The sequence below is a fragment of the Mytilus galloprovincialis genome, chromosome 6 (genome assembly GCF_965363235.1).
Source record: "Mytilus galloprovincialis chromosome 6, xbMytGall1.hap1.1, whole genome shotgun sequence".
In the NCBI taxonomy this organism is placed as follows: domain Eukaryota; kingdom Metazoa; phylum Mollusca; class Bivalvia; order Mytilida; family Mytilidae; genus Mytilus; species Mytilus galloprovincialis.
In genome coordinates this window covers 61137630-61269825 of record NC_134843.1, presented here as the reverse complement: position 1 = coordinate 61269825, position 132196 = coordinate 61137630, and the positions used below count along the sequence as shown (strand labels likewise).

At 32.3% G+C, this 132196-nt stretch overlaps 2 protein-coding genes and 1 long non-coding RNA gene across 11 annotated transcripts; 1 reads left to right on the top strand and 2 right to left on the bottom strand.

The window, feature by feature from the left end:
- The first annotated feature begins 4643 nt into the window (after positions 1 to 4643).
- On the top strand, positions 4644 to 13442 carry LOC143080039 (uncharacterized). The gene is made up of 6 exons (XR_012979599.1): positions 4644 to 4829; positions 5688 to 5759; positions 6688 to 6756; positions 7243 to 7388; positions 8311 to 10104; positions 11180 to 13442. It is a non-coding gene; the product is annotated as an uncharacterized LOC143080039 (long non-coding RNA).
- Positions 13443 to 44061: 30619 nt separating this feature from the next.
- Positions 44062 to 48675, bottom strand: LOC143080038 (uncharacterized). The gene is made up of 4 exons (XM_076255683.1): positions 48258 to 48675; positions 47294 to 47406; positions 44997 to 46945; positions 44062 to 44422 (listed from the first exon to the last, which is right to left on the bottom strand). Exons 1-4 carry the CDS (start codon positions 48651 to 48653, stop codon positions 44145 to 44147), a joined length of 2736 nt encoding a protein of 911 aa, XP_076111798.1. The 5' UTR covers positions 48654 to 48675; the 3' UTR covers positions 44062 to 44144.
- An 8736-nt stretch (positions 48676 to 57411) lies between these two features.
- LOC143080044 (GATOR2 complex protein WDR59-like) lies at positions 57412 to 120036 on the bottom strand. Of its 9 annotated transcripts, XR_012979604.1 has the most exons (28): positions 119938 to 120035; positions 109272 to 109321; positions 107968 to 108103; positions 107136 to 107224; positions 104704 to 104784; positions 103697 to 103734; positions 103266 to 103354; positions 102405 to 102521; positions 100318 to 100395; positions 99916 to 100075; positions 99536 to 99615; positions 96554 to 96775; positions 95784 to 95945; positions 88787 to 88876; positions 88356 to 88521; positions 87706 to 87766; positions 86752 to 86887; positions 85202 to 85353; positions 84282 to 84363; positions 83809 to 83921; positions 81208 to 81349; positions 77844 to 77898; positions 71638 to 71748; positions 67024 to 67168; positions 66676 to 66818; positions 64980 to 65087; positions 57748 to 58740; positions 57412 to 57690 (listed from the first exon to the last, which is right to left on the bottom strand). XR_012979604.1 is itself a non-coding variant. In XM_076255686.1 (27 exons), exons 1-27 carry the CDS (start codon positions 119986 to 119988, stop codon positions 58601 to 58603), a joined length of 2994 nt encoding a protein of 997 aa, XP_076111801.1. In that variant the 5' UTR covers positions 119989 to 120035; the 3' UTR covers positions 57412 to 58600. The 9 variants fall into 9 exon arrangements, 5 of the variants coding, with proteins under 5 accessions (XP_076111801.1, XP_076111800.1, XP_076111803.1 ...); XM_076255686.1 differs by lacking the exon at positions 77844 to 77898 and adding an exon at positions 79131 to 79182 and having other exon boundaries at positions 57412 to 58740; XM_076255685.1 differs by having other exon boundaries at positions 57412 to 58740.
- Positions 120037 to 132196: the final 12160 nt, after the last annotated feature.

Here is a 132196-nt window from a genome sequence, read left to right as displayed (position 1 = left end):
TAAAAAATAGGTCGTCGTTCCGGTGACAAATATTTCATGCATATTTAGGACGGACATAATCTGTTTTCGGTCCATTAATTGATTTTAATACAGCCAATGGACACAAATTGAAAATATTGTTACACCGTTATTTTCTAGTCGAGGAGAATAATCATATAAATACAATTTGCAGCTGCTTCAATGTTTTTTTCAAAGCTTGTTCACCAGAGCTTTTCCAGGAATGCAACTGCTGATTATCACTTTTTATTTCTAAATGCTATTAAATTTTAACAAAAGAACCAGCATCGTGTAATATCAATCTTTGTAGATTTCGTTGGTAAAGGTGAACCACGACTTTAAATTAAGTACACATTTTGTATACACTTTGTGTGCACGAATGTTTGTCTCAATCCGAAAAAAATCATAAACCCGTATCAAAACTTTCAGAGTACTAAAGGGAGTTGTCTTAAACACATGTAGAAAAGCCGTTGACTAAAACGCTCATACAAAGCAAAGAGAACGGACAACAGAGACTTTGGTGATCATTTTTACTGTTGTCTTTTTGGAGGCTTATCTGTTTCACAGATGAAAACGGAAAAATGTTGAAACAACAACTCCCGTCCCCTTTTCCACGAATGTGACCTACAGGAGTAGACTTATCACAGGAATTGTACTAATATGATCAACACGACAAATGCCACATGTTGAACAGAATCTACTAACCCCTCCGGAGTACTTGAGATCACCCTAGTTTTGGTTAGGTGTGTGTTCCTCAGTCATTACATGTAGTTTTCTATATTGTGTTTTGTAAATTGATATTTGTTTGTTTGTCTTTTTCTGTTTTAGCTATGGCGTTGTAAGTTTATTTTCGACTTCGAGTTTATATGATTCTTTGGTAACTTTCGCCTCTCTTTTACACTTAATTTTTAATGTTCATCAAGTCGTAAAGTCGTGAAATCTGAAGAAAAAAAACAATGTTGGACATATTAAATGTGAAAACATTGTTAGATGTATTTTTAACCTCTGTACAGTAAACGGTTATAACACCAGTTCTTACTTTGATTTGGGTCTTAGAATATAGTGTTAAAATGTTGTAAGGATCCATTACCTACATAACCACGATGACACGCTCTGTATAAATATCACATGGGGCTGTATTAAGATAGTGTTCGATTCATAGGACACATCTTATAAAAACAAGTACTACAATTAAGTTGTTTGGAGTGAATATTTGACAGAGGCATATTATTGACAATAGTTCGCTTGGCCTAATTGATCATGGATTTTAGACAAATGCAAAAACGTTTACCATTTTCTGTACACAAATCGTATAATTTGGTTTATATGGTAATACAAAGTTTGTTTGATTGTTTGTAAATAAAAATTTGTTTTAAAAGTTTAAAAATTACAAATTTCCATAACGATTCGAACAGTAAATTGCTTATTTGTTTTGTACGTAAAAACATCATGTACATGTTATGATAACTAGTAACTGTAGATAATATTAACTTTACTTTAAAAAAAAACATTTTGATTCCTAAACCAATTCTTACTGTATCATGATATTCCATTTAAAAGTTCACTTGACGTATTATTGAATCAATGACGAAATTTCTACTTCGATGATTAATCGAACAGAAAAATAGTCTTGTCATATTTTTGTAATTCGATTCGTAACTATATAAATGTAGATTTGGAATTAAATCCCACATTGCGTTCACAACTTTCAGTAAGGTATGTCTATTTCGTTACAATTGTTTTTCTATCAAACGCATTTGTATATATATTATTCCTTGATTTATTTTAATTGTTCGAAATTTTACTATATTATCCATGAACTAGCTGTATAAGGCATGCTTGCATGCCTTGTTTTATTTGTTATTGCATATGTTTTTGTTTTCGTTGAAAAACTCATTAGAACTTATGTTTGTCAATATGCCGAATAAAAATAAAGTTTTACTTACTTACTTACTTACTTACTTACTTACTTAAAGGAAAGTCAGCATTTTTCCAATTATCTAAAATCAAACTTTTGAAATAATTGTTTTCTTTCTTATGTTTTACACTAATTTCCATCATGGACGAAAACATATTCTAGCAAACGGTAGAAGTTGTGAAATGTACATACCTAGGTAAAATTGCTATCAAAAATTCACTTCAAAGTTTATCTCTCAAAAAAGACGAGAAACGTATTCTGTAATAAAATAATTTTATCAGATAGCATTTCTTTCTTTCTTTTGAGTCAAGTATCGTTTTTACGTGGTTTTTTTCTCACAAAAACAACAATCTTGTGGTTCAGTCGTTTGTGTTTGTTGGTGTGGTTCACAGGTTTTTCTCTGGTTTTTTTTTATATATATATTAGACCTTTTGTTTTTCTATTTGAATTGTTTAAAGCTTGTTGTTCGGTGTGAGCCAAGGTTTCGCGTTGAAGGACGTACTTTCATCTATAATTGTTAACTTTTTATACACTGAGACTTGGATGAAGAGTCATCTCATTGGCACTCAAACCACATCTTGTTTAAAGGTAAATCAACTGTCATCTTGAATCGAGATAATAATGTTCTTTTAACATATAAAAATAGATGTGATTTGCATGCCAATGAAACAATTTTCTACAATACCCTAGAAAACCCCTGCCCACAGTTTAGAGAGCACAAAAAAACGAGGTATCAATTTATACAATTTTGTCTTTTAGCAATTAATTATATTTTTTTTTATATCAATAAACTAAAACAAAAACATTACACAGAGAAACCAACGACAACCACTGAATGAACCACCTATCCTAACTTGGGACAGGAACAGACAGAAGGTGGCGGGGTATTATACATAATAACATTAACGGTGCCAATTTTTCTGCACCAGATGCGCATTTCGACAATACATGTCTCTTCAGTGATGCTCGTGGCCAAAATATTTGAAATCCCAAGCTTATATAAACGATGAAGAGCTATAATCCAAAAGTTCCAAAAACTATAGCCAAATCCGTGAGAGGAATCAGAGCTTTGCGTGAGGGAGATACATTCCTTAATTTATAATAATTTCTAGCATTTTGTAACAGCAAATTTTTTATAACACAAAAAATCCGTCTTTTCATGCCAGTACCGAAGTACTGGCTACTGGGCTGGTGATACCCTCGGGGACTAACAGTCCACCAGCAGAGGCATTTACCCAGTGGTAGTAATAATATTAACGGTTCCAATTTTTCTGCACCAGATGCGCATTTCGACAATACATGTCTCTTCAGTGATGCTCGTAAACTTTGTTCTAGTCCTTTTGTTATATTAAAGTTTGCACTTTTTAAATAGTTATCAAAGGTAACAAGATTATAATTTAATACGCAAGACGCGCGTTTCGTCTACACAAGACTCATCCGTGCCGCTCAGATCAAAAGTATGTCTGTTTAATTAGTTCTACTAGATAACATCATCTGGATAGATCGGAGGAAACCTTATGAGTGTCTCGCATATGGTTTGTGTAAATGATGTAACACATTAATAACACATAATTCACTTGAAGAGTTTGGTTAAAGTCATGTTTTTGTTGAAACCTTCATAATAACGGGAATTTTGTTAGTGTAATTTGTACTTTGTTAGTTTTTGATTTGATGGATTATTTCCATTTATTGATACATTACTAGCAGATAATTTACAATAAGTTGATACTTCCAGTTTTAATTGATAGATATTTTTATGCCCCACATAGGGTCCTTATGTTCTCTTCGTTCTGTATGTCCGTTCGTTCGTCCGTCCGTCCGTCTGTCCCGCTTCAGGTTATAAAAAACTGTCAAGCCAGTTTAAAGATTTTGGTCAAGGTAGTTTTTTGCTAAAGTTCAAGTCCATTCAACTTGAAACTTGGTACAAATGTTAGTATAATATGATCTTTTAAAATATGTTGATGCCAAATTAGAGTTTTGATCCCAATTTTACGGCCCACTGAAGTGAGAAAATGATAGTTCGAGTGGGGCTTGTGTGTACCTAGAACACATTCTTGTTCTGATTAAATTTGATCGCCATGTGCGAAATTGTTTACATCTTTTAACCATAAACATATAGCATGCGACCGGATGAAGAAATTTCAATCGTGTTAATTGTTCATGATGTCAGTGAATTTATGGCACTTACACTTATAAACTTGTGTATGTGGTAAAACGAAAAATATCTTCAATTGACAAAACGCATGGTAATACAGTATTATATTTTCAGTTACAGGTATAACGAGCTGCTGTATTTTTTTTTTATTCTGAATTGGCTTAAGGTATATGGGAGGGCTGAGATCTCACAAAACAGGTTTAACCCCGCCGCATGTTTGTGCCTGTCCCGATATCGGACCCCCTGGTCTTGGTTAGTCTTAGCATGTTGTTGTTTGTTCGGTTTGTTTTGGTTCATTTATACTTTTAGAGTTATGTGTGACGTCAATTTACGCTAATCTAGTACACATTTTTATAGGGATCAGCCAAAGACATTTATAGGCCTCGGTGGTGTTTCTGCTCTTTGGACAGATTGTTGTGTCTTTGATACATTCCCCGTTTTATTTCTCAATTTAATTTTATAAACGAGCTTTATTTATATGTACTTTTATAGAACAAAGCAATTCGAATTCTTAAGTAAAAGTTATCACAAGTAAAAGAAACAGATGTTTAGATGTTTATTTTTCAGATTGAACACGATGTACTACAATATAGTTGTTAGACTAATTGTCATTGCATCGTATACAGACGTGGTTATATTATGTTCAGACAACTGCAACTGTTCCACAAGTTGGCCATACATTGGACAAGTTAAAGTAAATTGCAGTTCTAAAGGATTGACTGTGATCCCAATCAACTTCCAAAGTGACTCCTACTTCATGTAATTTGTCTCTGATTTATTTTTCATTAAACCTTAGTGTATACTTCAGTTTATAACTTACCAAACATGCTCATATGTATTGAACAAGGTGAAAATTTAAAAAAACGACATGTCAAAGAAAAGGGAGTAAAACACCATGCCTCAACGAAACGAAATTATAAAGAATAAAAACTATCGTTAAAAACATTGCACTTAAACCCCCATCGAAACCATGAATGAACTCACCACGCGGATACCAATGAAATATAGAATGTTAATATAATCTGTAAGAAAAATGTGAAACGTTTTCTGCAAATTACATATTTTAAGTGGTAAACACGATAACATTTATATGCATGATATGTATATAATTTGTCATATGAACTTTCTATTTATATGTTTTACATGTTTTACATGTTTTGTCTATCCCAAATTCATGTATTTGGTTTTGATGTTATATTTGTTATTCTCGTGGGATTTTGTCTGATGCTTGGTCCGTTTCTGTGTGTGTTACATTTTAGTGTTGTGTCGTTGTTCTCCTCTTATATTTAATGCGTTTCTCTCGGTTTTAGTTTGTTACCCCGATTTTGTTTTTTGTCCATGGATTTATGAGTTTTGAACAGCGGTATACTACTGTTGCCTTTATTTACAATAAGATAGATCATTTTGAAAATAAAAAGGTATCACTAATACTTTCTATACATTTTGTTTTGTCACAGATCTAACAATCTTTTGTGTCTCAGTGGTTACAACCCTTAAATGTGTTTGTTAGATAACATTACTATGAAATTTTTGCAACCTTTTGTTGTTTTGAACAACAGTGTTTATTGAATCTACAAGTAGATTACCTAAAATATCGTGTTGCTTTTACTATTTCAGAAATATGGTTGACGACTCCATTTCCACAACCGAAAACGGAGCATTTCAAAATAAAACATTATCATATTATGTGTAAGTATAAGCTGTTTATATTTTCCTAATATTTAGTTATGTGTTGTAGATTCAAATTTTCATTTTCGTGCACAAAAAATCGAACGAAAGTAGTCTACTGATTTGGTAGCAACATCATGTATAACTATTTTGAAATTTCACGTTTACAAAAAAAGAATTCAGAAAGTAAAGTTCCGACTCCCTCAAAAAAGACATTATGTGAAAGTAGCCATAAGTGTGATGACACTCTTTGGTCGTATGTATTTAAAAGGTTTTTTTTAGTTTAAATACAAAACTATCTGTTTAACGTTTCGGTGTAAATATTACTGATGACGGTAAAGCATCAAACAATTCATCCACATTCGTTAAAGGTTTCAAAAAACAATTAAAAAAAAAGGACGAAACCGGGTCCATCTTTCACTGGTAGTACAAATGTACTTCTGCGTACTCGTTATGATTTCAGGGGGTTGCTTGTTTTATCCCAACTGGTTAATAGCTGAAAATAGGTATTTGTTGATTGTAAATCGAATAAGCACCATTTAAAGCAAATGCTAGATTTTTCAAACGTGTTTGGTGGTAAATCTTTCTGTTTAAAGTGTTACTCTAAATGCAAACACGTGACATTATGACTCCTTTTGTTTGTCTAGTACTAGACAGGTTTCTATCGATATATATTAAGATGTGTTCGTGGTTTTTTCTTATCGCCAAAATGTTATTATTTATAAAAAAAAGAAAAGAAGGGGGGTTTGGTTTTTGTGTTCATTTTTTACTTCTGATATTTAAGTTATATCAAAAGAAAATAAAAACGACTGAGCTTACATAAATATTACTTGGGAAAGTAATAACTGTAAAATTCTCATGCACCAAAAAGTGATCGGGAACAAGTAGTCTACATTACAAGTTATTTTCTTAGATAATGCCATTTCATAGTTATTAAACACTTTTTCAGAGGTTTGAGTGCATTTGCCAAGAAAGACACATTTGCAAATAACATCGACATGATCAGCTTAGACAATCTGTAAGTATAAAGTTCACATAACACGATTTATAACCATGTAGGTAACAGATGAATGTTAAATGTGTTGTTATATAATTTTATATTTATATATTTTTGTCGTCTTTAATAACTCATATTCATCATATTCACTTGCATTTGTCATATACATTAATATTTCCAGAAAGTAAACAGCTCTCATTCTCATTACCTCATTATCTTAAATATTTGTTTTCACTAAACAAAATAACACCTTAACGACACATCATATGGTGCAATAAAAATATGGAAAGTTTCTGAATTTCCGATAGCATTTTCGTGGTCATGTGGGTTTTTTTTATTTTGTATTATACAATGTTTTTTTTTTAATACTGCTGTCTTTGTTCAGAAGCCTCGTTTGGTCCTTTAATCAAACTCTCGTATCATAATTAACTCAAATACTAGAATTAAGATATTTACATTAATAGGTATTAGGTAATTAGTTTTATTTAATCATTCTTTTATCAACAGATATCTTCAATCATTCTGTGATTGTAACGTTCCCTTTTGGTCCTGGCTGAAATCAAAAGCGTTTACTATTGACAGTGTATCCTGTTATGATCTGGACAATTTTCTACTGTCAAGTCTTCAAGGAAGCGATTTTGATACTTGTTTCTGTAAGTTTATATTTAATTGGAAAACAACAATGAATGCATGCGTGTGAAAAGGAGTAGTTCCTGATTAAATTTACTGTATACAACACTTATCGCAAATATTGAATATGCTGTGTAATGGAGGCGTACATTTGGCATGTAATTGGGACCTTCAATTGAGCATTTACATATGTATCACTAGTAAACTTATTTTGGACTGCTATTAACAGACTTAACAATAAATTATTTAGTCATTCGAAGTCTTTACGTCGATTTTCAACACAGGTAATCTGGTACAATTAGCTACAAAAAAGATCTGTTAAGTCTATATCATATGATTAAGCATTTGTCATTTACTTGTTCACATTAACAACACACTCATTTATCTAAAAGCTACTTAATAGTTAAGCATTGGCTGCAGACGATTTGTTTAGACAGTACTGAATTAACTGCAGTGAATAAGACTGAAAGACTGAGCATGATTATACATATTTTATTCAGACTCTCAACTGATTTTCAGATTAAAATGACTGTTCAAGACGAAAATCAATTTGCTATTACATGTATGTTTAAAACAAAACAAAATTCGATATGTTCATGGTTCCAGGGTAACACCAAAACTGCATTTTTAAAATTTACGTGTCAAAATTATATCACAATAAAAAATATTACCCATCGTTAGTTAAAACCTTCATAACAGAAATATTATTCTTGTGATCGATTAAATGTAAATTTGAGATGCAATTTTTTTTCTCTATTTTGTACTCAATTAAAAAACCAAGTTTCAGTATTCGCGTGTTTTTGAATATTGAACACAAATATCCAATAACTGTAATCATACGAACTGTAACGCAATTGGCATAGGTACCCTTCATGCATAGAGTTTATAGATTACATTACAATAGCATTTTTATGTGAAAGACAAATGTTTGTGTGCTATTCACAGACAATACCTGTCATTCTGATTACTGTTCGAATGGAGGATCTTGTAGCCAAGACAATTATGGCGATTTAATATGCTCGTGTGTTAGTGAATGGAACGATGCTTTATGTACAGGTAAGAAATACATTTATATAACGTTTACAAAAAACTTATCATAGATACCAGGATTCAAATTTGGTATTTGCGCCAGACGCGTGTTTTCATCAGTTACGCTCGAATAATAAAAAGGTTAAATAGGCCATATTAAATACTAATTTGAAGATCATTGAACTTTAACTGTTTTTCAACCGACGTTAAATCAACAGAGTAAATGTGCAATGAGTTTTGCGTAAACGTTACCCAAAGTTTACTGGTAGAAATAGAAAAAGCAATATCGTTGCACTTCACTACTTTTTGATACGTTCAAGTATTTCAATAAAAAAAATCAATGGATATTCGGACATTCATTCCGTGATAGATTCTATATTCACCGTGCCATGAAAATGTTTTGTCACTAATGCTGATACTTTTTATTTACGAATATCATTAACAATACTATAACATTGAAAGCTATGTTATGATCATTGTAGCTTTGGTTTAATATGGTGATCCTTCGAAGTAATACATGTACATAAAGATAAATCTTTCCTGTACCTTAATAGTTAATTCATTGAATAATAATATTTTTACCATGATGGTAATTATAACATGTTTAGTAAACACATGTCCTGCCTTTTGTAACACACGATTTGAAACATGATCAAAGCAACAGAAAATGGTAGAATTGATTGAAAAAGAGAAGTCCTTGATTCGTTTCACAGTCATACGTTTTCTATATTGTATTTTGGAGACATATGTTTGTCTTATGATCGTTTTTGTTTTGACATGACATGTGGAGTTTGCCATCGACTGATTAGGTTGAATATATGATATCTTCTGTTTCTCTTTAAAAAAAGTTCTCATTTATTGTTTATTATTATATAGTAGTATAAAGCTTCCCATAGTTCATTATGCGTAGATTGCTTTGCTTTGTTATGATATACTGATATACTCAGTTACTAACCTTAACATATATTTTTAGCTAGTCCCTTCTGTTTTAGTTGATGTTGTTATATGAATTAGCAGTAACTGTTATTAAATTTTGTCATGTTTGTACTTATTTTACATGTTTTGAATAACAGTTGTTAAATAATAGAATTATTTCATTCAGGTAAATGATGTTATAGCTTAATTCAATCGTCAGTAAAGCACATACATATAGCACAATATTATTTATTTACTCTCAATGTTCAGATCCTGTATGATATTTGTCTGTTACCATAAATAAATGTCCTCTTATATTTTATAGGTATGAACATGGCTGTGAATATTGGGATAACATAATTGCTCTTTTTCATTTTTTTTGCAAATTAACTAATTATAGTTTTGGAATTTTAAAAAGAGCTTGAAATTAATATGGGTCAATCAAAAACCATTAGACTAATACAATAAAATCATCCGGACGGGGATTGTCTCGCTGTATAGAAGACCCATTGACAGGCTTGTTCTGTTTTCAGCTCTTTGGTCGGGTTGTTGTTACTTTGACACATTACTCATTCCCATTCTCAATTTTATCAACATAACGTTAAGAAAAATTATGAGAAGCAAACCTTAAGTTATCAAAATCTCTAACAGAAAATTGTAGATTGAGAAGCACGAATCTTCTGAAAATCCAGAGATGAACGCATGCAGTTCCAGTTGCACCAATGGCACATTATTACTCATTCCAAAGTAAAAACAAGTGGTCAATCGTGTCCATGTAGCAATAAAGGAACACAGGTCAGAATCGTAGCTAGTTATCTGTAACAAATATATCCATAATCGTCAACCATATTACCAACAAGATAGACAATTTTTCGTAGAATTATACAATACGCTCAGTTTCATTCATTCTTAGAATATGTGTTCTATGTTTTTACCTACATCTACTTGTTACAGGTTGTATATATTCAGCAATTGTAACTCGTATTTTATTTGTCGTTACTGTTCGGGGAGGGGGTAATTTTAAAACCACCATGTCACTTGTAAAGTAACATTGGGATTTTATTTGAACAATATTCTCTGAGTCATTTTTTCAACAGAAAGATAGAACAATAAAGTCATAATGAAATATTTATGGAATCAAAATGAATGCATACCTAGCTCAAATATGCACGGTACCTAAATATAGCATGATTGTTGGACTTGTTAACAATTATGCTTAGCCAGTTTAATGATTTACATAATGATTTCATGTTCCCGGAAGTTCATGACAGATCAACCATTGCCAATGGTTTTATAATATTGTTATTTTAAATTGTATTTAAGCTGTTATGATCAAATGTTTCATTATAATACTTTAAACTCATTGACTAACATCTTCCTCGAGTCATTTTGAAATTGACCTCCATTTTAACCTGAAATGTAACATTCATGACGACATGAGCTTCCACAATAAAGTGCAAATGCAAAAAAAAAAGAAAGACTGGATAGAAATCGTGTTTTCATAATCCTAGCAAAAAATTTAATTATAAGTATTGAATGCTTCTTTTAGTAATTTTATGGAAAGAGTGATTAGGCCAGGTGCAAAAAGGTAATATTTACAGTTTTCGGAACATCTCTTGACTTGTTGATAGGGATATGGATTTGTATTGGCTAAATTTGTAAGATGTAAGATCATGTAAACATGCAAATTTTCTGAAACTTAAATATAGTTTTGGACTTGTACTGTACATTACACACAAAAGATTTGACAAATTACACCGGTAATTTTTTTAATGAGACAAAACGTTATAAAGAACTAATATAGGAATTAATTGTGGTCTCGGGTTTACATTGTTTAACCCCTAAATTATTTTTTTATATATCTTTTCAGGAATCTTTATACTCATGCTATTGCGCAGTACAAATGTGATAAAAGGTCGCATTCGATAATGTCACACTCAGGGAAAGATAATTCGGTAGTGGTTTAGACATAAATTTGTCGTAATTGACAAAGATATTCCATAATACTCGACCAAATTATGATGATGTTCGCAAAATTTCCAAAATAAAGACCTCAACACAAGCCCTTTGAAGCCTGAATGCAATAACTATCTTCATGGTTACCCTGTATCAAGGTTATAATGATAGTAAAGTGATTATAATATTGGTGACATGTAATCTTTTTCAGAAAACACGTGGGCAATTTAGAAAAATTTTAAATGTTTTCCAAAGTGACTAAGAAAAGAATACATTTGAAATATGAAAGAATTCAGACATGATTCGGTCCTTTCTCTATTTCAGACATAGGTAGTCAAAGTCATATTCAAACAAAGGTGCCCGCCCCCGAAACAATCACACATTTATGTTTTGTGCTAACATTCAGAACAAAACTAGACCTACCATGAAAAGACTATAACAGACAATTTAATGAACGGATTTAGTAACTATAAGTTTTGTTCAATATGTATTCATTACAAGATGTGCATTTCATCTGTTAATATATTGTTATTGAAATAGTAAAATATGAACGAGAAAAACTTAGAAAACTTCCCTAAAAAGCCACCATACAAAGATCAACGGAAAACGGGAAAAGAAACAAAAACAGAAAAATATAATCAAGAAGAAAACTAACACTATATATAATAAGAAATAATGTAAAGGAAGAAATACAAAAGCGAAAAAGTCCTCAATGAGAAAAAAGTGAAAGCTGAATCTGAACTGCTGACGAGACTTAAACAGACTGGAGATATCCTTATCCTGGAATCAATGAATATGGAACAAAACTTATTAACCTTTGTAAAAGTCGCGGTCTTCGAAATTAATTTGGCAGTTATGTTGGCAGTCGTGCTATTGATTACACATGCAGTTGTCCAAGATGCATGAGCGTAATAAATTATTTATAACATGTATAAATAAGCTCAAGAAATTTCGATATAGTGTCAAAATTCACAAACTGTTATCGTAACTACGAGCAAACAGTAGACCAGAAATGCCTGATAATGAATGTGTATTTGAATAACTAGATATGGATATTACCATTGATTATTTAAACAATTCACGACCTAAAAATGGGATAAGTCAGAGTATTGATGGTTAGTTAAATGATTATTGAGTTTCAGAACTTTTTACTGCCTTATGTGTGTACATTTTTATTCTGTTCTGATGTCCAGACTTTTCGTCCACTTGGCCTGATTCGGTTCTAGTGCCAGTATTTAAGTCCGGGATATTGATAACCTTTGATTGAGGCAAATCTAAATAAAGGAATACTATTTGTTTGAAAGTATGAAGTTGAAAGTCTAATGCAGAATTGAAAGCGCCAGCAGAAAATGTCAAAAGATAAAAGTTTACAATGCAATTTTGAGATATTACCAGTCGACATTTAAAAAAATATGCATATTACTTGAATAGTATACACAATATATCATAAAGAAAAGTTTTGATAAAACGTAAAATTTGATAGGATTGATTTATAAGACAACCAGCTGTAAAAGATTTCTCTTAATGTGTTGGCTTGAAAATGAGTATCATTGAAAGTTTATGTTTATACATCAGGAAAGGGTAGTTAACAATGTTCAATCAGTTATAACAATGGTTTAATTGTCAGACAGGAGACTGTATAAATGAAGGGATGACCTTATTATATACACACGTCAATCATTAGTTATCGTCAGAGGAACCAATACGAGGAAATGTGTTTTTTTTTTTGTCTGCTCTATGGTCGGGTTGTTGTCTCTTTGACACATTCCCCATTTCCATTTTCAATTTAATGTCTTTTTTGTGATAACATTTAAATCTTTGTTTGTGAAGATATATGTAAAAATATGTTATAGCAGCCTACATATTAAAAAAAATTGGGTGTGGTATGATTGCCAATGAGACAACTTTCCACAAGAGATCAAATGACACAGAAATTAACAACTATGGGTACCCGTACGGACTTCAACAATGAGCAAGCCATTCTGCATAGTCATTTATAAAAGGCCATGAAATGACAAATGTAAAACAGTCCAAACGAGAAACTAATGGCCTTATTTGTACAAAACATTATCGAAAAACAAATATGTAACACATCAACAAACGACAACCACTGAATTACAGGATTCTGACATGGGACAGGTGCATACATACAGAATGTGTCGGGATCCAAACCCTCTCCTAAAAACGAACTATAAAAATCAGATGAAAAAAGTTTAACTCATAAGATTGATAAATAGAAATACATCTAATAAAAACACAGTGGACGTGGCTGGGTACTTGTATATCCCAACAATAAAAATACACTTAGTACTGATCTGAGAGTTATCGCAGTTAATATCAGCTAGATAAAAATTTCTAACAACTAATAAAAAAAATCATACAACTTAGACTAAATTATTAATCAGTTCACATCCAACATTCAATGGACGTCACAAAGAGTCAGAGAAAAACATGATCTTGTGCATACCAAGATACAGGTATCGACAGATTGTAGATCCATGAAAGTGTATATGTATATAACGATGATATTTAGTTTGCTTTTCAATATAAATACCAATAAAACAATATCAAATGATCTAATTACAGGGTTGAATTGGTAACCTTTTAGAATAAGTTTATTTAAAGTATCGATAAGTTTACCAGGATCGTTTCTAAATTTCCGGGCATGGTAAACAACATTTCTGTAAAAATAAGGAAATGCTATTCCGTTTGAAATAAATTTTCTGCTTGTACAACCAGTCTTCAAAACCAAATCTTTATATCTATGGAAGAATTTAGTTAAGGTTTTAAGTAATTTGTGGTAACGAAATCATTACATAGATATAGGAAGATGTGGTGTGAGTGCCAATGAGACAACTCTCCATCCAAATAACAAATTATAAAAGTAAACCATTATAGGTCAATGTACGGCCTTCAACACGGACCTTTGGCTCACACCGAACAAAAAGCTATAAAGGGCCCCAAAATTACTAGTGTAAAACCATTCAAACATGAAAACCAACGGTCTAATCTATATAAAAAACGAGAAAGAGAAACACGTATAAATTACATAAACAAACGACAACTACTGTACATCAGATTTCTGACTTAGGACAGGTGCAAACATTTGCAGCGGGATTAAACGTTTTAATGGTACCAAACCTTCTCCCTTTTTTCTGAAACAATAGCATAATATAACATGCATGTTTGGTAATAGACCCCTTAATTGATTCGTACTAATTATTTACATGTTCGTTGTTGCTTATTTCGACGTAATTTGGTCTCTGGTGGAGAGTTGTATCATTGGCCATCGTACCAAATCTTCCGTATTTTTAATCGTAAATAGTTGCAAAATGTTAAGTTTTCGACTCTCTTCATACTTTATACACTCTGATAGAGTGTGTCTCGTGTAAAAACTTCGTGTACAGAACATGATTTAAACTTAGGGGACAACTATTTATTATTCGGGATGGGAGGGGGCCAGAAGGATTTGTTTTGGATTGGTTATTTTTATTTGTAAACTAAGAGGACAGATTATTTATTTCCTGCACTGTTGAAGCAAGATTTTTCATTTTCATTAAAACAAGAGACTGATTATTAATTTTCACAACTATATTTGTAATATTTGAAAACATACAATTTAAAATTCTATTTTTGTAATACATGTATAGGCAAGTCATTATGTACCATTGAATCAGAATTAATCCTCCTCTTCTGCGGAAATGAATCTTCTGAATTCCAAACTGCATATACATGTATTTCATACTTACACAGTATTAAAGTCGGACTGTAACTAGCCTCTTTTTAATATATTGCCAAATATATTTTTCGCCGATCGAAGCGAGGCTAAAAAAAAAGTTGAAGGGTTTTGGAGCCGCTGAAGGCCTCAAAAAGCTATAGAACAAATGATGCAAAATCATGCTTCCTTGGCGTTTCCCAGACCCTTTTTTATCTGAAAACGTAGGTTCTGTTTTTAATCATTTTTGCACATTATTTTGGTCTCAAAGCAAAATGTATAGATTTAGTTTAAGACTTAATATTTTAGGGACAACATCAAAAGACCAATATGTAGGATAAAGAATAAATGTAATTTACATAGTTGCATATGTGGTTTCTGGTGTGGTGTGATTTGGGTTTTTTTTTTGTGTGTGTGTGTTTCGGCTTGCGGAATTTTAATCTTTTTAACCTGTAAATTATGTGGTGTTTGATTCAAATTAAGTTAAGAAGGGGCTGAATATCAGTGATATAACTTTGTCAAGTAATTTTACTAAAACAATTCAATTACAACTTGATGTAGCTCTTCACTGGGATACAATTGAAAGTAGTTTAAAATAAATAAGAAACACGGATCCCGAAACATTGTAGACGAAACACGCGTCTGGTTCATCAAATTTAAAGCTTTAATCTTAATTATTGGGTGCAAAATTGCTGGTATCCTGATAATAAGGGATTCAGAAATGACAAAGAGTTGAATGCATTTCTATTGTACTAAATGAGTACCTTTCTATTCATAATTAAACCTTGTTTAAGGTGGCTCGTAGGTACAAAAATGTCAGCAAAAAAATCAAACCTTTATTTTTTCATTACAAATTTTATTTATTACACTATTAGTTATTACTTTATGATATGGTACAAAAATCAACCCAAAAAAAACGATTCGGTTTGGCCCCAGATGACTTCTAAAATGTTTTTATCATTGAAAAAGCTCCAAAGTATCTCCCTTGGGTGCAAAATTGCCATTTTTTGGCATTAAATTTGAAATATCTTTTTTAACTCATCGGTGACCTATATTTTTTATTATTGTTTTCAAATAAGCTGTACATAAACTAAATAATTGTAAAATTTAAGCGATTTCTTTAATTAGGTAATTTTTTTATTTCGATTATACGATATTACCTCTATTTTTCCTATTAGCTCAACAGAAAAAAAGGACATTAACAAAGATTGTGAGTTTAATTGAACGGTGACCCCATTTGTTTATTTCATTTTTCTTTTAAGTATATGATAAAGTTCATTTATAAAAAAAATATAGCGAAATCCTATATTAAAAAATATTTATACCCAGGAGCCCCCTTAACCTCCATTTTTTTAAATGCGTTTATATAATTGTTTTTCATTTGGTGGGGTTTTTTTTCGGACGATAGAGTGTACAGCTTGATTTTGTCATTTTTTATGGACTTTCCCTTTTCATTTTATCGTGGAGTTTGGTATTTTTATACTTTTTGTCATAAATGGTTACCCTTATGTAACTACATTCGATTTGTTTTACTTGAGACAAAACGCGATCAAATATCACCATAACAATTGTGAAAATATTATAAATTTACGACAAATATATAGCACCGATTTATTTAAACGAATTTAAACAGGAGAGGTAATGAACACCTGAATATGTCAATCTGCATATTTATTTATTTATCATATATGTAGTTTCCCATACCTCTTTAATGAATTTTAATAATGTTTTAGAATATGACCAACATAAAGTGAGTACTCATTATCACACTAGATTTACAGACATGTGTCTATACTAATTATTATATAGCTATAATATATTCTTTTGCCTCCATGACAGCAACTGAATTGAATTATTCATTGATGTATATTTGATCTGTTTATAGAGAATTTTAATAAAAATATGCATATTTCCATTCATGATCACAATAATTAAATATTCGTCTATACAAACTTAACCGAATTAAAAGTATATTAAACCACATAGGAAAACTTCCTTATTGTCCTTCGCCGAATTGAAATGATTCGACATAGTGTTAAGCTAAAACTCTTTATAAATGTTTAAAATTAGAAATAATTATAACTTTATAACATGATAAGTTTTGACACGTTATCAAACAATAATTTTGATTCTTTTCATGACAATTTAAACCAACAAACCTAAACACTTATATTAAAAAATGTGCATTCAAAATGTCAATCCAACAAAAACAAACTTCAAATTTCAATTTATGTTTATTTTTTGTTTTTTTGTTGTTGTTGTTTTGGTTGGATTGAATGTATGACAGACTTTGGACTGTATATATCGGGTTAAATAATGATGAATCCGTATCTCTCTTTGTTGTAACACTAATAATTAAATAGGCTTATATAATTTAAAAAGATAAAAATCTTAATATTTAAAATAAGGTATATTAAGCCGCATAGGAAGAAATTCCGTACTGTCCTAGTCAGGGGAGATTAAGTAAATTGAACCCAAATTATAATATATAATGGTAAGGTAAAACTCTCAAAATGTTTGAAATTTGCCAGTATAAAATATTATTTCTGTTGTGTTGTATAATGATAATTATCATCAGTATTACTAGACGAAACGCGCGTCTGGCGTATAAAATTATAATCCTGGTACTTTTGATAACTATTTACTACTATCATTTTACAGAAAAAAGGTGCATACAATAGGTTTTTCCTCCCTATTCGGGACAACAAATAAATTCATCTCATGGTAAAAAAAAAGAGGGTGACTGCAAATTCGTAGATACGAATTCTAATTTTTTTTAAACCTCAGATACATAAAACATGATATATTCCATTAGATTTGGATTAACAGGAACACTCTTCGTAATGCCTTATATCGAAGCGTTTTCTTACTAATGCCCCCATCCTAGTACCAGGATTATGATTTAATACGCCAGACGCATTATGAAAAACAATTGGAAGTCGTAGTAAAATCGTGGCGGTTGTGGTTAATTCGTAGTTGAGACGTGCTAAGCCTTCACAATTTTTACTGCCGTCCTTGATCAACCATTCCCGATTGAAATTTATAAAACATGTCTAATCAAGATCATCCGAATGGTGGCTGGAAATCTAAACTTTTATTAAAATTTGTAAAAACATTAATGTAATCACAACTACAATCAGAGAGTGGTCAGGCTGCGTCCAAATTCAGCCGCATTTGTCCCAATTATCCCGCCCTCAATCCGATTTTTATCCGACTTGTATCTTTCTCAATGTAAAACCGACAGCGTCCCGATTCTACCGAATGCAATCCGAGAGATCAGACAGTGAACAAACGCTGACGGAAGATATCCGTTAGAAAACCGTTTCATGTGATAGTCCCGTCCTATTAAAAAGATCACCATATTCAGGATGCTATTTGCTCTCAATCGTCAAAATATTTCCAGATCATGCCCGTTTAACAGGACACCTTCCAGAAAATACAGAACATTGTTACCATTTAGATCGTACACAGCAGAATCTGTCACAACATAGTCACGACTGTAATCCGACTAAACAAAATCTGCTGCTTCCCCGAATGTTACGGGACGCCCCTAATTAATTGGGTCCCTAAGCCGACCTCACCAGGCCATACTCGATCTTTGGAAACTATGAAATATTCAATTTTCAAGCCGACTATACAATCTAACCGCGATCATATTTATATAGATCGCAGTGTGATTTTCATGGTCATGGTCTACTGTGACGGCCTTACAGTTAGATAAAAAGTCCTTTATAAAATCTGACAATTTAACAATATAGTTATGCTGACAAGATTACGAACTAAAGTAATGATGTTAATCCCCAAGACTGAAAATTCTATGCGGACAGGAAAAGAGTATTCAATCTGAACATTGTGCAACTATACTGATAACAGATAATTATATTCGAATAAGATGAAATATTAAAAATTTAGCTGACATCCCAAAATGAAATTAAAAACAAAATTTTATAGTTCCGATAGTCCTACATCAAAAAGGTTCAGATTGTCAAGCATTATTTATTATGTTAAAGTTATATGAAACGACTGAAAAATAATGTTTATCCAATTCTTAACCAATGCATGTATATATCATAAACTTAGTCTTCTGTGCACGATTTTATCATTTTTACGCAAAAATATCGTATAATCGTAATTTTTTTTCTCTCTGTCTGTTATGAAATGAAAATTTGGCAGCTCATTAATTATCGTGTTTTGCCGATTGTCACCTTATAGTAAACAATCAACAAAGAAGCATGGATATTGAGCACGTGTATAGCATGTAATACTTTATGTAATACTTTATTTTAGTGACAGATCCATGCGTATTGCTTTCACTGGATTTTTACCAGAAGGGTCACACTAAGGTCACAATGAATACGGAAAGTATGTGTGCGAATTGCTTCCTGGAAGAAAGCAATTAAATTAAAGTAAACTTCTTCTAAATGTGGACAAATTAAAGAATTTTCTCAGAAAAAAAAAACAATTTGAGGTTTCATATGACTTTAACTCTTATATACCCAATGTAATTTTTGTTTGTTTTACAATACCACATTAAAGATAATTATTGCATTTACATGCTAGCAGTTGTGTACATTTTATAAACGTAGATATGAATTATTGAATGCATCATCAGTCAAAATGCACTTTGGCTTATATAATATATCGTATAAGGGCACTATTATTTTTTCATAATTTTGTAGTCAAGTTTAAATTAAGTTTTAAACACATTGCCGCAGAGTACATGTTGATGGTAAATGAATATGAAACGTGCCCTAAACTATACCGACGTTATGTCCCTGATTTTTTTCACCTTGCTAGTTCGCATGTTTTTAATTTTCCTCGGAATTCAGTATTTTTGTGGTTTTTGTACTTTTTATAGAGAAAAAATGTAAACTACACAGACAAAAACGCTTTACTCTAGGTCGACATGTCTGTGATCCGAATTTTAATACTAAGTTTTCCAGTCTTTGCATTTATCAGTTGTACAATCAACATAGTTGAACATCATTTCAATTTTTTATGACTTTCTAATTCAAGGATGTTTAAAAAAAAAAAATTTAAAAAAAAAAAAAAAAAATCCCTTTTTTGTTTCTTGAATTGAAAGTTTATTTGAACATTTTATGATAAGACTTTATATTTGGACTTTGTTTTATTTCTTTATTCATAAAAATACTTATCATCAGCCGCCTGCTGATATGAGAATAAGTCCCAAACTTTTGTAACATGTGGAATTATTTTTACATCAAGGTTTTTTTTCCATACACATTTTTCATTCTAATGTTATTTATGATATTCTAAATTTTTCAATTACTTAAACATATATATTTGTTCAATTATGCTAATTTTCATCTTCTATGAAGTTTGTGTATCATATTGTTCTTAACAGTAGTTAAACAAAATATCATTTTAAATCAAAATATGTAAACAAAATGTTCGCCATATTTATTATCAATTTTATTAATTGCATTGGCTAATTACATGTAATTATCTGATAACACTTACAAAAATAAATTACTATCATAAAACAATTATCGATTGCCTAACATTTTAACTTCAAAATTGCCCCGCAAACATCTGCCCGATTATTCCTCATAATTTCTTTATTTTTGTTCACCTGTAATTTTAAAAGTGGGTAAAGACACTATTCACTCGTTCCCAGGTATTTGGTGTGCTTTTTGGAAAATAAAATATATTTAGGTAAGAAAATATGTTTGTTAAATCTTTTATAATTATACTTTAAAAATTAATTATGATGATCTTTAAAAAAGATAGTTAAATAATACATATTACAATTTCATCAATAGTAAAATCCATTATCCATGATATATTTTCGAATAGTTATTAAAGGTACCAAAATTATAATTTAGTACGCCATACGCGCGTTTCGTCTACATAAGACTCATCAGTGACGCATATCAAAATATTTATAAAGCCAAACAAGGACAAAGTTGAAGAGCGTTGAGGATCCAAAATTCCAAAAAGATGTGCCAAATAAGCTAATCTATGCCTTGGATAAGAAAATCCTTAGTTTTTCGAAAAATTCAAAGTTCTGTAAACATGAAATTTATAAAAAAATACCACAGTATTGATATTCATGTCAACACCGAAGTGTTGATTCGGTGTTGACTACTGGGCTGGTGATACCCTCGGGGACGAAACGTCCAAAAGACGGCACAGATAAGAATATCAGTTATATGGTCATTTTTATAAATTTCCTCAGCGTCACTGATGAGTCTTATGTAGACGAAACGTGCGTCTGGCGTATTGAATTATGGTCCTGGAGCCTTTGATAACTATTTGCACCACTGGGTCGATGCCACTGCTGGTGGACGTTTCGTCCCTGGGGTATCACCAGCCCAGTAGTCAGAACTTCGGTGATGACATGAATATCAGTTATATGGTCATTTTTATAAATTTCCTGTTACAAAACTTTGAATTTCTCGAAAACTAAGGATTTTCTTATCCCAGGAATAGATTACCTTAGCTGTATTTGGCACAACCATTTGGAATTTTGGGTCCTCAATGCTCTTCAACTTTGTACCTGTTTGGCTTTATAACTATTGTGATCTGAGCGCCTTTAATTACTATTTAAACCACTGGGTCGATGCCACTGCTGGTGGACGTTTCGTCCCCGAGGATATCACCAGCCCAGTAGTCAGCACTTCGGTGTTGACATGGATATCAGTTATATGGTCATTTTTATAAATTTCCTGTTACAAAACTTTGAATTTTTATCCCAGGAATAGATTACCGTAGCCGTATTTGGCCCACCTTTTTGGAATTTTGGGTCCTCAATGCTCTTCAACTTTGTAATTGTTTGGCTTTATAACTATCTTGATCTGAGCGTCACTGATGAGTCTTATGTAGAAGAAACGTGCGCCTGGCGTATTGAATTATGGTCCTGGAGCCTTTGATAACTATTTGCACCACTGGGTCGATGCCACTGCTGGTGGATGTTTCGTCTCTGAGGGTATCACCAGCCCAGTAGTCAGCTCTTCGGTGTTGGCATGAATATCAGTTATATGGTCATTTTTATAAATTTCCTGTTACAAAACTTTGAATTTTTCGAAAAACTAAGGATTTTCTTATCCCAGGAATAGATTACCTTAGCCGGATACGGCACAACTGTTTGGCATTTTGGGTCCTCAATGTTCTTCAACTTTGTTCTTGTTTGGCTTTATGACTATTTTGATCTGAGCGTCAATGATGAGTCTTATGAAGATGAAACGCGCGTCTTGCGTATTGAATTATGGTCCTGGTGCCTTTGATAACTATTTATGTTTTTTTTTTAAATCAGAAATAAGCAACTTATTTATTTAAACAGGGTTAAACGCCAGTCTAGAAGAAAAATGTCTTCAAATGCAGCATTTGTGATTGTGATGATGCTTGTATCAAGTTGTAAAGGTAAGTTGCTATCAATAGTTTATAAATACTCTCCTTCTTGGCCAGAATGGATACTTGTTTGTCTAGAGTTTTCAAAAAGTGGCGATTCAAAGATTTGGCCTACACAAATGATTCAAAGTACCGCCGCATTTTTTGTATTTTACAATAGAAATAATAGTCCGGAACTGCAGATTTCATGTAAATATCATGTCTAAATGTATTTTGATAATGCAAAATATCAGCCAGTATAAGGTGCTGTGACTTGCTTAATAAAAAGAGGTATGCACTAGATTCTTATTATTCAGATCTATTTGCTAGACTTTGATGCTTACCAGTTATGCATAAAATACATGTAGATCTAATCACTACCTCTGTGGTACACCAACCAATGGAGCTGCAAGTTTCGCTTCAATGTAGAAAAAGTTATAGAACTTGGCCGTATGATGAAACTAAGAGTAATTGTCAAACAAAAAAACTACTTCATGTGTCAATAGTATGGTAATCGAGATTAAGTCAAATGGAGCTGTAAGAATCTGCATCGACCCGAAGGACTTAAATAAAGGAATCAATCGGGAATACTACATAAGATAAAGTAGCGCATATTCAAAATACTTTGGTTTTAAGTAAAATTTAACGTCATTTCAAACTAGATAAAGGCAGCAGTAAGCTATAATTATGCATCATTTGGAAGGTATCGGTTTCTGCTAGCTCCGTTTGGAATTACAACAATGAATTCCGGAAATATTTCAAAGAGTGACGACTTAAATCATGAAAATTTCTAAGAAGCAGAAGTTATCGTAGATGAAAGATGAAATACAGTACAGGAACATGATGAGAGAATGGAAAAAATTGGGTTAGACATTGCAATTTAAAACTAAGTAAATCAGAATGTCAATTGAGGAAAGATTATTATTTTGGCCACATTAAGTACTAAGTATTAAGTACAATGAGTTGAAACTAGTCCCTTTAAATGTGCGTGATGTTCAGAAAAAGAACGAACAACAAAAATAAGAAAAACATTTTTAACCCTTGTTGGTTTCGTAACTTATCAAAGCAAATTTCTTTCTTATCCCGGGATGTCGGTGCTCAACTGAGAATACTGCTAGACGAAAAACATGAGAGGTATTGTTTTTAATAAACTCACAGACCAGAAATTCACCTTTTCTATTCGAAATCTAAGCTGAAAGGAATTAGATGCCATGTGACATTAAGTCGTTGAGCTTATTGCCTATGCATCAAGCGCACTTACTCACTCAGCAAAATATGCTCAAATATTCCTTGGTTTTTCTTTTTGGATGCTAAACATTCAATCATTATGTATACGTAAGACAGATTGAGGTAGAAAGCGATCACAAGCTATACTAGACAATATTTTAAGTAAACCAGTAAATGAAGCACCATCACGAATACAACGATTAGTATTACAACCTCAGAAGTTAAACATTACTGTTATGAATAAGCCAGGAAAATGTATGCATGCATGTATGTATCAGATACATTGTCAAAAATATACTTACCAGGAATAGTAGAAAAACTGATATACAAATCAAAGGGATTGAGTGCGATGCTCGTCTTCTTGCATGACCTGAGAAGTATAAACAGTTCACAAAACATACGGAAACAGATGACAGTCGAAGAAAACGACCGAAGATGGATGGTCACAGAAATAAAAGGAACTAGCAAAAGAATTGAAACAGTATTTGCAGTTAAGAAATGAAAAATCACTCATTTATGTCTAGTCTATAAAGGACTGAAGCTTATAATTCCTATGCAAAGAAATTGTGTCATCAAAAACAATCAGAAATAGTGTAATCCAAAACCAAAGCAGGAGAGTTCATTTATTAACCTGTTATGTTTTAAGATATATAAGATACCGTAGAAAAATGTAAAATGCGCGCAGTAAACAACAGAAAAACTAACACCCAGGAACCCATGATTACAGGGAAACTTTCAGATAGATAGATTTCATCTAAGCTAGACGATAACTTCATGTCAAGGGATTACTAGTAACTGTCTCATTTTGATTTTTTGATTATTGATTTACTATACATATTTTAAAGTTAAATTTTCAAATCAAGAAAAGCTACTCTATCAAATATAGAGTATCGTGAATGCAGCAAACTTAGATTTGTCTTCTATCAATACATCAAGACAGTAAGTAACACTTGTGTAGGCTCCAACGCACAGGCACTTGTTTCGATCCATACGAAGGTCGACTATCCATATAAATAGAAGAAGGTGGGTAACGAAATTGTTTTAGGTCACGACAGTCTCCGCTTCGAACACTTTTTGTACCCTTTAAATTAATGCAAAACATTCCTACCTTATATGAATATTTTCCTTTAACACTAAACTAATTTTATCTCCCCCACAGTGTTCCTCCTCACGGTAATCTAATCATAATTCACTAGACCATGGCGAAAATTTGAACTACCAACTTTTCAATGTATCTACTTCCGGTTGACATCGCAGTAAATAAAATTCGTTTCCATTGACTGAGTTTCTTTCCCCTTATTCTTATAAATCTCAATATGCTTTTACCTCCAAAATAAAAGATCGATGAAATTCTTTAGGTTTAACGTATACATTCGGAATTCTTTAGTAATATCGAATTCATTCAAATTGGTTTCTGATTTTCTGATTTTTTTAATAACAACGATAAATGTGCTTATATCGGTGATATTCCATCTTTAAAAATATATTGATAATGAAAATAATAACCAAGTAAATTTACAGAAGCATTTCTTTTTAAAAAAGATAACATTCTGCCCACAACCGGAAGTCAATACATTGAAAAGTTGGTAGTTCAAATGTTCGCCATGGTTTAGTGAGTTATGATTAGATTATCGTGAAGAGGAACACTGTGGGGGATATAAAATGGTTTAGTGTTAAAGGAAAATATTCACTGAATCGATTCATATAAGGTAGGATTTTTTTTGCATTAATTCAAAGGGTACAAAAAGTGTCCGAAGCGGAGACTGTCGTGACCTAAAATAAAATTCGTTAGCCGCCTTCTTCTATTTTTATGGATAGTCGACCTTCGTATGGATAGAAACAAGTGCATGTGTTCCAACCAACCCTTACATGAGACAGTAGTACAACAGTACGATAATAAGATCAAGCTATGATAATCATTTGAAACTGTCTTATCTTAATTGATCGATAAAAAAAACAAGACAATATCTAGCCTTGAAGTATCAGAGTATTTAAAATTCCATCGAATGATACACAAAAAACACAAAGTACAGATCTGAAAGTACTCGCAATTAATGGTAGTAAGGACGCTTTAATGTAAATTTAGGGTCAAATATTTGATTTTTTTTTCAGGATGTTCTTGCAATGTTGCATTTTCATCGTACATATCTGAAGACAGTGCAAATTCACAAAGTGTTTCTATGACTTTCGGAGACATCATTTTATTCGACAAAACAGAGGCAAATTACGGTGTTGGATATAATACCAGCACAGGAAAGTTTATAGCTCCTTCCCCTGGTGTTTACGGATTCACATGGACCTTTTGTGTGGATTCGCGCACTACTGATGGCGGACCATCGGAGTACGGAGAATACGGCTCAGAATTATTGAGGGGCGATTCCGTTATTGGTATATTGCATACAGATACGGAAACGATAGGAGATGACGCATGCTCAACAGGATTTGTCATCAAGTATGTATCTGAAGGAATGGAAGTTTACGTCAGGAATAATTTTGATCACCAGGGTAAAATCTTGAGCAAGGAGAGTCAGACCAGAACAACATTCTCCGGATGGAAATTGTATCAATAATATTTGAAGAAGTGTTTGAATTAATGATGGTATTCACCTTCTCGATAACTCTAAATATAAACTGATTTTAGACAGACCTTTGTTTATATTCCATGTCCTTGTATATTGTATATTGAATGTGTGCTTTTTTTTTTATTTATTTATTATCTGTTTCACTCTTGGACTCATTTGAAATTGATAAAGTACTACTTAATATTTTGTGTATGCTTTAAAAAATTGAAATGGCAATTTCTGAAGTCAGGGTCAGTGTTTTTTGCTTGTCAGTCACATAACCGCAGGAGAAATCTGAAATCATACTTATGATGGTCGTTTTTCTTTTCTGACCTGCAAATATAAGGACTTAATTGTAACATTCGTTCTTTCAAAATGACTCACGTAATCAGTCACTTTTTTCCAGCAGTTAATTTTTATTATATGTCTAAAAACAAAAACAAACTGTATAAGACTCGAGCGTTTCAAAAATCTCAAAAACTTAGCAAACTATAAAAGCACATCCTGTGCCCGCGAAATTCGATGTTTCCTCGTTTTTCTATCCCTTAAGTTAAGTTTGTACTGAAACAATGTAAGAATAATAAGTTAAGTACAGCTATCATTGTAGATATATTATTTCATTAAATTGCCAATCAAAAACGACTCTTCATTCATAATTCATACAAAATTAACCTGTAATCATAGAAAACGGCGACGGACACCAAGTAATGACAATAAATCACATGCTTTAATGAGAGCTCCCGTGAGATGCGAAATCTGACAACTCGTGTGACATTACATTTCGATTAAAAGACTCGACATCCATACCACAAACTTATTAAAAAGTGCTTTAAAAGAAGATTTGACTCGGAAGCTGGCATTAGGAAATTTAAATACAATCCAAATAAACTGACTGATCAGTTGAATACACTTATTTCTAAAGGTTATCAATTTAACACCGTTACTGTAGTCAAATCTTAAAGTCATATGAAACGAGTGACTGGTAAAAAATAATGTTTACCCAATTCTTGAACCAATGCATGTATATATCATAAACATAGTCTTCTGTGTACGATTTTATCATTTTTACGCAAATATATCGTTCTACTTAATTGTCGTGTTTTGGAGACGTAGTTTACGGATTGTCACCTTATAGTAAACAATAAACAAAGAAGCATGGATATTACGCACGTGAACAATCAGATAATTGTTTATCTTAATGACAGATTCATGTGTATTGCGATCACCGGATTTTTACCAGAAAGGTCACGCTAAGGTCACTTTGCATACGGAAAATTTGTCGGCGAATTGCTTCCTGGCAGCAAGCAATTAAAAAAAGTAAACTTCTTCTAAATGTGGACAAATTAAATAATTTTCTTCAGAAAAGTATATGTACATAAGTTTTATACTGAAAACTATACATTTAGTTATAAAAAACATATGCATCATTCTTTTTTAATTTGAAGTTTCATATGACTTTAAAGTATTTGTAATTGTAAATTAACATTGATTTTGTTAATAAAAAAGTTAACTAACATAACCGAATTTATATCGTTCATAAACAGCTTGTCGATACTGTTTTCTAATATTTTAGCATTACACAAAGTTATACATTTCATAGACTGTTCATGACGTCTTTACAATAAATACGTTGGATGTGCAATGATTGATCCTTTACTCTTTGAGAACATAATTTATTTATTAGTTGTATAACAGTTGTGGTTTTGACATTGGTATTGTGTACGTAGTAAATATGAATTTCAAAAGTTCTGTGCTTTATTCTGAATTTGTAACCTGTGTTTTAATTTTAAATCCTTTCCTTAATTATAAGGCTTTAGAATATTGTTTTTTTAAATCCTTTCCTTAATTATAAGGCTTTAGAATATGTTTTGACTCATTTTATTCTCAGATTATTTTGTCCCTCCCTCACCTCTATCTTTCATTTTTTTAGGGGGGGGGCTGTACAAAAACAAATTCAAGACTGGGATCATTCTCTGGACACAACATCAAATGTGACAGTATGAAAACTTTATAAAAAAAAAGAAACATTATGAAATGTTTGGTGTCATTAAAACAAAATCGCAATCAATATTGTGAGCTGCGACTTGCACAGAAATAAGAGTGTATATGTTGTGTACAAGATGTAAGTTTGTACCAATTATAATTTGTACAGGGTTTTTGTACAAATTATAAGTTTTTTGACACCTTCCTTCTTGCAACAGGGGATACAGGTGTATCTTATAAAATGTACCAGTGGAATGTTTTAAATTCAAAATATTATACTTCAACCTAACATTTAGTGCTATTCTACTTGTCTTCAAACTGGAAATGAGGATACCTGAATGGTTTAAATTCTAATTTTATTTTTTCCCTTATACCATATTCATCTCCATACAAAATCTTTGTTTGGTCTTATAATGTTTTTGTATCAATGCTCAGTATTAGACTGTATCATGAAGTTGTGAAAATATGACAGAAATATGCGAAGCAAAAGACTGTGTGCTTGCATCATTCATTTGTGTTCAGTAGGTCATAAAACACTGATAACTTGTACAAAAAATCTGTACAAATTATAATTTGTACATATAATTTGTACAACATTACAACTTGTACACAACATATACACTAAAATGACACTGTTTAAATGTATTTGCTAGATGCCTACCAGGTATACTCAAAATACATGTTAATCCATGCATTAACCCTGTGGTACACCCGCGAAGGAAGTTGACAGTTCAGATAAAGGCAGAATCAATAATAACTTTATAGTATCCTGAAACTTAGAGTAACTGTCAGTAGGAAAATACCTACTTCATGTGTCAACAGTTAGTAACCGACGTTAAGTCAGATGTAAATGCAAGAATCTCCATGGATCCAAAAGACTTATATAAAGCAATCAGTCAGGAATACACCAGTATGAAAGGTGGGAAACTTTATGCTTGCTTTGTTGATTTCAAAAAAGCGTTTGTCATTCATTCTGGTTTAAAATATAAGCTATTAAAATATAATATAGGTGGTAACTTTTATGCAATCCCGAGAGACATGTACAATAAAAGTGAATTATGTGTTAAAATAGGTGATGTGCTTACTCCTAATTTTTATTCTCAAATTGGAGTAAAGCAAGGGGATGTTTTAAGTCCAAACCTTTTCAAGATTTTTATAAATGATTTACCGGATGTATTTAAGGAAAGCCCAGATGCTGTTGATATAAACGGTCGCAGAATTGACTGCCTCATGTATGCAGATGATATTGTTATTTTTTCTAGTTCCAAGGCAGGTCTTCAAAAACGACTTGATGATTTATCAAAATTTTGTACTAAATGGTGTTTAGAGGTCAATCTATCTAAAACCAAAGTTATTATATTTAACAAACCTGGTAAACTTTTAAAAGAATATTTTTATTTCGAAAAAGATACAATAGAATGTGTTAATAATTATAAGTATTTAGGTTTAAAATTTATATCTAGTGGACTTTTTAAGCAGGGAAAGGAAGAATTATACAAAAAATCACTAAAAGCTGTATTCAAATTGCAAAGATCTTTATCATCTTCCAATCCAAGTATTTCTACTCTATTACATATATATGACCATACAATAAAACCCATTTTAATGTATGGCAGTGAAATTACAGGTATGTTTAAAACTAGCTCTGCAGCATGCCAGAAAGAAAGTGAATATTTATTACAGCACATTTATATGAATGATTTTTTAGATAAATCCAATTTAAGATATATGAAGTATATATTAGGTGTAAACAAAAAGTCTTCTAACCTAGCTGTGCTAGGAGAGCTTGGTAGATTCCCTTTATATTTTTCAGTTGTATTATCAATGCTAAAATATTGGTTTAGAATAAAGAATATGAAAGATGGTTTACTGTATGATACCTATATGTGTAACAAAAACATGTTTAATAATAATATTGAATGCTGGTATTCATCAATACATTTCATTTTTAAAAAGCTGAATATTCATAATTTGGAGGTGAAACTCAACTTTTTTATCAAGTCAGTTAAGCAAAAACTTTGTAAAATTAGAATCAGTGCACATGATCTCAAAATAGAAAGAGACAGGTATAAAACATTATATATAGAAAGAAATCAAAGGCTTTGTAAGAAATGTACTCTAAATCTGGTTGAAGATGAACAACATTTTATAACTAGTTGTCCAGCATACAAAAATGATAGGGAGATATTTTTCAAGGAGATAAACTGTATTTGTCCTAATTTTATACATCTTTCAAATGAGGCAAAATTTGTTTGGTTATTTACTAATGAAAATTTGTCTGTACTTAAATATTTAGGGAGCTATATTATTACATGTCTAGATGTTAGACGAAATGTTAATTAATGTATGTAATAACAATGATAATTGTAATGATTTTATGGTTCTGATCCTGCCTGGAACTAAATGTATTTGATTTTTATAGAATGAAGATAATAACACCTGTCTGAACTTTTTTTTTAATGTTTCATTTTATTATATAAAAATGTTTTTTTCTGTTACAAATCATGATGTATTGTTCTATGTGTACATGTTATGCTGCCCATCAAGGGCCCTTGGTTGGAATAATAAAATATTCTTATTCTTATTCTTATTCTTAATACTATCTTATAAATACAGTGGATGAAGTAGAAGGGAATATTTCAAACACTATAATGTTTTTAGTATAAATGATGCAACGTCAGGATTTTGTCATCAAAAACTAAAAAAAAAAAAAATACGCTAACATGTTTCAACACATCACTCGGAAGGCCGTATGAGAGTTTCGTTTGGAAGTAGGTCAATCCCGGAAATCGTTCAAGTAATCGTAGATGATATACTCATTAAAGGAGCTACAATACAGGAACATCATGATGAGAGACTGGGAAAACTTTAAGATAGATCAAAACAGTCAAATTAAAAACGAAGTAAATAAAAATGTCAATTCAGGAAAGATGAATTTGAAACTGTGGACACATTACTAGTAAACATGGATTGAAACCAGACCTTGAAAATAAAGTTAAAACAGAAAATAAGAAATAATTACACACATATCTTGGTTTCGTAACTGAGCAATTTTTGTTCTTCTATGTCAGTTTTCAATGCTTCATTGAGAGTACTGTTAGAAGAAAATAATGAGTGGTGCTTGGAAAAGAACCAGATGTAGTTTTTATAAACTCTAAGACACAATGCGCATATGTGTTTCTCCAAAATTACAAGACTTACAAGCCTACCACATATTCATAAAAGGAAAACTTGGTTCATTGTAATGTATTGATAGTATATTACCTATACATATTTTAAAGTGAGAGTTTAAAATATTTGAGGCTAGTACCAACATCATTGCCTATGTTGGAATCTTTTTTTTTTTTTTTTTGCAAATGTACATAAAGTAACATTATATAGCAAAATTAGGGACGCAATTTCAAAACACTGTGGAAAACAGTTGCGAGAACTAAAACACATATATTTGATCGATCGATGATCCTGCAGCGGACGTTCTCATGCAATAGATATCGTTTGCTTTCGATTGTTTTGTGGCTAACAAGGTACCCACATGAAAATTGACGTGTATTATTAGTTTCATAGTGTGCTAGTGGCGTAATACAGTATATATGGGAAACTCGAATCCCCATATGGAATTTACTGACCCCATATATACCGTATTACGTCACTAGCACACTAGGTAACGATTTTATCTTACCGACTATCTTAACGTGTGAAATTTAGACTAGTGACCTACCAAAATGAGCAAGTCTTCAATACCGTTACCTTTCATTGATCCTACAAAAACACATGCTAACAATAACAACTTTTTAGGTTTAAGTGTGTTTTATAAATTTATTACAATTTTCATCATCAATTTCTTCGTCTGTTGAAACCTTTAAGATTTTTACTCAGTACTGTTTTGTTTTTATAAAGGGACGTAACACCACTACTAACCGTGTATGAAATAAGCCCCGCCTCCCTCCTAACCTAATATGGAATATACACGGTCTCCACGCGGACCCGTTTAACCAATCATATTCCTAGAAATTTATAGGAGGTAAGATAATAATTCATCTCCCTACGAATATTGAATTCCGTTATATGATATACTTATGGCTTCAACTATCTGATACCTTTTTCTTAATAATAATTCTTGCTATGTCATGTATCCGCTGTCAGAAGTACAATCATTTGGTAGTAATGGTGACTTTATAGCAAATAAGACATTGTCAATGCCAGTGTTACGTTTGTGCAAGCGTTCGGTTTTTCGGTAACGAGTTTTCAAAACCAAAATATTTGAACAGGAAGTACAAAAAATAATATATTCATATATATATATATATATATAAAAAAAGGAGATGTGGTATGATTGCCAATGAGACAACTATCCACAAAAGACCAAAATGACACAGACATTAACAACTATAGGTCACCGTACGGCCTTCAACAATGAGCAAAGCCCATACCGCATAGTCAGCCATTATAGGCCCCGATAAGACAATGTAAAACAATTCAAACGAGAAAACTAACGGCCTTATTTATGTAAAAAAAAATTGAACGAAAAACAAATAAGTAGCACATAAACAAACGACAACCACTGAATTACAGGCTCCTGACTTGGGACAGGCACATACATTAATAATGTGGCGGGATAAAACATGTTAGCGGGATCCCAACCCTCCCCCTAACCTGGTACATATATATATCAATACGATAATGGACGTTTTAATGTTCATTAAATGATATAATATGGGGAAATCTTTGTTTTGTTTCAGGTTGTTCTTGCAATGTTGCATTTTCATCGTACATATCGGAAGACAGTGCAAATGCACAAAGTGCTTCTATGACTTTCGGAGACATAATTATATTCGACAAAATAGAGGCAAATTACGGTGTTGGTTATAGTACCAGTACAGGAAAGTTTACAGCACCATCTTCTGGTGTTTACGGGTTCACTTGGACCTTTTGTGTGGATTCGCGCACTACTGATGGTGGACCATCGGAGTACGGAGAATACGGCACAGAATTAATGAGGGGCGATTCCGTTATTGGGGTATTGCATACAGATACGGAAATTGAATTTGATGACGCATGTTCAACCGGTTTTATCATCAAGTACATATCTGAAGGCATGGAAGTTTACGTCAGGAATAATTTTGATCACCAGGGCAAAATCTTAAGCGTGGATAATCATAGCAGAACAACATTTTCCGGATGGAAATTGTAGCAATAATACCGGTACCTGATCAAGTATTTGAATTTATGATGTTATTCACCAGTGACCTTATCTCGATATCGCTTAATATAAGCTTATTTTATACAGAACTGCTTTCTATTATATTCCATGTACTTTTTGTATACTACATGTAGTACTGTATAGTGTTTATATATAAAAAAAAAATCGCGGAATCCAGTGTCTCGCCTAATTTATGAATCTAATAAATGTTTTTAAAACTTAAACTGCAGACTGTATGTAATAATAACTGGAAGAATAAAGGGCTGCGCTTTAGCGCATGATACGCCCGTTGCTCTTTTAACTTGTCTTTTATGCTTTAAATGAATTTATATGATCAACTAGAAATAGTGTGAGCCCTGTCAAATACCCCCCCCCCCCAAAATAATAAATAAAAATGCACAAAAAATTGGCACTATTAAGGCTACCTCAAATTTAACTAAGTTTGTTGTCTTTAATTTTTCATCCATACATAAAATTTTGTGAAAGAGTTAGTTATTGTCCCAAAATTGGAAAAATCCCCCCTTTTTTAAGCATAAAAATTCATAACACGGAAATGTAAAATCTGAAATTTATAACAATTGAAAGGGAGCTTACATCAATAGATATAAACAATTCACCAAAGTTTCATGGACATTGGTGAAAGCCTTTTTGAGTTATTGTCCGAAGTGTTAAAAATCACCCTTTTTTTATGAATAAAGCCCCATAAATCCAAAACTTAAAATCTGAAATTTAAAAAATTTGAAAGGGAGCTTACATCAATAGATATAAACAATTCACCAAAGTTTCATGGACATTGGTGAAAGCCTTTTTGAGTTATTGTCCGAAGTGTTAAAAATCACACTTTTTTTATGAATAAAGCCCCATAAATCCAAAACTTAAAATCTGAAATTTATAAAAATTGAAAGGGAGCTTACATCAATAGATATAAACAATTCACCAAAGTTTCATGGACATTGGTGGAAGCCTTTTTGAGTTATTGTCCGAAGTGTTAAAAATCACCCTTTTTTTATGAATAAAGCCCCATAAATCCAAAACTTAAAATCTGAAATTAAAAAAAAAACGAAAGGGAGCTTACATCAATAGATATAAACAATTCACCAAAGTTTCATGGACATTGGTGAAAGCATTTTTGAGTTATTGTCCGAAGTGTTGAAAATCCCCCCTTTTTTATGAATAAAGCCCCATAAATCCAAAACTTAAAATCTGAAATTAAAAAAAAACGAAAGGGAGCTTACATCAATAGATATAAACAATTCACCAAAGTTTCATGGACATTGGTGAAAGCCTTTTTGAGTTATTGTCCGAAGTGTTGAAAATCCCCCCTTTTTTATGAATAAAGCCCCATAAATCCAAAACTTAAAATCTGAAATTAAAAAAAAACGAAAGGGAGCTTACGTCAATAGATATAAACAATTCACTTAAGTTTCATGGAAATTGGTGTAGGTGTTTTTGAGTTATTGTCCGAAGTGTGGACGACGGACGGACAGACGGACGGACGGACGGACGGACAACGGTATACCATAATACGTCCCGTCCCGGGCGTATAAAAACTAAGTCCATTTATAAGTAATATACAACAGGACATTAATTTTTAAAAAGTTCTTTCTTGATGCAGGTACTAGCTTTTGATCATAAAAAAAGAAAGTTATTGATAGTTTTAAAACTTTAACCACAGGGTGAATGTAATATTAACTGACAGAAAAACTAAGTACAGTTCTAATTATAATATGGATAAACCATTTCTTTTGCAAAATTTACTTCTGGATACTATCTTTTGATCATAGACAAGCACTAGTAATTTTTGTGTCCTTTATAGCTTGCTGTTCGGTGTAAGCCAAAGCTCCGTGTTGAAGACCGTACCTTGACCTATAATGGTTTACTTTTATAAATTGTTACTTGGATGGAGAGCTGTCTCATTGGCACTAATACCACATCTTCCTATATCTATTCAGTTCAAGTTTGGTAGAAATCCAGGATAGTTTAAGAAAGTTATTTAAATTTCAAAAACTCTAAGGAAGTTATTATAATTTCAAAAAACTTTAACCACAATGTGAATATTTGTGGACGCCGCCGTCGACGACGGAATGTAGAATCACTATGTCTCGCTTTTGAGAAATAAGTCGCTGGCTCGACAAAATGAAGATGTGGTATGATTGCCAATGAGACAACTCTCCACAGGAGACTAAATGACACAGAAATTAACATTCAATGCTATGTAGTGTAAATATTCAACCTTTAAGAATAACTTCATGCGTAGGATTAAAAAGTTTACATAGGTTGTGTCTGGTTTTTTTGGCTCGATAAACAACATTACCGTAAAAATTAGGATGTGAAATTCCGTAAGAGCAAATTTCCAAACCAAATATTTGTAACTGTGAATGAATTTGGTAAAGGTTTTATTAGCATGTAGGTTATTTTTATTAACTGAATGTCTGACTTAATAATTTACCATTTATACTATAGATTACGTTTATTCTAAACGACAGGTTGAAACCCCACCTCCTTTTCTACTTTCAATGCTTTAGAATGGGGACATGTGGTTTGAATACCGCTCCTTTTTTAAATAATAGGATCCGTCCCTTAAGTCAGATATACGTCAGTAAGACATCTAACTAGGCGACCGTGAAAATATCCCCATCATTGCCTCTAAGACATTCAGTCATCACACTCTAAATTTCTTACTTCAAGTTTTAAACTTTTTTATTTTTTTGCACCTGTCCTAAGTCAGTAACCTGATGTTCAGTAGTTGTCGTTTGTTGATGTGGTTCACAAGTTTTTCTCGTTTCTCATTTTTATATAGATTAGACCGTTGATTTTTTCCGTTTTATGGTTTAACACTAGTCATTTTTGGGCCCTTTATAACTTGCTGTTCGGTGTGAGCCAAGGCTCCGTGTTGAAGACAGTACGATGACCTATTTACTTTTCAAATTGTGATTTGGATGGAATTGTCTCATTGGCATTCATATCACATCTTCTTATATCTATATACTTGAATTAAAGAAAATATCATATATCATATAATAGTTAATTTTAATTTATATAATTTCATGATATTTTTTTGTTCAGAGTACCGTGTTGGAGAGTGTCATTCCATTTCACTTTCACGATAGGTTTGAATGATCTACATTATAAGAATTGACGTATCTATAAAGTAACCAAAACGTATAGGTGTAGCTGACTTTTTTGTATATAATATTTTGTAAAAAGTATTAAACTTGGTCAAGATACTCATATTTCATTTTCATTTTTAACAACATTGGTTATTTACACATGTTGAGAAAAAAACGCTCAAACTGATGTTATCGACCGTCTTTAATTTGCAGTGGGGTAACATGTGTTGCCCCTTGTTGCAAGAATCATGTTTTATAGTATTTCATAAGAGTGTTTGTCTGTCAGTGCCGATATGCCGTTATTCGTGGTGTTTCGTGAATTATCCGAGATTGTTTGCTCATGTTGATAGCATGCACTCCTCAGTAATAGGTACGTGTTTGTTATTCTGCATTAAACATCTATCAGTCAGTATGATGTTAAACTACTTACACAGGAATTTCATCCTTCAAGACCGATGGTTAATTTATTGATTGTTATGATGTTGAACGTCCGACTTTCTTTGGCTATATGGTTATTATTAATTTTGGTTGAGGAAAACGAGACGACTTCAGCACACACCTTAGGCAGCAAACTAGCAATTCTGGTCAATTGAAATCATAATCGAGAGCACTTGCAGAAGAGGGGTTATAACTTACTACCCAAGTGTCGACAGGCCAGAGGCGACTAGGTCAGCTTCTTACACCACTCGGTTACCAGAGCGACGGTGCTTTAAAATTTTATCTCAAGAGGAGTTTGAAGTTCTATAACTTTTTAACGATTTCCGGTTTTTTAAGAATACCAATATAAAGGGTGCAATTTTGGCCGAAGGCCGGCCTCATCTCAGTTGTGGCTTATATAATTTCTTTAATATACAAAATATGAATGTTTTAAACACTGCTACTTATAGTAAAAGTTAATATACTTGATTAAAAATATAATTTACAAAATGTAACATAATTTGTTTTCAATTTATTGACTGTTATCATATTAAAATTACTAGTTTGTTCTCATAATATTCAAATCTTTATTTAATATCATCAAAACTATTTCATTGTAATAATAATGTTCAAAGGGAAGCAACTTCAGTCAGTAAAAGATATAACATATTATAAACAAACAAAAAATAACATCTAAAATACTGTCATCAAAGTCGTCAATATATATACATACATGCATCTATTTCCATGAGTGAGCTAATACTTCTGTGCTCAGCATGGCCTTTCTCAAAATTTGAATGCTATTTATAGATACATCGCAATCTAGAAAATGACCTCTATACGATTATCTACCGTACAATAATTAATAAAGCAAGTTGTTGTTGTTTTCATTCAGGTAAACTGTAATAGCGTGATAAAAATATAATAATATGGTATGACAGGTTATATTTTGTTTATGTTTCCACGAAAGTCAACGAAATAAAATGTTAGCAAAGCTACATTACCAACTCTACACTCGAAAAGTGGCGTGTTGTAGACTTGCAATTAATATGCACTGTAACACAACAAAAACTGCTACGGAAATACAATGTCTAACCACAGTATAAACAACATGGAAACGAAAACCAATCGTCGTTTTCTGTGATTTAATAACATCATTATCCAACAGCTTTTGCTATATTAACGTGCGTGCTCCAACCAAGACAAGTTTTTTAACCGACCCACCTTACTCCTCTTTCTCCTGAAAACTTGTCACAAAAACAACAGAAAGTGCAATGAGGAGCAAAAGAAAAGTTAGGGTTAAAAAGAGCCAGCTGGTGACTCGAAAGTCGAAGTAAATATAATGATTTCCCGCCCGGATTTAGAGGAAATAAAGAAACTATTAAAATCCATAACGGACATAACTTTCCGAACTTAATTTTTAGAGAAATTGGGTTGAATTGAGATGTGTAGTTTTATCGTTAAAAAACGTAAACTAGACTGAAGCGGTAAGCAACTACGGGTCCCTTATCAGTCCAAATGTGAGACAGGAACGACGAAAAAAGTGGGGTGTTGGTATTTTATTTGGGGGGGGGGGGGGGGGGGGGGGGGTCGTTTATCATAACAAGAAAAATACATTAATTTTTTTTCTCTCGAAAAATAGTTTTCTTCTATACCTTATTTCTCAAGATGTGTGGCTCTCCATGTATCCAAATATCAACGTCACTATACGATTTACTGTATTTGTTTTTGTTTTCCCTTTACCGATGAGTGTCCTTGATAAAAATGTAACTTTTACTTATATCGAATCACGGATTTTACAATGTTTTAGTGGGGGTATTTTATATTTGTCTTTCACCTTACTTTTAGTTATCTTTTCGTTTGTTTTTTCTTCATTCTAATCATTCTCTGTTCTTTTACAACTGACCTCTTTTCTTCACATGCGTTTGTTCTCAGTAATACATGCCATGTATCTAAAGTTAATAGAACTGGAAGGAGTGGAATAAGACCGAGAGACGAAAGTGGCAAAAATAATAAAAGTATTCAAGCCGTTCTGAACAGTGTATTATTTGTTTATTATAATTGATTTTTGAAATAAATAATATAATCTCGACAAGTTACTAACACTTGCACTTCGTTATTACGTTACTGTAATATGATAAACGAATTATAACATGCCAAAATGGACATAAAAATAATGTCCATTTACACGTAGTTGTTATAGGTATTTTGGACAGGTACAATTTTTTTTAGCCCACTTTTGTTTTCAATTTCATTTTTTTTCTCGCGTTTTTTCTGTATTAATACGAACATAAAATATACTACAGATAACTTTTATTTGCTATTTACTGTCAATTCCAAATTTACTATCCACATAAAACACCGATATATATATAATAATTTATGTTTGTGTACTATAATAGAAGAACGCTAAAATAATTGAAATTAATAACTAAGATTCATGTTACTATCCACAGCGGTCACTGATTTATTATGGGAGAGATCCGTTTGCGCCAAAAATGTGTCCTTTTGCGCCACAACTATTATTCTCCAATGCTACGTTTGCGCCACATGTTTTGAAATTACATGGTATCATTTGCGCCGAAAATAAAACATACGATTGCGCCAATTAGAAGAAAAATAACTTCCCTACTCCTTTATTCAGACTTGGAACCGGCAGTTTACACGGAAAATGTTTCCTTTTCTGAAACATATCTTCTTTTTACTGTCGCTGCATGGGTACTTCCAAATATAATGTATATAGTAGCTTGTATAACTTCACTTTATTGTCCAAAAACACAAACATTGAAGGATGAAATGCATAAAACAGTTCATAATAATTCATGATAATAATAATTTAAAGCCCATACGCATGGTAGGAACAAAGCACTGTGTCATCAACATATGTGGCTAAAACATAATCAGCAAAAGCTTCTATTTTCTTCTTTATGTATATCTTTATTAAATATTTAGCAAAGCAATAAGTTTTATTCTCTCTCTGTACATGGACTGTCTAATGCATGTTGAGTCATTTCTCTCCAGATGTTTATGTTCTTGGTGGAATATCTTTGAACATATGATACTTTTTAAGCCAAAAATAAGAATAGATATATAGTAATTATTGATATTTATATGATAGATATGTGTACAGGTAAATTGGCGCAAATGAGTTCCGAATATTGGCGCAATTGATACATTTAAAAAACAAAATTTGGCGCAAATGATACCCCTGAAAATAGTATTTGGCGCAAAAGAACTGCTGTCTTTATTATGTTTGTTTAATATAGAAAAACGCAAAAATAATAGAAATTAAAAAAAAAAATAACGGCTTTTGGAAAATAGGGGGGATTGCTAAACAAATTGTCCTGCCAAAAGAAGACCTACCTATGGTATATTTTTGACATACTAGATATTAACCAAGATTTTACTACAAAACATTTACTTTTTTATTCAATACATGTATCTTTTAACTTTATTTTTTAGGGTAAAGATTTGTCTCATATCATAGATAATTTTTAAGAACAAAATTCGTCCCACATCATTTTTAATTGACTTGAATTTTTTGGTTTTCTGCCGACAGTTGTCAGAGTTTCTCCACCAAATAAAAACTTACCGCTGATGAAGTCAAAGTAAGGTTAATTCTTGGCATTTTTGGCACAAAATACAACGCCTCAATGCAAATATGTTACTTTTTTTTTGTATATGTAAGACAAAGGACAAAACTGAACAAAGTAAATATATGCGGACGTCTAAAGGATATAATTGATGACTTTATAATAATTTTTTGTTTTCGAATTCAACGAACCAGAAAAAATGGCTTTATGATCATACATTCTCCTTTAATCTTCAAACTTCAAACATTTAATTTTTTTTAACTTTAATTATACATCAATTTATATTATTTTACCGAACATCAAAATGTTTACATTCTTTTGCTAATGAGAACAAATTACTTGAACACCTAAAAGAACGGATACAAGATAAGTAGACACCTACGCATGTCCCGTTTTGTGTTAAACACATATTTCTAACAAAAAAACTACATGGCTGACGTGTTTGACATATATGTTGTTACAGTTTGTTGGGTTTGTTTGGTCTATTTTCGTTGAAACAGTAGAATATATGATGCTTAGTATGCATTTCAAAAAATTTTGAAAGTACTGTATCATAAAATACAAAATTCTTTTGGAAAAAGTGTTTTTTAAAAAGTAATCATATTTCTGAAAAGATTTCAAATTCACGTGTTTCGAAAAAAATCAAACCGATTGATAATTGCTTCATATCTTCAGCTGGATTGTAATAATCTGGAACACATTTGAACATTTTAAAAGTTTTCCCTCATTGATCTTGATTGTTGCTCAATTGAGGACTTTCTCTTTTAATTGACATTTTATCTTGTTTCTTCAAATTTATGATTACTGGGGCTAACGGTTATTATTCAATAGCTGAGTTGAATTGTTATAGTGGCTACTGGGATTGACTGACATAATTACTTGGTGATTGTTGAAGCTGGCTGGCATGGTCTTGGTGAATACAGGGACTGAGTGACATGATTACGTTGGTGATTACTTCAGCTGATTTGATTTAACTTGGTGATTACCACAGTTGACTAACATCGCTACCTAGGACATAACTTTATCTGAATGGCAAGGTTATTGTTATAACTTGGTCTGAGTGACATGATTACCTTAGTGGTATCCGCGTAACTGATTGTCGTTGTATCGGTAATTACTAGGAATTAGTGACATGATAACCTTAGCTGATTGGCATTGTGTTGGGGACTACTTTAGATGAGTGACATGATTACCATGGTGATTACTAGGACTGACTGACACGAATACCTTGGTGATTACTGTAGCTGACTGCAGTTATTTTGATAATTACAGGGGCTGAATGACATCATGACCTTGATTATTACTGTAGCTAATGGGAACTGTCTTTGTGATTTCTGAGCTGACTGACATTGTGACCTTTGGGATTACTTTGGCTAATTTGAATTGTCTTGATGATTACTAGGGATAAATAACATTATAAACTTAGTAATAAAATTAGCTAAATAACATCGTCATTGTGGCATACTAAGTGGCATGATTACCTTGTTGATTACTTTAGCTGCTTGGAATTTTCTTGAAAACATCTTGAGCTGAATGACATGATAATCTTGGTGATTACCTGAACTGACTGACACAAATACCTTGGTGATTACTGTTACTGGCTTCAATTGTGTTTTATGACTACTAGGGGTAAGTGACATTATTACCTTGGTGATTACATATCTTAGATTATTGGAATTGTATTGGTGATTACTCAGGCTGACTGATACTGTGACCTTGGTGATCTGACTAATATTGTGATCTTGGTGATTACTTTAGCTGATTTGAATTATTTTGTTGATTACTATGGATAACTAACATGATTACTTTGGTGATAACTTTTAAATTAGCTAGTTGGAATTGCATTGATGATCACTGGGACAGACTCATATGGTTACACGTCAGGTTTATACTGTAGCTGAATGACCTTGACTTGGTGATTATTGGGGATTACTGCCAGGATGACCCCGATAATTACTACGGCTAAGTGATATTTTTTCACATGCAAAACAAATCTTGTTTTAACAAAACATCGTTTTTGAATTTCTGTTATCATGTAAACTTATATCTCAGTACCCAGAATCCAATAAGAGCCTATTCAATTTCCGTTTTTTTTTGTACAGGAATGTGTATCGTCTAGTTGTTACGTTAGATGTAACGACTGTTTTTTGGGTTGTTTTTCTTAAAATGATGCATACGTTTTTATTTGTCATGCCGGGCCCAACTTTACCTTAAACTTGATCAGATGCATGTCAAATAAAAAAAAAAACAGGATATAAGCTTCGTTATATACTAGCTCTTTTATCAGATGTTCGATTTGTAACATTCTTTTCTTAGGGTCCGTAGTTTCTTAAAAGTATTTATTTAAATTATGTCCTTCAGCGCAAATGCTTAGATGTCGATTTTCAAGAATGTTTTACTAATAACAAAGTTACATTACTTTTAGAATAACATATTAAGTCTCACGAAATTTAAACACACTATCGGTTTACTCCACGATCTTCAAGATGCATGTACTACATTCTTCACTTCCAGAGTACCATCTAAATAAAAGATCGGAAGTGTATAACATTATTAAGGGTTATAGTCGGGAAACGTAAGATCTTGGTTCCTGGTATGACCTGCACGAGGCAGATTGTCACATGGCACGAGTGCACTGTGACCTCATGATTGACAACTAATTTATTAACATGTGATTGGCTGAATTCTCAGCGAAAATCTTCAGAAATTTTGTAGTATTTAAAAAAGACACAACAAAAAGGCTAACGCCATTTTAAAATATTATTTTAAAACATTAGTTTATCTTTATAGCGATTACAATTAAACACTAAGAGGTCCATGTTCCTGGTGCTATAAATAATTAACAAACTATTCTACACATGTACTTTGAAAGACAAATAGTGAGACTAAATTAATCTATTGAATTATATGGCAAATAAGTTCCCTTTGTCTATAATAATGAATATGCTTCTTATTGTTGCTTCATAAAACATATTTGAATGCTTTAAAATGATTGAACATGTGCATATTGAACTTTTAATTATTATTTCAAGTGTGGACACGAGAGAATGTCTTCCCTAACAATTTGCAATTTTAATAAAAAAAAATCCCATTAAGTTATTTTATGACATGGTCGCCAAGGAAGTATGTGGTTGTTAAACGAGTTCATACTTCAAAGTTTGAGCAAAATTGTGTTTATTCCTGAGATACTTACTGTTAACTGAAATGACTAGAGGGTCTGTGTGGGGTTCGCATAATAGAAAATGATGGCCCCCAAATGCAGATAAGGTCCAAAATATAAAGTATAGAGAATAATAGGACAAAAAAATCAAAATCAGAGACCATTTTTTTGCGGGGAGGGGGCAAGGTGTGTGCTTAAACATAAGAAAAGAGAACATTGGACAAATATAAGGAATAGACGAAATGGCCTTAAAAAACTTAAAGAAATGATGGACATCAATCCAGACCCTCTAACATAGGCATTACTGAGAAATATAGAATTCACCACAAGAATAAGTGCATGCGGGAAGTTATTGCATTCAAGAGTAAGATTTCCCGAGCAAATATCACTGAGATAAATAAAGCAACAACGGAGTAAGAAAACAATTTACCTACGTCTCAATTTACCAACTCGTATGTCCCAGAGAGCACAAACACTAAATAAATAAAAACAATATATTTTACAATTAAACTCAAAAACTATGTAAATGACCAACAACCTAAGTAAAAATATTAAAACCAACATTAGTCTCCACCCACTTCAGTACGTTTAGTGACAGTTTTAGCCCCACTCATTCTATATCCTGTATAATTCGGTGGCATTTCGTCTTCTGCGCATGTTCCTGTAACGCACGTGCTCGTAGCAGCATCAAACTTCCCACCGTCAACACAACGTTTGAAAGAGAACGTTCCCATGCCGCATTGTGCGTACAAGGAACATGTTCCATGACATTTGATGGCAATCCCATGTTGGCAAGGTTTGCAAGGTACACCAATGATACATCCATATCCAACATCACACGCTAAAATTAATCAAATAAGATTGCAATATATATATTTAAGTTTTGCTAAAGATCAATGATACACGACCATAAATTAGCACTTTTGGTAACATAATCCTTGTTAATCTTATATCTATAATGTGAGAGTTATTTCCTTTGAGTGTTTTCATTATGCCATAACTCTTGGCAGAAAAATGCAATGTATTTAAATTCAAAACTGTTTTTATAGCTAAGTATATAACTAGGTTACCTACTATATATAGTTATATACTAGTTATACCTCGCATGTCTTCAGATTTTCTAAGTTAATTTGTATTGCTTACTTCGGATTAAGGAAGTACACTGACGTATGAATACGTTGCCTAAACACTAAAAGAACAAATCGTGCAGAAACAGACTACTATAAAGATTGGAGTAGAATAATTTGTCTTTATCATTTTTTTTTCTTCATTACAATCATTATTGTTGTTATTTGAAGTGGTGTTGTTGATGCTGCTATCATCATTTAGTATTTTACACAAACATTCGGGTCTTTTTATTTTCAAATAAATGATCAATAAATAACTTTGATAACTTCCGTTCAATAAAAACTTACCAACATTACTAGCAATGATAACGGCGGTTGCTTCACGAGTTGGAACCATGGGAACCATACCTCCAACTGTATTTGGTGGAACAGTAGGTAAGAAATGCATAAATCCTCGATTGTTGGGTTGAGGTTGTGGTTGCATTTGCATAGGGGGTGCTTGTATTGGCATATTACCCGGCAATGGCCATTCTTGACCATAATCACAATAGAATGAAACAAAAACTTGATCTTCTACTAATTTTGGACAATTTCCAGTCGCCATATTCCATGTTGTTAGTACAGCATCACCATAGTTTTTACTATATAACTTCGGATAATTTGAAGAAACTCGTAATGCTCCGGAGCATGGATGAGACTCACCAGTTGGTGATGTCGGATTACGACAGTAAGGAGTACATATTCTTCCGCAAGAATCAAAAGCCGACAACAATACATCAGTAACACCTAACTCTGGACTTTTGACAGCTATGAATGTTGTTGAAAGAGACAAAGCCATTCGATTATCAACAATTGCAAATTCTTTATAAGTCCCAAGATAATTCAATCCATTTGACTGTACATAAACCATACCAGCACCGGTAGTTGAAGATTTACAACTGGAGTACGTTGCCAGTTGAATTGTTTTCAGTCTTTGGTGAAGATTGGTGTAACCCATTGAAGAGTATATATCGTTTGTAATAGATAAAGCGCCATTGATGATTGGATAAGAATTATAATTGTAGTTTGGTGGACGTTTGTATATGATCTTTACCGGTAAATATACCCATTGGTTCACGTCGCTTAGGCCGTTGATATTAAATGAGTTTTGATAACGTTGATTGACAGGAATAGCCGGACATGTCGTTTCCTGTTGCATTCTACTGAATCCTCTAAGGGGATTTGGAGCCATTAACTGTTCGATCATCCGTCTATTAGACGTTACAAAGTTCTGGATATTCTGTTGTACCGCACCGACTTGGTTTTGTTGGGTTCTCATTGGGTTCATCATTTGTCGACCAGATGCTGATAAAATAGATGAGGGTGACTGAGGTTGTTGTTGCATCATTTGCTGCATTGTTCCTGGACTGGACTGTCCCATCATATTTACTGAACTCTTAAAACTTCTTTGGAACATTGCACCTGAGTTAAAATTATTCGCATTGTGTATTGACTCCCATGGATTTTTGGAGAATACTGGTGTTTGTCGTTTCCACCTTCGCTGCTGAGTATTACGTCTGTTTTGCATCATTGTTTGCTGTTGTCGAATATTGGAGGAACTCATTCCAAGATCGGATCGGTCTACAGATACACAATATGAGCTTGTAAAATTTGCAGCACATTTGAGGAACGGAGAACCACAAGATGGGTTTTCAAATGTACATGTCGGGGATGGCATGTATTCATACATACCACTAATTAAATAATCACTATAACTGTCAATATTTTGAAGATTACCAAACCCGAGAGGTGCACTTGCTGAATGTAATGTATGATTTACAATGGAAGGATAATCGAGATCTGGGTTAATACCGCGCATTCGTTGTTGTCTTCTAAATTGTTCCCACAAGTAGTCAACAAAAGCATGATGAAGGTAAAACACCGGATCATGGGCTGCTGTACTTAACTCACCTAACTGTCCGTCTACCCAATTATGGACTTCTCCATGCTGTACTTCAATGTTATATTCTGGTAATCCAAGTGGTTCCGTAATTTCTGCAACGTATGTTCTACTCATAATGTTTGCAATATTTGTTTTACTGAAAAGTTCACCGAAGTGCCCCATATTTCTAATTAACGGTCCAACTGCAGTATTCCAGTCCGCAAATGGACCGACAGTCACAATACCATCGCCATTACCAAAAAAGTGTTCACTCCATAAGCATGACTGTCTTGGATTCGCCATTGGTTCGTCAAGGGAGGAATCCCAATACGGTATTGACACATCAGGAACTTTCTCTCTTAAAGCATTCTCAAACCTGTCAGTAGAAAAAAAAAAGATTTAAAACAAATAAATAAATAACATATATAGTTGTATTTATCCACATAAAAAAACGACCGCTCACAATCAGTTGCAAAATATAATTTACATTGGTTCCTCCTTTAAACTTTTTTATACTATTTGGTTTTTTTTTTATATAACACGCCCACTGTTCTAATATCAAATATATAATGTTGCCACATGTTTGCTTTTTAACCAATGATACCTCCAGAAGTGTATATGAGGTGAGATACAATGCTAACTTATAAGCTCGATTTTTTTTGCATGTAAGTTAGTCTTTTTTATATCAAAATTACACCTTAACAATGTAAAGGTACACACTTACATAAGCAGAAAATACCGATGCCATCCGAGGAAATTTGGACCACCATGAGCTGAGTCAACAGCAAGTCCCTCGTGTAATGCTGCTAGTGCACTATATTTGTTTGGTTGAACACTCTGAAAGAAGAAAAGTTACAACAATCTAAAAACAATATGTCCAATTCATTCTTTGGATTACCACTGAGTACGATATCAGTCTGGCATTCTGCATGACAAGCATAATTGTGTTCCTCTTATCTACTAGAGTGTCTAGGTTTATGAACCTAATGTGTTTCCCTAGATTGAAATTCAAAATATTTTCAATTTTCTTTAAAAAGAAGGGAAAAAAAATAGATTAAAAAATCTTGAATCCGTTATTTATTTTTTCCGCGGCAAAACAGGTAAAAGGTTGTTTGAAAAAAAAGGCATATAATCATTTTAATTTATTCAAAGTATTATAGTTATATCGATGAAATCCTTGCATTTCATATGAACTGATTAAGAATTTTCATTATATCAAAATTTACTTATAGCTTTTTTTTAAATCTACACCATCAGTTTTAGATCAAAAATTTAGCTAGCATTACATTTAAACGCAGTGAAGACCCCAAATCCAAGGTTATATGTCTGAGTTAGAGGAACCTTTGTGATTCTAATAATTCAACACTTTTTAAGCGGAAAGTTAGAATTTGAAGAGATGATAAGAAAACATATGTTGTTTCGGTTATCAATGTAATGAGTTAATCAAAAACAAAAATTTTTTTATTAGTTCATTTATATGATTTTGAGTTTATTATGACGTCTAATTTCACTGAACTACTACACATTTTTGTTAAGGGGCCAGCGTAAGTCCGACTGCGGGTGCCGGATTTTTTTGCTGTATTGAAGACCCATTGGTGGCCTTTTGCTAATTTTTTTTAACTGTTTGGTTGAGGTTGTTGTCTCTTTGATACATTTTCTATTTTCATTCTCAATTTTAATCTACTTACTGTATCAGCTTTTAGTAATTGAATTGCTCGAAAGAAGTCGTCTCTCTCCCTGTTGGTCATCATACGGATCTCCTTTCTTATCCGATATCCCCGAGACATCCGGGCACTCCTTTTCTTTACAGTAAAACCTTTATTGATAACAGGCAACAAAGAATGGTACCAAATCCTGGCCTCGTGGGTCATGTTAAACATTAACCATCCTTTAACTCCCGACTCTCGCCACACAAATAAATGTGTACACATCCAATGAATTGATTGGCCTACTGTCTTTGCAGCACTTGTTTTAGATGCATAATGTTGAAAACACTCCAGTAGATTAGGTGGGACCGAAATCTCTTGAATCATGGCGGTGGCGCTAATCACCAGGGACAACGCTAAAACAATTCTGATTATCATCTGCAACAGTGAAGATATATTATATTTTTCATTAAGAACAGAAGCATTGTCAATTTTCTCTAAAAAAATAATCACACACAACTCCTAAAGTTGGAGACTGCTATAGTGAAATTTGAATTTTACAAAGTCTAAATAATTAAACTTATAATATCCCCCCCCCCCCAACATTTATATAGATATAGTTAAAATGGTATGCATACATTGCTGCTAAAGAATTTTCGGTACAATATTGCAAATTTTTACATGGTACTGTAAAATTTTAGTCGAGGGACAACCATAAACAAATTGAACCAATGTGCTGTAACTGCATGACAGATAAAAGGTGAAGAATTCTCTCCTTGTTCAATGTTGGATTAACATTCTCAATCAACTGAAATCTTTCAAAATTACTCTGCTTTTTGGGGGTTTTCTTTGTTTTTTTTTTTTGTTGTTTTTTTTTTTAAATGTAAAGGCATTTATAATTCGTTTTAAAAAATCAATGCATTATGACAAAAAACAAACATTGTATACGAGAATATAATAGAATAGGACTCAATTAATTGTAGCAGAAGTAGACTCCTGATTGTAGTAAAGATTGAAAGATTTTTAAAGGCAGCTAGTATGAAATAATTTGGCACTTCCTCCTAAACGTATTCAACGAGAGATCAGAAAAAACATAGATGTACCGATTTCATTCTTGTGAAAGATGAAAAGATGATTTGACCTCGAATTATGACTTTGGAATATCTTCTTCCATTTTGTGACTTTCAGAGAACTTCACCTTTGCCACAACTATAAGAGTTACTTTGACGTTTTTTTTTTTGTATTTGGAATGACGGTATATGATATGTTAAAGTATACATTTTGATTTATTATTTGTTAATATAGTTATAAGCTTTTTAATGAAGAGATGCATTGCAGCAAAAATAAGCACAATAAGATAACGCTCAACATGCTTTGAATCATTTTGACTGCGAATATATTTATAAGTTTTATCTTCGAAATATATTTACTTTTATCTGCATGTTTCATGTTTTGCAAACAATCAAAATTAAAAAAAAAATCAATTTAGAAATACAATTACTGACCTTTTTGACAAAAAAATCCAGTAGCTCACTGTTTGTTGTGTATAAAATTAAATAATATCAGATATAAAAGATGCTAAATGTATGCCATGTCCGACTCTGATCATGTGAGTGGAAATTGACGAATTTGTCATTCATCTTAATTCGGAAAATTGTCAAAAACTATTAAAATCAACACTCGTTAAAATAATTTAACAAACATTTTATTGAATGTTCTTTTGAAGAGGAGTTGTGTTTGACATGTCTTAATTTCCTGTAATACGCGGTAAAACAAGCTCCAAGGTCATTTATAGCTATAATCGTGAGACCTAACCACGTAAAAAATGGTCCATCTTTGAGGTTTTATTATGATTTTTGTATATATGGATATATAAATTTATCTTTATAGTTCCGTGTTGTGTAAGCACATAAAAAACGAATAAACAAACTTAGTAACATATTCCGAATGAGTTTGAAATCTTTAGTTCATTGCTTTACAAAAGTATCCACTAGGATCTTGAAAATAAAAACGTCAGGATAGATACAAAGAGTGTTGCTGAATAAATAACTCTTGACCTAGATCTGTAAACTTTTCAGTGTAAAAACAGAAATGGTGTAGCTTTTAATATCATCATGTTACCTAAGTTAACATATTGCTAGTGGAGGTAAAACCACACTTTACTTTGAAGAATGAAAGAGAGGCGAAAGATTCCAAAGCGATCTTCAAACTCTCGTTAATCGAAATAAACTTACAATGACACGGCAAAAATCGAAAGAAAAAAAAAAAACACACAAAAAGACCATCATTAGTACATAAAACACTACACACGAAACTAAAACTGACGGCCTGGAATGAAAAAAAAATTGAACTGCGTTCTGTCAGTTTTTACAAACAGTTGGTTTATGAAGCGTAAAAATCAATTTCTGAATTCAATCAGTGAGTTCATGTGGCACTTTCAGATGACTGAACTACTCAACTTAAATATTTTATCCGATAATACGGTATTTCCAACTGTTGTGTTTTCTCTTTGCTTAATCCGAGGTATCATGGAATGATTTGAATGATTTTTTTCGGACAATCCTACAAAAAACACTCAAATACTGCCTTAACCTAGGGGGAAACGAAATTATTCCTTAAATTAGAATCCTTATCAGCTACAACTGATCATAACCCTTTTTATTTCCATTTTGTTTTTCATAAATTATTTCTCGGTTTTGGGGGAGAGGGTATTTTTCGAGATTGCGAAGTACAAAATAATAACTATTATTTATGTTACAAGACAGATTTCCGATGAAATTGAATTAAATGGATGTAAAAATATTTGACCCTATGGTAGAATAACAAAAAAATATGACAAAAGCATGTCGTAAGTTATATGCCATGAAATATAAAATGTTTTTTTTATTTTTTATATAAAGGTAAGTACGTGTACAAAAATTAAATTTATCTGTTCATCTCTTACGACGCATTTATTAACCGTCACAAGGGCGCGGGGACCTTCTAGGAATCTTACTTAAGAATTATGTGTGCTCTTTATCCAATGAATCTGGTGCAAAACTTGGACAAGAACATGTTAGTGTGATATGAATAAGAACATAGCTTTGTACTAGACCGAAAGTCTACGGTCGGACCTATTAACTTTCTTGATCACAAGATAACAGTTCTAATGAAGAAATGTCATCCTACCCCAGGGCGGATCCAGCCATTTTCAAACCGGGGGAAACCCAAGATAAAAGGGGTGGTTCCAAAGTCTATGTCCCTATTCAAATGCATTGATTGTCCAAAAAAAGGGGGGTCCAACTCCCCGAACCCACCCTCCTGATCCGCCACTGCTACCCAGACACATTATTTGAACTCCGAGCCAACAAGTTTTTGGTATTACTTCTTATATTAATGTCACTTGCTTAGCGGAAAAGCAGAAAATATCATATTTTTATATTTGTTTTGTATATATGATAACAAAGGTATTTACCGCAATATTGTACTTTTATTTTTTCGAATTTGCATTTTTTTAAAGTATATACTAGTATCTAATTTGAATATAATACGAATGTGTGTTTGTTTGTAAATATTTGTCATTTTTATGTCATGTATGTCTCGGTAACAATCCATTATTTGAATTTTACACCAATAAATCAATTGTTTTTATTTATTTGAATATTCTAAATATCATGTACAAAATAAAACCGGCGCAAATAAAGAAAAACATCTCGAGGTAAAATTTTATATCTGAAAGAAATCACGGTTTGTTTTTAATGTATATGCAGTTGTCCTGAATGTGTTTGGGTCTGTTTAGAGAACGTTCTAAGTTCACGACATTGACCTTTGCAGCTCGAATCGATCGCGACGTTGACCATAAGTTGGAATAAACAAGGATTTGTATAGTAAACCCCTGCTTGCCTTAAAGAACAATTACTATATAAGCAGTAGTCCTATAACATATGACCTCGGGGGCATTATTTACTATTTCTATTTACTGTTTACTGATATTTTTTTTATTATCAATGTGCCACGCATTAGACAAAAAATATAAAAATGAAAATATCAGCATGAAAACGTTAAATAGTGAATATGTAATGCGAAGGCATATATTATAGGACTATATAAGCTCGGAAGCCAGCAACCCGAAATAATAAATAACTTTAATTTTGACATTGTCGCGGGGGCATAAAAAATGTAGTTTAATGATTTGTTACAGTAATATCAAAATACATGCAAATTCATCTGCAATACCTAATTTGTGAAATTAAGTACATGCAAAAGTACAAAGTAACTGAACAAGCTAAAGTCATCCTCTTAGGGCTAATTTTGACTACTGACTGACAAGTTGTTTAACTAATTTGACAGTTTAAACAATACATGTTTTTGTAATGTTTACTTAAACCATATGTGTACATGTATCAATGCATATTCTTTATGCTTTTTCATTCCTCTGACAATAAAAGGTTATAGGTTGAATTCTTAGAAACCAATTAACAAACTACAAAATGTATTTATCATTGTGACTGTTTGAAGATGTGCACCTCTTCAGTGGTGGTCTCTTATTATGAGAACTGGATGTTGATGGCAGAGCTTTGATCTTTTTTGCTTAATTTATAACAACTTTTATAGAATTTGGATGATTAAGGTGGTTTTGGGGGGTGTCTTAATTTTTAAATCTATAATTTTTTTTAATAATTTGTCAAAATATAATTTTTATCATGCTTTTTTCCAAAATATAATAAAAAGTATCGGTCATTGTTTTTTTTACATGCTACAAGTTGTACAAAATTGTCAGATTTGTATAGATTATACAAGGGAAATCCAATTGTGTGTGATAAAAGAAAACTGCACCATAGAGTTAAAAATATAGATGTAAATATGATTTAACACATAATTTTCCATATGAAAAGTCCTACACATGAATAACATATTACTCTAAAAATTTGAAATTTTAATTAAGATCTAGAAAATTTGTTATCTTCTTCTTAGAAATCAAAGATCAGAGGCGTAGCCAGGGTTGAAATGATGTGGATGTTTCGCCAAGCGGAGCGAGAGAAATTTTTTTTTGGACCTTCCTTTTTATGCAGAAAATTATTTTTTATTTTAGCACATGTACTCCTCCAGAATCCGACACTTGTTAAATTTTTGTTTAAATTCAAAATACCCACCAATTCATTTATTTATATTTCCAACCGAATTTTATTGTTTCATCGAAACTATGGGCCATCATCCAATTCATAAATATTTGATGTAAAAGTTTCCCACCCAATCTTATATTTGACATATCAAAAACGGACCCCATTAAGGACGACATCAAAAGTTCAATGTAGGATAAAAAACTTAATTCACACAGTTTTTTCACTGACTCCCCCCCCCTCTTAAAAATTTTGTCTCGATTTTTTTTAGTTGTAATCTCTGTCCTGCCTTTTAATTTTCCACTCTTTTCGGTACTGCCTTTTTTTACATAAATTGTCATCCTGCCTTGCTTTTTGCCAAGTTGCCCCTCCCCTCAAATCAAATGGAAGCTCCTTAAACCAATTTCGATCTGAAATAGTAATTTTTATCTGAACTGATCTTGTAAGACTGAACAATAAATCAAAAAGTATTTTTCAGTCTTTCAGTCAAAGTTTAGGTTTGTAGTAGATTCAGTACTGTACAGACAATGCCCTTGCAGTCAACTAAGATCATCTTAGTCTATTCAGCAGTTAGTATATAACTGCACACCTTTTGTATCATACTGATTTGTTTGAAATGCTAAAGATAAGCACTGAATATAATGAATTTACAGCAGTGGATTAGTTTTAAAATTCAATGAATGACTGAACTTGACTTAAAGATTTGCTATTCAGACTTTTATAGAAGATGATGTTCTGTTAAAATTCCTTACTAGTGTTATCATTAATAACTTGTCTTCATGGATCAAGCCGTCAAGATCTAGACATATCATAATTAGTTGAGTACCAATTTTCGAAGAGTTCATGGGGATAGGTGAACCACAAATTTATGCGTTTGATGAAGTACCAATTCCCTATAGACTTGTGTGCAAACTTTGACAAAACCATAAAATTAAGTATCCTAGAAAAGACTCACTCAATCCAATAAAAACCCGGACAAAAATAAATGAATCCATGCTGTTCCCTATGTCTTTCATATAGTGATGCTTGACTGTTACCATCAATATATACCCCAGATGACTTTTATCTATAAAGCTAGTATTCTATATTTGTGTTGGTTCTTTGAGAAATTTTAAACAACTGTTTTCCAGATGTAGTTTCTAATTCTTCCAGTAAGGCTATTTCTATAATCACAACCAACATTGAACTAATTAGGAAAATACTATATCTATTTAATAGAAATTAAAACAAATATAGAAACTGAATCTGATGGATCCTTCCAAATTGATTTAAAACTATGAAATATTAAAACTAGAGGCTCTAAAGAGCCTGTGTCGCTCACCTTGGTCTATGTGAATATTAAACAATGGACACAGATGGATTCATGACAAAATTGTGTTTTGGTGATGGTGATGTGTTTGTAGATCTTACTTTACTAAACATTCTTGCTGCTTACAATTATCTCTATCTATAACAGTACTTTCTGTGGAAAATGTTATTGAAAATCTTCAAATTTTAAGAAAATTGTTAAAAATTGACTATGAAGGGCAATGACTCCTTAGGGGGTCAATTGACTATTTTGGTCATAGTGACTTATTTTTTGTTCTTACTTTGCTGTACATTATTGCTGTTTACAGTTTATCTCTATCTATAATAATATTCAAGATAACAAAAAAAACAGCAAAATTTCCTCAAAATTACCAATTCAGGGGCAGCAACCTAACAACCAATTATCCAATTCATCTGAAAATTCCAGGGCAGATAGATCGTGACCTGATCAACAATTTTACTTCCTGTCAGATTTGCTCTTAATGCTTTGGTTTTTGAGTTATAAGCCAAAAACTGCATTTTACCCCCATGTTCTATTTTTAGCCATGGCGGCCATCTTGGTTTGTTGGCCGAGTTACCGGACACATTTTTTTAACTAGATACCCCAATTATGGCTAAGTTTGGTTAAATTTGGCCCAGTAGTTTCAGAGGAGAAGATTTTTCTAAAAGATTACTAAGATTTACGAAAAATGGTTAAAAATTGACTATAAAGGGCAATAACTCCTAAAGTGGCCAACTGACCATTTTGGTCATTTGACTTATTTGTAGATCTTACTTTGCTGAACATTATTGCTGTTTACAGTTTATCTCTATCTATAATAATATTCAAGATAATAACCAAAAACAGCAAAATTTCGTTGAAATTACCATTTCAGGGGCAGTAACCCAACAACGGAATGTCTGATTCATCTGAAAATTTCAGGGCAGATAGATCTTGACCTGATGAACAATTTTACCACATGTCAGATTTGCTCTAAATGCTTTGGTTTTTGAGTTATAAGCCAAAAACTGCATTTTACCCCTATGTTCTATTTTTAGCCATGGCGGCCATCTTGGTTGGTTGGCCGGGTCACGCCACACATTTTTTTAAACTAGATACCGCAATGATGATTATGGCCAAGTTTGGTTAAATTGGCCCAGTAGTTTCAGAGAAGAAGATTTTTCTAAAAGATTACTAAGATTTACGAAAAATGGTTAAAAATTGACTATAAAGGGCAATAACTCCTAAAGTGGTCAACTGACCATTTTGGCAATGTTGACTTATTTGTAGATTTTACTTTGCTGAACATTATTGCTGTTTACAGTTTATCTCTATCTATAATAATATTCAAGATAACCAAAAACAGCAAAATTTCCTTAAAATTATCAATTCAGGGGCAGCAACCCAACAACAGGTTGTTCGATTCATCTGAAAATTTCAGGGCAGATAGATCTTGACCTGATGAACAATTTTACCACATGTCAGATTTGCTCTAAATGCTTTGGTTTTTGAGTTATAAGCCAAAAACTGCATTTTACCCCTATGTTCTATTTTTAGCCATGGCGGTTATCTTGGTTGGTTGGCCGGGTCACGCCACACATTTTTTAAACTAGATACCCCAATGATGATTGTGGCAAAGTTTGGATTAATTTGATCCAATAGTTTCAGAGGAGAAGATTTTTGTAAAAGATAACTAAGATTTACGAAAAATGGTTAAACATGGACTAAAAAGGGCAATAACTCCTAAAGGGGTCAACTGACCATTTCCGTCACTTGACTTATTTGTAAATCTTACTTTCGTGAACATTATTTCTGTTTACAGTTTATCTTTATCTATATAATAATATTCAAGATAATAACCAAAAACAGCAAAATTTCCTTAAAATTATCAATTCAGGGGCAGTAACCCAACAACGGGTTGTCCGATTCATCTGAAAATTTCAGGGCAGATAGATCTTGACCTGATAAACAATTTTACCCTGTCAGATTTGCTCTAAATGCTTTAAGTTATAAGCCAAAAACTGCATTTTACCCCTATGTTCTATTTTTAGACATGGCGGCCATCTTGGTTGGTTGGCCTGGTCACGCCACACATTTTTTAAAATAGATACCCCAATGATGGTTGTGGCCAAGTTTGGTTTAATTTGGCCCAGTAGTTTCAGAGGAGAAGATTTTTGTAAAAGTTAACGACGACGGACACCGGACGCCGGACGCAAAGTGATGGGAAAAGCTCACTTGGCGCTTCGGGCCAGGTGAGCTAAAAAGTAATATACAAATATAGCCTTTGTATGAGGTCGATACAAGGATATATTGACCCGAAAGAAGTATATTGACTGAGGACGAAGTCCAAGGTCGATATACTTCTTTGGGTCGATATATCCTGTATTGACCTCATACAAAGGCTATATTTGTTATATTATTAATTTCCGACCATGTATGTATCAACATCCTCATTTAGGTTTGTTGGAACTTTATAGATATTACATTGTCTCCTCGACAATAACAACATTAGTTGTTATTTCATTTACTTTTTTTTTGGACATCTTATGTATTTGAAGATTTTTTTTCGTCAAATAATCGATCACAGATATCATTTGTTTCAAAACGTTAACAATATCCTGAAATTCATTACATGACGTCACAAAGTATATCGGTTTTTAGATATTCTAAAAATAACCGTGCAATATGCTTTTTGCCGGTCAATATGCTTTTTGCTATCCGCCATTTTCTCTCTACCTTTGAAAATATAGTTTAACATGTGACTATCCCTAAAGGAATCAAATTTGTTAAAATATACGAATTAATAATATTAACAAATATCATTTATTACAACAAACAACTTTGAAAGACAATGGTATAACATTACATAAAATCTTAGGTATCATTCTGTCAACCTCACATTCATAACATCTACCCATGATATATTAACATAACATCTGTAAACTTGAAATCTCAAATTAAACAACATATTTTCAACATCACATTTATACTGTCAACTAAGGACATAAAATCATACCATCTGTCAACTTGAAAACTTATATTCATACCATCAAATTGGTATCAAACATAACATCTGTCAACTTTAAATCTCACATTCATAAAGTCAACTCAGTATACATTAACATAACATTTGTCTACTTTAAACCTCACATTCATACTGTCAACTCAGGATATATTAACATAACACCTATCAACTTTGAATTCACATTCATACCATCAACTTAGGATATAACATAACATCAGTCAACTTTAAATTCACATTATCACTGTCAACTCAGGACATATCAATATAACACATGTCACCTTTAAACCTCATATTCATACCATCAAGCCAGGATATATTAACATAACATCTGTCAACTTTAAACCTCTGAATTAAACCATATACTCAAGATGTACCAAAATAAATCTGTCAACTTTTAACTTCACATTTCCAGTGTCAATTCTAACATGTCAACATAACATCTATCAACTTACAAACTCATATTCATACCATTAACTCAGGATATAACATAACATCTGTCAGCTCAGGATACATTAACATCTATCAATTTTAAACCTTATATTTATATCATCAACATAGGCTAGGGAATATTGTTCTTCTCTGATACTGATGAGTATTACCTATGGTAGGACTGATCTGAAATATGATTGTGTCAAAAGTTAATCAATTAAACAAGAATTAACTGCTTTACAAACTCTTTCAATGACTCACAATACTTGCACTCTGTTAACATGTAAGACCACACAACATCCCAATCTATCTTCAAACGATTACATAATAAATATATCTTCCGTACAGAGACATTATATAATACTGCGAACTTACTGGCAATTTTACTTCTGTCCAATACTCAAACCTAAAAATAAAAGTCTCTGACACATATTACTTTTCCGCAAATCCTCAAGGTCAAGGTGAACTTTTACATATAATTTCTGTCACATCCATTCTCAGAATGACAAATTCCAAGGGTAACTTATTTACAAGTGATTCTTTTCTACTGTAGGCTTATATGTATTTTTGCTTTCAAACACTGACATCCACATCCTGTCGGACATTCATTTTCTCTTTTAAACCACTCTGTTAAGTGGGCAGTATGGCCACCATGTCCACATGCAAGACAAAAGTTTGATAAACCTACAACAAAAATATTAAATTGTTACAAAATATACATGATCAATTGATTTTTTGTTGTCTCAGCGCCACTTTCAGCTCTTTTGATTATTTCATGGTGGCTAATTTTTATTCTGCAGGAAAACTTGCAAATCTAGTCTATTTAGATTGGAGACAAACACATCTGCCAAGTGGAAGGGGCTGGATATCAAAACTCAGACTTGTAGTATAGAAGTTGAAATACCTAAGACCTCTCCGCAACTGAGGCCTCATAAATATACACACTTCAAGTTTATAAACTTATTCTTCGAGTAAATTCATAGATTTTTTGTTTATAAATTTCTGTGAACAAATCTTCCTTTTTAGAATTGTCATGAACATGCATGAAATATTTGCTACTGGACGTTCAGCAAGCAACAATCAATTAATCGTTTGCAGATAATAACCAAAATTAAGACTAGTGCTCAATTAGACCCCAGACAATAGCTTTAATTCAAAGAAGGGTTCATCACTCTAGAAATAGTATTTTAAATAATAAGGGCAATAATCTTGACCAGTAAAAGTCAAATATGACAAAATCAACATTATTTTTTTTATTTATAGTTTATGACATTTATGCCAAATATTATTTTTTTAAATCAGTTAACAGGTATTATAACTTAAATTGACAATTCCTAAATGTTTTGAACAGTATGTGTCATATTTACAAATATCAAGTTTAACTTGAATGTCATAGTGAATGTTTTTGTGTTAAAATTTTTAAAGGTTAAGATGTATCCATAAAGTTAATGTTTAGAAACCTAATAAAATCCCAATAACTTAAGCAATTAAACTGAAATTAATTTTGAACATTAGCGGTAATATACATCTTCCGGAATTTTATTGCTACAATGACTGAGATAAATTTCAACCAGATGCTCCACAGGGCGCAGCTTTATACGACCGCAGAGGTTGAACCCTGAAAGGTTGGGGCAAGTATGGACACAACATTCAAGCTGGATACAGCTCTAAATTTGGATTGTGATTAAATAGTTGACACAGCATAGGTTTCTGACACAGAATGAATGTGGTCTACTGAACTTAAAATATTTTTTTTGCCTTTGAGCAATTCACTTTGCTGTTGAATATTAATCCTCTCAAAAAAATGTTTGAAGAAATTTTCTTTTTATTTATGAAATCTGAAATGAGAAAATTTTAACCCCCCCCCCCCCCCCCCCATTTTTTTTTCACATCCCCCTTTCCCTTTTTCCAAAACTGATCTCAATTCAAATTTCTAATGGAGTTTGCAACAATAACTACTCATTTAAATACATCATAAAATATTAAAATGTAACAAAAGGTGCTTGTTATCACTGAATGATAAAGATTGTTTTAATTTATCACTTGGTAGTTAAAGTGAATATACATTGTATATTGTATAAAACAATGATTTAAGTTGACTCAACTACTATTCTGGACAAAGAAAGATAACTCCAATCAATTAAAAATTTCTTGCTATTGCACAATATTGTGCAATTAGATATTTCTGGCTATTGCACAATACTGTGCAATTGAAAATATTTGCTATTGCACAATACTGTGCAATTGAAGATTTCTTGCTATTGCGCAATACTGAGCAATTGAAAATTTCTTGCTATTGCACAATACTGTGCAATTGAAGATTTCTTGCTATTGCTGAATACTGTGCAATTGAAAATTTCTTGCTATTGCACAATACTTAATATAATAATTTTGGATCCTGATTTGAACCAACTTGAAAACTGGGCCCATAAACAAAAATCTAAGTACATGTTTAGATTCAGCATATCAAAAAAGCCCAAGAATTCAATTTTTTATAATTGTATAAATAAACCAATTGTTCAATACGTTTCGGCCATTGGCCTTCTTCAGTTGTTTATTATTTTTATGAGCAAAACACGACTCATCAAATTACAAAAAAGGTAAAAATCATTAGTAAATAGAATGAAAAAAGAGGGATCAATTTCTGGGGAAATGAAAACTTATTTGATACCAAAACATCCACATCCAGCAAAATTAAAAGGCAACCCAAAAATCCACAAACAGAACAAATCATACAGAACAATAGTTAATGGGATAGGTACTGCCACTGAAAAAATTGCAGAAATAGCAGAAAAGGAACTAGACAACTATGTTATCAACTCACCAAGTTATATAAGAGATACTACAGATTTTTTAGATAAACTTTCAAAAGTAAAACAGCCAATACCAAAAAACAGCATATTGTTTTGTTTCGATGTAGTAAAATTATACCCATCTATTCCTAGAGAAGAGGGAATAAAAGCATGTAAAATAGCTCTTGACACCAGAAGAAATAAAGAAATACCAACCAATGATATCCTAGAAATGATAAAATTAGTTTTAGAGGGGAATAACTTCAAATTGATTGACAGAGATTTTCTGCAAAATGAAGGTGTGGCTATAGGGTCAAAACTAGGAAAAAATTTTGCATGTACTTATATGCGACAATGGGACAAAGCACTGGAAAAATTCAAAGAGAAACCATTGTTTTATAAACGCTTCATTGATGATGGTTTTGGAATTTGGACTCATGGGGAAAAAAAACTCAAAGAATTTATGGACTTTGCAAACTCAATAAATGACAAAATAAAGGTGGAACTTAGGTACAACAGCAATCAAATTGAATTCTTAGATACACTTGTGAAAATAAAAAATGGTAAATTAACAACAGACCTTTATACAAAGCCAACTGATAAACATATATATGTTCACAGCAAATCATGCCATCCAAAAAATGTAAAAAAGGCAATTCCGTATGGTTTAGCATTACGATTAAGAAGAATTTGTGAAAATGAAGATGACTATCAAAAACATAGACAAGAACTAAAATTACAATTGCGAAAAAGAGGCTACAATGGAAAATTTATTGAAAACCAACTGAAAAGAGCAGACAACTTAAATAGAAAAGAGTTATTACAGAGAAAAAATAAAATTAAAAAAACATCAGAACGCATACCTCTTGTTGTAACCTTTACCGATTTACTACCTGATATTCATGACATTGTGAAAAAAAGATTTAATATTTTACATAACTGTAACTTGATGAAAGAAATATTTCCAGAACCACCACTAGTAGCTTATCGAAGAGATAGAAACTTAGCAGACATAATTGTACATGGAAAACTAAATAAGATCACCAAAAAATGTACCAACTACAGCAGCAACAAAACATGTAAAGAAGAATGTGAAGTTTGCGATATTGAAAGACATGAAGAAAAAATTATACTCGGAGATAAAACATTCAACCTCAAAAAGAACATTCATGGATGTCAACTGGTGAACCTTATTTATGGACTTCACTGTGAAAAATGTAACCACTATGTCTATGTTGGAGAAACAGAAAGATCACTCAACGAAAGAATAAAAGAACATCTTGCAGATATCAGACATGATAGAGATACAGCTGTGGCAGAACATTTTAACCAAGAGGATCATTGTAAAGAGGACATCACAGTTCAGGTTCTGCAACAGATTTACGATAAATCCGCAAATTACAGGAGATATATTGAGGCACAATGGATGCAAAAATTAAATACAATTAGACCATTTGGAATTAACGTTAAAAAGGAATGACTTTAATTGATCAAAACTTATATAATTTAACTTTCATTCATACAAAAGTATTGTGACGTCATGTTATTATGACGTTAAAGTATTATGACGTCATGACGTTTCCAAGGACATTTATCTATAACATCTTTTCAATGTTTTAAAAAAGAATGGCAGCCATGTAGTTTAGAGGAATAATAAACAACTGAAGAAGGCCAATGGCCGAAACGTATTGAACAATTGGTTTATTTATACAATTATAAAAGATATGTTCCCTATTGGAATTTTGAAAACAAGGAATTCAATTTTTGTTAAAATCAAATTTAGTTTAATTTTGGACCCTTTGGACTTTAATGTAGACCAATTTGAAAACGGGACCAAAAATTAAGAATCTACATACACAGTTAGATTTGGCATATCAAAGAACCCCAATTATTCAATTTTTGATGAAATCAAACAAAGTTTAATTTTGGACCCCGATTCGGACCAACTTGAAAACTGGGCCAATAATAAAAAATCTAAGTACATTTTTAGATTCAACATATTAAAGAACCCCAAGGATTCAATTTTTGTTACAATCAAACTAAGTTTAATTTTGGACCCTTTGGACCTTAATGTAGACCAATTTGAAAACGGGACCAAAAATTAAGAATCTACATACACAGTTAGATTTAGCATATCAAAGAACCCCAATTATTCAATTTTTGATGAAATCAAACAAAGTTCAATTTTGGACCCTTTTGGGCCCCTTATTCCTAAACTGTTGGGACCAAAACTCCCAAAATCAAACCCAACCTTCCTTTTATGGTCATAAACCTTGTGTTTAAATTTCATAGATTTCTATTTACTTATACTTAAGTTATGGTGCGAAAACCAAGAATAATGCTTATTTGGGCCCCTTTTTGGCCCCTAATTCCTAAACTGTTGGGACCTCAACTCCCAAAATCAATCCCAACATTCCTTTTGTGGTCATAAACCTTGTGTTTAAATTTCACTGATTTCTATTTACTTATACTAAAATTATTGTGCGAAAACCAAGAATAATGCTTATTTGGGCCCTTTTTTGGCCCCTAATTCCTAAACTGTTGAAACCAAAACTCCCAAAATCAATCCCAACCTTCCTTTTGTGGTCATAAACCTTGAGTCAAAATTTCATAGATTTCTATTCACTTAAACTAAAGTAATAGTGCGAAAACCAAGAAAATGCTTATTTGGGCCCTTTTTGGCCCCTAATTCCTAAAATGTTGGGACCAAAACTCCCAAAATCAATCCCAACCTTCCTTTTGTGGTCATAAACCTTGTGTCAAAATTTCATCGATTTCTATTCACTTTTACTAAAGTTAGAGTGCGAAAACTAAAAGTATTCGGACGACGACGACGCAGGACGACGACGCCAACGTGATAGCAATATACGACGAAAAATTAAATTTTTGCGGTCGTATAAAAAATGTTTTGGTCCGGACACATTATAGTAAACACCAGCAAACAAGGGAAGACATATATTAACTGGGCTATTCAAAAGTAATTTTATTTTTAATAGTTTTTACAATTTAGCAGTCAAATTGGTCTGACCAAATAAATGTGTGTTATAGTATCTCTGACTGTATATTCATGCACACCCTTCGGTAAATATAATAAAGAGACTATACACCTTATCGCTATTTGTCCGCCATTACTGGAATTCACACAGGTTCCTGTTAAATTTTGACGTCATAAAGCAAAACATCTGACGCCACAATGGAAAAGTGATTGTTGTGTGCGTCAAAAGTTCAAGCGGCCGGGTCAGCCGGGATTAGCGATAAGGTGTATGGAAGGCAACTACATGTACAAGAATTTTTTATAATTTTGATGAAATCTGTCGACTTAAATCTCACATGGTTTCTTGTTACTTCTTAGTATCACTCAATTTAACATGCTAAGAGGCATTTTCTGATAAATGAATAAATGGATGCTTCAATTCAATCAGCAAATACTATATGCATATTCAGAACAATAACATTTTAAAGAGATATGATTATACCCTAATTGGTAAGACTTAGACTTAGGCTGAGTTGGATTTTAAATGTGCTAGCTCACAAGGGCCTGTGTCACAATAATATACTCAGTATGTGCTAGCTCACCAGGGCCTGTGTCATAATAATTTACTCAGTGATCAGAGTACAATGTTTGTGCTCATAACACCAAATTCAGTATTTTGATGAGGAAGAACTGGAAAGGGGGAAAAGTTCTAATTAATAACAAGAATGTGTCCATAGTACACGGATGGCCCACTCGCACTATCATTTTCTATGTTCATTGAACCGATGACCCGTCAAATCTCTTATTTTGTCATTACAATTAGAAAGCTCATATCATAGGGAACATGTGTACTAAGTTTCAAGTTGATTGATTAAAAACTACCTCAACCAAAAACTTTAACCTGGAGGGGGACAGATGGATGAACAAACAGACAGACGAACGAACGGACGCACAAACCAGAAAAACATAATGCCACTCTACTATCGTAAGTGGTGCATAAAAAGAAATTTGAAATGCATTAAATCAAATCTTATATTTGAATTAAGATGACAATAGTGTTGGTTATTATGTCAAGTTTTATCCACTAGCATTGCCTATATTTAAGCTTGGTTAAAATTATAAAAAGCAAATTTCTATCACCATTAAAATATACTGACCTTTGACTCCTAAATGACAAATTGCACAATTGAATGCTGGGTATTTACATGATAAACATTGTGATCCACGGACTGGCTGGCTACATTTGTAGCAATATACACTGAATTCTGAAATAAATAAGAAATAAAACAGGAGTGAAAAAAAAACCAACTAGAGGCTCTAAAGAGGCTGTGTCGCTCACCTTGGTCTATGTGCATATTAAACACATAAGGACACAGATGGATTCATGACAAAATTGTGTTTTGGGGATGATCTGCACTTTGCCCAGTAGTTAGAGAGAAAAACATTTTGTAAACATTTACCAAAATTTACAAAATTTATGAAAATTGTTAAAATTGACTATAAAGGGCAATAACTCCTTAAGGGGTTGATTGACCATTTTGCTCATGTTTACTTATTTGTAGATCTTACTTTTCTGAACATTATTGCTGTTTTAGTTTATTTCTATCTATAATAATATTAAAGATAAAGATAATAACCAAAGACGGCAAAATTTCCTTAAAATTACCAATGCAGGGCAGCAACCCATCAAACGGTTGTCCGATTCATCTGAAAATTTCAGGGCATATAGATCTGGACTTGATAAACAATATTACCCCCATGTCAGATTTGCTCTAAATGCTTTGGTTTCAGAGTTATAAGCCAAAATCTACATGTTACCCCTATGTTCTATTTTAAGCCATGGTGGCCATCTTGGTTGGCTGGGTCATCAGACACATTTTTGGAACTAGATACCCCAATGATGATAATGGCCAAGTTTGGTTAAATTTGGCCCAATAGTTTTAGAGGAGAAGATTTTTGTAAAAGTTAACAGACGACGACAGATGACGAACACCAAGTGATGAGAAAAGCTCACTTAGGTGAGCTAAAAAACTGATGATACAGAGACATGTGTCACCTATCTGCATATAATTCAGAAAAGACAGTCTGATGGACAGCAACTTTGCTTATTACTTCAAAGTACTTATTTGGTCGTCCTAAACATTTCAAAATTTTGAATTATTTGGCCAAACCCTTCACCTATTATTGTCTTCGCACCAATAATTTAGTACTTTTCCAATTCATCGAGGGGCATAACTTTGAAAGATAAAGGTGAAAATCTGTCACATTGGAACTGGATCTTTGTTTACTGGTTCCTTTTATACAACATTTTCAACTTTCAAATGATTAAGTAGATGATTACAAATGTTATCATTTTGAAATCAATTTCAATGTTTGTCAGAGTAAAACAATATACAATGAAAATATTTGTTGACGGATATATGGATGGAACAACAAAGTGATTGCAAAGTAGCCCAACTTCTGGAGCGTGGAGGTTAAAAACATGTAACAGTTTTGAAATCCACTCTTGGTTTCATTCTCTGTTGTTCTAATAGATATGATGCTTATATTTTGATTGAAAATTTTTAGATAATTATATATTGTCAAGGTACTTTACAATGCAGTTTCCCTGTATGAGGTTCATGAAATACCCATTCTACGGAGATGAAGAATTTGGATTTTTAAAATATTTGATCCAGTACACAGTTTTAGTATCGACACAAAGTAATGTCTTTCACCATGCATAGTTTACCTTCTTGGCAGTGTCTACAGTCTTGCAAAAAAAAGAGAGTATTTTATATCTAAGCTTTGTTCAAGACATTTTTTAATTATTGGCAAGAAAAAGGTAAAATTAAAAAAAAAATGTTTACTCACCAATTCCTCTGTGTTCTGGTGGAGCATTTGAAACAAACTTCATCACTTCTCTACTCTGGTTCTTTAAACCCCAGCAGTCAAGGATGTTTGCGTAACATCTTAAGTATTCATCATACTTGTTCTTATCTACTGGATCTAACATTCTGGAAAAAAGATAACAAAATAAATGCTTACTTAAAAAAAATAAAATAAAATTTGAAAATCTTCAATCTTCAATAAACTATAAGACTAACACTTGTGAAACAATTTCCCCATTTATAACATCTTAAAGCAACACCAGCCATCTTGGATGCCAAACAGGAAATGTAAGAACATATCACTTGACAAAATCATAAATATTGACTTTACCTGCAATAATTCTCATGTGCTGTCTTATCCAGTTGTTCTTGTCTTTCTTTAACATCCTCCTCATCTTCTTCTAATTTGAAATCATTGTCAATGGTGTCAATTTCAAAACCAGAATAGCTGTTTGATCTTTTTAGTTTCATCACGCCTAAAAGCATGAAAACCCATCTATGAAACCTTATAGTAATAAGAATTAAAGTGAAATAGGGCTTATGTTAATAAAACACCAATAACTTAATAAAAAGATCTGGTTTTGGGGAAATCAACCAATTTTCCCATACCCATGGTGTGCAAAAAGAGTGAATTTGTACAAACATTTTTTAAATTAATTTTCTTTTTCTATCATACTGTGATGCGTAAAAACGAAACTGACCAAAAACTCACTCCAACTATAAATTTCTTTTCTAAAAGGCGTTAAACAAACCTTTATTTTCTATTGAAAATTTTGATTTCCTTTTAATTATATTACAGAGATACAGATTTTAGTACACAGTTTCTGTAGAGTAAAACAGATAAAATTAATTAGTAAAAGTATATTATCTACAAAAGAAAAGCTCTTGTTAACATTAATACCCAAATAACCTACATGCTTTAGATCATTTTATTTCAAAATTAAGCAGAAATGAAAAAAAAACACCAACCAAAAGACAGACAGATATAGCCAACATGAAAAAATATTTAAAATAAATTTCTCAAATACTCCCTTATATCCCACCTTGTCACTTCTTTTTATCACCAATATCCCCTATCCAAAACGTGTCATCACCCTCAGGAATCTTTTATCAGTATAATGACAAATACAGACATAGGCGGATTGAGGATGCTGCCCCCCTCCCTTTCATATGAAAAATTTAGTTGATAATATAAGGAATTACTGAAGCGTGACTGTAGTGGACACCCTCTAATTGCAGTCCTTGGGCCTCCCCTTATTAAAAGTTCTGGATCCACCACTGCAAGACAATTTCTTTATACGAAGTTAACTTTAGTGACAACAAGGAAATAAAAATGAATCACAGCAGCTTTGCAGTACAAAAAGATTTTTTAAAGTGCATTCTTCAGCAAAACTAATTAAAAGTTTTAACTTTAAAAAAAAAGTTTAAATTATTATTTACAAGTTCTGGCTTTGATAAATGTATATACAAATATCACACAGCTGACAATCATTTCTTCTGTTAAAAAAAAATAACACATGTCAATTCTCTATATGTTACATATTTTACAGGTCAATTCTATGCATGTTACAAGTTTTAAAGGCCAATTCTATGCATTTTACATGTTTTAAAACATATTTTTGAAGAAAAGTTTGGTTTATCAATTAATTATTTTCTGTTGACTTTATCATTCAACAAAACATAACTGGTTCTGTATTATAATTATTATGTTAGTTCTGGAATATAACATTTTACTTAAAAAAGATAAAAGAGGTTGAAATACGGTTTAATAAAATAAGAAAACTACACAAAATTTTGAATGTAACTTTTGTATCAGTGTTTACTTTTGAATTGGGCTAAAGGTTTAAAATGAGGAAATTCTAATTCTGAAAATTGAAAAGCATGTATTCAGCCTTTTTGTTTCAATTACATAGCTCACTTCCTTTGTAGAAGTTCTTTTCAAGCAGGACTTAAATAAAGATTAATAAAGCTGATAGCTTTTCAAATATAGTGTACTCAGCCAGACTAAAAATTGTCCCATTTTGGAAATTAAAACTTAAAAGAATATGTATGATCTATTGACAAGCATTTACCAAATAGCTCCTATAAAAAAAAAGGTTTCAAGTAAGATTTCTGTTGCATAACTTCTTAGAAGTCCATGTTTTGATAAATGGAAACCAAACCAAGATCAAAAACAAAACAGAAGATACACAACTCTATATCCTCAAGAAGAATCTGCACAAGTTTGATGGAATTATGCCAAGCTCTTTCCAAGCAGTTGCAAATTAACAATCTGACATAAGCAAAAATACTTAGTTCCTTGTTTTAGATTGAAAACATCCAAATTCACTCAGAGAAAAAAATGAATTGCAGTGCACATCTTTACGTCCTTAAGAAGAATCTGTACAAGCGTTGTTGTCGATGTAGAGCCATTTTCAAGGCATTTTGGACTATCAATGATAACATGTAACACATTCAATGCCAAACAGCAGATGTGATCCATATCTGCCAATAAAGCTCTTGACTGGCAAGCGGCACACAAATGTTTCGAGTCACAACTAGCATTTTCAGGGAGCAGCAAGCATGAGAAAATTCCAACAGAAATGATAATGATGGATGGATGTTTTGCATTAGTAAACAAATTCAAACATATTCATAAGGAGAATATGTTAATGTAGCATGAATTTAAACCCTGCTTTGTTCTGGATAGAAACACAAAGCCAGAGACACATCATTCTGACTCCAAGCTGACCAGTCTTTGTTCTTACTCCTAAATGTCACATGCTTATTGAAAAAGTAGCAAATACTAATTCTAACATCTTTGGTTTGTCCCAGCCAGGATCAAACCCAGAACCAACTGAACTGGAGGCTTAGATCAACATGATTCCACCAGACCATATTGTTTTTCGAGATAAGGCCACAATTAAAAATATTTTGGTTTGCCCAAACCCTAACTAAAGGTTGAGACAGAGGGTAGGTAGGTAGGCATTTTCTTTTTATTTTTTGGAAAAGAGAAATTGAAGTATCGGGTGTTTATTAGTCTTCATGCCTATCTGATTAAAAAAAAAACTTCTTCAAATCAGGACAATAAAAGAATTTGAGTAGGCAGCTTTTTTCTGGGTAGGTAGCGTTTTGGCAAACAAACCTATTATTTTTTATGGCCTAATAGGACTTATAAAAATTTGTTAAAAAGAAGTTTTAAAGCAATCAAAGCTATATTGCTCACTGGTATATAGATACACATGTTAATTATTGTGAGGAATTTGAACAGGAAAGTTTTTGTAAAAAATTCTTTACTTTCACCATAGAGTTTGAGTAGTTATATCTTAACATTTTGTTTCCTGTAAGAAATTTGGTGTTGATATTCTAAGCTAAATACATTCTTGACTTGATTAATTTATTCTTGACATCTTGGAATTCATACTGGTCTTTTGTTGAAAACTGAATGTTAACAATCAAATGTCTTGTTTTTTTTTTTGCTTAAATGGGTTTATGTCTCCTTGATGTTTATCCAACAACTCTTATTTATTATATATAGCAATCTTTATGGTCAGTGTGCAACTGACAAGATCCCTTTCCTAACCATAAAAATAACAATTTGGCAGTCTGGCTGTATTCACTCAAAAATTTCAAAATTCTATTTCCATACCACTCTCTTTGATAGGTTGCATTGAACATTGAATTTTTGGGAAGAACATGACATAAACTGGTTTGTAGCATATAAAAACACATTCCTAAACCATGACATACCTTGGTTGGTTGGTTGGTTTGTTGTAATTAGCTTAGGAAGGTGCAGGAGTGACAAGATTCCATCCCCAACCATGCTATACTTCAGTTGGTTGAATATATGAACTTGGACATTAGGGGTGATAATACTTTGGTCTTAACCGTGACATACTATGGTTGGTTGGTTTTATTTACTCAGAGGTGAGGTTGATACAAGACCATATCCTTAACCATGAACATACCTTGTTTGGTTAGTAGGTTATATTAATTCAGAAAGATTTGGGTGTTGCAAGATCCCATCCAACCATGTCATACTTTGGTTTGTTGGTTGAATTTTCTCAGGAAGGTTAGTTGAGACAAGACCCAATACTCAACCATGAATTTCCTTGGTTGGTTGGTTGCATTAACTCAGTAAGGTTAGTTGCGACAAGACCCATTACCCAACCATGACAAACCATGTTGGTTGGTTGCATTAACTCAGGAAGGTTAGTTGCGACAAGACCCAATACTCAACCATGAATTTCCTTGGTTGGTTGGTTGCATTAACTCAGGAAGGTTAGTTGCAACAAGACCCATTACCCAACCATGACAAACCATGTTGGTTGGTTGGTTGCATTACCTCAGGAAGGTTAGGGTGTGACAAGATCTTCTCCCTACATATAATACCTAGCTTAGTTGACTTTAGTTGACTTTATTAACTCAGGAAGGTTAAAATGGCAAAACCACCATCCCCAACCATGAAATATCTTTATTGGTTGGTTGTATTAACTCAGGAGTGTAAGAATATGACAAGACCCTGTCCCCAACCATGACATACCCTGGTTGGTTGGTTGTATTAACTCAGGAGTGTAAGAATATGACAAGACCCTATCGCCAACCATGACATACCGTGGAAGGTTGGTTGTATTAACCCAGAAAGATTAGGATTAAACAAGACCCCATCTTCAACAATGAAATACCAAAGTTGGTTGATGGTATTCATCAAATTAGGTTATCGTGTGACAAGACCCATCCCCAACCATGACATAACTTGGTTGGTTGGTTGGTTGTATTTACTCCAGAAGATTAGGTTTAATAAGTTCCCCTACCCAAGAATGACATATCTTGGTTGGTTGATTAACTCAGGAAGGTTATTGTGTAACAAGATCTTTTCCCCAACAATCACACATCTCGGTTGGTTGGTGGTATCAACTCAAGAGTGTTAACATATGACAAGACCCTGTCCCCAACCGTGACATACCTTGGTTGGTTGGTTGTATTAACTCAGGAAGGTTAGGGTGTGATGAGACTTCTGAGAGAGGTGGTGATAGCAGGCTAACAATATCAGCTAGCTTGTTGGCAACAGGAAGAGCTATAATGAAGCAAGGTTAGTGGTGATCAAATAAAATCAAATCAAAACAAAATGTGATAATTAGTAACAAAGTCACTCTAGTAAATTTTCAAAGTGATATTTTTAAGAATAATAACTATGAAATATTAATGGTTTTAGTACATTTTTCAATGATGACAAAGGTTTTAGTAACATTGTTAATATTTTCCAGACTCAATAGAAGCCTGTTTCGCTCACCACGCACCTGTTGCTAAGCAGTAATGCAAGACAAATGTTCTCCAAAACTATAACAATAACGGAAACTATGTTCTCTAGCTGCTAGACACTTAAATAAATATAAAACTGAAACAAAACCCTTGTCTGATACATTGTACAACTTTTCAATGACAATTTTTCTATTAAAATGTACTTTTTATGAATATAAGGTTATTCAAGTGATATCATATTTTTAATTATTCTTTAACATAAGCAGAATAATTGAAGGGGCAACTGAAACAAAACTAAAATATTAAAAGGCCAAAGGGCATAATAAGGTCAGAATTAGATCAACCAGATGACACCAACAAATTACATGTTACAACTTATAGCAAAGAGAGCTTAAAGGTAGCAATTAGGTCAAAAGTAGGTCAAATGAAATTTATAACTAATTATTACACAACTATATGCATAATCTCTGATAACCATTAAGAAAGAATTTTTATAACAGATTACCATCTTAACAATATTATGGCCAAATGATCTATTACAAAGTCTGCTTCTATGATTTTTGACAACAGATTGGATCAACCATATAGTCTTAAAAGATCTCTTTACAGGTTTTTAAAGAAACTTACTATGGATTTTATCCCCATGCCTTATTTTATGAATTATTGACGAGGCTGTTTGCCAAGTTTTTGTAGCTTCATTAACTATTGACATAGCTTCCTAAGATTGGTATACCATGGCGAAGGAAAATATTGCTTTAATGTATGACAGAAAATGGACACCAAGTTATGGCAATACCTCACACTGGCATTTAGGTCAAGTGAGCTAGCGCATAGCTTTTTAACATACACATCAACTCAAAGATTATTTTGTTAATAAGAGTTAATTATATCATCAAAACAGTGTGACGGTTTACAATTTTATATATCCTTCAACATAATAAATATAACAGTTGCAATTAGTACCCTTAATAGCAAATTAATAATTATAAAACTTTTCATTTAAATAGTTTTTCTTTATATCACAGGTGTAAATAAAATATAGCTTCTTGGTATAGTTAAAAGTTATATCAAAAGGTAAGGTACAAATATGAGAGCAACACTTTTATATCAAAGTGATGTTTTGAATAAGCTGTAATAATTATATGTTGAAGCATCTAAAAATTAATAGTTGATACTATATATTCAAGTATATGCATTTAATGTACATATAGAAAAAAACCACCTATATACTAAGTCATTTTTTAAACTGATCAGACAATACAAAGATAAGATTTAATATGTGCGATATATCATGAAGATCAAAATAATAATACATATAGATTTCCTAAATGTAACATCATATGAAATTTGCAATACATAATAACTTACAGAAATACCAAGAGAACCTACTCTTGGTCAACATCAGAATTCATACCTGAAGACCCCCCTCCTTTTCTTTTATTCTCTTTTTTTATAATTTATTTGTATATAATCTTGACAAGAAGCGGGATGTTCTTATCAATCAGATTAACTTGCGGTCATTTGCAAAAATGGCAGGGTGCACAATATTAGAAAGTTTCTTTTCAAATGTTGATGAAATTACCATTTGGAGCTCTAGTTGTCAACAAAAGGAAATGCCTGTACCAAGTCAAGATAATGACTTCATTTGGTGTGTTTGAGTTTTCGATTTTTTTTTTTCATTTGACAAGGAACTTTCTGTTTTGAATTTTCCTTTGAGGTAGGTATTTTTCATATTTTACTTTTTCATAATTTATTGCCATGAAATTATTTGGCTGCAATGGCAGAATTAAAGGTGCCCTCTATTTACAAGGAGATATCAGTAAAAGAGTCTGTTTACTGTAAAGTTGGTAGTTAACACTACGAGACTCTAGATCATGACTAACTGTCATGAAATTGTACATATATAAGAATGTGGTATCCCACGCCTACAAACTGTCAAACAATAAACATTTAATTATTCATGAAATTTATAATGATTTTAAAGGAGGAGGTAGGACAAGAATTTTATAAATTCAGAAGTAAATATATAAAATATATCTGACTGTTTCCCTCAAATTTTCATAGATGAAGCAAATATAGGTCTATCTAAAAAATCATCTAATACCATACAAATAACAGAAAAAAACTAAAGATTTTCAAAAAAAATTCTGAGTAAGTAACTCGCATATTTCACTTCCTTTTACAATTTAGCATTTTCTATCAAATCAAGAGAAGATTTAAGTTCATAAACTAAACTAAAGTACAAAACATAAATAAATGACGATTGATTGAAAATGCTTTTATTTTGTCCTTTTTTTGTGGTGGGGATTATTCTACCAACTCACTCAAAAACATCATAATACAAAATTACATGTATAGCTGTATTAAATAAGCAACAAAATAGCAAGCATAAACAAAGATGAAATTGATCTAAATATGACAAAACAATATCATTACACATCATATAAGTGGTATTTTTCAATGAGACTTTTGTGTCATAGTACAAATTAAAACTAAATATGACAATTTAAACAATCCCTTGTAAAAATCAAGCTATCAAACTGGTTAGACCATTTTTTCACTAAGAATTAAAGCATTGTTTTTACATTTTTTCCACTATACAGATGAAGTAATATTTTTCAAATATAAAACTCAATGGATGCCCACTCGTACTATCATTTTCTATGTTCAATGGACCATGAAATTGGGGTCAAAACTATAATTTGGCATTAAAATTAGAAAGATCATATCATGGGGAACATGTGTACTTAGTTTCAAGTTGATTGGACTTCAACTTCTTCAAAAACTACCTTGACCAAAAACTTTAAGCTGAAGCCAACAGACGCACGACGGAGGAACTGACGAACGAACGGAGGCACAGACCAGAAAACATAATGCCCCTCTTCTATCGTAGGTGGGGCATAAAAATACCACTTATACAATAAACAACTACATAAAGTTTGTAGGACTTCACTCTGCTATATACAGCAAGTTTGCAAAACAATTTTTTATTAAATATATAATATAGAACTGAAACATCCAAATAATATAGCATTTCTCATTCAAGGACAGTCTAAATTTGGAGGGAACTAAATGAAATAGAATTAACGACAGAAATATAACAGAAAGAAATCTTGAATATACAATACGTACGGGACAACATACTTAAATATAAACATAACATTTAATCATGCTGGATAATGTAGCTTTTAAACTTCAGGTTGACCAATCATCCTCCCCCACATAAAATAGTCGAAGTCAAGGGTCATGTTGATAAATCGGAAATTTTAAAAATTATTTTAATGGAGCTGAAGAAATAAGAAATTAAAAAATTGAAATATGCAACTCAACAAATACCAAAAAAATAAATATACTTCTAATTACTTAGTATCTAAAGTTGTGAAGAAGAAAAAAAAGCTACCGTCTAGAAGCTGTAAAGGCCTATATGTTGCTCACATGAATTCTATGAAAAAGGCCGAAATGTTTCAGGTGAGCATAATTTTGGCCAAATTGGTCTTTGATTTCAAAGGAAGTAATTTTTAAAATTTCTGTCTTAATTGGGTTTACTGGTATATGATCATAAATTATGGTGTCAATGGGCAAACAGGTCAGTGAAAGAGACATATAATTTCTTTGAATAATTTTGATTTATACAACAAAAAAACATGGATATAAATAAAATGATATATCTAAACACACCAAACTGTTATTAAATGTACAAGTTTATACACATACATGACAAAATCAAATTCATAAGACTATTTCTTTTTTAAATGGCAAAATAGTCAAAAACTACTGTCTTTAAAAATAATTGAATGGATGTGAAATTATTACTGACAGTGAATAAAATTACAATTTCCAATTATGTTACACTTGCATTTTTATATTTCTTAGTTTCACAGCATTGAAAGTAAATAACTTTTTTGGTGCCATATTTCAACAAATAGTTATCAAAGGTACCAAGATTATAATTTAATACACGAGATTCACGTTTCATCTACATTAGACTCGTCAGTGACGCTCAGATCAAAATAGTCAAAAAGTCAAAAAATTACAAAGTTGAAGACCATTGATGACCCAAAATTCCAAAAAGTTGTGTCAAATACGACTAAGGTAATCTATGCCTGGTATAAGAAAATCCTTAGTTTTTCGAACAATTCATAGTTTAGTAAACAGGAAATTTATAAAAATGACATATTCTTGATATTCATACACCAAAGTATGACTACTGGGCTGGTGATACCCTCAGGGACCAAATGTCCACCAGCAGTGGCATTGACCCAGTGGTGTAAATAGTTAACAAAGGTACCAGGATTATAATTTTTTTGGGTTAGACAAGTTTCGTCTACATATAAGACTCATCAGTGACACAAAACCTATACAAAGAATTTGATATTAAAAAAAAAAAGATTATAAATTCAAACTGCAAAATTTTCTAAATGATGAATGAAACAATTATTTAATGATTAGTATAAATAAACTCATCATAGATACCAGGACTAAATTTTGTATATACGCCAGACGAGCGTTTCGTCTACAAAAGACTCACCAGTGACACTCGAATCCAAAAAAGTTAAAAAGGCCAAATAAAGTACAAAGTTGAAGAGCATTGAGCACCAAAATTCCTTAAAATTTTAATTAAGTGAAATTCAATCATGTTATAATGGTAAATAAAGGGAAGAGTAACAAAAGGTGCAATCAAAAACCAAAAGTAGAAAAGACAGACAACACCAAGACCCAAATAAAAAAAGACAATCAGACACCATTTGACAAAACACTACACAAAAAACTATAGATTGAGTTAAAGAAATCCCATAAAAAACATGGGTGAACTCAGGTGCTTCAGAAAGGCAAATAATATGTATAAGAATTCTTTAAAAGTAAGATCAATTTATGTAAAACCACTAGGTTAAAATAGTCTTATGAACGTTAATTCAGCATATACCTGTACAACAATTAACAAGTGCTACTTGACACACTACATGTATTTAGTGATTAAAATTTTGGTCGAACTGGTTGTTTGTTCAATTTTGTTTTTAAAGTAAAAAAATTCTAGCCACATCACTAAACATGCTAATGTGTTTCATATCATTGGATTTGTTTTTTTAATTTTGCTCTATGTGTGAAATGATTTATTTTCACAGAAATATATGTTATGGCGATTAAAAGTCCAAACCTGTTCGCAAGGTCTTACTTATCATTATTTATCTTTGCGACTCCAAATGCTTCTTCACCTTGTAAATGTTATTTAAAATAGGACTTTTTTTTGTAATTTTCTCTTATTCATGAATTTATTGAAAATTACATTTTACAGCAATTTCTATTAGAAGAATGCATGGACAGCAAAGCTATAGCAAAATAAACAATGGCAAAATTTCTATCAAATTTTTTTAAGAAGAGAGACCGATTCTTTTAACTTGTGCCTATTAAATTTATATTTAAATCTTACAGTACATAAATCCACCTTTAAAAATTATGAAGAGAGTTATTTGGCATATAAATGGTACAAAAAATCACTGTTTTTCTTAATTTTTTATTAAAAAAAAGTTTTAAAATAATTTTTTTTATTGTAAAGATAAATTTTTAACACCAACAATTTACCCTTACATACAAGCTATTACATATATACTTTTCAGTTTGTTTACCTAATGTTTGCCATTGCCGCAATATAGCTTTTTTGTGCTGATGCGACGCAAAGCAACCACTGATCAATCAATGAACTAAAATTGCCTAGGAACCAGTAGTCTCTTAAAAATATTGAAAGCTCAAATTGTAACAAACAACCAGTCTACAAATGGTCAACCTGTTAATGGAAAGCACCAGAGGGACACCAAATAAAGATCAAATCAAAAGCAACAAAATGTTTGACAGACATACTAAGCTAGTAGTTATATTCAGCTTTTTTTATGTTATTTGGTAACACTGACTTACTCTGCAAGCCCTTCACAAGGTTTGACATGGAAGATACCGTATGATATGGGTTGTACTGAAGAAAAAGAAATCGGACATATTCTTGTCAGTAAGATTTTTAAATATTCATATAATTTATTAACTCACACCCAAATAATAAACTTTCTAAACAACCATTTTGAAGTAAGAATTAAAAGGTTGTGAAATTAGGCATTTAAAAGTGATAATATGCAATATGTATATGGTATTATCGGTAAAAGAGCAAAAAGTTAGATTGTATACAGTCAAAAAAGATTTATCAAGAGTGCATTTAATATTTATGAAATTAGTGAGCTCTTTTTTAATATGTCACAAGAAAAAGCAAGAAAAGATTGAAGCTTCAAAGCAGCAGGAGTGACGGCAAACACAATTATACCCTAAAACATTGACTAACAAGACGTATTAAAATTCAAATGGTTGTTTAGAAAAGCATTAAGTAAGAAGTCAGTGTTTTGAAAACCACAGCAGAAAAAAAAATGATACGTAAATGATCGAATTTAAAAAAAGAAAAAACTCCTCTGGGCTTTAATCCACACTGACAACTTGTAACCCCTCTGTTTAATGCAGCTAAGTGTAATTTACTGAACTATCCCATAACCAATTAATATGACTATTTTCTGTTTATTTTTCCCCTTACAGACAAGCTGTAACCTTGTTTTGTTTTTCTTAAACCGGTATTCTTAGGTCCAGTAAGGTAAAAATAAACAGTAAATAATCCCTGAAAATAAATAGTTTGATACAAATATTAAGAACTATAACAAATAGGGAACTTAAAGACTAAATAGCCACTTTCCATACATACTTCAACAACAGTTCTTGAGTACCAAAATAATGAAATGTGGTGGAGCTTGAGTTAACGATAAATGAAAAGAATATTGAAATCAGAACTGCATTGTATCCATTAAAATCAAGACATTGCAAATATTTATAAATAATAAACTCTTACTTTTTCCCAGAAAATTAAAAAATCAACTATATTTTTCAAAGAGATATATTGATAAAGTTGGATACACATTTCTTTCAAAGTCCTTGACAATGACTTAAAAAGTTTTTAATATATGATGTTGTCAGCTGAACCAGTATGGAAATGCCTAAATACCACAATTTTTAGCCATAATTACAATTTATATGTATAAATGAGGATTATTTTTCTCATATCAACCTTCAATCTTTTTTTTTGTATCAAATTTTTTTTAGATTGACGGAAGAAAGAAGGAAAAACGTAGAGAAAAATAATCCTACCAGTAATTCCCGCCGTGCAAGACTTACGTAAAACATTCCAGCCACTGTCAGTACTTCCCAAAGAATAACTAGCTTCATTCTAGTAAAGAGATACCAGGCACAAACATCGCTGTTTTATGTTATTTCTTAACATTTTGTGTTGTAATGAATTTGTATAATAAATCTTTTTATTGTTTATATAATGTTTTTTTGGTTGTTTTTTGTTATGCAAATAAAATTTCATGCATGTATCACTCATATTGAAGAAGAAATGCAAATTTATAATGCTCAAAACTAGTTAATTTTCAAGTATACCATGTATACAATCTAAAGATTTTAAGATTGGCCCACTTAAAAGTTTGTTGGCAGAGACTTATAATTCTATATTTTTTTCATACGAAAGCTTAAAATGAATTCTATTTTTCGTAAAAGCATGTGTGCAAAGATGACAAATCCTAATGCATAATAAGCTCCACTTATGTCTTGGCATTTTCACTTCAACAATGACTAAAATACTGTAAATTAAGAAATTATTGTAATGTTTTATTATTGCAAAACATGTGACAGGGTTATCATTGCAATAATGTAAACTCATATTTTGAAATTTTTTATATGAATTAAATAGGATTTTTCACAATATTGCATAAATTTGAATCACATTTTAGTCTAAAATAACGAAATCGCAATAATAAAAGCATGCAATAATTTCCTAAATTTACAAGATACTGTAGTAAAAGTATCAATTTTATTCCATCCATTTTTTCGTGATTTCATTAGTCACAGGAGAAATTCATGGTTACTTAAAAGTCATGTGCTTTGTTTACATCTCTTTTTGTGGTGTTATTTTCACGTCTATGTGGGTTTGAAAATTAGAACTCTTTAAACATTAATACTTTTACAGTAACTTATAAAAATTCACCATTAAAGAATTTATAAAGACCCACGGCAATTTCATAAAAATTACTTTAAATATCAAAGTCCTAGTCTTCAGGGTAAAAATTAGTTTCCTTTTTTCAACAGGAACTAAAAATTAAACATTGCAATGTATTGAACATTTGATTTTATTTCATGCAATCTTTACCCAAAAAAAAACATTATAATTTATTATTGACTTCAGAAGTAAGTTATTGAGAATATTCTAAACCAATCAATATGTTCTGGCATACTTTTGAAAATAATATCCACAATTCATTTGATTCCAAAATGGTGAATTTTAAAATACAATAAGTAAACAAGTATATAATATTCCTATCAAATTGACACTGGCTCCAATATATAGCTTTAGATGTGCATTCATGTATAAGTTCCAAATTGTCATGAAATGGTATCACTGTAATAGTATTACATACTGAATTATCATCAGTGTCTTAAGACATCTTGGGATAAATTCTTGTCTTAAAGACATGTCTTATATAAAAAAAGTTATTTATGTCTTTAAACATGTGCTAATTAAAGACTTAATTTAATGTCTTTAAACATTTCTCAAAGAAAAACATAATTTGTATCTTAGGCATGTTTTAGATAGATATTATTCATGTCTTATAGACAGGTCTAAAAAGAATAACATTGTCTAAGACACTGACAATACTTTCACATGTATTTTGTATTGGAAAACAGAAAAATACAAGCTTAATCTGCATATATTCATTTGAAATTCTGCAATCATTCTGGAATAGTTGACTAATTCTTCATCAAATTCTGGGAATTTAATTTTCATTTATCTCTCCTTAAAAGACGGCAAACTTGTTTTTTTCTGTTTTCTGTGATTTCTTATTCTGATCCACCAGCATAAATACTATTTTCTAAAACTGTGGATTCATAATTATTTGCAAAGTACTCATTTTTGTGTATTTCAAGAGTATTTTGTAGACCAAGAATTAAAATGATCCTACAGTATTGTTGCAGAATTTTTGAAATCCACAAAATCAAATTTTTATAATTTTTTTTAAAATCCACAAAATCAAATTTTTATAATTTTTTTTAAATCCACTAAAAAAGGTACCTACTAAAATTAGTTGAATCCACAGTATTCTAAGTTATGACTTTAAAACATCCATATACATGTACAACTATTATTTTCATAATGATGATACAATATTTAAATGGTAGGAAATTTTGATCTTACATTTGGTGGTGTTGAATATTCTACTGATATCGACTGCTGGGGTTTGGGTGGAGGTGGCGCCATCAACTCCTGACCATTCCAGAACACACAACATAACATTGCTAATGTCTGTACATCTCTCAGTTTTATATAATATTCCATTCTATGAAAATTAAAACAAACAGCATCATTAGACAAGAGGCTCTCAAGAGCCTGAATCGCTCACCTTAATTTTTTGGTTAAATCTCTTATCAATGATTCTTTTGGCTTTTCAATTTATTTAAATGTTCTTTGAATCGTCCTATTTTCTTCAAAAGCAAAAAAAAAATCATTTTCTCCTATATTCTATTTTAGCCATAGGAGCTATGTTTCTGACATACAAGGAAATGAAATATAAAATTTATACTAGATACTCTGAAACTCATTTAGCCTAAGTTTGGCTGAAATTGATACAGCAGTTTCAAAGGAGAAGATTTTTTAAAGTAAGTCAACATGATGAACAAATTGTGAAAAAAGTCTTTAAAGGGCAATAACTCCTTAAGGGGTCAATTGACAATTTTGGTCAAATTGACTTATTTGTAGATCTTACTTTGCTTAACATTTTTGCTATTAACAGTTTATCTGTATCTATAATAATATTCAAGATAATAACCAAACAATGCAAAATTTCTTTAAAATCATCAATTCAGGGGCATTATACCTGAAAAACCAGTTACCCAATTCGGCTGAAAATTTCAGGACAGGTAGACCTTGACCTAATAAATACTTTAACTTCTTGTCTTATTTGCTCTAAATGCTGGAGTTTTTGAGATATAAGCCAAAAACTGCATTTTACCCTGTGTTCTATTTTTAGCCATGACGGCCATGTTTTTTGACGAAATAAAAAATAAAGCACAAACTTTATTTTATACACCCTACTGATCATTCAGTTGAAGTTTGGTTGAATTTGGTTTAGTAGTTTTAGAGGAGAAGATTTTTTAAAGTTAGCAAATATGATGAACAAATTGTGAAAAATTGTCATTAAAGGACAATAACCCCTTAAGGGGTCAATTGACAATTTTGGTCATATTAACTTATTTGTAGATCTTACTTTGCTGATCATTTTTGCTGTTTACAGTTTATCTTTATCTATAATAATATTCAAGATAATGACCAAAAACTGCAAAATTTCCTTAAAATTACCAATTAAGTGGCAGCAACCCAACAATGGTTTGTTTGATTCATCTGAAAATTTCAGGGCTGATAGATCTTGACCTAATGAACATTTTTACCCCAGTCAGATTTGCTCTAAATGCTTTCGTTTTTGAGATATAAGCCAAAAACTGCATTTGACCCCTATGTTCTATTTTAAGTAACAGCGGCCATGTTTTTTGACGGATCAAAAATCGAAGCACACACTTTGTGCAGGATAATCTAAGGAACAATCATGCTAAGTTTCATCCAAATCCATTCAGTAGTTTCAGAGGAGAAGATTTTTTAAAGTTAGCAAATGTGATGAACAAATTGTGAAAAATTGTCATTAAAGGACAATAACCCCTTAAGGGGTCAATTGACAATTTTGGTCATATTAACTTATTTGTAGATCTTACTTTGCTGATCATTTTTGCTGTTTACAGTTTATCTTTATCTATAATAATATTCAAGATAATGACCAAAAACTGCAAAATTTCCTTAAAATTACAAATTAAGTGTCAGCAACCCAACAATGGTTTGTTTGATTCATCTGAAAATTTCAGGGCTGATAGATCTTGACCTAATGAACATTTTTACCCCTGTCAGATTTGCTCTAAATGCTTTCGTTTTTGAGATATAAGCCAAAAACTGCATTTGACCCCTATGTTCTATTTTAAGTAACGGCGGCCATGTTTTTTGACGGATCAAAAATCGTAGCACACACTTTGTGCAGGATAATCTAAGGAACAATCATGCTAAGTTTCATTCAAATCCATTCAGTAGTTTCAGAGGAGAAGATGTTTGAAAAATTGTTAACGACGTCGATGACGACGACGACGGACGCCAAGTGATGAGAAAAGCTCACATGGCCTTTTAGGCCAGGTGAGCTAAAAAGTGTTATCGAGGGGGAGTGTTGTATCTCTCACCTATATAATTTTAAGTTTAAACTTATCTAAATCAGCAGCATTTCTGTCAAAAAGACTTTAAGTGAAGCTACTCAGCGAAAAGTGGAGGAAATGATACATTACATTTGTGTGAATTTAGGGATTGAAATTTTTTTACTAATGAGCACAAGATTTTATTAAGTGACATGTATTTACATTTCCACATTTTTATTTTTACAAGCAAAATATATAATATATAGATAATTCCTGATAAATATGTTCATCTTCAAAGTAGGCAATATGTCAGAATCTATAAATCCAACAAAAATATAAGTGTCTAGAAATAAATAACTCTTGTATAGATTTTCATCTTCAAGCTGAATATAGTAAAAGAATGTACAAGGTTGCACTTGTAAATACAACAGTTTTACAAACTACACCTCTCTTGGGGAGCTTCATAGTAAAATTGGCACAATTCTCACCATAAGAAGGGTTTCTATGGGAAAATGCATTATCTATATTTACAGAAATGCAATCTACAAACCTCACAACAATTATTACTTACAATGATTGCATCAGATTTCTACCAAAAGGATGTCGACCCCAGGGAGGTCCCTCGTCTGGGTCTTCAGAGCACTGAAGTCTTTTATCAGCAGTTAGTGCCACCAATGACCACAGCTAGAAATAAATACACCATCAATATAAGCAAGGTAACAACTTACCTCTTTAATATTTAAGAAAACAAACAATTTGCAAAAATAACAGAGAGAAAATGTATTTTTCTTTGCAAAAATTATTTTTTATTACAATTTACAACTTTAGTTTCAATGTTTTTTTCTTTTGCAAAATTATTTTTTATTACAATCTCACTTATATCAGTAACTTTAGTTTCTTCTACTCCTGTCTTTCTATTCAAAATGACAAAACAATTTTTGTTCAATGCATTAAAGTTTATACTATTTACAAATTCAATACAATAAGAACTGTATTAGGCATTTTTTTAAGATTATCATCATTATTCATTGCAGAAAATTTTACCTGCACCAGATCTTTCCTACCAACAGTGGCAGCTACACTAGTATTGTGTTTACACATTGTAGATATATCTGACTGCTTAATTCTGTAAAACAAAATAGGTAAATATAATAAAGTATATTAAAACTCATGTCTACATAAAGGACCAACCTTCCTATCCTAATTTTAATTATATAAGCAGAAACCATAGAAGAATTTTTTTTTATTTCAACCCCTAGTTTTGGTGGGGTTCATGTTGTTTATTCTTCAGTTTTCTATGTTGTGTCATGTGTACTATTGTTTGTCTGTTTGTCCTTTTCATTATTAGCCATGGTGTTGTCAGTTTATTTTCGATTTATGAGTTTGACTGTCCCTCTGGTATCTTTCGTTCCTCTTTTACAAATTATCAATAGTGTATAATTTCGGACTTGGTACTTGTATTTTCAAAAGACAAGCACACAAATGAATAGACCACTTTTGAGTTCATCCGTCACCGGAAAAAACTCGTCAATTATACGCGCCTTTATGTCATTTACCAGATAGAGGGGGTCGCCTGTATCCCTGCACTATTTACGTTCATCAAGCGTCTTAGTGATCGTCATTGTGCAGGATAAACTAGAAATAATGGTTGTTCTGTAGGTACTTAATGACAATTTCCTAATGACAGAAATGCTGATTGTCAATTTTGAGAATTCAATTTGCCGAATAATTCATACAATATAGAATTATAGTTGTCAAACCACACTTTAAAATTGTAAATGGAAATGTAGAATATTTGTGTCAAAGAGACAACAACCCGCCCAAAGAGCAGAAACAGCCACAGGCCACCAATGGGTCTTCAACGCAGTGAGAAAATATGAAGGTATTACTATATATATATTGAGGTGGGTGAATTTAAGAATGATTTCAGGAATGGACATAATTAATAATAGGACTAAACTTACATGTAATGTTCTCCCAGAATTTTATGCAATGCTAAAAGTCTACTACTGTCATAGATTTTAACAGGAGCAATATTTGGTTTCTTGGTTTCTGCTTCTCTTACATCGGCACTGTACCGCTTTCCTGAGGCTCTATTCTTCTTTGGACCACTTTTCTTCAATGATAATGTACAACCAAGACATCAGAATTAAAATAAGTATGTAATGAATAGTCAAAAATGTCCAAAAAAAATTTCATTAATGTATAACGCATTTAAAAACAAAAACTTTAACCGGACGGACGAACGGAGGCACAGACCAGAAAACATAATGCCCCTCTACTATCGTAGGTTGGGCATAAAAATTGAGATGAAATGATAGCTTTATTAGACAACAAGTTATCATTTTCCTTGTAAAAGGGTTAAAAAATTACAAATTGAAAAAATAAATTATTGTGAATTCATTTTTATGCGTACCTATTGTGAATTCATTTTTATGCGTACCAATTTTTATAGTTTGAAGAGAAATTGTCATATTTGTGGATACTCTATTTTTGTCTATAGTAAATTAATATTTCTTTGAACATATAAAGTTGTGGTACACCAAAATCAAAGATTTTCATGAATATTGGTTCCCAACAAGTGATAATGAATCGACAGCATCATCAACATCTTACATCAATTATAATGAATATACTGCTGTTCATAAGTAAAAAAAGTATTGTAACTTCAGAAATAATTGCCAAGTTTTGTATTAAAGTCATAAGAAACGAGTGAGTGGTGAAAATAATGTTTATCCAATTTTTGAACCAATGCATGTATATATCATAAACTTAGTCCTCTGCATGATTTTATCCTTTTTTACGCAAATGCATCATATATTATAATCGTCAATTTTTTTTCTCTCTGTCTGTTATGATTTAATAAATATGGCAGCTCATTAAATGCCGTGTTTTGAAGCTGAAGTTTAACGATTGTCACCTTATAGTAAACAAATAACAAAAAGTATGGGTATTGAGCACGTGTTTATCATGTATAATCAGATTATTGTTTATTTTAATGACAGATCCATGCGTATTGCGATCACCGGATTTTTACAAGGAGGGTCACGCTCAGGTCACTATGCATACAGAAAATATGTCGGCGAATTGCTTCCTGGAAGCAAGCAATTAAAAATAAGCAAACTTCTTAATGTGGTCAAATTAAAGAATTTTCCTCAGAAAAAAGAATATGAACATAAGTTGTATAATGAAAACTATCCATTTAGTTATAAAAAACATATGCATATGTTTTTTTTAATTTGAGGTTTCATATGACTTTAATGTGAATAATGCAACTGGGTGAGTTTTGAAAAAAGAACTTGCATTGGGATATCTGTATGTAGATTTTCCTGAAATTCCAATAATAAATCTAGAATTTTTGTCCATTGTACAAAAATTTGCAACAATAAATACACTCAACAATTTCTGATCGGATTTTGGTCAGGTTGCTATCTCACATATCCCTATTTCCATTCTCAATTTTACTCAATAATTTCTGAATATACAGTAATCTTATCTATATACATATACTAACATAGTAATATGTAGCTATAGTTATATCAGGTTGAGCTGTTGGAGGACTGCGGGAATAGGCAGCAAAGTTGAATGGAACTGTCTGATGTGGACGCATCTTGTTTTTCTGAACTAGACTGTTCAAGTCAGACATTGCCCTGAAAATTTAATTTAGATCAGCAGTCAGTAAAAGACACATTAATAGTAAATATTTACCTCTAAAATGACAAAGATGTATCTAAAGAAAACTGTCAGGCTCAAAACTGTTATGTTCTTCATCTTTTTCATTTTATTAATAGGATAATTGTAAATAAATATTTTTTAGTTGTTTCAATAAATGTAAATAAATATTTTTTAGTTGTTTCAATAAATGTAAATAAAAAAAAAGTTTTTTATACAAATAAAAGGATCATGCAATTAAGTGGAGTCAACTTCTTCAAAATTATTTTTTTCATAGGCTGAAATAACTATAATGAATACTTATGCATATCTAAATAATTAAAACTTTGTCTTGTAATTCTACTTTTTGACTATAACAAGAATGGACCCTACACATGAACACTTTTACACTTCAAAACTTTTGGACTATAATAAGAATGGACCCTACATATGAACACTTTTTGACTATAACAAGAATGGACCCTACACATGAACACTTTTACACTTCAAAACTTTTGGACTATAATAAGAATGGACCCTACATATGAACACTTTTGGATAATAATAAGAATAGACCCTACACATGAACCAAACAGTAAACAAAGAAACTAGTATAAAAAAATTATTCAAGTGAAACCATGAATTATATCGGAATTTGTGTATTAACATAATTAACCATAATAGATGTTCTATACTAATGATAACGAGGCCGGGGTAAGGTACCGGTATTCGATGTATCTTTTAACAAATGTAAACATGTTAATAAAATTTTGTTTTAATGAAAAAAAATGAGAAAAAAAATGAAACAGTAACTTACTTTGGTGTATAATCTGAACCTTTCTGTGCCTCTTTTGATCTTCCAAATGTAACTAAATAACCTATAAAAACATTAATAACAAGTTTAATGCTGTCTGAAAGTATTGACTGATTAAACTTTGCCTAATGTTCAGTGGCAAATATTTCACACTGTGATTGGTGAACGATACATATATTCTAACAATCTAATTATGTGATCTTTACTGAAATATAATTTTGTGCATAATGCTAGAAATATGTTGCCCTTTGGCTGCCTTTTATGTGTTTTGTGGTTGGGTTGCTGTCTCATTTACATATACCTCACACCTGCTTTTATATAAATTAACAAAGCAAGGTTAAAACTAAAGAATGCCATTGATAGACAAATAAAAAGCTAACCTTGGCAATAAAAATACACATATGGAAGTTCTACAAAAAGATGGGGAAAAATTACTATCATTATATTATATAAGTTTAAGGCTTTCAGAAAAACTCTAATTTATATATTTAGCATCTATCATAATGGAAAACTTTATTGATATAAAAAATACAACTAGGCTCAACTCGTTGGTGGGGTTGTTGTCTCTGTGACATAGTCCCCATTTCCATTCTCAATCTTATCACTTCAATAACACTTTATATATATTTTTTTTATTTATAACATTAAAATACCTGCAGAGCAAAATCTTGCACCGCTAGTTCTAGGAAACGGAATATGAGAATCCAGTCTGGATCCAAACTTGACAAAAGGTATATCTCCTCGGGAATAAGGTAAATAGAAAGGAGAAAATGCTGGCAAATTTTCTGTATCCGGTGTTATTCTTTCTTCTGTCTGAAACTGTAAATGAAGTGATTAGCAACAAAAATATTATACATTTCTAAGATGATGGTTATTTTAAACATATTGTACCTAATAAACAGTCTATCTGAGGTCATAGTCAGAAAACTGGATGAACTGTAGCTCACAAACATATAATTTCTCCAAAGTCAACGTTATAATGAAACTCTACAGTGTTTTCCTATTTTTAATGGTGGAAGAAGCCTTTCGGTAGGAAAATTAGGTGTAATTTATCCCTGAAACTATATTTCTAATAAATACTTACTGACAATGAATCTAGTGTGGTCGAAAACTGTCTCAGTAATGGTTCCAGACAATTCCTTCTGGCATGTCTGTTTGCTGTATCTTTCAATACCTAAATTAAACCAGTTCTATTTATAACAACTCCCTTCAATTTTTTTTTCTAGCTATACAGTCACAAAATTATATGCACACATTCATTTCATTCAATTTATAGTTATTTTATACTAACAAACCATAAAAAATGTATGTATAAGGGAGCAGTAGACATAATTAAGTTATATTTTTTCACTGTTGCCTGCAACTTTGCCATTCACAGCGTTTAAATAATTGACCTTTAAAGATTCACAACTGTGTATCATCATTTTTCAAATTGAACATGTTCATTTTGGGAATAAATTGGGTAACAGCTTGTTATAAATAGACCAGATTTGGATTATAAATATACATGTCTATACATGCAAACATCTGACCTTTCCACAACAAGAGTGCACACACTGAAATGTCTCGCCTTCTTTACTAATCATTGATATTATGTTGAAAGTCCTAAGTATAAAGCTTTATTACAACTGTCACATAAACTTAACATTAACCAAGATAGCTAAACAAAGACCAATGAACCATGAAAATGAGGTCAAGGTCAGATGAACCATGCCAGGCAGACATGTACAGCTAACAAAGCTTCCATACAACAAATATAGTTGACCTATTATTTATAGTTTAAGAAAAATAGACCAAACACAAAAACTTAACACTGTGCAATGAACTGTGTAATTGAGGTCATGGTAAAATAAACCTGCGGGACTGACATATAGATCATAATATATTTCCATACACCAAATATAGCTGACCTTTGGCATATAATATTAGATAAAAAGACCAAAACTTAAAAACTTAACTTTGACCACTGAACCATGAAAATGAGGTCAAGGTCAGATGACATCTGCTCGCTAGACATGCACACCTTACAATCATTCCATACAACAAATATAGTAGACCTATTGCATAAAGTATGAGAAAAACAGACCAAAACACAAAAACTTAACTATAACCACTGAACCATGAAAATGAGGTCAAGGTCAGATGACACCTGCCAGTTAGACATGTACACCTTCCAGTCCTTCCATACACCAAATATACTAGCCCTATTGCTTATACTGTGGATTCATTTTTATTCGTGGTATACCAATTTTCGTGGATTTCGTGGGTAACAGAGAACCACGAATTTAAGAATTCAACGAAGAATAATCCCGAGAAATGTGTATTGGGTTGGATGTTTATTTCCGGTTATGTTATGCAGTTCTAGTATAGTGTTGACTAGTGATAAACATTGTAACATAACACGTGTTTTTTTATTGAAAGAAGATACAAGTATTTTGATTAAATCTATAATAAATATATCTAATATCAGTGATAATTTACTTTTTAAAATTGATTAAAACTGTTCATGGAAAATAACTGCAAGTTGTTAATTACCGTGTCATAGTTTGGTTTACCAGTGATTAAACATCAATAGGATTAAGTACGGGGATATTGCCCGTAGGTAATATTTTTTATGACAGGAACATTTATTTTCACACCTTATACTTATATCACTGTTTATTATATCGTGATTTTATAGAATTCAGACAAGAATTTATAAATTGTAAAACAAACAAATAATTAGTTGTCTCTGTCCATTATTGTAATCGAAGTTATCAATGAACACTTTAACCTAGAATGACCAAGCGAGCTTTTTCAATGAATTTCTTCTTTTTTGTTTTGTTTTATTATTGATCAAACCAAGGAGGTTATATGATCTCCTAAATCAAAAAGAAATCCACGAATTACGTATCTAATTTTTTGTTGTTGTAATCAGCGATCCACGAATTTACGTATACCACGAAACGTCTTTTTTCTCTATCCACGAAAATTGATACCCACGAAAATAAATGAATCCACAGTAGTATCTGAGATATGGACCTGACCACCAAAACTTAACCTTGTTCACTGATCCATGAAATGAGGTCGAGGTCAAGTGAAAACTGTCTGACGGGCATGAGGACCTTGCAAGGTACGCACATACCAAATATAGTTATCCTATTACTTATAATAAGAGAGAATTCAACATTACAACCAGGTGCTCCGCAGGGCGCAGCTTTATACGACCGCAGAGGTCGAACCCTGAACAGTTGGGGCAAGTATGGACAAAACATTCATGCGTGATACAGCTCTGATTTGGATTGTGATCAAATTTTCAGGCCATTCATTAGGAGGCGGTACCCGGTACTTTTACCCTCCTATGCCATTGACAAGTACCGCCTAAATGTAGGATTTTTTATATAAGATATTCATGGAATAAATTGAAAAGTACCACCTAGAAACGTGGAAAGTACCAGTCAACATGAAAGATAATGAAACCCCTGAATTTTTGACATTACATGGGTTTTTTTTACACAAAACAAATGTCAAGATTTTGCAAATCAATTAAAGATTTCTTCTTCAAACTTTTTAAATCTAAAATTAAATAGTTGACACAGCATAGGTTTCTGACACAGAATGAATGTGGTCTAATGAACTTAAAAGTTTTTTTTTGCCTTTGAGCAATTCACTATGCTGTTGAATATTAATCCTCTCAAAAAAATGTTTGAAGAAATTTTCTTTTTATTTATGAAATCTGAAATGAGAAAAATTTAAACCCCCCCCCCCTTTTTTTTCACATCCCCGTTTCTCTTTTTCCAAAACTGATATCAATTCAAATTTTTAATGAAGTTTGCAACAATAACTACTCTTTTAAATACATCATAAAATATTAAAATGTAAAATAAAGTGCTTGTTATCACTGAATGGTAAAGATTGGTTGGTAGTAAAAGTGAATATACATTGTTTATTGTATAAAACAATAAAAAAAACTTCATCAGCAACATTTTATATTGGCAAATTTCCAATGAAGTTATTTACATAAAGTTATTGGCAAATAAAAATAGAAAATGACATCATAGTCATGTCTGGCAAATTTCCAACATATATTATCAACTACTATTCTATACAAAGAAAGATAACTCCAATTGAAAATTAATTGCTATTGCACAATATTGTGCAATTAGATATTTCTTGCTATTGTGCAATACTGTGCAATTGAAAATTTCTTGCTATTGCACAATACTTGATATGGAATCCTGATTTGGACCAACTTGAAAACTGGGCCCATAATCTAAAAATCAAAGTACATATTTAGATAAAGCATATCAAATAAGCCCAAGAATTTAATTTTTGTTAAAATCAAACTTAGTTTAATTTTGGACCCTTTGGACCTTAATGTAGACCAATTTGAAAACTGGACCAAAAATTAAGAATCTACATATACAGTTAGATTTGGTATATCAAAGAACCCCATTTATTCAATTTTTGATGAAATCAAACAAAGTTTAATTTTGGACCCCGATTTGGACCAACTTGAAAACTGGGCCAATAATCAAGAATCTAAGTACATTTTTAGATTCAGCATATCAAAGAACCTAACTGATTCATTTTTTGTCAAAATCAAACTAAGTTTAATTTTGGACCCTTTGGACCTTAATGTAGACCAATTTGAAAACGGGACCAAAAGTTAAGAATCTACATACACAGTCATGACAGTTAGATTCGGCATATCAAAGAACCCCAATTATTCAATTTTGATGAAATCAAACAAAGTTTAATTTTGGACCCTTTGGGCCCCTTATTCTGTTGGGACCAAAACTCCCAAAATCAATACTTACCTTCCTTTTATGGTCATAAACCTTGTGTTTAAATTTCATAGATTTCTATTTACTTATACTAACGTTATGGTGCGAAAACCAAGAAAAATGCTTATTTGGGTCCCTTTTTGGCCCCTAATTCCTAAACTGTTGGGACCTAAACTCCCAAAATCAATACCAACCTTCCTTTTGTAGTCATTAACATTGTGTTTAAATTTCATTGATTTCTATTTACTTAAACTAAAGTTATTGTGCGAAAACCAAGAATAATGCTTATTTGGGCCCTTTTTTGGCCCCTAATTCCTAAACTGTTGAAACCATAACTCCCAAAATCAATCCCAACCGTTCTTTTGTGGTCATAAACCTTGTGTCAAAATTTCATAGATTTCTATTAACTTAAACTAAAGTTATAGTGCGAAAACCAAGAAAATGCTTATTTGGGCCCTTTTTGGCCCCTAATTCCTAAAATGTTAGGACCAAAACTCCCAAAATCAATACCAACCTTCCTTTTGTGGTAATAAACCTTGTGTTAAAATTTCATAGATTTCCATTCACTTTTACTAAAGTTAGAGTGCGAAAACTAAAAGTATTCGGACGACGACGACGACGACGACGACGACAACGACGACGACGCCGACGCCAACGTGATAGCAATATACGACGAAAAATTTTTCAAATTTTGCGGTCGTATAAAAATTCTGAACTTTTTTTTCAAGTGGTCACTGAACCATGAAAATGAGGTCAAGGACATTGGACATGTGACTGACGGAAACTTCGTAACATGAGGCATCTATATACAAAGTATGAAGCATCCAGGTCTTTCACCTTCTAAAATATAAACCTTTTAAGAAGTTAGCTAACGCCGCCGCCGTAGCCGCCGCCGGATTACTATCCCTATGTCGAGCTTTCTGCAACAAAAGTTGCAGGCTCGACAAAAATCGCGGTAAACAGACAGAAAGTCACAGGACAAAAAGTCACAAGTTTGGTAGGACAAAAAGTCACAAATAATATGTTGACAATTGTTAGAATATATAAGAGAAATATCTTGAAATATTTACTTTTTAATACATATATTCATATTAAAGTTCAGGAAATGTGTCATTATACTTGATAAATGAAGATTTATTTAATTTTAATCATGCAAAAGAAAGATATATTGGCACAATGAAGCCATTAAAGTGCCAAGCCACTTTGACATTTTGTTTTTTTTGTTTTTTTTTTTTAAACAATCATTTGATTTACTTTGATATTTATTTGATAAATTTTGTTTACAAAGTTAGACTTTTTACAATAGTTCAAAAGAAATACAAAAATATTTTTGTAGAAATAAACGTCTTTTATTTAATGAAAACTAGAGGCTCTAAAGAGCCTGTGTCGCTCACCTTGGTCTTGTGCATATTAAATAATGGACACGGATAAATTCATGACATAATTGTGTTTTGGTGATAGTGATGTGTTTGTAGATCTTACTTTACTGAACATTCTTGTTGCTACAATTATCTCTGTCTATAATGAACTTGGCCCAGTAATTACAGTGGAAAATATTTTCTACAAATTTACAAAAATTTATGAAAAATGTTAAAAATTAACTATAAAGGGCAATAACTCCTTAAGGGGTCAATTGACTATTTTGGTCATGTAAACTTATTTGTAGATCTTATTTTCCTGAACGTTATTGATGTATACAGTTTATCTCTATCTATAATAATATTCAAGATAATAACAAAAAACGGCAAAATTTCCTTAAAATTACCAATTCAGGACAGTAACCTAACAACGGGTTGTCCGATCCATATGAAAACATCAGGGCAGATAGATCTTGACCTGATAAACAATTAAACCCTGTCAGATTTTCTCTTAATGCTTCGGTTTTTGAGTTATAAGCCAAAAACTGCATTTTACCCCTATGTTCTATTATTAGCCGTGGCAGCCATTTTGGTTGATTGGCCAGGTCACGCCACACATTTTTTAAACAAATTACCCCAATGATGATTGTGGCAAAGTTTAGTTTAATTTTGCCCAGTAGTTTCAGAGAAGAAGATTTTTGTAAAAGATTACTAAGATTTACGACTATAAAGGGCAATAACTCCTTCAGGGGTCAACTGACCATTTTGGGGTCATGCTGACTTATTTGTAAATCTTACTTTGCTGAACATTATTGCTGTTTACAGTTTATCTCTATCTATAATAATATTCAAGATAATAACCAAAAACAGCAAAATTTCCTTAAAATTACCAATTCAGGGGCAGCAACTCAACAACAGGTTGTCCGATTCATCTGAAAATTTCAGGACAGATAGATCTTGACCTGATAAACACTTTTACCGCATGTCAGATTTGCTCTAAATGCTTTGGTTTTTGAGTTATAAGCCAAAAACTGCATTTTACCCATATGTTCTATTTTTAGCCATGGCGGCCATCTTGGTTGGTTGGCCGGGTCACGCCACACATTTTTTAAACTAGATATCCCAAAGATGATTGTGACCAAGTTTGGATTAATTTGGCCCAGTAGTTTCAGAGGAGAAGATTTTTGTAAAAGATTACTAAGATTTACGAAAAATGGTTAAAAATTGACTATAAAGGTCAATAACTCCTAAAGGGGTCAACTGACCATTTTGGTCATGTTGACTTATTTGTAAATCTTACTTTGCTGAACATTATTGCTGTTTACAGTTTATCTCTATCTATAATAATATTCAAGATAATAGCCAAAAACAGCAAAAATTCCCTAAAATTACCAGTTCAGGGGCAGCAACCCAATAACGTGTTGTCGGATTCATCTGAAAATTTGAGGGCAGATAGATCTTGACCTGATCAACAATTTTACCCCATGTCAGATTTGCTCTAAATGCTTTGGTTTTTGAGTTATAAGCCAAAAACTGCATTTTACCCATATGTTCTATTTTTAGCCATGGCGGCCATCTTGGTTGGTTGGCCGGGTCACGCCACACATTTTTTAAACTAGATACCCCAATGATGATTGTGGCCAAGTTTGGTTTAATTTGGCCCAGTAGTTTCAGAGGAGAAGATTTTTGTAAAAGTTAACGACGACGGACGACGACGGACGCCGGACGCCAAGTGATGGGAAAAGCTCACTTGGCCCTTCGGGCCAGGTGAGCTAAAAATGAATTGTGACTTTTTGTCCTGTGACTTTTTGTCCGTGACTTTTTGTCCTGTGACTTTCTGTCCTGTGACTTTTTGTCCTGTGACTTTCTGTCCTACATTCAAAATCGCAAACGTACCTACCCAATTTAAAAATGTCAGTGTAATTCTAAATACAGCTCTCAGTAAATTAATAAGTACCTTCAACAATCTGAGCATGACATTGTTATCCACCAATATGTCTGTGAATTCAAATAAAGGCATGCCATGAATGGGATAATGATTGGGGAATGAAATGACAAGCTTGAGACTGTTATTCCCAATCATCCCGGTTACTTTACAGGTTCTAGTACTGACATCCAGCTGAAAATAAAAATCACATAATGTAACCACAACTGTCAATGTATTTTTGTTAAGACAGCATCCTCCTTTAATATTTCTCTAAATGACATTTTTATGTAAAGACCTAATAAGCTTGTGACTAAAAGTATATTTATTGAGCTAAATACCCCAACCAATGCAGACATAATCAATGGCTGTTTTGGTCAGCATTTAAGTGTGAGGTTTAACTAGATATGAAACCAGGTTTAACTCACCATTTTGTTTGAAAAATGCCTGAACTATGTCAGAAATATGACTGAACTATGTCAAAAATTTGCCAGAACTATGTCAGAAATATGCCTGAACTATGTCAGAAATATGCCTGAACTATGTCAGAAATATGCCAGAACTATGTCAGAAATATGCCAGAACTATGTCAGAAATATGCCAGAACTATGTCAGAAATATGACTGTTGTTTTGTAATTGGTTTGATTTAGTCAGTTTTAATGGACTCAAAATTTCTTAATTGACATGGATTTTGCTATTATTGTTATACTTTTTTACTACCTACTTCATAGACAAGACAATCACCTACAAAAAACTCTTTATCATCCATAGGAAGATAACCATGGTGTGTTTATTTAATTACCTCGTCAACTCTAACATTATCTATAGCTACGTTGACCATCATAAACTCCTGTTCTAACGTTCTGGGTTTCTGACCAGGGTATACTTCAGGACTGGCGGACATCTGTCTCTGGAAGTCCATTTCTTGGTTAGTTGGAGGACTGGATCCATTGGTTTCATACGGTAATGATGTACTGTCATTTTCTGAAGAATCACTAATCTCACCAACATCTTGACCACATAACTGGTTATTTTGATGAAAATAATAATATATATCAGTTTCAGAAAATACCAAAACAAATAATTGTAATCAGAAGATATTTTTTTAAACAATATCAATATTTAGATATAAGATGTGGTATGAGTGCCAATGAGACAACTCTCCATCCAAGTCACAATTTAATAAAGAGAAAACCATTATAGGTCAATGCACGGCCTTCAACACGGAGTCTTGGCTCACACAGAACAATAAGCTATAAAGGGCCCCAAAATTACTTGTGAAAAACGATTCAAACAAGAAAACCAACGGTCTAATCTATATAAACCAGGTGCTTTGCAGGGCGCAGCTTTATACGACAACCTCAGATGTCGAACCCTGAACAATTGGGTCAAGTACAGACACAACATTCAAGCTTATACAGCTCTGAATTTGGATTGTGATAAAATTTTGACATAATATGAGTTTCTGACACAAAACAAATGTGAAGATCTTACAAATCTATTGCGAAAAATTGTGCAATTAAAGATTTCTTCAAACTTTTCAAAAATTTGGAATTTGAGAAATTTGGAAAAAAAAATTGAAAACTACTACCACCCCCTTTTTTGCAATAAGTCCAAAACCTGACATTCCTTTATAAATAATTTACAAGAAGTGTAAGGGAGGAATATCTGAACATACCAAACAGTGTATGTTAAATGTTTTTGAATTACCTCCCTTACACTGCTTTTAAATTGTCTTAATTGTCCATTGACCAGAACAACCTAGTTTCCCCCCTTTTATGCGCCTAATTCCAAAACATTTTTAGCCATAACCCCCTTAGTCAATACTAACCATCTCTTCATGGTATGAAAACTTGTGGAATAATTTCAGAGAGATTCGTACACTTAAACACAAGTTATTGTTTGAAAACTGCCAAAATGCTCATTTTGGGCCCTTTTTTGGCCCCTAATTACTTAACTATTGGGACCATAACCCCAAAAATCAATCCCAACCTTCCTTTAGTGGTATTGAACCATCTGGGAAAAACATATAGAGATCCATTTACTTAAACTAAATTTATTGTTCAGAAACTAAAAGCGTCTTCAGACAACGATATGATAGCATTATACGACGCAAAATTTTTTTTGCAGTAGTATAAAAAGGAGAAACAGGTATAAATAACATAAACAAACAACAACTACTGTACATCAGATTCCTGACTTAGGACAGGTGCAAACATTTGCAGCGGGATTAAATGTTTTAATGGTACCAAACCTTCTCCTTTTTTCTGAAACAATAGTATAAACAACATAGAAAAACACACGATAAAATATCAATTTGAAAGGCTTAACTCAATCAAAAAACATTTGCAGCGGGATTAAATGTTTTAATGGTACCAAACCTTCTCCCTTTTTCTGAAACAACAGTATAACATCATAACATAGAAAAACACAAGATAAAATATCAATTTGAAAGGCTTAACTCAATCAAAAAACGTAAATTAACACACTATGAACGAATAAATTTGATCTGCGATACCTGATTGCAAATACACAGTTGATAAAATATTAGGGACAAACATTCAAGGCCAAAAAGCAAACAAACAATCCAAACAAAGCCATGGCAAGACACTACCGCGAAATACTTAATAGTTTATTTCTAACTGTTGTATTACCAATGTTACTTCAACTGATCGGGCGGAGCTTACGTTTTAATTTGCATTAGGACAGTCTATTTGAAGAAGTGTGTGATAAGGATGATTGCCATTATTATTATTGTTGATTTCTAATCACCTATCAGTGTCATCAAAGTAATTTACAAAAGAATCACTGGACACTTCATTGATGAGTTTATCCTAAAACACCTATCTATAGATGGACTGGTTTATGATGAGCGAACCGGTTAAGCCCCGCCCAGTCAAGTGAAATAAATCGAGTAATATCAGTGCGGACTTTACAAGACTAATTACAGTAGCAGTCAATATTACAGTATATTTTGTGGGGATTGAGGAACAAGTGTACTTTCATGGATAATTGATTTTAAGGTTTTGCCAAAGTCAGCATGCAAGCCAATAGAAAATTTGTACTTCATAAAAATTATTTTGTAGTTAACTTGTATCCCCAAAATTCCCCAAAAGTAGTATACAAGTATTAATAGTAAGTCCACAGTAATTATAAGTATTTTTTCCTTTTCAATTGATACCACAAAGATATCATGTTAAAATTAAGACAAAAGATTAAATACGATGTGAGACCTTTTTTCCATTTCTATTTATTTATGTGTACTAAAATGTGTCATTTTGGTCTCTTGTGGAGAGTTGTCTCATTGGTAATCATACCACATCTTCTTTTTTATATGACAGTTGTTTCCATTCGTTTGATGAGTTTGAGCTTTTGATTCTGCCATTTGATAAGGGACTTTCCATTCGTTTGTTGAGTTTGAGCTTTTGATTCTGCCATTTGATAAGGGACTTTCCATTCGTTTGTTGAGTTTGAGCTTTTGATTCTGCCATTTGATAAGGGACTTTCCATTTCAAATCTTCCTTTGAGTTGGCTATTTTTGTTTTTTGATTTTTTTTTAACTAGCAAAAAAGTAATCACACTTATATTTTGGAATCAAATTATTGCTTTATAAATTCAACTGTTATGTGAGGTTTATATCATTGCAAAAAATTTGACATGATTTATATTATTTTAAAAGTTATAACTCACATTTAAAAATTCTAAATGTATTATTTGTATCCAGATTTTTATGCAAAACCACACAAAATATCTGTTAAATAATCATTTATAGAATTACAGTTACCTTTTGTAAGTGTTGGTCTATTTTCCATATCCGTAAACTTTGATCTTTAGACCATGTGACAAGGTGATAGTCCTTGAGACCTTTACAAATAATAAAAACCACTCAAATACTCTTTAAATCTCTTTGTAAAATTATCATAAATCAATATGTTTTAATAAAAAATCAATAATTGAAATAGAGCAAAATCTGTGAAAAAAAAACATAAAATAATAAAACAATTAAATATTTTTTTTACATGAATTATTGAATCAGGAAGTGGCCATTTCTTGGTCATTGAACAATAATTAAAAAAAATTGAGGTCAATCTTCAAGGCAACTTAATAATTTGAGTGTTGTAAGAAGTGTTTGTATAAATATGAATTTTAATAAAATTAAATTACCTTCTGCTTGTTTTCTCCATTCAAATTCTAAAATAACATCTTGATGGCCGACAAATTGATGTACAGGTGCTACATAATTCTCAAGATTCCACAAATAAAGAGAGTTTTCTCCCCTTCTCAGTTGGGGGACAACAGCTGTTATTAGTCCATGACCAAATGGCTACAAGAATAAATTTTTGTTTTGACTATATATATGTAGAAAAAAGTTTTAAAAAATACGGGACATACAACATCTTTTCATTTTTGTTTATTGTGTGCAAATGGAAAATCCAAAATTAATGGACAAAAAATATAATTAAATTTCCACAACAAAAATTGTGTATAATAAAAAAAAATTCTCATTATAAAACATAAGTTACTCCTAAAAATATTGATAAAGCTTATGATTTAAAGAAGACTTACTGTGTACCTAGCTCTCCATACAGGAGAACCAGACGTAATAACACCTTTACTCTGACGAGGGTTTGAGGTATCCCAAAACTGAAAATATACATACAAATATTATTCATGATATAACAAAAGTGCAATAACCATTATTATACTGCACTTGTTCTATTTGAGCAGTCAAAATGCGTTGACCGTATATTTCTATGTCATATACAGTCACTGACCTGATATCACTTTTCCTCATGAATATTTAAATAGATATTGTTGAAATTATATTTATTTATTCATACGACCTCTACAACCTGTTCTTGCTTCCAATGTAAACAACGATGCATTTTAACGACTCACACTTGTTTATTTTACGTGTTAATATTTTTTGTTTGCAATCATAAATCATTATGTTTTATGTTTATTGTTGATATTTCAGTCTATAAACAAACAAATTCGTTCACCATTGATTGCGGTTTTCAACAGGTAATGATGTACATTTCACCATGTTGTATATTTCTCCGGCTGTGTGATATGAGGCCTTTTAAAAGGAAGATTTCCCCCAATATTTAAATCAAATAAATAACATTAACACACTAAACAACACTTGAAAATGGTTTTCTAAGATTGCAGTATAAAGACAATAATAGTCCAGGCACAGCTTTACATTTCCCCGTTTCTAAGCCTCATCCTTATATCGTTGATATGTCAAGTCAAGGTACTATTATTGTCTATATATACATGATATTGCAATAGTGCAATAACAATTTATATACAAGATAATGCAATAACCATTAATATACATGATACTGCAATACAAGGGAATATTGTATGCTAAGTTATCTATAGGTTTGTACATATTTAAAATGTACACTATACATCGGCCCCATTTTTCTAATGATCTTTTGCTGTCCACTTTCTTTATATGATTTCTTTACAATGTAGTTTTTTCTCTTTTAAAGTTGCCTAACAACCAATCACAAAGGACAGAAACCTTGGGCCATCTAATACTTATTTTAATGCAAAATCATATTTGAAGAAGGAACACTACCTGAATGCTACCACTCACCACCAATTAGTGCCAAAAAAATTAATCTTAACTGTTTATCATGCACTTATCGAAGCCCTATAGATGATAGAAAATTAAAAATAAATCAAGTATCAGGTAAAATGTAAAATATTGGGTTTCTGTAATGGTTTGTTACACCAATTGAAATACATTTTAACTTATACCTACGTCACTTAATGTGTGGGACAGACAGGAATTAGCATCAAGAATATCATAAAAATCATGAAATGATGTTAAATAAACAGCTGCGCCATGAGCGCATGATACGCCCGACGTCTTGTGTGGAAGTTTTATGCAATAATCATCAATAGTTTCTGAGAAAGTCTTAAGCAATAACCATTTATTGTTTTTGAGACACGGCGGGACATGTGAAACCCCCCCGCCCTGTTTTTTTTTACAAAAAACTAAATATCACTAAAATAAAATTTTGAATCAAACCAAAAAGTATACAGATCTTTAGATTAATATAACAAAGAAGTGTGTAAAGTTTTAAGCAATAATCATGAATCATTTTTGAGATACGGCACGACATGTAAAAACCCCTCCCCCTTTTTTACAAAATACTCAATAACTCAAAAATGAAATTTTGAATCATCACCAAAAAGTATACAGATCTTTAGATTAATATAATAAAGAAGTGTGTAAAGTTTTAAGCAATAATCATAAATCGTTTTTGAGATACGGTGCGACATGTGAAAAAAAACACACCCCTAATTTGGTTACAAAGTGCCGTAACTCAAAAAGTTTAAATCTTATTTTCACCAAAAAGTATACAGATCATTTGACCATTATAAGAAACAATTATATTAAGTTTCATGAAATTTGGATAAGTCGTTCTCAAGTTACGGTGCGACATGTTTACGCCGGACAGACAGACGGATGGACGGACAGACGGACGGACACCGGACATTTGTATACCATAATACGTCCCGTCAAAATTTTGACATGCGTATAAAAATTGAAAAGAAGCATTTCAACCAAGCGAGCTAAGAATAGTTAAAGCATGTAATTTCTAACATTCTCGTTATTTCACATGTACACTAACCTTGACAGTACCATCCTGGCTTGAGGTTGCAAAGTTTGTCTCACTGTTTGGACTCCAGTCTAAACCATGGATCTTTGATAAATGAGCAGCTATATACTGAAGAGGTGAACTTCCCTTCTGAAAAAAAAACAACAAAGAGAATAATGCTATCATTCAAGTAATTTTTTTTTAAAGTTGTTAGATATCACCAATTAATCAGACAAGTTGCCCTTCTATCTTAATGTTTCACAACACCAAGTGATGTGAAATACTGTGGATTCAGTGTTATTCGTGGGGAAACCAATTTTCCTAGATTTCATGGGTGGAGATGAATTACAAGTTCAAATATTGAACGAAGTACAAATTACAATAGGCATGCATGCAGACTTTAGCAAACTATGAAATCAAATCAAATATCCAATAAAATTTAAACAAGAATGTGTCCTAAGTACATGGATGCCCCATCTGCACTATCATTTTCTATGTTCGGTGGACCATGAAAATGGGATATAATCTCTAATTTGGCATTAAAATTAGAAAGATCATATCATAGGGAACAAGTTTCAAGTTAATTCAACTTCAACTTCATCAAAAACTACCTCGACCAAAAACTTTAACCTGGACCAAAAACTTGAACCTGAAGCGGGACAGACGGACGCACAGACCAGAAAACATAATGCCCATAAATTGGGCATTAAAATCTTGATCCACAATTTTTTGTTTTGACCTTCCCTCATAAAATATATATAAAGCTTTTGAAAAAATGTTTAAAGAGTCAAGTTAATATTTAAAGTTTTGAAACCAATATTTGTCTATGGAACAGAAATACATCAACTGTAATATCCTTATCTATGGTTTTCTAATTCTACATCGATAACTTACTCTTGGATCCCATAGCCTCACATCTCCTTCATGTGTTGTAGCAAATAGGTTATTAGTCACTTTGTTCCATTTTACTTGAGATGCTCCAGCTATGAATAAAAGACAGCATGTGATTTAGTTTTTATTATTTTTATGGAAGTAAAGGTTAAGAGAACATACATGTACTAAGTAATGTCACAATCTACAATTTCGACTATTTTAATACTATTTTTTTATATAATATTCCTTATATCAGTAAAGCTCAGAAAATTTTGTCATATTTTGTTTTATTGGCTGTCATAATTGTTTTTTTGGGTGTTTTTTTTTTAGCCAAAATCAGGCCTTCAGGTTTTTTTGGTTTTTTTTCTTACATTTAATGCACTTAATGTAGATATGTTTTTGTATACCTTCTTACATGGAGACAATAACTTTTTGAGTGTGACATCACTTACCTACTGTCTGAAATGAATTTGATGGTTTCTTAGGATCCCTGTTAGGATGAAAATCAAATTATTAATTGCAAGTTTACAAAACCCTTTCTTTATTATCTTAATCTTCTTATCACCATTTCCTGGATAATTCATTAACTGTAAAATCTATTCTTGTTTAATAAAACATTGGTTTAGCAAATGACAACATGTACTACCTTCTTATAATCATTTTTTTCTCTTCGGCAGAGTAAGGGCAGAGATTGAAGCAGAGCTGATGCTGTTAATTGTTCAGTGATATGATTGACAGTACAATTAAGCCCGTCTATGTAATCAGAGTGCTTTAGAGCTGGAGATACAATATCATATGTTATTATACCTCAGTTATCATTTTCTAAATAAAATAAGTTAATGATATTTGACTATTTTTCAAATTTCAATTGACATTTTGACTGCTCAAAAGTTTCCAACTATTGGACCTCAATGAAACTATTTGACAGCAATCATCATTATTTTGTGCGGAATTTCAAATGGAACTACAGAATTGGAGGATTTTTAAATACTGTGGGTGTTGAGACATCACAGTTTACCTATTTCATCTAGGTTTGATGTCAGTGCAGAACGTAGCCTTAGCATTTCCAATATTTATGAAATTAATGTTAAACAATATGGTTGGGTTTCTGCTTTTTATATAACACTAGTGTATCTTCCCCTGCTGCTTATTGTCTGTTGTCTTCTTCGATATAATAAAACACTTACTGACTGGATATTAGTGAATTAGCAAGTTTAATGTTCCCTCGGATACAACTATTTCTCTCTGCTACGCCTTAGAGCAATAGTTGCATCTTGGGGACAATAAACTTACTATTCCACAGCTCGTACCCAGTCAATAAGTATACACTGTTTTATAGATGTATTTTTGGTGATTACTTTTGGGTTGCTGTTACATTAATACCCCTTTTTATTCATAAGAAATCTGTATGTGTCAAAAAAATGTATTCATGCATATAGAGTTATCTAAAAGTAAATACCTTATATCCCACAAATGTGTGTATGAGTCCACAGAACAGGAAGCAATTATGTTGACATCAAAGGGAGACCAATCTAAATCACTGAAATAAAAAAATAAAAAATTCTTAAAATATTGAGGATATAAAAAAAAAAAAAATTGTAAGGGTTCCACGGAACCCAGTGTCTCGCCTACTTTTGCTGTTAATCACACACTCATCAAAAATGATGAAAAAATCAATAAAATTATTCCTCTCGATACTATCTTTTGATTACCAGAAGCTTCTGTCCAAGTTTGGTAAAGATCCAGGCTAGTTTAAGAATCTTAAAAATGTTTTAAATACTTTAACTGCAGACTGTATGTAATGTTAACTGGAAGAAAAACTAAGTCCATTTATAAGTAAAATACGGGAAAAATGGAATTTTATTTTTACAAAATTTACTTCTGGATACTATTTTCTGATCATAAACAAGCTTCTGGCCAAGTTTCTTACAATTCCAGGATAGTTTAAGAAAGTTATTAAAATTTTAAAAACTTTAACCACAGAGTGAATGTAATGTTTCCTGGCAGAAAAAACTAAGTCCATTTATAAGTAAAATACGGAAAAAATGGAATTTTATTTTTACAAAATTTACTTCTGGATACTATCTCCTGATCATAAACAAGCTTCTGGCCAAGTTTTGTACATTTCCAGGATAGTTTAAGAAAGTTATTAAAATTTTAAAAACTTTAACCAGAGTGAATGTAATGTTTCCTGGCAGAAAAAACTAAGTCCATTTATAAGTAAAATACGGAAAAAATGGAATTTTATTTTTACAAAATTTACTTCTGGATACTATCTTATTTACATAAACAAGCTTCTGTCCAAGTTTCGTACAATTCAAGGATAGTTTAAGAAAGTTATTAAAATTTCAAAAACTTTAACCACAGAGTGAATATTTGTGGACGCCACCGCCGCCGACACAGACGGAATGGAGGATCGCTATGTCTCGCTTTTTCGGCTAAAGTCGAAGACTCAACAACAAGAATGTGTCCATTAGTACACGGATGCCCCACTCGCACTATCATTTTCTGTGTTTAGTGGACCGTGAAATTGGGGTAAAAACTTTGGCATTTAAATTAGATAGATCATATCACAGGAAACATGTATACTAAGTTTCAAGTTGATTGAACTTCAACTTCATCAAAAACTACCTTGATCAAAAACTTTAACCTGAAATTTGCACTATAATTTTCTATGTTCAGTGAACCATGAAATTGGGGTCAAAACACTAATTTGGCATTAAAATTAGAAAAATCATATCATAGGGCACATGTGTACTGAGTTTTAAGTTGATCAGATTGCCTAAAACTACCTTGACCAAAAACTTTAACCTGAAGCAGGACGAACGGACGGAAGGATAGACGGAAGGACAAACGAACGCACAGACCAGAAAACATAATACCCCTCTACTATCATAGGTGGGGCATAATTACCAAATTCAAACAATCACAATAGTTTCAATTGTTTCTTTAAGCACAGTAAATACTTTTTATTAAAATTTTTCAACACACCATTAAAACATTTAATCACAACAAATTGTGTATGCATTTTTAAGACGTTTTGAATCATGTTACTCCATGTTGAAAAGTAAATTTATTTTTTTTGCTGTCTATCATATGTGCCTGTCATTGGTAGGTGTCTCTTTATTTGTTTTTCTTTATTGTTGTGAACATTATCAGGCCATTGGTTTTTCTTATTTGAAATGTTTTACATTTGTCAAGTCAAGGTCAATAATTCAGTGATATTGTTGTCTTTTTTCAAAACTACCTCTACTGTTTTTTATTGGGAAAAATGCATATTTTTTATTGAAATTGGGAAATTTGTATATTTTATTCTTAACACATCTCTGATTTTTTGCTGACTTTTGCTGTCTTTTTTGCACTGTTTTTTCATGTATATTTTTTGTTGTCAGATATTTTCAACCTGAAAGGTACTTTTCTGAGAGGGGAAAGAAACGGAAATAGAAAACCACATGTGTTACAAACACCATGATGATTCTGATCAGAAAACTGGATCTCAAAAGTGCTTTCTAATATCAAAATAATAACATGAATACGAAATTTACAAACATTACTACCAATGCCATCATTGTTTTGGGAAAATGTAAAACTTTTTGGGAGGAATTTTAAGCCATTTTTTTAAGTAATTGAGAATTTTCTCTAGGGCAAAAAGCCGAATTTCGGCTGTAATTTAAGGCAAACAATATCACTGTAATTGCTTCATTTACAGTTTGAGTTTTACTCATGATGGGTATAGTTGATTATATCCACATCATGTGGTCTCTGATGGATAGTTGTCTTATATTTTATATTAATAATACATGTACCATTTTTTTTTTTAAAGTTTTATATATCATTAGACCACTAACATGGTTGTGTATCACTATCATTTCTTAAGTCCAAGACAAATACCTGACCGTTCTGGAATGTCCTCTCATAGAACATTTCTGATTAATATTTCCATAACTTGTCCAAGAAAATAAATCTAATCTCTGGTTACACTGAAAATAACAACATAGTACTTCAGTTAAACTATCTTTATATAATATGGAGACACAAAGTTTTAATGTTGTATCCATTATCAATATAGAAGATTGCAAATATTATTTGTATAAAATTAGAAAAATTTTAAAAAACTATATATATATGTACATGCATCACAGAACAATCACATGTTCTCATAAGAAGATTTAGCATTGCATTTTACACAAATAAGATAATCCATAGGTCAGATTTGACATTCATAGCACCAGGGACAATAAAAACCAAAAATATATCCCTACTAACAGATTTGGACTAAGAACTTGTGAAATTTAAACTCCCTAAAAATATTCCACCATACAATATTTGCGTTGGATGGCATTTGTTTACAATTAACAGGAAGTCCAGGAACATATATAGTACCTTAGAACAGATCATAAATAAATTACACAAATAACAGCAAAATGCATTGAGTGTGTAAGTAAAGGTAATATCTATGATTAGCTTGCTGGTCAGCTGAACCGAGAAGTCATTAATAAGTAAGGTATACTACCCTCCTTTTGGAGTAGTTTACTCCTACAGACAGATAGATTGGTTATCTGTCAGACAAGTCTACTGTTAATGGAGGGTAGAAAGACTTCCCAGTCCAGCTAGCAAGCAAGCTAACCAAAGATATTACCTTTACCTACACACTTATGCATTTTGCCTTAAGTGACAAAGTATCTCTTATGTTTTAGCTAATGAACAAAACAAACAAACTTACAGCTGTTGCAAACAGGTCTCCACAAACAGGGTATGGATGCCACTGTACACAACTTATATCAAATTTACTCTGTCTTGTTAATTTTGTTACTCTATCTGTTGGATTGTCTAAATCTACCAAGGTCATCACTTTCCGGCTACAAAAAAAAAGAGAACATCAAGTACCAGGGTAAATATGAGTTATTGTAATCGTGTCTTCACAAATTTTAGGCAATCTTATCATAAACAAAATGGCATGTGGATCTTTTCCATATAGAAAATGAGTTTGTTATCCATTTCAGATTTACATTGATATTTTTTATATCATATTTCACATTTTATATAAAATGTATATCCATGAAAAAGACATAACCAAAACAAGAATGTGTCCCCAGTACACGGATGCCCCACTCGCACTATCATTTTCTATGTTCAGTGGACCGTGAAATTGGGGTAAAAACTCCAATTTGGCATTAAAATTATAAAGATCATATCATATGGAACATGCGTACTAAGATTCAAGTTGATTGGACTTCCACTTCATCAAAAACTACCGTGACCAAAAACTTTAACCTGAAGCGGGACAGACAGACGGACGAACGAAAGAACGAACGGACGCACAGACCAGAAAACATAATGCCCCTCTACTATCATAGATGTATCGTGGGTGGGGCATAAAAAATCAATTTTGACCAATAAACCATGCAAATGAGGTCAAAGTCTGATAAAACCTGCAAGCAAACATCTAGTATTACACAATTTTAATAGTCAACCAATGGCTTATACATTTGTAGTATATGTAAATGTATCCAAAATGACAACATAGCTGAGCAATATATACTATGTCCATGGATTCATGAAATGAGGTCAAGTTCAGGTGAAACCCTAACTCATGGAAATGTAAACTTTGCAAAGATCCAAAATACCAAATATACATGTAGTGACAGTTATGTACATGTAGTCATCCTACTACTTATATTAAGTGAGACATTTACATAGCTGAAATATGAAAATGAGGTGAATATGTACAATAAACATACAAATGACATATGCCAGACAGACACTTCAGATCAAAACTCTTGTGATACAATGTACATTTTCTTTTGTACATGCACTTATGAAATGTAAAGCTTGATACGAATAGTTTACACTCTCCTTATGGTTGCTGCATCCCTACGGCAAGTATGTCATGCATTCTGTAGCATTCAGAATCTCTGTGTCATTTAAATTTGGTCTCTTGGGAAGAGTTGTCTCATTGGCAATCACACCACATTTTCTTTTATGTGCAGGAGAGACAAATCCAAGGCATCAAAACTAATTACTTACCCAGCTAAGACTGCAAATTGTCCAGTGCAGTCCACTGCCATTGCACTCGCCTGAAATTCAACAATACAACCATATATCATCGATTCATGATTATACTACATACATTTGTACATGTGTTTTAAAGAGGCACTAGCTATGAGATGTATAAAACAAGAATGTGTCCCCTGTACCCGGATGCACCATCCACACGATCATTTTCTACGTTCAGTGGGCTGTGAAAATGGGGGAAAATCTCTAATTTGGCATTCAAATTAGAAAGATCATATCATAGAGAACATGTGGACTAAGTTTCAAGTTGATTGGACTTTAACTTCATCAAAAACTAAAACGACCAAAAACTTTAACCTGAAGTGGGACAAACAGACAAACGAACAGACGGACGAACAAACAGACGGACGGACACACACCAGAAAACATAATGCCCATAAATGGGGCCTAAAAATATATAAAATAAGATTTATTTGTTCAATCAATAATGACAGTGAAATAGTGAAATAATATAGCTTTTCGCTGCCAGTATGGTTCAATTTTGTCAATAAAAGCTAAGGGCTAAGGAACATTGATGATGAATTATTCACTTGCAAGAGAATAATTTGACTTCATTAAATCTGTATTCATGTAAACTTTAATTTAACCTCTTAGCAAAAGATGGATACTGCATGCTTTGAGCATATTGAAAAGAATGTCAACATTGAAAATGAAACAAAGGTAAATCATTTGATTGACTGATTCACCAAATATCATTCTTAACCCTTTCGCTGTCACGGTAAAATTTAAAAATTCTACGTTCAGTGCCAAGGCTTGTTTTGGACGTCGTTGTGAAGGTATAAGAGGCTTTGTGACGTCAACAATAGAATAAAGTTCTATTGAGAAATGAATGATGGTTTACAGCATGTGATATGGCAATTCCGATATTTCCGGAATAATGCATATTGTTACTTGTTAAAATTGATATCTATATAATATATATAAATAAATGTTTCTTCAATAACAAATTATATACCATCAGAAACAGAAATCAAAATCAATAACACGATATAATTTATTATAAACATACAGTCAATAAAAAAACACCAAGTTTAGCTACATTTGAAATTGTGATGCAATGCAAATTATGCAGAACATGTATGTAGTATGATGTAAACGAGGGGAAAACTATAATACCTTGTGAAAAATGTATTGATACATAAAATGCAAACATCAGATATTTTGAAAAGCCCAAATTTACGGCACAGCCACCATACACATTACAAAACCCTTTTGCCACCCGTCTCATGCTATGTCCAATATTATCAAGCAAAGAAAACTTTGCTCAGAGGTCAACCCGGTACAAAATATTATTTTTACCAGAAATACTTAGACTATAAAACGCCGAGGTCTAAAAAAATAGACAAGAGTTTTTTGATATTTCATAATATATTTACAAAAACTAACAACTCAGAATATTTACAACAAAACGTCCAGCTTGTCTCTATACATGTAAATGTGTAGCATAGCCAGTGCTGAGAGTCTGAATCTCATCGTGGTTCTCAAGTAGGTTTTAATATTCTTTTCATTACTCTAAAAGATCAAAGTCTCAAACATTCAAATAGGTGGTGCATACATTTCATCATGTAAAATATGATTTTCTATAAGTATTTCATTAAATTTCATTTAACGTTTATGAAGCAATCATTCAGTTTTCAAGATTGGAAATTTGGATCAAATTATGGATCCTAAATATTTTTTAGGCCAAATTATGATCTCGACATTGTCTTTCGGCACGCTGGTGAGCGCAATTTTTTTTCTGAATTAAAATAATCTTTTACCCCTTTTGTGTTACGGCTGTTTTATTTTAACAATTGCTCATCCTTGATATTTTCACGAAGAAACCCCGTCCTGCATTTGACCTCAAACATCCCCCCGCTCCCGGAATTAAACTAAGATTGTTACTTACTGAGAATATGTTGATACATAATTTAGACGGAAGGACGATGCAAACCAAGATTGAGAGTAATAAAATAATTTCATGTCATGAAGCGAAATCTTGTGTTTGGAATGTTACACATGTAAGAGAATAAAAAATGTATATTTTATTAGGAATGAAATAAATATTTGTACCGACACGTAGATAAAAAGGGGTACTTATAAGCTCATGAATGATCACACTCAGTGACTTTTTCCCAATTTGAGTTTTTATAAGACAGACCACGCTATTTTTCTGGCGTCGCAAAAAAAAAATATATATATACTGTTTTGCCGGCTCTAGATGTAAGGGGAAGGCAATATTGAAAACAGAATTATCGGCAGAAGGTTCTGATAAAGAAACAAAATGAATGAAATGACCCCCCCCCCGCCCCCTTTTCACAATTTTTCAAAAAGTGCTTGATTTTCTTCTACATTTAAGTGACGTCACAATTAAAAAAAAATGACGTCATTTTTGGAACTATTGGCATTGCGTTTCCAAAATGTCAGACATTTCCGAAGATTCTGAAGTTTCCAATATTGAAAGTGAAACAGATTCAGATGTTGATCTAGCTCAAGAGATCACAGAATCGGAGTGTAGGGAAGATGAAAATGTGCCGAACCAACGACCATGGTTTAGAATCTACCCACCAGAAATAGATGAAATGCAACAGAACTTTGCAGAGAATGTTGGACTTCAAGACACTCCTCCAAGGAATTCAAGACCTATATCTTATTTTTTCCTGTTTATGACAATGGATTTCTTGAGACAAATAGTTACAGAAACCAACAGGTACTATTTATATGTACATATTTTATCGATCCATTCTTTATGTATACATCTGGCACCAAGGAATTGATAAATATAGAGCATTTTTATAATTCAAAACCGGACATAACTTCTGTCGAACATTTGAGCTGCATATTTGCTTTATAAAAGTTATTTTGGCATTTTATATATAAAAGTCAGAAGTTAAGACAATGAGCCCCCTCATGATCGATGTGTTGCCTTATTTCTCATCAAAACAATAAAAAGCTATCTTGAAGCGCTAGCTTCTTTTTTTCGTGGAGAAAAGGTACATTTTAGTGAGAAAATTATAACCACTTGCTTCTATAAAAACAAAGTTTCAATTGAAAAAGTAACTTTCGATGGAAAACTTATAAAACCTATTTCTTTGCAGGTATGCAGCAGACTATATTGCTAGTAAAGACAGAATTCAACAATACTCGCGCCTGCATGACTGGTTCAAAGTTGGGGTTTTAACATTGAGAGACCTGCAAGCGTTTTTAGCGGTTATTCCCAATATGGGTATCATGAAGAAACTGGTTATAACCGAATATTGGAATACAAAGTTTGCTAGCCAATCAACATAATGGTATAGAGACATGTTTTCAAGGAACCGGTTCCAATTGATTTGAAGTTTTTTCATATTACTTACAATGCTATGATTCCTAACCGTGATGATCCACAGTATTCCCCGACCAGAAAATTTCAATGCTTCGTTGATTTGTTTAATGCAAAATCTAAACAATATTATACACCAAAGCAATCCTTAAGCATAGACAAAAGTTTGATAGGAACACGGGGCAGGTCAATAATGATTCAATATATACCCTCAAAGGCAGCGAAATTCGTTGTTAAATTATGGGTGCTTGCTGAATCAATAACAGGATATATTGTTCATCTTAATGTATATAAAGGAAAGCGTTATGACCCAACCCCTGCCAGAATGTTACAGGGAAGTTACGTAGTAAATTCACTTTTAGACTCCTGCAATTTTTTTAATAAATACTACCACGTTGTCACAGACAGCTTTTTCACATCAAGTGATTTAGCAAAAGAACTACTGCGGAAAGCGACATTTATGACTGGAACTTTATGTAAAAATCGTGCCATGCCAAGCTCTATGAAAAACCCGACAATTAATGAAAACAAAGCGAAGTTTTTAAGACAAGGACAGTTATTGCTATGTGTGTATAAGGAGGCTAGGCGTAGGAAACCTGTCCGTCTGTTATCCACAGCATGTAGAGCCGAACTTAATAGTAACGGGAAACCAAAATTGATTGAACATTATAACACAAAAATGGGAGGAGTAGATCTAGCTGATCAGCTTGTCAGCACATATGCCGATGATAGAAAAACTATGAAAGTATGGAAAAAAGTTGTATTCAATCTACTACAAAGAATGGTGAAAAATGCTTATATACTTTATAAACAAAATAGTGATGCACCATGTCTCTCTAGGTTATCATTTCTGCAAAGTATAATTGAGGATCTCGCACAAGAGCATCTTTTATCCCGTCAGCAAAGACTCCCTAATCATGAACCAAATAATGCGCGCATACGACTCCGTAAGATCCCCAACGGAAAGGAAAAAGATTGTAGCGGTTGTTCAGACAGAAACGGGTGGGATGGGAGAAAGAGAACGAGAACTGTTTGTGTTAGATGGGGGAATGGACTTCATAAAAAATGCAAACATAATCATGTATGTGTGGACGAATAATGAATATATCTAAAATTGTGAAATCTATTTATTTATTAGCCATGTATATGCTAATGACTTACTCGGCCTAACACCCCCCCTCCTTCCCCCCTTTTCCACATCCACACACAATTTCTACAAGAAAATCCAAAACAAAAACAGAATCTGTCTGTACTATGTGCAAAAGAAAGAAAAAAACAAACACCAAAATTATTGCAAAGCTGTACAAAACATTTGAATCGTAAAAAATGTTATGCAGGTAAAAGAACAAATGGACTACAGAGTATTGATAGACAAAAAACAAACACGGGAACAGATTAAACACACATTCAAGGTCATTCATAATTGTATCTTGAAAACAAACGAGAAAAACGGACACAAAAATTGGGGCGACCTCAGGTGCTTCAGAAGTGTAAGCAGGTCCTGCTTCTTGCAAATACACCAGGCGTGTTTCTAAAAAATAGGAAATTAAATGGAAATGGGGAATGTGTCAAAAAGACAAAAACACATCTAGCGGGATCACTCACAAGTAGGGATGGGGTAATTGAAAATGTAATGGTAATTAAGTGTAATGCATTACAATTTTCCATGTAATTGAATGTAATGTGTAATTGAGCATTTTTTTAATTACTTGTAATGGTAATTTAATTAATTACAATGAAAAAAGCATGTTATGCTCAATTACTTTTGAATTACATTTCAATTACATGTACTTTTATGGTGTTAATGATAAGGATTTATGTTTAATAATATAAATTGTAAAATTATATTTATTTTTCAAACATTGATATCACATACTTTCTGTAATTTATTCTTAAGTTTTTATTTATGATTTGAAAAAATACATCGTTTTTAGAAAGATCTTTAACTAAATAGATTGAAAAGTAATAAATCACCATGTAAAACAAAAACAAAAAAAAGTGTGAAAAATCTTTATGAGAGTTGATTTAGAATTTAAATTTACTATAAATAAATATATATTACAGGGCTCACACTACTTCAGAATTATAGGGAGAAGTGACTTCTCTTTTTGAAACTGATAGGGAGAAGTGGTGAGATTTGAAAGAGAAGTGCTCATTCGCTCGGTGCACTACAATGTTTGGATTTTACTATAGTATAAAGGGTCATATGTAAATAATGTTCTTTTTATATTATTCAATTCATATCTGAGTATACAATTAAAGTAACATTTCAAATTAAAAGTTGTTTAAGTTTAACTAAGGTTTTGTAAACTACAAACTAAATATTTATAGATAGCACTAAAAAAAAAAATTATTTTAAAAAATGTAAAGAAATTATAATATATCAATTACAATTTAATTCAAATATATCTTGTGTATGAAATTCAGTGTTTCTCATAAAAAAATATAAAAGTTATTAAGCTGGGCCATAATATAATTAATAGTCTCAGAGTTTATAAAATAAAGCAACTTTGAAACAATCCATAAAAAATATAGGGAATTATATAAACCAATCAATTAGATTTAACCAAAAGTCTCTTAATGCGTGTGGAATACGTAATTTTTCACTTTGGGATCAATATTCTTCTGTCAGCTGTTCCATCCGTGCGTCCGTAGTAATTATTGTAAAAGTACGGATTTCGGTCATAGCTGGTCCGGTTCAGAACCGTAGTTTAGAAATCGGTCAATGGCGGACAAATGCAAGAAAATTTACAAAAATAAACGATGTTTGACAAGTTATTTGGAAAGGAACATGACGTTTTTAATGCAATAAATGGATTGAACATTTACTGGAGGCAACTTTTATCACGTTTAAATGAAGTAACAAACTTATTTTGCCGCCGAAATTTAGGTTGATGTACGTTTTCGAGTAACAACCACCGGAACTTGCGGAAATGCACGAAGTGATAAAAAGTTGTATTTTTATCAAATAACCTGCTACACACTGCAAAGACAATGCCTCAACCTCTCTTCTTAAGAAAATCAATCGTTTAGGTCTAAATTTCTTTAATTATCAATAAAAAATTGATGTTTCATCAACTTGGTAAAAATTGAAAATGTCCGATAACGGAAGCGACTGAAAGCGAGTATCGTCAAGAACAGGGCGACTTGTTTTCGCTTTTGGGGGTCGGGGAAAGCGAAGTGACGGTCGGGAAAGCGACTTCTTCGCCCAAGTCGCCTGGTAGCGTGAGCCCTGTATTTTATTTGAGTGTCACACATCGATTGATACAGTACATATATACAAGTAAATTAAGTAACATCTTTAAAATTCAATCAATGCCCAGCCAAACATTTGACTTATGAGACACTTTAAAAGCATACATGTACATATTTACACTAAACTGCATGTTAAATTGGTAAAATATTTCTAGAGTTAAAAATCTAATAAATTACTTTTTCAAAATCGCTTTTAAAAAAAAAAAAAACTATTTGTAAAAATATAAAATGATAGTACTAATTATATGAAAAACACTATAAGCATGATAAGAGTTCTTATTAAAAAGTTATCTTCTAAAATAGAAATAAATATAATAAAAATATTACTCAATAAATAAAAATACCTTATATATTATATTATATACCTTTACTGCACACAATCATTTTGTCAAATTAGTATACACAAAAGGATTATAGAGATGAAAATTAACAGCTGTAAAAACAAACAGCAATTAATCAGATTAAAAGATCCAGGGGCAATGCCACTATTACATGTATTTTAACTAATTAGCAAAATATTGCTAAGATATATCCATTAGGCCAAAAAAAAATATGTCTGTTTCCTGTTTCCCGACCGACCCTGACTCAAACCCCCCGACCCTAGATCTTTTTATTCAAATCCGGAAAAAAATCGTTTCCGGTCGGAAAAATTCATTTCCGGTCCGATCCAGATCCGTATTTTACTATGCCCAAACAATCAAAATGGCTGCTCCCAGCACAAATGTGCTACAATTAAGGTTTAAAAAATGTCAGCACTGGGAGGATTATTCAATTAAAGCTTCTTTAAAGGGATTAAATCATTTTGGGGTACAGGACCCTAACCAAACATGACATTTAACCGACTGCAAATCTGACAGGGAGTGCAAAAAAAAAAAAAAAAAAAAAAAAAAAAAAAAAAAAAAAAAAAATCCTGACCTACCGACCCTGATTTATTTGCCTTGGAAGCAGGAAACAGACATATATTTTTTTTTGGCCTTATATACATTGTTTGTACTAAAAATTATTTTCAATGTTGTGACAAGCATACCTTTTAATAATTATTAAGTGATTTTTTTTTTAATTTATTTATAATTTCTTTATTCATACTATGTTTTATTTAAAAACCTTCATTTCTGAGATGTCAAAATACCCCTTAATGTATTGGCAAGTTAATAGGAACTAATTTCCTCTTCTATCAAAACATCTAATGATTAATCATTATGGAAGTATAATACCTCCATGTTCTAATCAAGCGATATATGCCACATAGCTCCAATAGAAATACTTTTGAGAATGGCTGTCAAAGTGTACAGATCAGAGAGATGCAGACTAAATGACAAAACATTAAAATTACTCATGATTATCAAATGCAATGCTTAAACTATGTTTACATGAATATTTTACACATACATGATACATACATGTATAATATTGGTTAACAAATATTATGATGAAATGTAATGTGTAATTTAATTAATTACTTTAGTAAAGTAATTGTAATTCAATTAATTACATTTCAAAAACTGTGTAATGTGTAATTAGTGTAATTGACCATTTTTGCAATGTAATGTGTAATTTAATTAATTACATTCCAATGTAATTGACCCCAAGTCTGCTCACAAGTCTTCATTGAAAAGTGAGAAACAGTGAGCTAATTTTAGCGACAAACAAATAAAATCTGAATAAAAAATTAGCCATACGCTATTTTTGAAATGCAACGGCAAGTGCGCTCTTAGGTGGCGGGAGATCGACGTCACAGTTCTGTATTGTTGACAACGTTGGTAACATCGCTAAAATAACATCGGCCCTCTGGCACTGAACGTACATGTAGTATGTACAGATCGGCCCTCTGGCATACAATGGGTTAAACAAATTAAAAAAAACATGATTAACATACAATGTATACCGTAAACCAACTTCTTTTCGCGGATACTTTATTTTGCATTTAACCCTTGCTAGCCCATTTCACGACAATTCTCAAATTTAGTTCATGAAGTTGAGTGAGGGAAAATTCAAAGTTTTACATATTCACGACAATTTATATTCTCCATATTTTCCTACTCGCGAAATCCGCGAAAATAAATCGCTCGCAAAAATAAGTTGGTTTACAGTATGTATAATCTATAATATGAAATTAAAGAGACTGAGAAAAATCCAAATGCACGAGTCTGATAGTTATATTTATATCGCTTAAATCACAGGCACTTGTCTCAGAAAAAAAATTTCCTATATACCTTAATATAACACAAGGTACTTAACTAAATTTTTTGAAAAATGACACCCAGTCCCGAATTCCTGTTATTTTTCGATTTCTCGGTTGTCAAACCTACTTAAAACTTAATATGCCATAAATCTAAATTGATTTATCTACACAATGGTATATGACACGACTATCATTGTTATCGGGATCATTAGTAGCAGGCCTCAGAAGTCGGTCAACGGGATTTTTTTTGCATTCGTCTCAAGCTTTGGCAACACCCAGCCCGCAGTGATTGAATTATTATAAAATTTATTAAAATAAAAACTGTCAGCTTCCCTCTGACTATAAATTATTATCTTTATTGTAAATTCTTTACAGATTATGTAAAACAAACCCAAATAAGTGTTTTTTTAGGTCTGTCGAATGTGTCAGGAGTTTCTAATTCTAGAACTCAGATATTCCCATTTTATTGACATCATTCAGACTCTCTCTGGACTTTACATAAGATATTGAGATAACTCCAAAAGGTTTAAAAAGCGAGAAATTTTGAAGTATGGAACTGAATGAAAAGATGTATTCAGTGGCGGATCCAGAACTTTCATAAGGGGGGGGGGCGCTGACTGACCTAAGGGGGGCCCACTCCAGTCATGCTTCAGTGATTCCCTATATAATCAACCAAATTTTTCCCACGAAAGGGGGGGCCCAGGCCCCCCTAGATCCGCCTATGGTATTTAGCTAATAATGCTATTTGTTCATGGTATGCATATTTCTAATAACATTTTGATATCATTTTGAGTAGGGAAAACAAAACAAAAACATATGTCAATTGATCCTTATTTGAATGGTAAAATTGACATTTTTAAAATCCTAAACTTGCAGAACCCCTTGTATTTTTGAAAAAGTTCATCAATAGTCAATTTTTGTAATAGTTTGCCATTAGAAAAATGACCATCTGCTATGCCGGAGCGGGAATGGACAGTAATCCCACCTATATTCAAGGAAGCCACTCCCGTTGTTCCTGTGACTGCGACCGTTTTCCCCCTTTTTTTAGTTCTTGTTCTATAGTACAGACCAAATGGCTCTTCCCCGTTCCACTTTGCCCCAGAAGCAAAAGGTTATGACCATTTTTTACCTCATTCAATGCTATAAGCTGTTGACATTCATTTTATGAAACACACGTGTACACAACGACACTAATGTAGAGTTATAAATTGACCAAAATTTCCCACATTTATTTTTAGACAGACGATTGACCAATGAGAAACCAGTATAAAATTACATGCGGACTGGGTGTTGCCAAAGCTTGAGACGAATGCAAAAAAAAATCCCGTTGACCGACTTCTGAGGTCTGCTACTAATGATCCCGACAACAATGATAGTCGTGTCATATACCATTGTGTAGATAAATCAATTCAGATTTACGGCATATTAAGTTTAAGTAGGTTTGACAACCGAGAAATCAAAAAATAACGGGAATTCGGGACTGGGTGTCATTTTTCAAAAAATTTAGTTAAGTACCTTGTGTTATATTAAGGTATATAGGAATTTTTCTGAGACAAGTGCCTGTGGCTTAAATGCAATCTTTGTATTTTTATATTATCTGTCCATTATTGGCATTTTTTGAATTTGAAATGTTTTACGTTCGTCAGTTTTATAGCAGATTGTAGTTTTTACTCATTGTTGATGGCCGAAAGGTGACTCTTTTTGTTGATTTCTATGCCAACCCTAAAATTATTTCCCTTTTCTTGCTTTTGGAAGTTTTCAGGGAAGACTTTTGATGGTTGACAGTTTAAATTTTAACCTTTTCTCCTGACCAATATTGTACATCATACCCTAAAGGATTATATGACAGGTCCATTGAACTTATTTTTCACTTAATTTACCTGTAAATCCCCATATTCTGCAACTGATTGTTCGCCACTCCATTGTGACATTTTCACGGATCTCCATCAGTACGGGGATAGACACGAAGGGAATCGGTATTTTAAACAGTCTTCACTCGCCACATTATCTTTCGTCCCATGCTATTGTATGAACAAAAAAAAAAATCATTTTTGATCATTGATGGTTTCAAATACGGCCTACACTAAATAAAACAAAGATTACTAATTGTTATAATTTTTCAACTCGATAAACGATTAGTATGATCTTAATTGTGGTCTTATACGTGTACATTAATTAGTCAAGACTAAGCTGGTCAGACTTGAACAATTTTGTGAAGTCAATATTTTGACCACTATAAGAACTCATTATTCGTTAAGACTTTGATTTTTTTACCTACAGGAAAACAGTTTATAGATGTATAAAGCGAAGTCAGCCACAAGATTCAAATAAGTACAAACACAATCAACAAGTGTTCTTTGGCTCACGTCAAGTCAATAAACTAAGCATAATTGTTAAATTTGACGTACATATAGTGACATATATAGACACAGAAAGACTAAGTTGATGCATGGAAGTAATATTACTTCCATGGTTGATGTGACTTTTGAAGTATGGAATAGTGCTTTGTAAGAATGGCTAATGTTTTTTTTTTTTTTTTTTTTTTTTCTTTTAATTGCTTTCAATATTTAACATGTAACATGGAGATATTTAGAGATCACTGATACACACATTGGTTAAAACGTATATATAGCGCATACCCGTAGCCGGAGGGGGTGGGGGGGGGGGGGGGGGGGGTTCGTCCGAAGCCCCCTCGAAATCAAATAAGCACTGTTAAAGTCAACGTTTTGTTCAAATTGTGACTGTTAAAGGCGAGTTCCATGATGAGTCCAACGAACCCCTCCTTGAAAATTCCTGGCTACGGGCCTGTAGCGCCTCGGATATTGGGAAGGGGTATGTGTTGCTAAACTCATGCTTTTTTGAGCAGCAGTATCTGGTTACATTTCCAGTTGACATCGAGATAACCCCGGTTTTAGCTTGCTATGTTAGGTTTTCTATACTTTATTAGTATTTTTATAATTTTTTTGCCATGGCATTGTCAGTTTTTTCGAATATCACTTTCGTACATGTATTTTTTGCTTCTCTTTTGTACGTCCATTTGGCTGAGTGGGATGTATAAGTACGCATCCACATGCACGTCCAGTCATAATGGAGATGTTAAATCCGATGCCTCGTATAGAGAGTGTCACGCTGGCTACACGTTAAGGTGGTATGGGAGTCTAAAATAAAAATGATAGAATTTGTTCATACTTTGCCAAAACGTTGTATCTATTGATACATGTTGAAAAATATAATAAAAACAAGAATGTGTCCATAGTATACACGGATGCCCCACTCCCACTATCATTTTCTATGTTCAGTGGACCGTGAAATTGGGGTCAAAACTTTAATTTGGAATTAAAATTAGAAAGATCATATCATAGGGAACATGTGTACTAAGTTTCAAGTTGATGTAACTTTAACTTCATCAAAAACTACCTTGACCAAAAACTTTAACCTGAACTTTGCACTATCATTTTCTATGTTCAGTGGACCATGAAATTGGGGTCAAAACTATAATTTGGCATTAAAATTAGAAAGATCATATCATGGGGAACATGTGTATTAAGTTCCAAGTTGATTGGACTTCAGCTTCATCAAAAACTACCTCGACCAAAAACTTTAACCGGACGGACGAACGGAGGTACAGACCAGAAAACATAATGCCCCTCTACTATCGTAGGTGGGGCATAATGATAGGTCACCGCGCACTTTCTCAAGCTACAGGACGGGACAAAATGACACATTTTGTATGGATTATACAGGAAAAAACACCATTTTGTGATTAGAAACTAAACAAAATGATAGAATTGTTAAATACTTCAGGAAAAGATAGCTTTCAGACACTGCTTTGAGAATATCAAAAGAAAAGATAGGGTCACCGTACGTTTTTTCCGGCTAAAATACAAAATAGGAATATTCCATACAGAATCCCTCAGAAAATGCACTTTTTTAGAGTTACCTCCCCTTAAAATGCAAATTTAAAAAAAAAAATAAAAACAACCAAAAATGATTTACATTTGCAAAAATATCAATATTTAGAAGCTATATTCTTATAAATTGGTACTTTTAAATGAAAATGTACATTAAACATCTGCATTCAAGCATCAAATTTTGCTAACTTGATGGAAAATCTGGACCTTTGATTCTCTGTTTTTTACAATCCAAGATGGAGGAAGACACCCATACCACCTTAAGAACTTTTGCAACAACATTTTGCGGGATCTGTATATGGCATATTGCAAGGTTAGATATCAGTCCCTATCCGATATATTTTTATTTTTTGTGCTATTAAATGTATGTGCCTGTCCCAAGTGAGGAGCCTCTGGTTTTGTTAGTTGTGTATGTTTTATTAATTTTTGTTTCGATTATGTTTCAGAGTTTATTGCATTTCCGCTGAACTAGTACACATTTTTGTTTCACCTCTGGGTGCGGGATTTCTCACTGTGTTAAAGAACCATTGGTAGCTTTGGGCTGTTTTCTGCTTTTTGGTTTGAATGCTGTCTGGTTGACACATTTCTCGCTTTAATTTTCAATTTTATGGATATATTTTCTCAAAAATAATTGATAGGTAATATGATTTTGATCTGATAGTCTTGTAGTCATGGCGTTGTCAGTTTATTTTAGATTTATGAGTTTGACTGTCCCTCTGCTATCTTTCGTCCCTTTTGTATGAAAGGCAGGATAAAAGACTGTCGACTCGCTATATATAAAGAACAAAGATATATCAGATATGGACATAAACTATGCTATGCACCAGACCATCTACGACCCTCAAATAGTTGAATGGGTTCTTAGCGTAATTATAAGTAAACATCCCCATTACAACCGAACGTCACGGTCTGAGTATTTATACACCACTGACAGCCAAACGGACAGCTTCCCGAGTATGTATAATTATATAATTGGTTTGCAAAGTTTTTGAAGTTAAGCGTTCCATAAAAGCACAATTTAGTCAACATTGAGTACAAAGTAAAATACCAAAAATACCGAACTCCAAAACAAATTCAAAATGTAAAGTCCTTATTCAAATGGCAAAATCAATTATTGGCGCAAACGAAACATGGTTTGTGGCGAAATAAAATTAACGGTACCAATTTTCTTGCACCAGATGCGCATTTCGACAATACATGTCTCTTCAGTGATGCTCGTGGCCAGAGTATTTGAAATCCAGAGCTTATATAGAGGATGAAGAGCTATAATCCAAAAGGTCCAAAAAGTATAGCCAAATCCGTGAAAGGAATCGGAGCTTTGCATGAGGGAGATACATTCCTTAATTTATAATAATTTCTATCATTTTGTAACAGCAAATTTTAATAACACAATAAATCCGTATTTTCATGCCAGTACCGAAGTACTGGCTACTGGGCTGGTGATACCCTCGGGGACTAATAGAAAACTGATGATGAAACGTTTTATTTAAGCGCAAACGAAACTTAGTTTGTGACACAAATAAACAATTTGTTGGCTTATATGAAGCCAATCATCCAACAGGAAAGCACCGATGTGAACAAAACAAACAGACAGAAAATGTAAAAATGTTTAAAAAAAGGGGGGGTACAGCAGTCAACATTGTGTTATAATCAGTCTATATTATTATCAAAACAAAAACAAAGATGAATGTCAACAAAAAAAGGCATATAGACAAATCACATTAGTAAAACTAAAGACAAGAATACAAAATATTATCATAACACATTAACAGGATGCATAAGTACCGAGCCACGTCAAATGAATATTACAAAAAATAGACTAAACAGAAAAAGTAATAATGTTCAATTCGTTAAATAAAAGTATTTTCTCAATATACTGCCGACATTTACCCACAGGAACTTAATAAACGCATGGAAGTATTATATTGACGGAACTCCGACAAAAAATTAGCACATTCGCACCCCACTGATTTCAATAAAATACTTCCATGCGTAAAGTAAATCAAATTTAAACCTAAATAACGTTCCTTACAAGATTTAGATATTTCGGTTTTAAACGGGAAACTCAACACTAAAATTTACGACAAAAGGGAAGATTTTTCGTTCCCTATTGTTAATTTTTCCTTTTTGGATGGTGATGTTCCTTTGGCGACATCTTGCGGTGTTTAGATTTCACAACTCGTTCACTATGCCCGTGTCTGTTATGACTTTTTTGATTTTAACGAACGTAATCTTTGCAGTACTGGTAAATTATTAAGCCAGGGATTTCGTTTCCACAATTTACTTACAACCTTTACTAAATTCTTCCATAGATATAAACATTTGGTTTTTAAGTTTGATTGTTCCTACAGAAAACTTATATCAAACGGGGTAGCACATCGATCGTCATTTTGACGGAAATGTTGTTTACCGTGTCTGGAAATTTAGAAACAATCCTGGTAAACTTATCGATTCATTTAATAAACTTATTCTAAAAGGTTACCAATTCAACACTGTAATTAGATCATTGAATATTGTTTTTATTGGTATTAATATTGACTGTTATCAGTAAATTAAAAGCAAACTACATATTATTGTTTTATATATATACATTTACAAATTCATTGATCTACAATCTGTTGATACCTGTAGCTTTCCATTGCACAAGGTCGTGTTTTCCTCTAACTGTTTAAGAAGTCTTTACACTAAACCCATTGGATGTTGGATTTGTACTGATTAATAATTATGTCTTATATGCATGATTTTTTATTACATGTTAGTGGCTTTGAACTAGCTGTCAGTAGCTGAGAGTACTCTCAGATCTGTACTTAGTGGTTTTTTTGTTGTTGTTGGGATGTATAAGTACCCGGCCACGTCCACTTGTATTTTTATCCATCTAATGAGTCCTGCCTTTTTCAACTAATTTTTATAGTGCGTTCTCATGTTGTACTGTTACACCACTGTCCCAGGTAAGGGGGAGGGTTGGGATCCCGCTAGTGACATAGAGTTGTTAATTGCTGTGGCATTTGGACTCTTGTGGAGAGTTGTCTCATTGACAATCATACCACATCTTCTTTTTTATATTAGCAGCAGTACCTAGAGTCTATACTTCTTGACCATCGTTTATGTTTGCGAAGTTGCAACGGCATATTTATCAACAAGATTTTGGTATTCCGATGAACAGGTTTTAGAAAAAAAGGACGAGACATATCCCTGGTTTACAACTTTCTGCTCAGACACTACATGGTGACGTATAACAAAGTCTGAGTCGTAGCTGCGAGCTTGTGAGTACCGTGCTAATGCGGCGTAAACCAACCAATAATCAATCAATCATGAGTACCGAATGAGTTGGGGAAAATAAAATTGAGAATGGAAATAGGGAATGTGTCAAAGAGACAACAACCCGACCATAAAGCAGACAACAGCCGAAGGTCACCAATGGGTCTTCAATGTAGCGAGAAACTCCCGCAACCGGACGCGTCCTTCAGCTGGCCCCTAAACAAGTATGTATACTAGTTCAGTGATAATGCACGTCATACTAACCCCGAATTTTACACAAGAAACTAAAATTAAAAATCATACAAGACGTGACAAAGGCCAGAGGCTCCCGACTTGGGACAGGCGCAAAAATCGGCGGTTTTTTTTTCAGATCTCAACCCTCCCCTATACATCTAGCCAATGTAGTAAAAGCAAACGTACAACAATACGTACAGTTTAAGAGAAGTCCGAGTCCGATGTCAGAATATGAAACAAAAGAAAATAAACAAAATGACAATAATACAGAAATAACAACAGACTACTAGTAGTTACTGACATGCCAGCTTCAGACCTCAACTAAACGGATTGAAAGATTGTGTCTTCATCATATGAAGTGTATCCAATACCCAAGTGAAGCTGGTATATTGCTACTAAGGTCAAGGAAATTGATAATTTAGGTATCAAGTCTACAAAATCGGGCCGAAAGATACCAGAGGGACATCCAAACTCATAACTACATATGAGGCATTATAGAACCATTGTAACAACTCTGAGGGGTCATTATGAGGCCTTTTAAATGATTTTTTTATGCAATAAAACCCGTTTTTCGGTATTCTAGAGCTTGCAACTGCTACTCAGACAGTGTCTTTATAAAAAGTTGACGGGCCAGGGATATGTCAAAGAACGTCTCGTCCTTTTTCTCAAAGATTTTCGGATGGTACAAAGACTTGTTGATAAATATTTCCTTACCAATATCAAAAATAATAAACGATGGTTTTGAAGTATTGATTCTGTGTACCGAAATTGTTTGTCATACTACTATTCTTTTATATGAATTTATGAATACTACTTTTACTGTTTACTTTATTTGGCCTTGTAACAATTTTTGGTTCGAGCGTCACTGATGAGTCTTGTAGACGAAACGAGCGTCTGGCGTTAAAATGAAATTTCAACTTCTGGTATCTTTGTTGACGTCGATCTGTATCTATACATCCCGTCATTGTGTTATAGTTCTATAGTTAACAATTTTTTGTATACTTGTCTTTCATTTTTGATAATGTACTTTGTCTACATGTATTTTGTTGTTTCTTTGTTACATACAACGTGGCTCTGAACATTTACATTCCGTTATTCTGCTATAGCAAAATTTTGTATTCTTGTTTTTCATTTTTGCTAATGTGGTTTGTCTATATGCCTGTTTGTGTTTCTTTGTTACATATGACGTGGCTCTGTACTTATATATACATTCCGTCATGAAGTTTTTGTGTTGTGGTAAATTTTTTAATTCTTGTTTTTCATTTTTGCTAATGTGCATTGTCTATTTGCCTTTTTGTGTTTCTTTGTTACACGTCTGTTTTATGGTGATTAAGATAATAAGCTACACAATGTTGACTGCTGTACCCATATTTTTGACATATTTTATACGTCTCTTTATTTTCTTCACACATTTAGTCATTTTTTTATAGTTTTTTAATGCCACTTTTAAGCACCGCTTTTGGGCTATCGGGGCGGCCAGTTGATATTGATAGAGATAGGAAAACTGACAATCCGATAGTCAATTAAGATTGGAGTCGAGTGGACCCGCGGGGTTCAAACTTACAACCCCTCAGTGTTGACTGGCTAGTTATTACAGTAGTAACTACTTAGACCACTCAGCCACCGAGTCCCCTGTCAATATAATGGAATTTTATGCGACTGCCATACAAGTGAGCGGTTTATCTAGCTATAAAACCAGTTTATCCACCATTTTCTCCATAAGAAAATGCATGTACCAAGTCAGAAATATGACAGTTGTTTATATCCATTCGTTTGAAGTGTTTGAGCTTTTGATTTTGCTATTTGATTTCGGACTTTCTTTTTTTTTTTTTTAATTTTCCTGTTATTTTACCTTTTTCCGACGCTTATCCCGACCGAGCCCTACCTTGCAGAATCGGTATACCTATAGTGTATCAGTTGTTCATTTAGTCTTGTCCTCGACATTTTTAAAACATTTGCATTGCACGAAGAGAAAACAACCCAACTTATCCGGTGTTTCATTTAAGATAGTGTTCATTAGTATACGCATGTTTACATTGGTGTCTTTGATTTCAAGGAATGATATACAATTGCTGGTATATCTTATGGACTTTTGTGATGCTGGGTTTTCTACATAAGAAAATGCCTGTACCAAGTCAGGAACATGACAGTTGTTATCCATTCGTTTGATGTGTTTGAGCTTTGGATTTTGCCAATTGATTAAGGACTTTCCGCTTTGAATTTTCCTCGGAGTTCAGTATTGTTGTAATTTTACTGTTGTCTCCTATTGACGAATACTCAATACACTTCTCGCAATAACTTAAAAATATCCTTTCATTTATCTTCATAAATCCCCACGTTTCTTATTATAAAGACATGATATGACAAAGTGACTTTTAAACAACTGTCTCCTACACTGTGGCATGATTTCTTGGTTTTACCCCATTTATCATGGATATGTGGTGCCATTGTAAATGGATGTTAATTCTTCAATACCTTGGGTTAATACTTTCGTTATTTTATTAAAATAACACACGACACTGTGACATAAGCATTCAGATTATTAATTGTTTTTTGCTGAACGTCAAGTGACAAATACCTCATGCATGTGCATTGCGAGAAAAAATCATCAATACTTACAATAGGTAGATCCTGCAGGTTAAGAGTCAATCGGGATTGAAGGAAGGAAACGTACGTGTAGCTCTTTCTGTACAAAAGGCAAATGTTTTAAAGTCTTCATTTCGTCCAAATGTGGCTACGTATTTATACATGAGCGCACCAACGGTCGACTCTTTTTATCGCAAGTCATGGGTCAACCTGGATAGAGGGGGGTAAATATGCATGACACTATCTCTACACGGAGCATCGTATTCTGGCCATACGTGGCTGGGTACTTGTACATCCGCACTTTTATACGGTCGCCCCACGTTAGCATGCAGTTCAAAGTAAAGAGTAAATAAAAAGTACTGTGACTGGTCTTCCTGTATGAGTATATATGACTAGTTATTAGTTTAAGAATGTTTGCTTGTTAAATGCTTGTAATCCGCTGCATGCTTTTGTAGATCTTACTTTACTGAACATTCTTGCTGCTTTCAATTATCTATAATGACAAGGCCCAGTAGTTACAGTAGATAATATTTTGTGAAAAATTTACAAAATTTATAAAAATTGTTAAAAATTGACTATAAAGGGCAATAACTCCGTATTGGGTCAATTGACCATTTTGGTCATGTTGACTTATTTTTAGGTCTTACTTTGCTGTACATTATTGCTGTTTACAGTATATCTGTAACTATAATAATATTGAAGATAATAACCAAAAGCTGCAAAATTTTCTTAAAATTACCAATTCAGGGACAGCATCTCAACAACGGGTTGCCTGAATGGTCTGAAAATTGTAGGATAGATAGATCTTAACCTAATGAACAATTTTATCCTATCAGATTTTCTCTAAATGCTTTGGTTTCAAACTGCATTTTACCCTTTCTACTATTTTTAGCCATGTTGGCCATCTTGGTACAGTGGCGGGGTCATCAAACACAATTTTTAAACTAGATACCCTAATGATGATTTTGGACAAGTTTGGTTAAATTTGTCTTAAAAGTTTCAGAGAAGAAGATTTTTGTAAAAGATTACAAAAATTTACGACAAATTGTTTAAAAATGACTATAGAGGGCAATAACTCCTTAAAAGGTTAACTGACCATTTTGATCAAGTTAACTTATTTATAGATTTTACTTTGCTGAACATTATTGCTGTTTACAGTTCATCTGTATCTATAATAATATTCAAGATAATGACCAAAAACGGCAAAATTCCCTTAAAGTTACCAATTTAAGGGCTTCAACCTAACAACAGGTTGTCTAATTCATCTGAAAATTTCAAGGCAAATAGATCTTAACCTGTTAAACAATTTATCCCATGGATTTGGCAAAACTTTTAGGAATTTTGGTCTTCAATGCTCTTCAATTTCGTACTTTATTTGGCCTTTTTCACTTTTTTGCATTCGAGCGTCACTGATGAGTCTTTTGTAGACGAAACGCGCGTCTGGTGTATATAAAAAAATAGTCCTGGTATCTATGATGAGTTTATTCCCAATATCCCCATGTCAGATTTGCTTTAAATGCTTTGTTTTCAGAGATACATGTATAAGCCAAAATCTACATTTTACCCCTATGTTCTATGTTTAGCCATGGTAGCCATCTTGGTTGGTTTGTCGGGTCATAGGGCACATTTTTAAAACTAGATACCCCAATGATGATTGTGGCGAAGTTTTGTTAAATTTGGCCCAGTAGTTTCAGAGGAGAAGGTTTAAGTAAAAGTTAACGACGACGGACGCCAAGTGATGAGAAAAGCCACGTCTGGTTTGAATGGGGATGCTTAATCCTATGGTTCTTGATGGGAATGTGCAATGCCTTTGAGGGGTCAGCAAATAACTCGTTGAAAGGCGACATCAATACCCCTTTCCAATAAATGTGCATATTTTACAGTGGCAGGCGACATCCTCGACGTTTATCCGGGACCCAAAGGGGTTGAATGTGTAGAAAAAATGATTTTCCTGTGTTCCTCTTCAGATAGTTAGTAAAACGCTCGTTAAAGTTGGACTTTCGGTTGGCTTTGTGGGATGAATAAATTCGAACCTACGTCCGGTCAGAATGGGGACGTTAAATCGAATACATCGAGTGTCGCGCAATCTGCATTCTAAATACTCTTGCAGCAACTCTATGAGTCCGGAACGATTTTTCTAGGCAAAAATATAATCCCAAAAATACTGAACTCCGAGGAAAATTCAAAACGGAAAGACCCTAATCAATTAGAAAAATCAAATGATAAAACACATCAAACGAATGGACAATAATTCATATTCCTGACTTGGTACAGGCATTTTCACATGTAGACTAAAATAGTGGATTGAACCTAGTTTTATACCGCTAACCCTCTCACTTGTTTGACAGTCGCATCAAATTCCATTATATTTACAACGATGCGTGAACAAAACAGACATAATAGGTAAAATTGTCAAAATAGGGGTACAGCAGTTATCACCGTGTCACAATCTAAATCAGAACAAAAACAAACAAATATTTAACAAAGAAGCACAAAAAAGCATATATCAAATTCAACAACCACGTTAATTGCTTATTTATTTTTGTATTTTAAATCAACCCATGAAAATTGAAGTATTCGAAGACCTGTGACTGAATGGCTAGGTTTACATCAACTCTGGTGTAGAATCGCGTGTTTGACGTCAGAATGTAAACATCACACAGTTAAAGATACAAAATAATTTTGTCGTTCAAAGTTTTTTTCAAAATTATAATAGAACAATAACATAATGGCGGGATGTTTAAAAGTACAGAGCCACGTCATATGTACCAAAGAAACACAAAAAGTTAAACGTACAAAGTACACTAGCAAAAATGAAAGACAATACAAACAATACATTGACGGGATGGATGCATAAGTACCGAGTCATGTAAAATGAATATCACCAAAAACAAACCAAACTGTAAAACTAATATTAATAATAGAACAAGGACATCTAAAACAACAATTTAACACGTTATTAAGATGATAAACAACGTCAGTACCTAAAATCTACACACCTAGACCATCATGTATTATGTGTGAAGTTTATACGGAATATTTATCAACTAGGTCTTGGTACCTTCCGATGATCTTTTTTTTTAGAAAAAGGACGAAACGTTCTTTGGCGTACCCCTGGTTCATCACTATATGACTTTCTGTTCAGACACTGGTGATGTTTTACAAAGTCTGAGTCGGAGCAATATGCTCTTGAATATCGAATGAATAAGTTGGAAAATGTATATCCCATATGCAGATGGAGTTGGTATATTGCTACTATGGTGGGGGAAATTGATAATTTCAAAATTAAAAATCGTCTCGTTTGTCATAGATTCTTATACTGAGATGACTGTGTATGTAAAATTCGAGGTACAAGTCTAAAAATGAGGCGGAGGAGGCCGTGTCTGTTGTTTCTTTAATTTTTTGTTCTGGGGGATATATTAATGGAACCCAATGGATGGTTAATGGAAAGAACATCATCAATATATCTGAAAGTGAAATTAGATAATCTGGCTTCTTGGGTCTGGTTTTTGACATGTGTTTGAAGGAACTCCGATTCATATGAAAACAAGAAGAGGTCGGCATGGAGAAGCGCACAAGTCGTTCCTATGGGAATGTCGACTATTTGTAGAAAAAGTCTACCTCCAAATTCAACAAATATGTTGTCGATAAAAAACCTGTTCTTCTGTGTAGCATATTTTACCCGTTTGTTCACTGTTAACAAACATTTTAAGAATCCACATATGGTTAATACCACTACGCGAGAAAACAGTTTCACGGTATTTCAAAGACCCTCTTTCACTGCGGACAGAATTTAAATGAATCTAAAGGACAATTATTTAGTGGAACATGCAGGTCACTGGTGAGCCGGCAATGTACCGTTGTTTGTACGGAATTTTGTGAAGCTTAGGTATCCCCAATACAAACAAGTTAAGTCCTCCGATTTGTTGTTCAATGTAATGTTCATTGCAGCCATTGCTGAACATTGCTCAGGACTCCGAATCCAAAAAGGACTAAGGTGTTTACTCTTTGTGGGGTCCGTTGGTAATCTGCTACAAGGCAAATGTCTGTCCCTATCCAAGATACTCTCATTATCCAGACAGTCAAAATTTCACGCATTTCACCCGTAGACCTAGCTCTTATTTTAGGACGTACACATTGTTATTTTGAT

Coding starts and splice junctions, on each gene's coding strand:
- LOC143080044 (XM_076255685.1), bottom strand. CDS start 119,988: ATGTCACAATGGAGTGGCGAACAATCAGTTGCAGAATATGGGGATTTA. Junction 103,735..104,703: donor ACACATTTGTGGGATATAAG/GTATTTACTTTT, acceptor TCATCCTAACAG/GGATCCTAAGAAACCATCAA. Junction 85,354..86,751: donor CTATAGCTACATATTACTAT/GTTAGTATATGT, acceptor TTATCATTGAAG/AAAAGTGGTCCAAAGAAGAA.
- LOC143080038 (XM_076255683.1), bottom strand. CDS start 48,653: ATGATAATCAGAATTGTTTTAGCGTTGTCCCTGGTGATTAGCGCCACC. Junction 46,946..47,293: donor CATCGGTATTTTCTGCTTAT/GTAAGTGTGTAC, acceptor TTCTACTGACAG/GTTTGAGAATGCTTTAAGAG. Junction 44,423..44,996: donor TATCATTGCTAGTAATGTTG/GTAAGTTTTTAT, acceptor GATTAATTTTAG/CGTGTGATGTTGGATATGGA.